The sequence below is a fragment of the Thunnus albacares genome, chromosome 18 (assembly GCF_914725855.1).
Source record: "Thunnus albacares chromosome 18, fThuAlb1.1, whole genome shotgun sequence".
Classification (NCBI taxonomy): domain Eukaryota; kingdom Metazoa; phylum Chordata; class Actinopteri; order Scombriformes; family Scombridae; genus Thunnus; species Thunnus albacares.
The window spans coordinates 27,334,685-27,456,580 of record NC_058123.1 but is presented as its reverse complement, the minus strand read 5'-3'; the positions used below and the strand labels follow the sequence as shown (position 1 = coordinate 27,456,580).

Sequence of the window (121,896 nt, the reverse complement as noted above, 5' to 3'; positions counted from 1 at the left end):
CTACCTCCAGTATTCACCAGAGAAAGTGGTCTTCTTCACAAAAGCCACAGCAGTACTACTGCAGTGTAGACTGCCAAACCTCCTGGACAGATAACATAAGTTATTATGAATCCAGTTTTAATTTTTTAAATTTTGTTTTTGGTGTTGTGATTCCTCCACCACCACAATAAGAGTCCAAAGTCTGTGGCAAACACTGATGTATCTTGAGATCATTATCTGGGCAATCAAAAAAATAAGGTAGAATGTATTTCTGTAAAACAAAAACAAGATAATAAAAAGTCTAAAACTACCTTGTTTTGGTAGAAAAGGTGATCAGGGTTTTCCTTAAAGGATTCTGCAGTGCTAGAGATCAGCTGTACTGGATATTCACCTAGTTGTTTCTTCATCCTTTTTGTATCAAGGAAGTCTTTGATGCTCTTTCATTTCTTGACAATTCCTCTGCCAGCTTTGTTTGCACTGGCAAGCCAAGGAGGGCACGTGTGTGATCAAACAGGTGAACAGCTTCAAAAAGGAAGGGCCACTCTTCCAATACTGTGTTTACAGTGCTTCCTTTGTCGATAGTTGCACTCTGGATGCAATATGTTTCGGTCATCAACTTTCAAACACATGCGTCCTGATGGTGATGGGTTTTGAAGGCACTTTTCAATTCATCTTGTTTAGATTCCAGCTCTGTTGTAGCCTCAATAGGAGGCTGCCACTCCACACATCCATAATGAAACATCTTTGCATCTTCATCCTCTGCTGGCCTCTTTGTTGAGCTGATGGTTAATGGCTTCTGAGCATTTTTGACTCTGTTTTCTAGCTGTTCAAAGAGAGCATTGTATCCTGTTCAACTGACCTCTCTGTCTTGGAAAGAGCAGGGATATCACTCTACAGTTAGCTTGGCAATCTCCCACAGCTCTGCTCTTCGGGGCCTTCTATACTCTTTACTGAGTGCTTTATGAATGACTATACAAACCAGCTCTCTTCTCTCATTAGGCTTTGGTCTTTTCTTTTCATTCAAGGCAAGATTTAGCATTTTGTGCCACGGTACAGCATGTGTCTCACAGGATGGGGAATACTCCATTGGTGTTGGAGGTTGTGTTTGGGGCAGATGGACATTCTGTGGCAGAGGTTTCAAAGTGGGGCCAAGTACAGCTTGTGACTCTATGGATAAATTAACAATGACTAAATGACCAATGTTACATTTATATTTAAGATTTTAGCTATAACAATCCTGGCCATAGTATGACTAAATGTATTTCACAGCCTGCTGCCCTAACCACTTAAGCTATGATAAAATTTACATATACCAAGACTTGGGGCAAGAAGAAGAAAATAATAATAAGGTTACTAAAGAAATTAAAATCAAATACACAGGGTAATAACTATAACAAAGCCTATAACCACAGTAACTCATACATATATAGGGTATACAGACAGTTCAGTGTAGAGGGATTGGGGTTAGAAATCTAAAAACTTAGCTGCACTGAAAGCTTGAATTAATCTTCAACACTGAATGGGTGGCAGAATTCCATCGACATCCTCTGTCTTGACAAAGTTAAGGTCATCTACACTGTTTATTCCAATAACCTCCAGTCTAGCCATGAGGGAGTCTATCAGATCATTACTGAGTGATGGCATAGATTTCAGAGCTAATTCTTTCACAAGCTCCATAGTGGCATATGCTTAAATGGGATGAGTAACCTTGCACCTCTGTGGTAGAAGGAAAGTGGAGCATAATCATTAAGCTTGTCAAGATTTTTTGCAAATGAGCTTATCTAAACTATTTTTATTGATTTCATGGACTCCAAGCTCAGGCAGCTGCAGGCAGTTTTTCCCCGCAGCAAAAGTAGGATAGTTGTTTCACTTTTAATAACAAAGCTCATTATTTGCCCTAACTGTAGTAGTCTTAGTAGTATATCTCAGTAAGACAAGCATACCATTTGTATATTAAGTGCCTCTAACTTGGACTGCATCTGTGACTACTGAGTTACATGAAGTAAGTCCAAAGTCTGCAACTGCTGCCCTAATGCCACCATCATAGAGCTCTGGATAGAAGTTAGTGGAGTATGACACCTGAACCTGGGGGCTAAATAAACTACTGTGACTCTGATAAGCCTGAAACAACTGATGCCTATCAGCAAGTGACTTTTCTGAATGTTTTACTTGGCCTGATACATCTTTTGAAATAGCTATGCTTTCTTGTGCATGGTCCAAGTATGTATGAGTCGACCAAACTGTAAACTCAAGTCAGCATGGTGAAGCAGATAGTGGTGTTTTGGTCTAAGATTTACATGTGGGAATAACTCTTGCCTCATTTCCATACTCTTTGATCAGTACCTTCATCTAAGCAATCTGCTGAGAGGCCAAATGCACAGACAAATACAACTAACTCCCACAGAAGAATTACCGGCTGCCAGAAAGCATTGTCAGCATCTTCCGTTCTGTCATGCACTAAAATAGGCAAGAAACTCAATAGCCACTTGTTTTGGGCTGCATAGCCTCCTTTGCTCCCCTGTTGGGACCAGTAATTGGCTTGTTGCTGCTTTCACCATGAAATGATTTGAGTCTGTCATTTTGTCACTCATAACTGAACCACTTTTTTGTTTTAATTAAGAACTGCAAACACATTGTTACGTTTGTTGAAAACACTGTTGCCTTTAATGCCCTAATGCATGGTCAATTCAGGGTGACTCTCCAAAAACTACACAGCCTCATTATAATCAGCAGGATCTCTATGAGTGACAACTGTGAGAGGGTTAGACAAAAATACATCTTTTGTGACTAAACAGTATCCACAGAAATACTCAGCACAGCTGAAATTTTCTGTAGACCCACCAATCATGTGGGAACCCAGGTTATCTCCCATTACGCATGCGACAGTACCTGCATATATCCTACCCTCAAAAGATATGCCCTTTATCTCCAGCTCACACAAGTCTGACACGAGCTCGCTAAAAACTTTATCCACTCCAAAATATTTAGTCTTTTTCTATACAGAGCAGTACCAACTGCATTTGATCAACTAGACAGCTAAAACTTTTCTTTTTTTTTGGCAAATCTAAGAGGATTAGCCACCTCAAAAACTTACTGAAAAAGCATCACCTTTAAAGAATCCGGGTCTGAGGCAAACATGGTATTAGATCTAATGACATGCCTATCAATGAAATGGAGTGTATTATCTTCAACAAGAAGAGGGTTAAAACTCAGCTGAGCTGCACTTCCCTGTTTTAGCATTGTTCTGAGGCTTTCCAGTGCTGGAATGTAATGATAGAGCCTCTTCTGCCCTTTATAATTGTGCCAAAATGTGACTTCAACAGGATGAACATAGTTATAGAGTGTCTTGTAATGCTGCAGCCCTCGATGTTGTGCAGTTAAATGACCATTTGCACGTAAGGCCTTGTGCATAGGGCTCTGCTCATATGCACTTTTCCCAAGATATGTTAACACCTCTGTTGGAACACCATAAGTTCTTGAGATAGCACATCCTTTGTATACTCCTGTTGAATATCCTTAAGAGTTTTCATTTAATTTGCTGTCTCTGTAATTGTGGAGGCAGAGACTAAATACTTTGCCTGCAAACCCAAGTAAAACAGAACTAGATTCTCTGTGTGGGCATCCTGCACTTAATCACTCCCAACATCCTTACTTTGGTCTGCATCAATCACATCAATTCCCTCAGGTACATGTGGTCCCTCACCTGGAAAAGCCTGTTCTGCAATTTTACATAGATGAACAGATGCTATCTGTAACATTCCACCCTCTATGATATCTGAAAATATGAGATGAAAAGGATTCTTTACATTAAAATCTTAGAATATCCATCAAAGGGAGAAGTTACAGTCTGACCCTCCATCACTGTATATTCTCTGCTACAAAACACTTCAACTGCACAGACACCTTCCAGTTCCATGTTTGTCTGGACACAAGGTCCAGACAACAAAACAGTTAAATGAGAAAGACCTTATTCCACTTCATGGCCAAAAAAACAAACAGCAAAAAACTACAAAAAAACCCCACCCATTGTTACGTGTCTATGTGATTTGTGTGGTCATCAGTCAATGAGATACATTTAAATTCACAAACATTACAATCGAACATAACGGTAGGACTGCCATATCTAATCTTGCACCAGGCAAATTAAATTTTTCAAAGAGAAAATAGGTTCATTGTTTGACTTGGCGTACTAATAGGCTAAGAGGCTGACAGATGTCACTCAGGGCCTCAGTTGACTCAGTTGCTTCTGGACAAAGATAAGCTTGTGAGGGGACTCAGAGGAAGGAGGAATGAATTGCAAATAGGACAAATGCTATGCCTTTTCAGACTCTCATATGAAACTAAAATTGAATTTAGAGCTTTGACATAATTGTAAAGCTCTCACGTGATGAGAAACAGATGCTGAAATCTCTTTTTTTTTTTTTCAGATAGAAAAGGTAAACTAAACTTAATAGATTAGCATGGTTCGAGTTCCCCTTCCCTCTCATTCACACCTGAGCTGGCTAGGCTAACAACTGGGGACACAGTAACACATATGCAAGTTTACCTCCACGAATATCAGCTAAACCTTTCAACCTGTTACGATATGCATGCAATGATAAATGTGCCAGGTTCGATATTAATTTGCCAAACAAGCCAGATAGCAACTAAGTTAACGTTACTTAAACAGTTTAGTTAACATTTGCTCTTTATGTTGGCTAAATTTAATTAGGTAGAAACAGGATTGGATATTTACAAGAACTTGCCACGGCAGCCCTTTAACTGGAGTTAGCTGGTTAACTAGCAGGCCCAACCTTTGCAAACCTGGTGGGACTTGCTGACACAGAAAGTATAATTTCAGCCTAAGTGTTGGGTCACCACATGCCACTAGAACAGTTTCATCGTGCCTTGACATTTACTCTACAGTCTCTGAACTCTACTGGAGGGATGAACACCATTCTTCCAAAAGATATTCCCTCATCTGGTGTTTTGATGATGGTGGTGGAGAGCACTGTCTAACACGTCAGTCCAAAATCTTCCGTAGGTGTTCAACTGGGTTGAGATCTGGTGACTGTGAAGGTCATAGTATATGATTCACATCATTTTCATACTCATCAAACCATTCAGTGACCCCTCATGTCCTGTGAATTGGGGCGTTGTCATCCTGGAAGAGCCCACTCCCATCAGGATAGAAATGTTTCATCATAGCATAAAGGTGATCACTCAGAACAACTTTGTATTGATCAACAGTGACCCTTCCCTCTAAGGGGTCAAGTGGACCCAAAGCATGCCAGCAAAATGTCCCCCACAGCATAACAGAGCCACTAGACCCCCTCACTGTAGGGGTCAAGCATTCACACCTGTACCGGTTTTTCCTTTAATTTGTCACCCATCAATATGTATGACACATAGGAATACAAAACAACTAGCCATCAATACAACGGAGAATTCAGGATTCTTTCCCAAGATCAATGGCCTAAACTCAAACTTTTTTTTGTACTGTCTTGTGCATAGTCTGCTGACTTAATCATTTACCCAAGAACGATGATAATGACTGAAAAATGCATGAAAAATGTCTGCATGCCTTTGTTCTTTTTGAAACCGGCTTTACTGAACATTTAGAACACACGTTGTGACTTACTTTACAGAATATTCTCCACTCCCTGGTTCTGAATTTCTGTTTTCCCCATTACAAAGGACACCACAGTGTATGTGTAAAACTATGTATAGCATTTGATATCCACTACATAACAGATAACACATTTAAATGAATACCCACAAATGGTTGTTCAATGTAGATCTTATTGTATTTAAATTATAAATACCGAGGCTAAAAAGTCTGGCACTGCTTCCCCATAGCCCCTTTCAGTTAATCTGATGACAATTTAACATGTCAGTCTCATGTCTGACCAAGAGCCTGAGTCACTTTTACATAAGTCTCAATGACAGTCTTACTAGGTCTGGCAGGTAACATTTTATCACTTCCAATACAAAGTCTCTATCTTTTATCCCTTATGCACAAAGACAATAACGATAAAAAACCATGAAAGAGCTTTACTCAAGTTGTTGAGGAGATTCTTCTCATATCTGATCAGTCTATGAAAAATATTTTCCCTCATCTTTAATGGGGACACACCCTTGTACACCCCAATAATAATCAAACCACCACTCTTCCTATATTTTCAGTTTTCATCTGTGCCACTTGCATGGATGAATAAATTAATTTCCAAAAAAACGCTTTACATACAGAATGTGAGCTAATGAGTCCCAATTTAAAGACCTCTCAGTCAACACTTATGCCAGTCAATATCAAACAGGAAATAGAATTTGCTCTCAAATAATGATAAATGACTAAATATATGTGAGGATGTATCAGTGTATTAACTGTGAGGAGTGGTGGACCACACTCATTGTGGTCATTAATTATGGCTTCAATAGCAAAATAACTTAAAATCAATCAGCGATGCTCTGTTTTAACTCACTGCTCTCTCTGCTCCCTCTCATACACCGGTAGACAAATATGACACATGCATTGTCTATTTCCATAAATGTTCTATCATTAGGATAGAAGTCACCTCTGTCAGAATGACAGAAGCCATCCTTTTAACAGATAAATGGATCCCAGGATGTTACGTATTCCTTGTCTGAAAAGAGCTTATTAAGGCTTTAAGTAGAACACAGCTTTTGATGTAACGACAGCTGTGCCACTCAGTCAAGCAGTCTACTTTTGAACACTAGATTTCTGTTTTTCTTTATTCTGACTAATACAGTTTTAGATGAATGTGAATGAATGATGAATGAATGTGCAGCTAAGGTTGCCACAGCTACAAAATTGATTTGGATGTCTACAGTGCACAGTCTATGCATCCTGTACAGATGTACACAACAAGCAAGAGTTCTGTTATTGCAAAACAATATTGTGCTATTTATAAGTTAAACGATCAATTGAATGAAATTTGTGCTCTGGCTGACATATTGCGTAAAACTGATACATGGAAATCCAGGCCTTTCATAATGTCTTCACCCACCTGATTTCAGTCTCAAATGTCTTTCAAAGGAAGGAGTTTGTGATGCTGTTTGGTTTGAAGGAGATACTTGAGCACATTATTGGGATTCTGGAGTCTGGCAATTCTGTTTCAGTTAAAAAAAGATCAGAGTTGGAGAGTGATTTGAACTTTTTTCAACCTTTGAGGAAGAAATGAAAAATAAAGAGAAAGGAGGATCCTGGTAAGAGTCCTGACAGTTCATATATATATATATATATATATATATATATATATATATATATATATATATATATATATATATATATATATATTTATATATAGTAGAAGTCAGTTGGATTGTTTTTATTAAAATCATGACATTGCTTCTATTATGGTGCCACATTTAGGTTCAACAGCTTTTTTAATGGTCATTGCATATTCCATATACAAAAAAAGCAAAGTTTTGGCTTTATTTCAATTAGATATTTTTTAAAAGCTTCTGTTCTGATGACCACCAAGACATAAATTATGGTTCTTGTAACCAAAGAGCCTTTATATAATATGTGATGACCCCTGTCATCTTGGGGGTTTGCTGCTTATTCATGTGTCTGTTCTGCTTGACAGGAGGCTCATTACCCCTACTGGGAGCACCTGGCACCGGTGTTCCCAGGGGAGAGAGCCTGGCTGCAGCTAGCAAGCTGTGTCACTCTCCTCTGTGTGCAGCTTTCTGATCTCCCCTCCACTTACCTGTTTTGGTTTGGTTTAGTTATGTTGCTGTAGTTTTCTTATGTTCTACTTTCTTGCACCTTACAACACTCACGCACACATCTTTTGATTCCTCTTCACTGGTGGTTCAACACCGCTATATCACGAAGACTCATCTGTAACACAGCGCAAGCTGGGCTGCAGTGCATTGCTGTATAATTGCAGTTTGACTCAGGCTGAACCAACACAAACCCGAACCTGCCGCAACAACATCTCTGCAGCAACGAAACTCATCAACAGAAAGGCATAATATGGCTTTGTGATCAAGGGTTGATGTCAAATAACTTTAAAATTAAAAGATAATTTCTTTAGAGAAGCTGAATCAGCTTTCCCTTATCATCCCCGTTGCAACAGGTTAGCCTCAAGTCACACATTTTCAACCACTATTTCTCAACAATTTTCTTTATTATTTCATTTTATTATCATTTATAGGCCTTATTATTATTTTATTCATAATCTTATACTTTATCATTTATCCTCAACACATTTAGCTATTAATAAATGCCTTCATTTATCCCAAGAAGTTGTTGTGATTTCTTTGAGCACAGCAAAACAGAGGTCACTGCTTGGATAAGAACTTATAATTTTGAGACTGATTGATTGACCAAATTGAGAAATAAGTTCAAGCTTTAATGTTTCCTCCGAACATTAAAGGTTATATGTAGGAGGTAGTGCCCAGACAAGGTTTTATTTTAATAAAAGCATTAATATTCCAACATTTGGATAATAAGAATGACCTATATAACAACCAGTAAATCCATTTTCTGCATCCTGATAATAATTTGAAAGATACACTACCTTCAGGGCTGATTCTGCACCCAAGCTGATTCACTTCTTAAGGATGGACCCAGTTCTTTTTTTATTTCAACATCCAGTCTGACCAGCTGGAGTGGACTGGTGTCCTGGAGGACCTTCCTCTTCATGAAAAGCCTCAGAATACACTGTGGACAGAAAAACTAAAAATGTAACCCAAATAAGGAACACTACTCTTTGCTTTCTTTTTCCAGATTTTTTCAACATACGACTTGATATAATTGCCATATGATAATAATATATACACAATCAGATGTACAATTAATGAACATAAAATGGCCATAACCAACTATACAGTGCTAGAATATAATTACCTCCATCAACTCTGCCAAGTTGTTTGCAAGGAATGACATCACTGGCTCATCTGTCTGGTATGTGGTAAAGACTATAGGTTGTCATGGCAACGGGTAGAATGCCACTAGGGTTCAACAGGCAACACTTTTATCTGTTATTGCTCAGTTGTCTGGGTGGTACTGAGTGTCAGAGAGAGAGTGAGAGAGGGGTATTTTGTCTTTTTAATCACTTCGAAGATGTTGACAATTTCAGACTGTTCAGGATACTTTGTGTCTCTTGTGCATGCTGAGATGCCTCACGCAGGTCCCTCAGACCTTCATGGAGGCAGAGGTCCATGTTATATGTCCTGCTTATGTTTACTAAAGGAAACATTGGAATTTGGAATTGGAATTTTTCTTTGCATTTTGCACTTTTTAGCCATGCAAGTAGTCCTAGATACAGTAATATCAGTCTGTCAGACCAACATTTAGGTCCAAACTATAATGTCTTAACAACAATTAGATGGATTTCTATGAAATTTGGCACAGATATTCATGGTGCCCAGAGGATGAATCTGACTTTGGTGATCCCTTGACTTTTTGTCGAGCACCAGCCAGTCAAATTTTTCACTTATTCAGTGAAATGTATATCAACATCTACTGAATGGTTTGGCACAAAATTCAGTACAGACATCCCTGGTTCCCAGAGTATATATCCATGACTTGATGATGCCAAACATTTCCACTAGCACGACCACAAGGTTGGCATTTGTGTGAAATATCACAACCATTATTGGATGGCTTGCCATACAATGAAGACATTCAAAACATAAATACAAGAATGAAGCATTTCCTTGACTGGTGAAGACCTTACCAGTCAACATAATTCATTACATTTTCAGATGGCAGGGTTGGCCGCACACATCTCTAAGCACTTTTATACTCACAACATGGTCGAATACTGTTTACATTCACTTCACTGCGACTAAAGCTCACCTTCTATCATCTTACAGTTTGGTTTTCTTTACAGTAAGCTGAACAGTCTCACAGAGCTGCTTGTGTGGCTGCAGTGTGCTTCTTTTCACTCTTACATGGTCGTCACACATTCAAAGTCATTGCAAAGAGCTGTTTGGTCAAAAAGTTAATTAAAACATCAATTAAACGTCTGACCTTCATTTTCTGCGCTTTATCCTGCACACTCACTGACAGAAAACAATGGCAGACAAGTGTGTTTGAATGTTATTCAGACCAAAGACGTGTTTCTGACTGAGTAGAGGTAATCAAAGCCTCCAGGACCTCCAGACTGCAGGAGCGTTCTGAAAATCACTCCTAACCAGAATTCTCATACATCCTGGAAAACCTTGGGTCCATTAATGCAGCTCTCTTCTCATAGAAATGTCCTTTAAAAAGACAAAATAGCTGAAAATGGCCTAGAGCAAAGTATAAGAATTAGTAGTTTGAAGGTCTGAAATCCCCCAGCCGTAAACACATTGTATAGGGCAGACAGATTAATTAGTGAGTGAGTGGGAACTCATGGGCGGGGTCAACAGGGGAAACACTACTGATCATATTCAGTGGGCCGCACAACACAGATGCAAACCCAGAGGCTAGAAACTTTTTTTTGGCGTATGCACCAGCCGAGTAATTCCTATAGGACTGAATGAGTGCCATTTTTTCGTCCGGTATCCAGCTCTTATAATACATCTGTGCTTCACAAACACCTCCCTTTCCCCTCTTGCCTGGCTTGCAGGTGTTGCTGCTCCCACTTGCCTCTCAAAAATAGAGGAGGAGCAACCTCCTCTGCCTCTATGGATGAGCCTCCTCTGATTCAGACACTTTTCACGCTGTGAGGAAAAGCTCCGCTCTGTCTCTCACTGTGAAGTCAGTCTGCTTCGATCGATCAGCGATGGGTTCGACTGAACCAACTCAAAAGGTAGTCCAAAATGTTTGATCTTTTATATACTTGTTTTTGTCAGTTGCTGAAAATAGTAAAATGATTATTGATAGCTGCTTAAATATAATCACCTGATTGTGGGGACTGTATGATGATACGTTTATTTTTAAAAAGACAAAAAATGGGGCAGCAAAACCATAACTTTGCTCCCCCTAAATGAATAATGGGGATGAATTTGCTCCACTTGCTCCATTGCTCAGGTGCCTATTTATATACATGTAGTTTATTCAAAACTCAAGTTTTACAACATGAAGAAATAAGCAACTGAAACCTGCTACAAGAACATATTTTTATTTCAATAAATATGATTGTTGCATGCCAGTCAGGGGCACTATGCCTTTGTAGGTGTATTTTCTTCCCTCCTGTCCTCTCTTTAGGTGCCATCAGCTAATTGTTTTCCACTTGTGCATGTCACTCATACAATTCCTTGGTTCCTTCAGATTTTGAATGAGCCAATCATCATCCAGAGCCCTCTACAAAAGAGCAGAGAGTGAGGGCCTGGCATTTTCTCTAGATCTGTCTGAGAGCTGTTGGTACATTGTCAGATAAATTTGTTAAAGACAATAAAGACATATATGGTTGGAGATTGAGGATGATAGGTACATCTTCACTCACATAGTTGGTAGACACACTAGGTTTATTGGTTGGTGCCTCTACTGTAATGGTTTTGATGAAGTCAGTTTTGTAGATAAGGAAGTTAGGTGTTTTGTTTTGTTTTCAGATATACTTATGAGTAAGGCAGAGTTTTGTCATATTGATTTTTCTGTTACTTTAGCACAACTACCTGTTGTCCCCCACATTTTGAGAACCATCTGTGTACTTGTTAATATTGTAAATAGTTGAAAATAAATTGTAAAATTCATCCACTTCTACTTGACTGTTTCAAATTTTGTATGTAGGTGGTCCTCAAAAGTCCTCGCCAGGTTAGAAAATGCCTAGGGATGAATGATCATTTTGAAATTGTGAGAGCTTTTAACTATAATTTAAATAATTAATAGTCTTAACAAGTCTTAAGTCTGTGAGTTGGTGAATCAACAAAAAAGAAACCTTGGCTATTGTCTGATATGTACTCTCTCTGCATGCTGGCACCTGAACATTTTGGTCAAATATGGTTTTGTGTAAGATGAAACACAACACTGTATCAGGCTGTCTTTTTGTAAAACAAAGTGATGAATCATTTTGTACATACCTGATCTAGATGATTACTTCACGTCAGTTTCAGACATGTAGCTAGCAGGTACCTCTATAGTGATATCAGTGAGTATAACTTGAACTTGTCTATGACCCCTTTTTTTTTACATTCCTGGCATAACCATTCCAGTCATTTTGAATGTGAACAGCTGTGTGCAACACTGACTGCCTTCCAGGAGACTGTCTGAAAATATGAGCTGTTATCACCATATTTAAACAATATCACGTCTCCCTCTTCTCTGACAGCCGAATTTTCACTCTGCCTTCGACTGTAGCTGTTCAGAACAGCTATAAATACTTGTGATTTCTGACGTGATGGGACAACAAGTCGTATAATCCAGTTATGATTGACCAGTTAAACTGACCTGTAGCATATTGATATAAAAGTGTGTCATTTGCCATCAACTTGTAAACTGCTGCCATCTGACCTAAAATGGCACCATAACATTCAAACTGAGGTCACCCTGCACCCAGTATAACACATCTAGTCCATTAGCATCCAGACCTTTTAAAAAACATTTTAATAGTACAAGGTAGAGTTCCCCTGTGGCAATAAAACATCCAGGACCATGGTTTGCCAAGAAGAATATATTGATTAAATAATTTTTATCACCATCTTTCTTTGTACCAGTCACCTGTCATTGTGTTTTAAAGGTAATTATTGTGAGCAGTGCTAGCTCTCCTAATGGTTCCCTAGGATGTTTTGAAGCTACAGCATTTTTTGTCAGTATTGATCTGTTGTGTGAGGAGAGTTTGGACAAGATTTAGACAGCTTCTCCAGTAAGAACTATAACTGTATATGGCTACCTTCTATAAGACAGTGAGCAAGCCAACCCCAAAGTGTAAAAGTAACTACATTATTGATGTGATGTACTGGTTTGTGAAATATGTCCCCATAAACCACCCAACCTGTGTGTGTGTATGTGTGTGCGAACCATCTGTCTCTGTGTTGTAATCCGTCACATCATCTGTTTAACTTGCAAGGCCTCGACTGCTGTGGGTGATGACCTGATGCACAACACTGTAATGAGTCACTTCCTGTCTACAAAACACTTACACAACACACATACACACATAGTGGTTACTGTAAATAACAATTCCCAAGGGCAGCTGCACATATGAGGCATTCAGCTGGATACATGTCAGGTAATTTTTACTAATGACTTTTCTTGTTCCTGACACTTAATAGAGAAAACACAACAAGAGCATTGAAAAGGAAAGACAACAATCTCAGTTTAAGTTGAAAATAGAAGCCATTAACACGTGACAGGGGATAAAATATTTTGAAAAAGGAAATAAAAGCGATTAAAGGCAAAAAAAAATGGAGAATGAAACCATGAAAAATAAATCCAAATACATATAGTTTTGTTCAGGTTTTGAGTCTCTGAGATGTACAGTTTTAATCAGAACTAATCTGTAATATTTCATGGCTTCATATTTTTTTGTTTTGGATGGCCCTTTAAAAAAGACAGAAAGGTGAGAAACTTATAAGCAACTAACAATATTCGTATATCATCGTATGTGTGTTTTTTTCTTTCTAGTTATTTTTCTACCTTAATATGAAACTTTATTTAACAAGACTAATAGTCTACAGGCACACTAACAGCTCTGTGAGGCTGTATTGAGCTAAATGCTAAAGGCAGTGCGCTAACATGTTCAGCTACGATGCTAGAATGGTGATCTTTAGCTGGTATGTTGTTAACCATGTTTACCATCTTAGTTTAGCATGTTAGCATGCTAAAATTTGCTAAATAGCATCAAACAGATTGAAGGGAATTTCAATAGTTTTGCAGGTATTTAGTCATGAAAGTACAAAGGTATTGGATAAATTAAAAACTTAAAAACTAAAAAGTTATTAGGCTTCATCCTCAGGGAACCATAGATACCTGTACCAAATGGCAATCCATTTAATAGTTGGGATATTTCAGTCTGGACCAAAGTTGTCATCCTTACAATCAGGCAACTTAGCTGGTCTTGGACATCCTCTCTACTGTATCTCTCTCTTTAATCACACTGGTTTTATTTCACCAGTGAAACTACTGTATGTTGATTACAGTTGTTAAACATCAGTAACACTGAAGATACTTCCCATCTGAAGTCCAATATCTACAAGACAACTCACAGTCGACGAATGCTGCGAGGTATAGCAGTATGGAGGTTTGTGTTTGACCAGTCTGTAATGTATAGAACTGTCAACTTCATTAATTAATTAGTCAATTGGCAGGAAATTAACAACCATTTGAGTAATACATTTATCTAATGAGTCCATTAAACAAATGACAAATTAACAATAACTGGGAATATCGCAAAAAGTGTCCAACCATCAACAAATACAAAATGTGACAAAGTGCAATGGAGATAAACTTACTGAATAAATCATGACGTACATGAAGCATGTGACTTAATCGTCACTCAGGATGAAGAAGTGAAAAATGACGTCAAACGAAAACATTTTAAAATTTACCCTACATTTGGATGGAAACCTGACTTATATGGGAGACAGAAACCAAACAATTTTCCAGGTTCCTGGAGTTGAAAGGGAGGTAAAGTTTGTGAGGTCCTGAGATGCTTTCTGTGGCCATTGTGGAAATCGTTCATATCACAGGTCATTAGGACCCAGTCATTCAAAAAGTTTAATGTGGATCAGAATGATCCGGATTTGTAAATCCCATGTTTTGCTATCCAGGATCAGGTAATCCATCTTACTTTTGTGCCAGTATTTCAAAGCAACATTGGATTCGATCACCTTGAACCAAAACAAATTTACCAAATCTGGATTACCAGTGCTCTAAATGAGACTACATATCACAATGTAGGCTACTAGCTTTGTAAGGAACAACAGGTAGAATAGCCAGCAAGGGTTTTTATTTGAAGAGAGAAAATAGCACAATAAAACAATACAAACATCCCCTTCCCTTTTCAATTTCTTTTAAACAGTCAGGGGTCTGACTGAAACTGTTTAAAAGAAACAGTCAGACCCCAGACACCCCTCTGCTGAGAGAAGGATAATCCTGATTTTTTGGATCAAAGGAATCTCATTCTTACTAAAAAGTTTTCAACAACACATACTGAAGGTCTTATCCAGATCAAAACCAAGACTGGATTACCTGATCTGATTTCATAATCCTTCTTTTCTTTTGAACAACCCTTTTTCAAGATTTGATCCAATCTGATAGCTGAAATCCAATCAGACTACTTCTGAACAACTGGACCCTGGTCATCGATGTATTTGCAACCAGACCTTTGAGTACTCCAAATTTAGCAATAAACATTAACAAGGAGCCAGTACAAGCACTGGACCAATACTGTCAGGCAATTATTTTTAAAATAAATCCATGGGGCAGCAGCAGGGGCCCCCCAGGAGACATGGGGTCTGATGCATAGGGTGTTTTTTGTCTACAGGAAGAGGCGGGGCTTATCAGTTCAGCCGGTAGCATCAGATTTATCTTCATTAAACTTCAGGAAAATGTTGAGACAGTCAGCATCTGAACACACTGAGCTCAGAGGACCAGGTGCAGATACCCTCTGTGTGTGTGTGTGTGTGTGTGTGTGTGTGTGTGTGTGTGATGCTCTGTTGGGGAAAATCCATCAAGTATACACCAGAGTGACTGCTTGGACACCCTGACAGCACCCTATTAGGGTGACTGACACTGACAGACAGAGAGAGAGAGAGACTGTGTGAATCTGTGAAACACTGTGTGTGTGTGTGTGTGTGTGTGTGTGTGTGTGTGTGTGTGTGTGTGTGTGTGTGTGTATGTATTTTGTTCTTGCTGACAGGCCCACCTGCTGTGGGTCTCTGACTTTCACACACAGACCATCTCATGTATCACATGAGTTACACTGCAGGAAATCCTGGTTTGTGATTGGCTGGCAGGTGTTCTCATAACCTAGACACTATCTCCTGCTGGAATTAATGTGTAATCTGTATCTGGATATTTTATCTGGAAAGAATATTACCAGACTTTAAGATAATATTTGATAGAGCATATTATACCCTAAAGACAGCAGAGCAGTTAAACCTGCAGCGCAGAACTCTTATATATATATAAATGAACATCTGTTACATTCAAGCCCTTGCCAAACAAGTTCACACAATGCTGATTAAGCCTATCACCGCCAGATAAATCTCTCTGTATTTCACAGTGTATGGCGTTTTTAAATCTCATGTTAGGGGTGACATTCCCACGTTGGCCGTTTGGCTGTTAATAGTGCAGCTCTTCTAGACGTTTTAGGACCGAATGGATCAAATGCTGATAATGAAACGAGTCATTTCGTGGGGGTCGTGTGACGCTCAAAACTATCCACTATTTTACAGCTACAACAGTAGGTTACGGCCAGTGTGTTCTGGCCATCGGGCATACTGGGACAAATCTTGGTGGGTTACCAAAAAATACGTTTTTGGGCCGGTAGACCGTCAAAGCGTATCTGTCTTACTGGTCCTATCTGTTTGCTTCGGGGTGTGCATGAGAGCATGCTGCATGCCTGTGTCAGGCCGTATTCACACCAAATCAGGCGTTGCAGGGTTGAGTGGAGGTGTGTGTGGGGGTGTGGGTGTATTTGTGCTCTAGAATGTAACCGCTGTGAAACAATCAGAAAATAACGTTTTATTGATCTGATTCACCGGCTTTCTTGCTACCAGTGCTCCCTCTCTTCATTCTCTCTCTAGCTCACTCAGTCACAGCTGTGCTCTTTTTTTCTCGCCTTTTTTAAAATGAAGCCGACAGAATAGTCTAACAAAGAGAAATGTTCTCCCCTCGTCCTAGTAACGTCGAGCTGAGCGCCCACCTTTACTCTCACTGCCAGAAGAGGGAGACAAAAGTCCTGCATTCCAGCTTCAACAATATGATGATTTATATAGCAAGTTTATCTAATATAAACATTCAACACATTCAAACTTTGAGAACTGAAAAAACTCAACTCAATTCAACTCAATCTCAAATCAAGGTCCACTTACTTGCTTGTTCTGGAGCTGCCAACCGTACCACATGGTCTTCATAAGCAGATTGGGTTTGCTCCGTTGTCATGGAACTGTAGATGTTCCAACTTCCATGATTCTGAGCACCTCTAAAGACAGTGTTCGATGTGTGCAATGGGCATTAATTACCACGACACTGCATGACACCACCAATGTGTGTAAGACAATGTCTGCATTAGATGTTAGCAGAACAGCAGCAATAGCTTCAGTCCTCCATCTGTGGCCAAATTTCCATCCAAGAGTAGTGCAAATTTTAACCGAATTTCCAGAAAATTTGAATAAATGCACATTTCCATCCACTGCTTGTTATACAAATTCAGGAAGTTGGCATCGTTGGGATAAACAGTAGCGCTGATTCCCAGTTGGGGGCCATTAAACTTGAGATGCTGTAAAGCACCAGTCAAACTTGAAACGGTGAAAAACAATGCAGAAAACATAATGGAAATATGGCATTTATGTTCATTTCATGTATTAATTTGAGGCACATCAGAGTCTTCTCATTTAGCGTTTATCAATACACCAACTGCCATCAAACATGGGAATATGCTTCCTGCTGAGCTTAAAATTTGCACAGACTTTCATTCTTTGTTTTGGTGCAAAAAAATTGATATTGAGCAACTAGTTATATCAACATTAGTTTGACCGTGATTCAGATTTTAAATTGTATTGAATTGTAATTGTATAGTTGTACTGGATGAATGTGCCAGTATTTATATGATGATGTGTGTTTTTAGATTTGTCTGTATAATTGTTAGTGTGATAGAGACTATGTGATGTTGTTGCGTGTTAATGAATGTTTTTAGTACCTGGTGATTGTTCTGTGTGTACCTGCCCAGGGACCACAGATGGAAATTAGCTAATAGCTAAATCTGCCATAAATCATCTCTTCTCATTTTGAGATTAATGTTTTTTGTGCATGGTCCTTGTTTAATAGAGACTAATAATAATAATAACTTTCCACATCAGCCAAGCAAAAAACTTTGTGATATTTTGAGATTTTTAAAATTTTTTTTACATTTATCCTCAGGTTTTTTTTCCCAGGTGCCAATTGAGAATGCAAATAAAAACAGGTGGATGGCACTGTGTTTACACAGGATGCGTTCAGGCACAGTGTTGAGGATAGGTCCTCTGAATTTTGGCAGCCCTCAGAGCCCAACACATAATCACTGTAGTTACGCATGTAAAACAGAAGTAAACAGACTTGATATAAGAGCAACTTTACTCTAAAAAGGCATCAGGAGCAGGTAAGGGTGTCAGGAAACAACAGCTAGAAAATACCAGGTTTCCAATATAACAGGAAGTTTTATAATATCAGTTAGGTGTCAGAATTCCTTACACAATAGGAAATGCTCATACATGACACGGTTGGGTCATTTTGAGCATCCACTTAATCTGGAAATCATCCTTGTTATATATATATATATATATATATACAGTCTATGGTTAAACCTGACAGGTTGGACCACCTGGAATGAAGCTGGAAGCAACTAATGGAGATGACTAGATGACTATAAACGTTTACAGCAACACTGAAATAACTGATCAAACACTGAGACATCCTACTGCTTAAAGTCCAGGTGAAATCACATTTAATCATCCCTCTTTTCAGTCAAAAATACCGGCAACAGGTGTTTAAAAATATATTAGAAATTGTTTTGTACTACTAATATTAACATGAAGAAAAATGATGTTCGGGGAAATATCAGAAACGTTCCTTTTTGTCTTTTTGTTTCATTGACAGCAGCTGGTGGGCTACATCTGTAACACTGAAGGAAACAAGATACAAAGTAAACAAACTGCTGCTACAAGTCCTTGAAATGACATTTGCAGGTATGTTTACATGCTGTATAATGTGCTGCAGCTGAGCAGCTAATTAGCTAACGAGCCTGCTAACTGACGTTAGTGGTGAATGTTTGTTTGGTGGCTCGTTCAACAAGCTAAGGTGACAAGACATGTTCATGTTTGCAAGTTAGATAAGAAGGAGACTTTAGCAGGAAAGCTAATGTGGGTTGTTGTTCAGAGTTTGTGGCTTGTATTATGTAGCAGGATGCAATCAGGCTCAGTGTGACTGTCTGCTCTGCCTTTGATAGAACGCCACGTTACCGCTTTATGCAAGATTTGATTTGCTGTATGGAAACAAGGTCTCCATCTATGTAGACTGATAATGGAACAGTATTTAAAGTGTAAAACTAGGGGGCACCAACAGGAAATCAAAGAATCAAAGAAAAAAATAATAATTTGCCGTCAGCAGATATAAACCTTCCTTGAACACTGGTTTAAAACCCTCAAAAGAACTGAAGGTGTTTGCATGATGTGAGCGTTGAGTTTTAATCTGTGTTGTCAGCCTGTGACATCATCAGCCTAATTGATGCAACTGAGCAATAATCTGCCACACCTGGTATTTACTAGCTCAGTGGATCTCCTGCTTTAAATAGACACACAGCCTGTGCAGATAGTTGTCTACAAAAGTTGTCTATCAAACGTGTGCGAGACAGACAACTGAAAAAACGGCTGAAACACCTTCTGTGTAAACAAGCTGTAAAATGTCTCAACCATGTTGGCTTAACAACTTAGTTTGACAGTAAGAGGTGTTCAAAGTCAAGGAAGATTAAAAGTCTACAGTTCTACAGTGATGAAGGTACAGTCAGACTTGTTTTGTCAGCTGCTTTTTTTTCTCTGCAAGCATTTAGATTTGTCACAGTATGAAAAGAACAGGTGTTACTAAGAACATTAACCATGGCTCTAAGTGTCCCAGTAAGTCATTACAGTGTGACGGTGTACCTGCATGTACAATACCAGGACACTCAAGCACCTACATGGAACTCAGTCATCATTCATTTTATTATTTACACCTGTGATTTTACTGCTGTCACAAAATTTTTAAAGTTTTTTCTTATCCACACATATAACAGCAGACGTGTAAATCAACTCTCTGTCAGTTCTCTATCAGACAAAGAGGAGCTCAGCTGTGAAATAAGTACCAGCATATTGCAACACAATCTTCTCACCTCTATTAAAAACTCTGAATTTATGTATTTTCTTCCTTGGCAAACTTCAGTTTTAGATATTTTTTTTGGTGAGATGTCTTTGTAAGCCCTTTTGTTTGTTTTTTTGTTTTTTTAAATCTCAGCAGCACCAATCCTTTTGTACATGTAATGCATTATGAGATTCAGTTTTGTGTCTTATTATTTGTGCAAAATAAACTAAAATTAAAAGTATTAACTCGGGGTGCTGCACAGTTTTCCCTCACTTTCCTCTGACTGTGTTCTGTTGTTGCCATGGTCACATGACAAGCTGCAAAAAGTGAGAATAGTAGCAGCCTCTTCTCTTTCCTAGTGTTGCTGCTGACGCCCGCGTTGGTGGCAGCGTCGCCGTCATGTTACATTGTGGAGACCTGTGGCAGCAGAACCGCTCACTGTCTCAAAGCATGTTCACACATATGGATTCAAAGACTCGAGAAGGTACGATGTGGGGAAGGTGTGAAAGGTTCAACTTCATGCAAATGTCTTCTGATGTGCTGGAGCAACAACCTGGACAACCAATCACGCTCATCATGTCTCCCTCATAGAATAGAATAAACAGAACATAATTGTTTTCTGTTCCACTGGACTGCATAAAAGAATTTCAAAAAAAGGAGAAGAAGAAGATTGTTGTGTTTTCTAATTCTCTACGATACAACTTGAACCAGCGAGTATCTACTTGTTCCTCTCGTCCCTCCATCTTCTCCTCCTTCCCATCCGCCACCATAACGTCTCCCCCTCCTCTTTCCTCCCATTAGGTGAACCAGTGTTAACAACCTCTAAAAAATAATCTTGCCTCCATCATAATTGCCGTTCTTGACAAATGTAAAGATGATTAAAAGTAGCTTAGCAGCTTCAGTTGGGGCAGCATTGCTCCCTGGGGCATACAGTGTGTGTGTGTGTTAATCCAGTAGAAGTTAGAAATGTAATTAAAGGCAGTGTGAGTATGAGGTTCAAGCTAACAGAGGTCAGAGCAGCTGCCGCAGAAGCATTAAAGCAACACTGCAATCTGACACACAGACGTTAAAGGATCCATCTGCCAAAATTACAAACAAACATATTTCTTCTCTTCCCTGATGGTTTTTTTTCTCCCTGCACCCCAATATGATGGAGGTGAATTGGTTTGTTAGTTGGTTAGCACTGAAAAATGAACTCAACAGCAACAAATCTTTCTAGAAACAATGTCCATGTTCCTCTGGATAATCCACAGAACACACTGGAGACAGTTTTCACGGGGACAACTTGTTCTGTGGGTGGAAAATATTAAAACTTGCTATCTAGCCCTGAGGCTAGATAGCACAACAATAAAACACAACATTTCAGAAAACACAACAACAGTCATAAAGCACGACATTTCAGAAAATACGACATTTTGGAAAACAACATTTCACAAAACACAATGACATTTCACCAAATGGAAAAGGTAGGGACAACAATTCTTGGACAGAACCCAAGTCAGTCAAGTTTTGTCTGTGCTACTGGGCCTTTGTCTTCATTAAAAAAGATGTAAACCAGGCAGTGTTTCCCCTAGGTTGACTGCTTTGGAGCGACGGGGGGGTTGTTGTCATCTGTGGGGGCATATGAAAAACTCAAGACAGAGACTCATCAGCCACACATTTCTCTGTTCTCTGTTAAAGAGCACCTTAAAAGTCAGTTCACTTTTAGTGAGACTGTCAAGTTAAGCTAACGTGTTGTTGCTAACTTCGGGGCTAACACCCTTTGATAGATGAGTATCTGCTCCATTTGCGTTCAGGGCATGTTTCTGCCGCTCACCCTCTGCGCTCGCGCAACTACACTCGCACATTTACACACACATACATACACACACACACACGCACTGCCTTATTTCTTAACGGAGCTACGCTACTCTTGTACCTTTCACATAGATGTCCTTTGAAGAACGAAGAGAGGGAGAACGACTAAAAAAATCCACAATAACGTGGAGTCATTAGTAGGCCGTTGACATTAATGATCGTCTGAAATTTTAGCAGCGGCACTGAGTGAATATAGGGGAAACACTGCCAGGGCTTCCCAGACCCTGGTCTGCAGACCAGAACATTTAGTACTGGACTGCGAGGGAACCATGTGATTCAGTAAAAAAGCTGAATAATAATTATATAAGTTTACAGGCTATTATAGGCTATTTTGGGGTAAATACCTTGAAATTTGCACAGTGTGTGGTCCATTTTCCTCTTCACTCAGTGTCATGCAATTTCCAACCTCTCTCTCCAGCAAAAAGGTCGCTGAAAACGTATTGTTGCTAATGGAGGCCATCGTCTACCTGAGCAAGCTAGTGAGTGGGTTTCCCAGGCCACATACATGGTTCCAATACAATGAAATACCATGACAGTACAGATTGTATCATGGTTTTGAGTCAGGGATCAGATCATTTTTTCGTATCAGCAAAAAGAAAAAAGAAAAAAATATATATAAGTATAACTTTGCTTTCCATTTATTCTGCAAAACACTTCAAACAAGGAATGTTTGGCCATGTCCTAAATGACAACAACATTCAAGATGTCCAATGATGTTAAAATATATACAATATTCAACACTCAATTGCTAAATTAAAGTGTAATATGAAGAATGATACCTTCCTCCTTTAAATGGGACATATTATGCTTTTCTTTATTTTCAGACATATATATGATGTCACAATGTCGGATGTTCATGTTAAAAGTGACCGACGTGTCAAATAACTAGGTAAACGTATGTAGCAGTAATCCCTGTGAGCAGAAAGCAGCAGCTTCAGACAACTCTGAATGCTGAGTTTCCACTTTCAGCCTGAGCTGACATCAGTTTGTGATGGATTTCTTTATATGGACATCTGCTACGTGCACAGTGTGCAAGTTCGCTGCTCTGGTCTGGGAGTAGTTACACCAAGCCACGACGAAGCTTTGCTAAGTCAGTGAGGAACATGTTTTTACTTCCTGTAAATTATTCACAATAAAAGTCTCCCAATAATAAAAAGCTTTTAATTTGAAGCAGTAAAGCAGGAAATGTTTGATTTGCAATGACAGTAATGTTACACAACTCTGATACTAAAGCTGACCAATCAGAACAGAGTGGGCTCATTGGGGGGGGGGGGGGGGGGGGGGCCTTAAAGAGACAGGAGCTAAGACGGACTGTAAGAGAAACTATGTATATTGAGGGGCTGCATAAAGGGCTCTAAAAATTGAAGGTTGAAATGAGCATAATAAGTCCTCTTTAAACTTGGTAGTGAATTAAACAGTAGCCTGTGTCCACATCATCAAAACTTGATGATAACTTACAAACATGAACACACGTCTTGTCCTGCAGCTTAGCTTGTTGAACGAGCCACCAAACAAATATTCACCAGGGAAAAGTGCACCGCTAACGTCAATTAGCAGCTAGCTAGCTAAGTAGCTGCTCAGCTGCAGCACATTAAACAGCATGTAAATATACTTGCAGATGTCACTTCGGACCTGTTAAATGCTGGTTTGGTTGCTGCTCTTCAAAATCCCTGTTAGCGACACGCTGTCTGTCCATGACTTGCACTTACCGCAGTTTGTTTACTTTGTCTCCAAAGAGACACTACATTTGCACATAATCCACGGTTCACATGCATACCAAATCATTGGGTGAGATCCGTAAGGATCACGGATCAACTACGTTCTGTTACACCAATAGAAATGATAATACATATTTTTCAAGTAACAGAAAAACTGAAAACTTGTGAAAACACACACTCACCGGCTACTTCATTACTGTAGGTACACCTGTGCAATCTAATACAATCCAGTACAACAGCTCTGCCATAATGAAGTTTATGCATTTTCAAATATTAGGAACACCTTCAGTATAATGCACTCCAGTACACCACTACCACCTACTATGATTTCAATAATAATAATACTATTGGCTGTCTAATCATGTATAAGAGACAAATGAAGTGAGTGAAATGTATTTGTCACAGAAAATGGGCAAATGGGCAGAAAATGGCATAGACTTTTCCATTTTTAATTTCTGCCATTAATTCATGTGAATGCTAACTGGAATGGGTAAAATACTGTTTGCCATATGAATACCTAAAATAATTTACCAGATACCTAGATTTATTTTTCACTGTTTTAAAAAGGCAAAAGAAATATATGAAATTAGAATTAGAAAGGATACCAAGCAACATTCTGAAGGATGAGGAATAACAGAGAAATTAATAAAATAAGGGAAGATATGGGAAGAATAGAAGATAAAGAAAAGGAGGGAAGGCAAGGAGAAACTACAGGAGAAGGGATCAGGTGAAAATAGACTCATAGACAGCTGAGTAAGGGGAATTTTTTATGTTCAACTCTGCTGTCTTCTCATTTCAGAGCTGCTGTTATATAATAGTTTTGTGGTATAAATCCAGCCTATACAGTTCTTTCCTGGTTTTTATTTTGTTTGAAGCCTTGAATAGTAAAGCAAAAAATGTAAACGCTGACATACAAATGTGCCAATAACTTCATATTGGTTGCAATCTTTCATGTGGCATCAGTTAAGGGGAGGGAGGGGGGAAGTCTCCCACTGGGGCTGGAGAAATTCCTAGGGGACCCTGTGCAGTCTAGCCATGCATTTTATTTATACCACTATCATTGTGTTTATGCACCAGTAATGCATGCGTTGGCATTTATAAAAACATCTTTTTCATTTGCTTCCCTGTGGTATTACAGAGTCCTCCAGCCAATCCAACCCCAACATTAACAAGCTTTCTGGAATACTGGAAGAAAAAAGCAGACATAAAGAAGGTCTTTGACAGAAATGTTGTATATATTACATGATCTTTATTGAGCAAGTGAATACAGTGTACGGTTGTCTCTTCTTCCTTTAAGTATGTGTCTACTCTGCCATTACATCTGTCACAAAGACTATTCAGGTTTGCAAGAGATTCTTTGAAAATCATAGGAGGCACAATATTTGTCAAAGATGAAATGTGTGTCAAAATACCATTTTAAATTAAATGTCATGCTGCAGAGATGTCCTGGCCTACACATCATATTCTGCAAACTTAAGAAAACATCTTTGTTTGGTACAGATCCCTGCAAAAATCACACCATAATCATTATCTAATGTTTTTCAGTGAAACCGAAAATAACGCAAAAATGATCATCCCTCTAATATCACAAATCATATTGCAATTGCAATATCAGTCAAAATAATCACAATTAGATATTTTTTTCCAATTGTTCAGAACAATCTCAGCTTTCTCTAGTATGAAGCACCATTTTGAACTAGAGCTCTGTGTAAAATGAGTAAATGAGCATTACAGTTTTTATTTCACACAAACTTTTATTCTCACTTTCAAATAAAAATCATACTATTTACATAATAATGTTACTTCTGCTGTCATGTCATGCCACAATACAGTTTCTGTCCAGCATCAGGCAGAGGACATCACAGTCCCTGTACTTCCACGGTGTGTCCTGGAGGTGGTGACAGGGGGAGCAGTGCTGCTGTGTAGACAGACAGTCTCATCTGCACAGAACAGTATGATAAAATAGTCAACTGCCAAAATGTATCCATTCAATTATACTGTTTGTAAGTGAAGGTCACATTTACATAACATAACTTTTACACAGAGTAAATCTTCACTCAATGGCAGTCAAAGTTCATGACTATTGATACACAAATCATTTTTACGCATTGCGCACAGAAGCAGCACTTGGCCAAGATGGTCACATTTACACATGAAGTTCAATGTTACACTTACCCATCTTCAAATGGATCTCTTTTATCTTCGTATTGCTCTTCATCATGTGAATGAAATCCCTCCGACTCAGAAGCTCCATCATCCTTCCCCAGATCACTGGAAGAGCTTCTTCAACAGTATACTGCTTTGATATCTTCTCTCTGAAAACAAACAGCATGCTAAGTAAGTGAGAAACACGGTGACAGCTTTCATAGTCTAAGGGTGAGAGGCAGTGACGTGTGTGTCGGCCTAGCCTTGTCATCTGGTTAGTTTCAAAAGGCAGACACACAAGTCCACCAATAATGCACTGTGAGATCTGGGCAAACTGTCTTCTCAGCCTGTTATCTCTGTGAGTCACGTATGATCTCCACGAGAACCATGAACCGTATTTCTGCGCTGTATAATCGCAAAAAGATATTAACTGAAACATTGCATAGGACACAGCGCCGCGTCGGCAGACCTCAGAGGTTAAAGATCCATTTTGGATCCAAAGCCCCCTTCACATATGCACTGCAACCCTGAAAATTTCCTGACATTATCCACAGAAGCTGTATGTGTGAACTCAAATGTCTGAATCAGTTGGACCGGACATTAAACTGACTTTACCCTACCAGCTCCCTATTACAAAGTCTGCGTAATGTCCAATTTAGCCCATGTGTGAATACAGCAGGTCTTTTTTTTTTTTTTTTGAAACAAACAACTCCTGCAAGTGTGTTCACGGTGCCTGGATACCAATGTTTCAGAAGAGACAGACCTGATGGAAGAGGAGGAGGGGCGCTTTTTTATGTGAGAGACAACATCAAATGTGAATGTGTGGTTTATAATGCAGGTAACTCGTTAGAAAATGTTGGGATAAAAATAATGTGATCCCAGCAACTGTCTTTTAACATCATAGGTATCTATAGGCCTCCTTCTGCAGACGACACTTTCTATGATCAACTCACATAAGTCTTGAAAGAGTGCAATCTCAATAATGAATTATTACTTATGGGTGATTTTAATGTGAACTGGGAGGATAAAACTGAGAGGAAAAAACTAAAAATGATCACAGAGAAATTCCAACTAGAACAACTAGTAAAAGGCCCAACTAGGATTGCAAAATGCTCCAGTACACAAATTGATCTGATATTTACTAACGAACCAGAGAGAATAACTAAAAGCTATAATTTAATCACTGGCTTATCAGATCATAACCTAACCCTATGTGTGAGAAAACCGACTAAAAGTAGATTTAAGACCACAGCAACTAAGACAATGATCCTTCAATGCATACCCAGAGCTAAGCAAGAAGAATTTACCAATGAAATTAACAGCTTGAACTGGGATGAGGTACTGTCCTCTGATGATCTGGACTATGGCTGTGATACTTTTACTCACAGAATCAACTCTGTGAGGAAAAGAGTTAACGTGAGGATACAGATAAAATCTAAAAATAAAAACAATTTACCGTGGTTTAATGAAAATTTCTAATGAAATCTAGAGATGCTGCACTAAGAAAGGCAATTAAAACTAGAAGAGACACTGACATGCTGATAAAGGTTTAAGGAACAAAGTAATGTAAGAGCTAAGAGAAGCTAAATCTCATTTTTATCTCAATATTTTGAATGAGGCAAAAGGCAACAGTAAATTGATCTGGAAAAACATTGATAATCTCACAAGGAGGGACCCAACATTTTAAATTCAAAGTATAGGGAAAGTTAATTGAAGATCATTTTACTGTTGCTTCTGTCTTTAATCATTTTTTTCTTGAGTCTGTATATGAGCTTGGAAAAAAATGTACGAAAAAGAAACTGGATGTTGTTCCTATAGATGCTACAGGTCAGGTTTTGAAGCTGGTAGAGTAATGAGTTACAAGTAAACAAAATCATCAGCTCCTTAAAAAGCTCCAAAAGTAGAGATGCTTTCCAATTTGACACTTTGTGTCAAATCACACAAAGATATTTTAACTCCCCCTACTGCTCATTTAATTAACTTGTCTTTTAAACACAACTCCTTTCCTGATGACTGGAAATGTGCCATTGTCACGTCTATTTTTAAATCTGGAGACCACCTTGAAGCCAGTAACTACAGACCAATAAGTATACTGCCAGTACTCTCAAAGGTTGCTGAGAAAGTTGTCATTAAACAACTGACAACATTTCTTAATACAAGCAATTTTGGCTTTTTGGCTTTAGAGCAAATCATTCCACTGAAACTGCTACCTTTCACTCAATAGAGCAAATTAAATCAAGACTTGACAAAAGAGGAGTAGTTGGAGCTGTATTTTTAGATCTGCATAAAGCATTCTATAGTCAATCATGATGTTTTAATATCAACACTCTCTAAATTTAACTTCTCATCTAGAGCACTGACATGGATGTCTTCATGTTTATCCAATAGGATACAATGTGTTAAAGTTGGTGACACTGTACAGTAACATGAAGTGCACAATAGGTGTTCCACAAGGGTCAGTGTTAGGTCCCCTATTATTTAGCTTATATTTTAATGATTTCCCTCAACAGTGTCATGATGTAGAACTACAAATGTATGCAGATGACACCTCTGTGTACACACATGCAAAAACAGCTGAGTTAGCTGCTGCTAAGCTAACAATTGCATTGGAAAGGATCACACATTGGTTTGATCAATCATAACTGAGTCTAAATGTAAACAAGACAAAGGGTATGTTTTTCTCTAAAACTATGGTATAACCTCCTAATGCTGATATTTTCATCAAAGGTGACAAAATTGACATAGGTACTGATTTTAAATATGTTGGTGTGACATTGGATCCAAATTTGAACTTTAAGAAACATGTTTAAAAAAACGGTTAAAACCATAGAGTACAATTTAGCACATTTTAGACATATTAGAAACTGTGTCTCTTTGGACGCAGCCAAGATATTTATGCATGCTATGATTCTTTCCCATATGTCTTATTGCATCACATGTTGGGGGCAGGCTGGAGAAACAGCCATAAAACCTCTTGAGTCCTTATACAAACAAACTCTAAAAACTCTGGACAAAACGCCAATGCATTTCCATCACTGTAGGGTACTGGAGAAATACAATTTACTGAGCTTTGATAACTTTAGATTAATTTGTGCTTAATTTATAAAATGTTAAATGGTTTTGCCCCTCCTCCACTATGTGACTTTGTGTACACTCGCTCAGTAAGTTCTATTAGATCCTCCAGAATGTACTCTATACAAGGTTGTACCAGACCATTTCGTCGCACTGCATTTGGGCAGTCAGCTTTCTCAGTGAAAGCCATAACTCAGTGGAATACCCTACCTGATGATATGAACAACTGTAGTTCTATCAATGCATTCAAGGTCAAACTAAAAAAATGACTAATCAGCTGTGTGACCACTGAGTCTAGTTTGCATTGTTAGTTTCTGATTGACATTGTGGGTGTATGTGATGTGATGTTGTGTGTAGCTTTGTATTTTGTGTTTTGTACGTGTTCTGTGTGGGTTTTTTGGTTTTGTTTTGTTTTGGTGTGGTTTTTTGTTGGGGTTTTTTTGTTTGTTTTTTGTTGGGTTTTTTTTTTTTTTGTTTTTTTGTCTGTTTTTTTTGTTTGTTTTTTTGCTTTGTACTGTTTGTTGTTGTGCTGCTGTATGTTTTGATTGCGGGGGACTACGGATGCAAATTAGCTTCGAGCTTGCTCCGGTGCAGTGCATCTTTAATGTTTAAAACTGCACACTGTCCCAATCAATAAATCAAATCAAATCAATTTCCTCTCAAAGGACCTTGTGAATCACATTGCAGGGAAGCTCAGTCTCTGCACCACTGTGGAAGATATTACAGATGAGGAGATAAAGAAAGTTCTGCATCAGGTACCTTGACTCAAAGAGTGGATTTATTAAAAGGACACATGAAGATCATTTTAGTAATTCAGAATAAGGCTATACTCTAATCAACAGACCAGAAGTTTTATTATTTTTAAAAGGGTTAGAAAAAAAAAATATGATCCCAGTTTTCAGAGTGATGGGAAAGTATTTGATACATTTTTGGTTTTTCATGGACGAGGATGACGATTGTACAGCCACAAACCTGTTTAAGTAAATCAAGACCTTGGGGAAGTACTTTACTCTCGGCCTCCACTTTATACTTACTGAATGAGACAAAAAATACACTTTTTGTCTTTGGACATAAAATCTGGCAAGGAAATGACTCAAACTTTGAGAACATTTAAGGGTGTGTAGAGGAGAGGTGGTAAATTGTGAGGATGTGAGGAGCCCTTGGAAGGATTATTTTATGATAACTGCAGTTGCTTATACCATTTGGCCATCCATCACAAGATTTGTTTGTTTTTTTCATATTAAAAGGACGTCTGTTTTAACCAATCAGGGATAGTTTTTGGTTGGTTTTTCAATTTAAGTCTTTTTAACAGGTCTGGAAAGCAGAATTGGTGGAATCTCTGCAAAACAGCATCATGTTCCAAAGTGTTGGATGTTTCTGACATGTGAACACTTCAGAGGAGAAGCATACACTTGTGTAATGGAATACCTCAGACGGTGCATTACACACAGAAACCACAGTGTTATTTAAAGGTAATATTTCTAACGACTCATTCTCTGCCTTCAATCATCAAAAACATGTCATAATTTCATGTTTAACAACATATCAGATATTTGTCAGGCCCATGATTGGGCATAATTTGGTATTACTAATAACATGAATGCTTTGAAGCAGCCACAGACTTTGGTTTTGGCAACACCTTGACTTTCTTTGTGTTTTTTTTTTTCTTTGACATTACTCTCACATAAAGGCAACTGAGCAAATTGGTTGTTTTTTTTCAAAGCCCAGCAGCAATACTTGCATTTGTTTTAAAGCTCAGTGAAAAAAGAAGGTAGACTGTCGAAAGAGGAGGACTGAACATGTTCACAGAACATTTGGTTGACACACTTCTTGCATATTGCAAAGTGCAAGCAAGATTTCTAAAGAACCAATCTTAATGGCTATAGTGTCACTCTTCTACTGCCATTGCACTGTCATCAAAATTCATTTCACAATATGTTAAAGCAAAGATCCTGTCAGTAGGGACTTAAATACATTTTAGTAAAAGTGTTTATAGTTACATAAATGTGTAGCTTTTGCTTTCAGGTCTCAAAGAAGTTCATTTCTTCTTTGAGACCTGATAAACTGTTTGTTACATGATCATTGTTCCTAATTCAATTCAAATATTCAAAGATGGACTGCAGCAGCATTCCAGTGTGCTGGCCCCTGTCTTGTGCCACTGTGCTAAGAACCTGACTGCTGCAGACATGGAAAGCATGTTCAGACCAGACCTCAGTTCAGCGGCAGAAAGAAGGTATAATACTTGGATTTTGGGCAGATTATCTTCTCGACTGTGAAGGTCTGTCATGGCTTTTTTGTAAGGTATTTGTAAATAGGGTTAAGCTTTTATCGGTTTTCTCACACTGTGAAATAGGAGACAAATGCTTCATTTGATGTTTTTTTTAGATAATGCAGACTCTAAAACAATGCACAATGTTGACTTGCTTTTTGTTTCTGAAAAAGTGGCTAGCATCACTCCCCCCTGCTGGGAAAAAAAACACTACCACGCATCGAGTTTTTAACCAATTCACCATTCCCAAGCTACCACTCCTACATTCATACAGTGTCTTTAAACAAACATGGAGTTTGGGATGCAGAAGTCTCCAGGCTTTGGATGTTTTTAAATCTCAACTATGCTTAGTCTGGAATTTTTTTCTTACTCATGGCCTTATGTTAATATTTAACATTTCTTAGATGATCTAGGGTTTCTAGTTCATTTTTGCTTTGTTGTGTCAATCACTACATCTTTAAGTTCACTGACAGATTAGTGAAGTCATTGCTGTGGATTTGACAATAAATACAATGTTTGTACTTAATGCAACAACTTTTATAATCTGCAAGTTTTGTTGCCATACATAAAAAATGATTGTGTTCACCCCCCACATTGTCTGAAAATGGGCTTAAGTCGTTACTGATTATATCCATAAATGTATTCATGTAGATATTTTCAACCCTTGGCTTGAGAGGGTTGACTGATTAGCTGACATTTTTGTCCTGATCTTGGTTCCTGCTATTTACTCTTTTTTTTCTTCTTCTTTTTTTTTGCTGTTGGTTTGCTTTCATCACCTAAATGTGAGCATAATTTGGCTGCATACTTCATAAACGGTCTTATTCAAAATTTCAATTAACTTGTTTTGACCTGTTTATTTTTCTAACCACTCAGAATTAAACCAGTCTCAGGATTTATCAAGGTAGTCTGCTTCAAATGAACATACCTCTTTACACAAACATGGAGATTGGTGTACAGACGTCTCCAGGCTTTGGGTGCTTTTAAAACTTGGCTATGCTTTGTCTGGATTTAAAAAAAAAAAATGTATTGATGGTCTTACATTAATTTTTTTGTCGTATTTGTTGTGGCCTTGACTGCTTAGACCATGTTATTTGTTCTGTGATTGGTATATCTACCAAGTATGTTACAACAATAGTAATAAAAAAGTGTCACCTGTCACAGTGTATTTACTGACAAATATGATGGATTCTCAATTCTTGTCTAGGAGGATGCACAGCACTACATATGCTGGCTTTCTGTAATAAAACTGAAACAACCTTTTTGAGGGCAGAGGAACAATTAAATGTAGAGTCCCAGAATTCCGGTTGCCAAACCTGACATTGAAAAAAAAGCAAAAACACATTTGAGAACTTTGGGATAATGACCTTTAATTAACAGTGAAAACTCTTCATGCCATTTATAGGTCAGTTAACAGCCAAGATTTTAATAGCATTTCACAAAAAACAAGCACTTCCAGTCCACCAATCATCTGTCAGTTATGTATGGTCCTAAGGCCATTTCCATGCTAAATAAATGGAATTATTTTCTCTGTTAGTAAAGTCAGTGATACCAAGGAGCACGTGGAAGGGCCAGAAATAAGCTGTTTTCCATAATACCTGGCCCTTAAGAGAGGTCTGCAGTAATCCATATTTGTATATTAGTCCATATTTATAGCACAGCTATTTCCTTGAGAGTAATGTATAGGTCTGAAGCTGACTTTGAATTATATGGCTACTGTAATCCATTTTGTTCCACAGTATGTTGTAGTTAATCCTGAATGTCTGGATCACCACATGAATGAATAGTCTGCCTTGACTCAGGAAACGTATTTAGTTCCCTGTCTTCACTCCCTTGAACCAAGCCTGCACAGTGAGACAATCATATAATTCAACATGAAAAGAAAAATGTGTCCATAAAATTTTTAAAATGCAGTTTAAAATGTTCATTCTTAATTAGATCTGTTTGCTGGTTCATATACAGAAATGTGAAAGTAAATAAAGGCAGGGACAACTAGCCTATAAATTAAATTAAAGTCTATAATTTCCCTACACATGCAATAATCCAAATGGATTTCCCATAATGAGTGTGATGCAATCTATGCAATAATACAACACTTTGCATTTGTATAAGAATGTATATGGTCAATTCATTCTGAGTTAATATGGATTACCTGTGAGATAAGAGACAGAGTTTATTTGGAATCCCTCCAGAACATGAGAATGTCTGGAGAATCCTGTGTTTGCTCCAGAGGTCGGTTCATTCATCCAGGTCTTTCTGCACAATATTACTGAAGCACAATCTCAGTAAACACTGGTGTTCAAGGCTGCCACTTAAGTGTCCAGGGTCTCTCAGGTCTCATCAGGTCCATCCAAAACTGAGCCCTGGGAATACATTCAATGTAAAGTTGCTTATTTTACAAAAGACAAGAAAACTATCATGATTGAATAAGTTAAAACTAAGTACTGTAAAGTAAAAATAAAGTTAAATAACAAAGAAGTCAGTTTCATTATTTTATATTCATGTAATAAATATACAAATGTCAAGTAGATGGTAATCTGCATGAGAAATGAAGAAAAAAGAAAAAAATCAGTTATAATAATCATCCACTGATCAATTTGACCCAGACAGACGTGATCACTATAAGTGGTTTCCACTGTGTTTTTAATCCATAAAAAAGAAATGAACCTACCTTCCTTTCCCGACAAAGGACCACCATGACTCAGTATGCTGATCCCCTACTGATGAGCCATAATTGTGGCTTGATGAGCCTGCAGCATAGTAGTTGGTATGCTCATGGCGGAGGGTGCATTGTATTGCTGCCATTGTCCCATTTTCTGTTCCGAAGTCAGTTCTTAATTGTCATGGGGATTACACCAACGCACTTGACACAATTAATTAAATTGTGAGTGATGACAGATGGGTTGTTGTTAGTAGTCCCACAAACAAGCTGCATTATTCCTCTTGAAAAGCCATCTATACATCCTTAGAGAGCCAAGCCAGAGGGTTTCAGCTTATCGTAGCCATCTACATGCCATATGTAGTTTAGTCCCATGGATGATATGTACGTCTCATAAACCTCCGGCGTGTTCTAAAATCCGTCCCTTGTGGATTTCATTGTTTCAACAGTCTCATCACTATATCCAATAGCCAAACAGTTGGCTGGGCCTATGCAGCTCTTTCAGAATGGCACGTCTCAAATCAGCTAGTTGGGAATAGTTCTTTCTTCTGTACAACCCTGCTTCTTTTAAACGTGTCTTTAAACGAGTGCACATACTCATTGTGATATTGTGAAGGGTTGACAGCCTATCAAGTATCACCTCATATGTATGCCCTGCATTAAAATGATTGATAATCACAAATGTTGAATCATTGGTAGTGTTCATGTTTACATGTGAAAGCAGCAGGTAAACACAATCTGAAAATTATTTCGTATTTCAAATATGTCCCATCAGTGACAATCCTTTTCCAGTGGACGTTAATGTTGTGTTTTCTGCTTTTTGGTTTCTTTTTTGCTGATTATGTTGTTGTGTTTTCTCTATTGTGAATTTGATTTGCAATTTGTTGTGTTTTGTTATTTGCTGTTGTGTTTTTTGATTTCTCGTTGTGATTTGCACTTCAGAGCCACCATATCAGGGCAGGCCACCATAGCTCCCTGACTGACTACATACTATGAGGTCAGTGAAAAATGGTGTGTGTATGTGTGTGTGTGTGTGTGTGTGTATGTGTGTGTGTGTGTGTGTGATTTGGTTGAACTGACTGAACTAGAGGAAGCTCTCACTATACTGTGGGACACATGTTTGTACTTACTTGTGAGGACCCTCATTGACATAATCCACTCACTGACCTTAACCTAAACTTTATTCTTTAATTCTTTACTTTATTCCCTAAAACCAAGTCTAAACTCTTTCAAGTCAGGATGACACAAAATGCCCTCACCAAACACTTTTGAAAAAGGTCCTCCGCTTTTCCCTCTCTGTATATAATGTTTCCTAAAATGTCAGAATTTTACAGAATGTCACTGCTTTCTGAAAATGTTGTCACTGTCAGGCCCTCTACCTCTGCCTAGCTGGCAGGCTCTCTCCCCCTCCCTTTCCCTCTCACTCTCTCTCTCTCTCTGTGTTTGATCAGTCAGGTCACCAGCTGCCAGCCATCATCATCATCCTGCTCTGCTTCAAATACCTGGTACCAACTTCCACACTCTGCCAGATCGTAGACTTGGTCACCTTGTCAGTCATGGTCCAGCTCCTTGAATATTTTTACCTGTTGAAACTTTTTGTTAGTTCTTGTTTCTATCTGCCTGTGGCATTCCTGGCCTGACTCCTGCCCCTGACTCCCTCCTGATCTACCAGAGCCTGCTCTGGATCTCCTCAGTTCCCCCGAGCCATGTGGACTCCTCCTGCCCTGCTTTGTTCTGCCCATTCTCCTGCTCAGTCCCCTGCACCTGCCTCAGCCTCAGATCCATCTGCCAGCATCTGCCTCCCCCTTGCCACTAAGACTCTGCTGCTCCTTTTTATCTCAACATGAGGTTGTAATAAAACCAATAATCTGATTCCAATTCCTCGCCTCTGTCTCTGTGTTCTGCAACCTGGGGTTCTCTGTACTAGCCCGTAACAGTCACTTTCAATGGCCTTAGTTTTCTTAAATGTCCTGCCTTAGTAAAATGCCCCATACTCCTAAAAGGTCCACATGTTAAATAGTGTTGTTACTTTCCAAAAATGTCCTCACTTTCCAACAGCCTGCTGTGCTGGACTTTCTACTTTCTACTCAGTTTTGGTCTGAATGCCCTGAAGACAGATCTTCTCTCTGGTTTGGTCTTTTCATCATCAGATATCTTGGACTTTTTTTTTTTTTCCTTCAGTTTTTCTAAACTCAGGAAAGAGAAGAGAAAAAGGTTCCTCTAAATGCACAAAATGGGTGAAACACTAAGGACGGTCTCTTTTTGATTGGACTATTCTCTCCTTTTTCTGCTCTTCAGAGTTTACAAGTAGGACCTTGATTAATGGAGGAAGCAACAGAGACGAGTGTGCAGTGGTAACTGAGCTGAGCAGAACTAAGAAGTAAACATAAATGTCCTCTTTGAGACACAGCTCAGTAGATAATGAGGTAGAATGGGGGATGAGCTGGAGAGAACAGTATTGTCTGAGTCATGGTACTAACCTTAATGCAGGTGTAGCTGTTTCATCCTCAGAATCCCCATTTGGCAAATGTATCAGATGTGAAGTGGAGCAGGACAGGGTCCAAATAGTCCAGGCAACAACCAGAGATATATCTTTTAATAGCTATAAATGTACATGCTTACAAAGTTAGTGAGGGCAGTGTGATGACAGCCAGGTTATAGTCCAATATTCACTCTCTTTTAGCTCTGTTTTTGCTCTCTACCAACTCCTGAGGGAAATATCTGGCTCTTTAGATGCTAAATGCTCCACTATGTTCACCAGCTAGTCTACAGCTAACTGTGTCTCTTTGCCTTTTGGTGCTGAGCAGGTAGTATACAGTGGCTTTTTTGGTATGTAAACAGCTGTGATTAAGACGACAGTAAACTCTCAGCATAAAGAAGGTTCTGCATGTCAAAGCCAGGTATTCTATGTCCCTATAATATCTGTAGCTGTACACCAGTCATTATTAACATATATACACAATCCTCCACCTCAACTCTTACCGGAGTCTGCAGTCCTATCTGCTCATGTGACCATCCTTGGATGTACTTTGATGGTAGAATCCTCATTAAGGCCTCCATGGATTGCCGTCCCAGCCTGTAGTCAGCCATGAGGTCCTCCTGCCCATCAAAGTACATAGTAAAGACTGGCAAGTAGGGATTGAGGTGTGCATATATTGATGCACTATCAATCTACAAAACAAAGAAAACTGTTACTTACAATTTCATTTAGCAGACGGTTTTATCCAAAGCGATGTACATCTGAGAGCTGAGATACTTCTCACACTTCTTTTCTTCATGGAATCACAACATTTCTCTGAACCACCTGGTCCATTAAATGTGTTTTACAGACACTGCAGTCATACTCTCCTGTGTTGGGAATGTTATTGTTCTTGCTCTTGGAACATGTGCCATGTGGCAAGCACACAAGTTATCCTGCTATTGGACATTTCACAATTGTTCTGATCCTTGTGGAGCGTGCAAGTTTGGTCAAGTATTATCTGACACTTATACAAGCATGTTACCTGACATTCTTAATTAGCTTAATGAGTTGAAAGGACTCAGTTGGTTTACAGCTGATAGTTTATGAACACACCTAATTGGATTCAGCAGCTTATTTGCTGAATCACAGTGATTGAATTGAATGAATTTGCTCATCACAGTGACGGAGTAAATGACATATCAAGCCTAAAGACCTTTTTTTCATTGCCATTACTGAGCAGATATCAGTGTGGCACAATATGACAAATGACTCAATGAAAACATAAATTATAAAGTGATTGTGTCTAAACAGATTCATGAAGGGAGTGGAGGTGTGGTGGCTACTGTTTGTGTCAGTGTGAATATGACGGTAACAAAAGATGTTGGCTATGCCGCTGTCATCAGAAATGGACGCCGCTTCACATCACACCTAAGAGGAAAAGACGTCTCATTTCTCTAAAAACATATTTCCTTTTTTCCTCTCTCCTTGCATCTTTTCCTTGTGTCTCTCCTTGCATCTTCAGTGAAAGAGACTAAGCCGTAAGCAAAAGTGAGAGAAACATGAATTCCATTAAGAATTAAGATGTACCAATAGTATTTACTGGCCTCAACTCAGAGGACCATGTAGGAGATTGTGGGACTGATTGCACTGGTTTCCAGGTGAGGATAAACACTACTGGTTGTGTTGTCAGACATAAGGAGCACAGGAAATGGATAGATCAGATTGACAGTTTTATTGAAAGGTTTGAATATTGATGATGATGATGATGACCATTGATCAGTGGTTCTCAAACTTTTTCACATCAAGGACCCCTAAACTGACCATGGACCCCTATGTCATTTAGTCAAAGGGTCCCCCATCTGATAAGATTTTTGCTTTTCAATGTTTTATTACAGAAAGTGTATGAAACCCATGACCACAATAGTAATACATTCTGTCATTGTGTTACTTATAGATGGAATTATAGTGAAAATAAATTATTCCCAATTTTTCTGGGGCTCCCCTGGAACCCCTTCAGGAACCCATGGGGGTCCCTGGACCTCACTTTGAGAGTCACCGCCATAGATGACAGGTTGTATCTGAATAAAAAGAGAGCATAAAGCCATGTGGGTTATTAACAAAGCATTCAAATGAATATGTATGGCTGTGATTGACTGGTACTGTATATATCACTGGATATAATAGCCATATAAGCAACGGCTATATGTAAAGCTGTGTACTTCTGCTGCTGGTCAGGCAAAAGGGCCAACACCGGATCTTCATTTCCTTTTTATCAGATGTCCTCAATCATCTGATTACACACCCATCCTCCCTCCTTCACCTGCAAGTTGAGATGAACCCTTTCTTATTCTCACAACACTGGAGGAATTTGTGTCTATTTGAGGATGAGATGTCTTGTACCGTGTAGCTCAGGAGTCACTCGATCTGAGCTTCTGATGAAAAAAGGAGTGGTTTATACTGTGAAAGAGAAGGAGTGTTCACGGGTGTACACACTGTATGTACAGGAGTAATGTGTATTTTTGGTGGTTTGCTTGTCTCCTCTCTTCTTCCTATGTGTGTGTTACAATGCAAATTAATCCACAAAAATGCAAAAGTACTGTACATGTGCAAATGTCAAAACTTACAAAACTACATAATTAGTAGTAAGTAAACAGATTTATGTCCCCACAACATGAGGAATACCTGGTCCAACCACACACACAAATCACCACAGGCTTCTGATCAAGTCAACCTTTACAGTTTGTTCCCAAGGACAAACAATTTGTCAGGCTGTGTGTGTGTGTGTGTGTGTGTGTGTGTGTGTGTGTGTGTGTGGCCAATACATTTGGCTCAGATCTGCTTATTTGTGTGGTTGTTCAGTCATTTACATATTTATTTGCATGTCATTATTTATGTTTTAATTTGAGTAATAATTGTTTATTTTTTACTTTGATCATTTTTTAGTTTTATACATCACCTTTTTATTCCTTTATCTGCATTCTGTTTCCCTCTCCTACATTTGTTTTCTGAGGAAGGGGAGTACAAGACAAGGAAAGGAAGAAAAGTGAAAGACAAGAGAAAGGAAGAAGGTAATTAAGAGATGAAATGGAATAATTAATATCCAAAGAAAGATATAAATTCAGTTTTCTATGATTTTAATTATAGTCTTTGTTGTTTCGATATACATAGGGGATTGTTCTTTGAGTTCACTCATTCTTCTTTCCTTTCCTCATCCATCCTTGTTTCCTCCCATCTTCTCTGTCACCTTCCCTCCTTCATCTGTCTTCTCTCCCTCCCCCCTTACTCTCCTCCCCTTAATCTATCTTTTTGACCACTCATCCGTTCTCTCCCTCTATCCCTCCCCCACTGTCTGTGCAGAGACCAGTCTCCACAAAGTGTCTCAATGCTGTTTACAGAATACAATGAAAACAAGAGAAGTGCTACCACACACTGAAAATAATGGTAATTACAACCATCAAAGTGCAGACAGAAGATTACAGCACACACAGGTGTTGATTGGTAGGTTATACATTGTATGACAGAGAGAACAGGTGAATTTTATAGTAAAAGTATATTGAAAAATATATTAAAATTTCAAAACATCAAACAACAAACCATTCTCAAATGCCTACAACTACCCAATAACGGAACAGACTTGGCAGAAATGGAATATAATATTCATAAGTATGTTTTAATTAGTGTATAATCACCTGAAAATAAGAATCGTTGTGTTTTCGTTACCTTAGAATGAGCCTTTATATCAACATAGGGAGCAGGTCCTCTTCCATGGAGCCTGCCATGTTGCACCGCCATGTTTCTACAGTAGCCTAGAACAGACAAACCAAACATTGGCTCTAGAGAGGGCCACCATAGGTTCTCCTACATGCTTGGAAGGGGGGGGTATTCAGTTTGTTGCAATCTACAACCTCACTGCTAGATGCCACTAAATCCTACACACCATACCTTTTAAATCAATAATATATTAACTTATCAATAATTACAAAAGGAAAAGTGAAAAGGTAAGTACACATTAGTTTGTCCAGTTTTAAATTAAGACTTGTGCTGTTACCTTCTCCAGCCAGTGTTACTGAGACGGTGGTTTTTCTATCTGAAAAGAGTCAACTGATGAGGAAGCAGTGAAGAGAAGGCCACAGCTTCATCTTTGTTAGCTGTGATCTTATAAATCCTCTGGAACCACCTCGAATATATCCGTCAAAGGGAAGGGATCAATAACTGTGCCGACATACATTTGAGAGAGTGTTGAAAACCCCCATCAAGATATCCTCCAACCTCTGACATGTTCACATCATAGTGGCTGTGAGTGTCTGGATCATGTCTGCATCTTAGGTGTCTTTCACGCATGTAGTGGTTCATTTTGCCTGGAACAACATGATACATTGTTGCCTTTTAGTTCTGGTTCATTTCTTGTTCACACTGATTTATTATACAACTGTAAACATGAAATCATGTCGACTGACGGGTAACTCCCTGCACTTGTGGTGACATTGTTGCCAAATGATAAAATATATTTACATGCTTGAGAGTTTGATTGAATCAAACCAACTAGGTTAGGCGTGAAAGGGCATTTTCACACCTATTTAGTCCAGTTGAATTGGACTCTGGTTTGTTTTTCCCCTTTTTTATGATTTGTTTGGGCAGATCTGAACACAGCAATTATACTCAGGTGTTGACCAGAACAACCACACCAAGACCCTTTAGAGGAAGTAGTCTTGGTCTGGTCACAAGCAAATTCTGGAGTGGTTTGTTTGTGGTGGGAATGTGAGCCAACATCAATCTGACCCAAGCTAAATGGCTCCCTAAGCCAGGTATGCTTTGTGTAAAGGGTTAAAAATGTTGTGTATACCAGATATAAATATGCAGAGTGTAAAGGGTTAAAGATGTATATACAGGAATTAAAAAAGATAGAAAGTCACTGGGACTATGGTACAGTTCATTGCAAAAATAATAAGTTAAATGTGAATATGAAATGAAATAGAGATGTTTAGCTAAACACTGTGATGCTAGGCTAGCGGACCTGTTGCTAATGAGTAAGGTAGAATACACAGTACAATAGAAATGCTAATGAGACATGTAAAAGGGTTTTGTTTTGGCTTGTTAATCGATGTGAAGATACATAAAGTGCTAGAGCATGTATCCACAGTCTGTTAAACTGTTTCCCTGTATATGTGTGGTTGTTTCTGACTTTAAAGGAGGTGTAAATACAGTAATTTGTGAATGTTTGACAATGGAGTAGGAGTAATATAAGGTGTAAATTTAATAGTTACTCACTGTGAGGTTGTATATTATTGTTTTATGTGCAATGTGATGAAAGTGTTGAACTTGGGAAGATGTTAGTTGCAGTGACCAAATGCGAACAAATAGGGTTTTTTTTTCTACTGGTTAATATGTAATTTAAGTGCAACTGAAGAACAGGAACACTTATGGACATTCATTTTGGTTATTTCACAGTGCTTCAGTTTTCAATGCCATGGTTACTAATGTATTTTTTGAAGATATTGTGGATATCTCTTGTATTTGAGGATACAGTAACTTGCCCGATGCTACAATGAGCATTTAGTTGATCACCTCAGGGAGTCAAGTGTTAAGTATTCTTATGTTGAAGAAGCAAAATAAATCCTTCAGTGGAGCTGAACACAAGCTAAAGTTTTCTGCCTCTTTGTTTTTACATAAAGCTGCAGGGTGTATGAACACACCCACCCACCAGGCCAGGGGGGCAACATTTGCACGCTGGGATGCATATGAGCTAAATCCACAGTTGCTAGCAGCTATCTGGAGAATTAAACAAGGTCTGGACTGGTGGACCTGGACTAACAATGAAGCAGGGGTGGAGCTAGACTCTCAGCCAAAGGGGTTAAACGTTCTTAATGGGCCCTTCTGATGAAGTTCAAGTAGCAAGTAGTAAAGCAAAGTAGTAAAGTACAGTTTAAAATTCACAACTGCAAAATAGCTGATATATTCTATCCTATCCATAAACACAAATTGATTGAGCCGAGCAAGCCTGTCTAATAAAACATACAGTTAAGCCCCTTTGACAGACAAGCTTCTTCTGAAGAACAAAAAAGAAAACCAGTTGCCAGTCGCGCTCAAATGTTTCAGCACTGAGGACACCACACGGCGCTCTACATGCATCGATTGACAAACTGTTCAGCACCACCACCAATAGACAGCACCAGGCCAGGTGCACTGTCTCAGTACCATGTCTTTTTTACACAGGAATAAGATAAACAAACATAAAATAAACACAGCGGTCTACAACACCACAGGCAGTGACAGACAGGTGCTGAAATGTGGTAAGCATGGAGTTAAACAACAGATTAATTTAACATTGTGACTGATTTCTTCATAACCAAAACTGAGGTGAATTTGTGTATTCCACCATCCTCCATAGAACATCTATCCGAACAAGTTAATGGACATTGTACATATCACAGTCCCTTTTTAAAACTTCATCCTCCTCTCATTCATGGTGGCAAACCTGCCAACCACTTTGTGGTGAATGAAACTTGCAAGATAGTGTTTCAGCTATTTGCTATTTGCATTCGTGCATGGATGACGCCAGACTATCCAACCTGACTTTGCTGTGTGTTGAGCAGGACATAACCATTGACGACAAACATAAAAACAGGAATATCTCATATTTTGGCTGACGTTTTCAGGGAAGTTAGTCATAAACTTTGAATCGCAGCTTCTGCAGTCTTCACTTCCTGTGGAGTCATTGAGTGCAAATACAGACAGCGCTACTCTGCCATTGCAACCCACATTGTGGTCGGAGGGGGTGTTAAATCGGTAGTAATAAGAACTACCATAGACAATTAATAGAAAAAGAGAGAGACTTAAGTTCTAATATTCCTACTGCGCTGCCCAGTTGGGTTGCATGCTACGTCCCCAGCGGGGTCCCTGCTGAGCATGGGCCCTGGGGCGGATGCCCCCTCTGCCCCTGCTGTTGCTCTGCTTATGCAATGAAGTCTTCTTAATATTTGCATAGATGGGACCTTCTTTAGGACCTTCTTCCTGAGCTTACATTCTTGCTCCTGCCCCAGACACATCTGACCAATGAAGAGAGTTAACATTCTCACGTGGCTTTTTTGGCTGCATTTGTGTAGCCCCCAGCCAATAACAGCACGCTGGGTGTGAGGTCAAGACTAGCCGTCTCTCTCCTCTGCTCCTCTCTGCACTCTGTGTCATGGATGTAGGTCTGTGTGTCTGCTTGAACGAGGGCAGGGCTGAGCTACACATACACAGAGCAGAGCAGAGCAGACAGTATGAAGCATTCACGCAAAATCCAGCCATACGGCACCTTCCCACAGGGTTATGCGGAGTCTATGGTACTTCTGCAGAGAGAAACTAATGCAACACAGTCCAGCAGCTAAACAGCTGATTATTTGTTTAATACCTCCCTCATCACAGTGAATCAATGCATTTCTTTTCTCAACTGCAGCCTTCACTTATTTTGCTCAGCTCTCTATAATCATGGTACAAGTGGCCTTGAAATGAGTTCTGTAGGTCCATTTTCGTTGAATGTTTTCATCAGGACTCTCAGAGCATCTCATCATCTTAAGAGGATGATTTAGAGAAAAACACACATATGTGAAGAGAGACGAGCAGTTTCATTTATCTGCTCTTCAGTAAAACAGGAGTGATGTAATTAATGATGAAGATGGAGAAGAGATTGAGTATTTTGTAACACGTGTGCCTGTGTTTTCTTTGTTCTGGCTGCCTGCAAGTCCTGGAAAAGTCTTAGAATATCTGGAATTGTATATACTTAAATTCAACATTTTTTATCAACCCCCATCTTCTCTCATCTGGATTTGGATCAGAATCTGGCAGACGGACAGTCAGAGGACACTGTTTAAAATAGATTTAAGAGGGAAATCTGAGACTATAAAAGTGAGGGGATTAAAAGTAGGATTTTGAAAAGTGAGGGGGACATTTCCCCATTCCTAGTTTTTGTTTTGGTAATAGTGAGTTTGTAGGTGACTAATTAGGCCTATTTTGGCGTGAAAGCTTCTCCCAGAATCATGACAGATAGAAACATTGTCACTGTTGATAATATGAAATGTACCTCCGAGTCTTAGTGTGAATTCCCTCTAGGATGGATTTTAAGCTGTTATCTTTCTAAAGTCTGAGTTTGTTCTGAACTTTTTCATGTAAGACTTTTGGATTTCATGGTTTTAAATTCAAAGCTTCCAACAGAGGTGTTTGCCTCTCACTGACTGTTGGCTGCTTCTGTGATTGGGGGGGGGGTTGATGCTGTGTGTGTGTGTGTGTGTGTGTGTGTGTGTGTGTGCAGACTGCAGATTGATCACTCCTGTCATAGCAGGATTGCTGCAGAGTGCTGAACACAGGCTGCTAATTGATAGAGCTCCTCTGGGCCTCGTTCACTCCGACAGCAGTGAGAGGAGACAGAAAAACTCTCCAGGTTCAAAAGAACGAAAGCAACAAAGAGAGCCCAGTAAAAACTAATCTGCATGGACAGATAATATGTCATCACCATGGGTACCATCATCATCATTATCATCATCATCATCATCATCATCATCATCAAAATCACTTCAGGTAAATGTTGTTGCTGCAGAAAGAGGGGTTTCACTGTCAGTAGAAATGTCAGTTTTGTTGGTAGAAACATCATTTCATGGCTGCATATGGACCTCGCTGTGTGTGGAAAAATCTTCAATGTACAAACTTCACTGCTGTAAGAGGAAATGTCATGACTATGATTAACATAACCACTGTTGACTGTTGGCAATATATATATAATCAATGTTATTATTAGTACATGTACTGTCCCTGGATAGAAGCATCAGTGGGAGTAGAAACAGCATCACTGTGGGTAAAACTGTAAAGACCAAAATAATTATCACTAGTTCATGGAGACATTCATTGCGTGGTTGAAAACCTTAAACATTTCACCACATTGCCATTGCTAAACAAAATGTTTAGTGGTAGAAACAGTTTCCATTAGTAGAAACATTGTGTCGGTTGATGGAAACACTGTTGCTGTTGATAGAAACACTGTCCCTGTTCATAGAACATAGTCCCTATTGACTGAAACGTTATTGCTTGTAGAAACATTGTGGCTGTTGGTAGACGCTGTTGTTGGAAGCATTGTTGTTGATCGTAAAAAGGCCAGTGCTATAGTGAAAATGTAATCATTGTGAGTGAAAATGTAATTTGCGTTTGTAGAAACATCACTGCCATTTGACAAAAAAAAAAAAAATCCACTTGACAAATTCCACCTTCTAGATCTCTTCCAGAGCTTTCACTCACATGTTGTGGCCCTCAACAGTAAATGAGTATAAGCAATGTTGCTGTTGATAGAAACATTGTTGCCATTGGTATCAGCATTGCTGCTGTTTGTAATTTTGCTGATGCACATTGTTTCTCTTTGCTGGAAACATTCATGTTTGGGGTAGAACTGGAGGAACTGTGGTTTCCTGGACTAGAAACAGGATCAGGAGAAAAGCAATCACAATTGGTAAAGTTGGCAGATATACAATTGCTAAATGGATACACCAACAGCTTGACTAAAAACATTGTCTCTGTTGATTCTACATTGACCTCATTGTGATCTTATATAAAGAATATTTTCAAAATTCTTATGTAGGTAACTTTTACAACAACCAGAAAAATTTTTGTCTGATGCTCTAGAAATGTTATTTCAAGACCTTGATGACGGTCTCCTTATTTGCTGTTAATATGTCCTCCATCTGAAAGAATGGATGTACGACACGTTTAGATCCATGTTGGTAAATACTGAAAATGACTTATGCTGAACTGTAGAGCTTTAACTCTCCTCAACATCTTTTTCCCTTCCTCCCACCTCATTCTCACCCTGTTTTCCCCCACCTCTCTACCATTTTCTGAGTCAATACTTCACATCTCTTTCAGTCTGTTCAATATTTCATGAGCGGATGATTTGACAAATGCTGATGAAGCACAGCACCCGATTTCCTCGTCCGCACCTCCCCTTCAGCATCCTCAACCCCCTCGATTCATGACTGGGGACCAATGAGGTCGTCTGACCTGTCACTCCATGGCAACTGTCATTAACGAGGGCTATGTCAGCTGAGCTGTGATACAAGATGGCCACTCAGCTGTAAACCAGACATCAACCTTCAGGCTCACTTTTCTGTTCCTGCTCTGATCTTATTAATCTGGACACATAAAAACAATCAGCCAGCGGGACTGAAATGACAGGAAATAAATAATCATCACTTACATGCTCACAAGTAACAAGTCAGATTTAACCCCACTAAAGTCTAGTATAACTCCACTGCAGTTGGATGATCCAGGGGCTTGGGTTTAACCCTACTAGAGTCTTCTTTAACTCCATTAGTCTGATTTAACCCCACTTGTCTGGTTTTAAACCCAGTAGAGTCTGGTTCAGTCTTATTATTTCCATTGGTATAACCCCAGTGGAGTCTAGTTTAATTCAAATTTAGTCTGGTCCAACCCAGTTATACTCTAGTTAACCCCCAGTAGAGTCTAGTTTAACTTCAGTAGAGTCTGGTTTAACCCCACAAAATGCTGCTTATGATTCCAGTGGAGGCTGGAGTCTAGTTTAACCCCACAAGAGTTTGATTTAACCCCATAAATCTGGTGTAATCCCAGAAAAGTCTTTTATAACCCAAGTGGATTCTATTTTAGAGTCTGATTTAATACCAGTGGAGACTGGTTAAGATTGTGGTTTAACCTTAGTAGAGTCTAGGTTATCCCCTGTAGAGTCTATGATAACACAACTACGGTGTGGTTTAATCCCCATGGTGTCTGGTTTCACTTGCAGCTTGGAAAATGGGTTAAAAAGCTTTTTCATCATTCAGGAGATGGAATATTTCTTTATCCAGATGGTTAGAAGAGTCTTGAAATACCTTCAAAACAGCAGAGGATGTTGTTCACACTAAATAAAAATGGTGCTCAAGAGCATTAAAAGTGGTTCTTGTCTGGCTTGTGGCTTGTAATCGCAGGGGAACTGCTTTTGTTGCCATATAGTACCTATCTTTAAAGGTGCAGCCACCCTAAAGAACTGCTGAAAAACCACCATTTTTTTGTGTGTACCTTCTGGGTTTTTAAAGCTGATCAGGGATTTATCCTTCAGAGAAACAAAAGCTTAGTTCTGTGATTTGAGTGTGATGAGAATACATGAGAAGCACAAATATATATATATATATATATATATATATATATATATATATATATATATATATATATATATACATATATATATATTAGGGCTTATATACTGGCGACTGTGGTTCAGGAGGTAGAGCAGTTTGTCTGCTTGTCCACATGTCGAAGTGTCCTGAACCCCAAATTGCTTTCAAAGGCTGTGTCATTGGTGAATGTGTGTGTGAATTATTAGAAGTCCTCCTGATGAGCAGGTTGTCACCTTGCATGGCAGCCTCTGCCATCAGTGTATGAATGTGTACGTGAATGAATGTAGCATGTAGTGTTAAGAGCTTTGAGTGGTTGGAAGACTAGAAGGGCTCTATATAAATGCAGTCCATTTACAATTTACTATATATGCTACTACATGCTGCCACCAGTGCTTCCTTTACAAAGAACAATTAAAATACGATGTTTGCTCTTATAGGGAAATAAAAGAGGAACAACGTAGTATTTACATATGTTTACGAAAATGGAAAAAGAAATTAGATGTTGTCCCTTTATGTGAGGAGAAATGGTATGTTTGGCTCAATGTCTGATGACAGGTTGTGGTAATTTTCTGCAGAGTCCATACAGTAAATGTCAGAGCGAGGCTCTGTATTGAGTGGACGAGGTAATGAGCTTCTGGCCTTTGTATCGATCAGCTTCTTAACAGGTTTGATGGTCAAACAGTCCAGCAGCATCACAGTTTCCCCATTCTGCTGTCCAGGTCCTGAGAGGCTCCGCCTTCTGTCTGCTCCTCATGTTTTCAGATCGACACCCCCCTTTACCCTCCACCCCCTGTCTTGACCTTTGCCAAATCCTTAATGAACCCTTTCTCTCTGACCTGTTTCTAGTGATTCACTGCTGTATTCTGCCCACTAAAGCAGAAACATGATGACACTAACGAACCTCTGAAGATGACAGTCTGTCCGTTCAGATATCTCAACAACTGTCAGACAGATTGTCACAACATTCACGATGGATATTCATGATCTCCAGAGGATGAATTCTACTGATTTTGGTGAATCCTTGAACTTTCCTCCAGTGCAACCTTCAGGAATATTTTCCAGTTACTGTCAATCTTGTGTGAGCTCATAACTGGGTGTTGCTGCTGTGTGTGTTAAAAAGTTAAACTCTGTGAGAAACTTAACATTTTGTGTTTCAGCCTGTTAAGCAGTGGACTTAATGAGGGACCTTCTACATTTCACTTCCATATTTTTCGACAGCATACGGGCCATTCAACTTCACAACCTAATTGTCCCAAACAGGAGGATTTTCTCTGCAAGGAATTTAACACAGTAACATAAATACAGTAAACCAAAGAGATTCTGTTCTGAGGAAGGGGAATTAATTGGGAGGTTTCATATTTCAATATTGTTGTTGTTTGTAGTTGTAATTTCACCACAGTCTCTCTGAAGACATGATATTGTTTATATTCCAAATAACAAAGGAGAACACAGAAATATGTGAAATATTAAATAAACCAGTGGACAACACAACAAACTGAAACACAAAAAAGAGAAGAAAAGCAGTTGTTTTCTGCACCTGTGATGATAAAACCAGGAATCACAGATGTTTTTACATCTGTCACTGTCAGACTGATCCATACTAATTTACCCACAGATGAAAAAATAAAGATGATGCTATTAGCTCAGGGACTGCAGATGGAAATTAGCTAACAGCTAAATCTGACATAAATCATCTCTTCTCAGTTTGAGATTAATGTTTTTTGTGCATGGTCCTCGTTTAATAAAGACTAATTAGAGTAATAACTGATCCACTAGGTAACTGATGACCTGTGGGTTATTAGTTAGGAGGCTTCTATCACAGATGGCTGGGTGAATTATTACATTTAAGTGTAAGTTAATGCAGTTTGGAACAATCTTCTCTTCTTCTTTGTCAGCCAAGCTTTGTTGCAAGCTTTTTCTGATTATGAGGGATATAGATCTGTATAAAGGCCTTGTGGCTCTCTCATGGCCTGTAGATTTGTGTGTTTGTATCTCCCATCTAGGTCCTGATAAGTGGAGTATGTGATGGTGAAAGTGAATGTACCTGCCCAGTCCAGTCAGAATGTAGCTTCACTCCTTCACTGGTTCACACATCCACTGACAGACACCACTGACTTCACTCACTAACCATTATGCAGATTTAGGTAGTATACTTTGCTGGTATTCGGTTCTTCATACAACCCAGGATTCCCATTCTTTGTAGAGCCAGCTCATCTGTTCCATTGAGTGCAGAGCTTATTTTACATTGAGTTTTGTTGTTCCTGCATTATTTCCCATGCTGGCAGGCAGGGAAGATAAATTTAAGATTGGGATTGCATCATAGGTAATGTTTGTGTTGACAGCTGCCATGTCTTAAGTAAAGGTCTTGACTGGTCTTTGTTAAAGGGAAACTTAGGTATTTTTCAACCTGGGCTCTATTTTCCCATCTTTTTGTGTCTAAGTGACTAATGGGGACAACTATTTTTGAAATTTGTCCAGTTCTGAGTGAGAATGCTGCAGCCAGAAGCCACAAAACAGGATACAATGTAAACTGACAGGGCAATAGCACCCCGTCAGTGTATGTCCACTAAAAGTGCTTGTTTTTGCCACTGATAGACTCAGACTGTTATTATAAGTGTCTAGCAAAATTATGGAAAGGACCATACAGAGAAATTAAATGTTTTTCTTTACCTTTTGCTTGATCAAGTCTGTTTGTTACTGTGTCTCAATCAAGGAGAAGTCTGAAAGTCTGAAAGAGTTGAGTTGTTTTCGAAATCAGCTAAATATTCAGCCATGACAGAGTTGGAGAGAGGAGTGCCAGGAGGAGTTTGTTATGTTGGAGTACAGAAAGCATAACTTAGTGGTATTTAAAAGATTTTCCAAGTCATGGTTGAATATTTAGCTGATTTCAACAAGAACTCTAGTGAGATTTCAGAACAAGACTTCTCCTCGATCGAGACTTGGTTAGACACAGTAACAAACAGACCGGATCAAACGAAAGGTAATGAGAAACTTTTTTTTTTTGTATGGTCCTTTCCATAATGTTGTCAGATACTTATAATGACAATCTGAGCCTGTCAGTAGCAAAAACAAGCACTTTTAGTGGATGTACATTGATGGAGCCTGTCGGATTACCTTTACTTGTTTTCCCTGAAGGAAGCCAGGCAAAGCTGACCTCCTTTGAGTGATACATTTCACTGACCACGAGTCAGAGCAGAGGACATCAACTACACACTGTAATGCATGCAGCAGAGGCAGGGTAGAACTACAGGGGAGCCAGGGGGAGCTTGGCTTGGCTTAATAAGACATGAGTTCCCCTGAAAACATGATTTGTGAAATTTTGGGGGTCTCTAAAATATTGACAGTATGCAATTTTTGTAATGCATTTCAATTTTTCTGTATTTTCATCATCATGGATCATGCATAAAATTAGGCTATTATTGATGTATGATTCATGCATGAGGGTGATTGATCACTAATTCACTTTAATAAAGATACTGGCATGCATGATATACTTGCCATCACCATCAAAGCGTGGCGGCGCAATATCATAAATTTCACTTACTTTAACTCACAGATCAGAAAAAAAAACAAACTTTTTTTAGTTCCACTCAGTCTGTGCATTACACTGCATTTCTCCAAATTGCCATTACTCATTTCTCTGTTTTGTAGTCAGCATACAGATATTTCGAAAAGAAAACAAGGAAGCTTACTCGCAAATTTACCCAAATTCTCTAGAGAATTCATTGCTCTATTTACAAAGGCTCAATCAGACATCACACAGACTTTGTCCTAGGCAGCTGGCGGGGTAAAATCAGTTTAATGTCCTGTCCAACTGATTTGAACATTTGCGTTCACACATACAGCTCCTCCGGGTCTAGATAACTTTAGGGTTGCAGTGCATGTGTGAGAGGGGATAAAGAGAGGAAGAGATGTGTAATCACTGGAGAGGGACTCCAGAGAGGCATGTTTTGTGTACAAATCAATGCAGTAAATCAGTGTCTCTTATACAACACACGCACACACACACACACATATACACACACACTAAAGGGCTTTATTAGCATTGGTTCAGCATGATTTAAGAAAATGTAAAGACACAGTATCTGGCGACTGGCAGCGTCAATGAATGAGCACCGGAGTATTGACTGTGTTTTATTACAGAATATTGAATGTTATGGTACATTCTCCTCAGGAAAGAGAGACGGAGAGATTTACAACAGAGCTGCAGGACCAAAAGAAATGCACTGATTGACTCTGTAGGAAGAAAGAGTGGATCAATGCATCACACACACACACACATACACACACACACACACACAAGTTCTGCATAGGCTTAAAAGTGAGACTTAAACTTGGCACATACCCATGTTATCCATGTCTTTAACCTGACTGGCAATGTGTTGCATTGGCTACACTCTTTCACTCCTCCCACTGGACACTGCATTTTAAAATAACCAAACCTTAACCTGACCCAAGAGCAGAACTCTAACAAATTACTGTTATTTACTGAGGTATTTACTAAGACTACGGATTTAAATGAGCCCAGCTGCAGTTAATCTGATTTGCATATGCAGCTGCTATAGCAGGGCAGCTAAGTAAAAGCTGATGCAGGGCTGTTTTGACATGCATTGCGCACGTCTGGGAGGGAATGGAGTGGAGTGAAAATGCAAGCGTGTATTCATTCTGCAAGAGAAAAGCTATGTGAGGATATATGAGTCAACTATACTGATGCTGTCAGCTCAACAGAAGGATCAGTTATTGAATGAGTAATGAAAAACAAATGGGAGTCTTTTGGTAGAACTCCTTTGACAAGATAAAGAGTAAACACATAATATAACAGTCTACATAATAACTGGCTACTTTAATTATATTGCACCAGACCTGCAGGGAGCCATTAAATTCAGGAAAAATATGCAGGAGAGACCCGAGGGGAAAAAGAAAGATAAAGTCATGTGCAAAACAACGCTGCTCTTTTGTTGTGTTGCTGAGCAGAGAGCTAACTTTGTAACTTTGTAATGAGTCTTTTAAAGTGCGTCTCTCTCGCACTGTTTCTCTATGCTATAGTTTGTCTCTCTGTGTGTGTCTGATAAAACAGTGCAGCAGATTTTACACCTGCATTTCCTAGAAAAAAAAACTTGGTACAGCCTTTTCGGAGATTTTAATATGGACTTGTGGCTCCTTTTTAGGCACTTAACAGAAGAGTTGAGATTCTCCTTATTTACCAAAGAGTGTGTTTAGACTGAACCTAAAGTAAATTTCAAGTCAGTGGAACAAGTGAAGTGGATGTGATTTTGAATATGTTACAACTTTAGTGATAAATTTGTGCTTATGCCAAGATTTGACAACTCCACCTCATATTACACACAAGAGGTCAAAAGTTTGGACACACCTCCCCATTCCCTTAAATGAAGAATGAGATACTTTTGGCTGGTACTGTATGTTGTGTGCTTGCTACAGTTAACAACCTCAACCACTGACAGCTGAGGAATTAGAAAAGGAAGATAGGAAGTGTTACCAAAACTGTTGGTATCAAAGTGTAATTTGATTAAGAATATGAACAGTGTGTTAAGTACAAGTTCAAGCTACTGCAATCATTCTGCAAGTATCTGCTGTTGACTAACAGTAGCTACTGGTAGTCAGCTAGCTAATAAGGGATACTTTTAGTAAGTTAGCTAATGCCCGCTACAGATAAGTCGGTGACTGTTAGTCGGTTAGCAAAGTTAGCTATTTCTAGTCAGTCAGAAAATAATAGCAACTTCTAGGTTCAGTTAAGCTGGGGACTCACCTAAAGACTAGCTGATGCCTACAAGACTGGACAGACCACACACACATTTCCCAGTGTGTTGTAGCCGGGCTAATTATTGTTTTAAAAACCATGACATCAGCATTAAGATGCAGCAGGGCTATTGTATTCTATAGGTAACACACGCAATAGGGGTGTCACGACTCTCCAAATCCATGATTTGATTTGACTCTCGATTTTAAGATCACAATTCAATGCAATTTTTGATTTAAACTTTTTTTTTTTCAGCACTGACAGTTATGCCATTGTTAGACTATCGAGTCTTGATTTGTAAAGATCAACAGCTTTTCTTTAAAAAGAAAAGCTATATCGCTATCAAGTGTGATATAACTACCAATTTTGAAGGCCATATGGTCAAATTTAAATAATTTATTTAAAATGTAATAACAATAACTTATTTCACCAGTCAGTTGGGAAAAACTGTTAAACAGAAAAGTAAAATAAAGAGCCACAGACTGCAGAAGGGTACTTTACAACAAAAGCATGAGTTCCTGAAACTAAGTTTAAGTGTTGCACTTTGTAGACGGTCCCTGTGCACTCGTCTCACACGGCTGTACATAGAGACCAATGTTATTAGTGACTCGTTTTGGTGAAAATTAGGTTTGTAGCTCTTTGTCTACCTTACTATGGCAGGAAAGAGGTGTAGTTTGTGTTTTAACAACGTTTCGCTTATGAGTTATTGATCTGGGAGGTTAGAATCTGTAAATATATTCCCAACTTTACAGAAGTGTGCAGCATAGCCTACAAACTGTCATTTTTCTGTCAACGATGTGTTTGTTGTTTACACGTCTCATGAGGAAGGCAAAATGTTGCCACACCAGTGACTTCAGGGAAGCAAGAGAACTTTCCAGTTATGTTGTTTCTCCATCGTCTCTGACTCCGGCAGTGGCCATGGTATCTCAAAAAGTAATTGTGACACCACTAGTGCGCAGTCATGGTCACAGTGATTACATTGACAGAAAGAGATTTCACTCCAAAGTTTTGGCACTTCAAATGCTGGTGTGCCTGACTTTTGATCTTTTTGAAAAGTTGAAACATTTTTCTATATATTTTAAGAAAAACAATATCTATTACTGTACTGGACATATTACCACTTGTATGTACCACTTGTATACTTGTGCATTGTATTGTTACTATTCAACACATATCCCTATAATCCTGACCATCAGCACACTGTCAAAGCCTCATGGGAGTTGTTGTATGTTGTTACAACCAATGTCTGTACTGTCAGTCAGGTAGCTCATTTATTGGCTGTTTGTGGATTCAAAAAAAGTAAACCGGCTTAAAACACTCCAGAGGTTAAATTCGTACACACACACACACACACACACACACACACACACACACACACAGTTTTGTGGGTGATCGACCATGTGTGGAAGACAGATTGGTATTGAACGCTGCCCGGCCTGCAGATTCAGAGCGGTTGAAGTATGGATCTGACAACAAGAAACAATATGAAAACTTCATTTGAGTCCTAGAGTGTGTAATATGAACTGCTTCCCACAAGGACAGAGTTAGAAACCAACATAGTTCCAAATCAAACCAGACTGTTATCATGTATAAAGCACACAGTCGGGTTCACAAAGAGAAAATAAGTTCATTTGAAAGACAAACATGAAATATTAAGTTTACCCTCGAAAACACAAAATGCTCGACAGACGATCAAAGACTGGAATGAATCCACTGCGGTGGAAACTGTTGGCTGCTTCTTGCTTTAATTTGATGGCAACAGATAAACAAAATGCAACAGAATATATGGACAGTTTACAATTAAGTCAATGAGCTGATTCTGTGATCCATAGACTCAAAATAGTTTTATCAAACCCAGATTATTGCCTTTTAAAATAAGATGATATACAGTGCAAATAACTGGACTTCAGTTCAAAAGACACAGTGATCTTTGGGTTATGGGACATTTATACTGCGTTCATGTTATATTAGAGTCATTGCGATTACTAGTTTCTGACTTGCAAACAGCATTCTTGTCAGCTGAACTGAAAAATATTTATTGTTTATTCTCCTGTAGAGAAACTTGCTAGTGCTAGTCCTTGGTTGGCTACCCACTTTGGTCATGTGACCCTTGAGAGTCTCCCAAAGCGATGGTGCTGTATGGTCTCCTATAATGTTTGCTTTGCAGAGAAAGAGCTTGTCTGCAGCTTTTTTTTTTACAGGCAGCTTGGGAAAGCAAGAAGAGGCAGAGTTACATGAATTTTCAACTTGGGGCCAACAAGATAAGGAAATGGTCACACTGTGCAGATTTCATTTAGAGCTGGCGGTGGTGTGATCACAATGTGACCCAGACCTCCTTCAGATATGTTCTGGTCACTGTGATTGCATCCTGTTTGCAGTGTGTTCTGTGTGCATTTACACCTGCATTACCATGTTTTTCCTGATCCAGACAAGATATACAGACACAGATGGAATGTTATGTGATCTGTTTCTGGATACAGTATCAAAGTTAACATCTAAAGAAGTTTGCTGCTAAAGATTTCAGAGGACAAAAAAGTGATATTTCTTCTTTTCTTGGATGGCTGATCTGTTGTGGATTTTTGTGTCTTTTTAACAAGGCCATGAGCATCACAGGACAAATCATATGTGATTGGTGGGAAGCAAATCGGAGCAATAAAATGGATTTTAGCCGTCAGTGAGGCTGAGTTATTCAGGATATTTCTCCTCAGAAAGACTCATTGAAATTCAATGGGTACATTAGTTATCTGACTGTGAGCCTTGTGGCGATGCAGTGTGACGCTGCTGCTGTTTTCCATTTATTTTTATCTGACTGAAAGCAAGTTTTGTTTTTATAAAATTAATTTTTTTATCAACAGTTTACAGCACTGAACACAGCAACAGTGGCACTCAGATACACTAGAATAGCACAAACAGAATGACAGCGTAACACTGAACTCATGAAAACAGAAACTTTTACATAGAAACAGCAGTGTTTCAAACATGATCGGCCTGTGTCAGGTCAGTGTCTCTGTCAGTAAGATATGACCTAGGAAGTCCCCGGCCTTATTAAACAAAAAACAAATCCATACTGACACTGAATTGGGGCTCTTAGCACTTTGTGGCAATCTGTCACATTAATGAGGGCATTCACGTTTCCTGGGAAAGTCTCGATGTACAGCACACACCCACTCACACCCACATTGATTGCCTTAAAGGATAATTCAGTTTGTTACAACTTGGATCTTATTTCCCAAGTTTTGTCCAACATTTAAATCAGTAATGAAAACATTGTACTCACAAAAATAATTGCTGAGCTCTGGATGCACAGTAATCATATGGTAACGCTTTAGATTATGGCCCGCAACGTACAGCCTAATTATTCCCAATTCACAGCGTAATTGGTGTACCAATTCATACATGTAGGTATAAGTGTAATCTAGTGGTGAGGTTGCAGCCAACTGAATACGCCTTCCCTCCCCCTCCCTCCAGGACAGCACATCGTGTACAAACCCCACTCCCTCCCTCCAGTCATACTTCTCTGTTGTTGATTAAATATCATTTTAAATGCTTAAACTGTATGTGTAGATACCGTCAAAAAAGTAGTAGAAGTAACAAACTCTTATTTTGACATGCGGTGCAACACTAGTGGAAGCAGCCTATCCACACACATCACATCAAACTTTAGAATTTTTCCTGATTTTAAATTTTTATTATTGTTTCTGTGCAAAAAAAACCCACCAGTATTCTCGTTTCTACTATCAGTGGAAAATGGTATTTCATCTATTTGTCCAATCAGAGGCTTTGTGCCTATTCAACTTGAGGGGGGAATGTGCCGCATCAAAAATATTTGAGATTGGATGGCTTTAGAAATTGTTGAATTCTATTTTCACAAAGTGTTTTTAATTAGCCTTAATAATATAGTAGCTCACAACATAAAACAGTATGACTTTAATGAATCTGTAAAGTACCTCCAGCTTCAGAATTTCCCTGTGACTTTAGCATCAATGGTTTTGATTATAACTCACAAGTCATTAACATTAGTGTTGACTTGTTGTCCTTTGCTATTATTAGAAGCTAAATTATTGTTTTTGTCCAAACAAATTTGAAAGCACTGAAATACGTGCTACAAAACAGTGTATATAAATAGTGTCAGTAAAAACAGTAGTGTCATGTTTGACAGTGCTGCTAGCTAACCAGCTAACGTTACCCCTGAGTTTAAAGCCTTTTTGTTAACATTTTCTTATTCAACATTGCTATTAAACGCAATATAGTGTTAAATAGTGTTATTCAATTATAGTTGCTGATAGGGGGCAGTTTGATCATAAATAAAGAAGCCAAAGCATATAATAACTGGTAACTGCTTGGACTCCAGTTACAGTTTGGTTTTGCAAATATAAACCAAAAAAAGAAAATTTAAGCCGTTCTTGTTCATGTGTTCTCTTAGTAAAACATATTATTCTGTTTCTTCTACTGTCACTCTAGTGTGGACAAACCAGAGAGGCCCTGAAGCCCCAAAATAGGATTTTTTAAAAAAATATTGTTTACAAATGAAATAGAACTCTGTGGTAAACGGATCAGAGGGCTGAACAGTGTGTGTGGACTCTGCTGTGGGAAACACACAGGGCCAAAGTCAATAATCCTGTTTGTTTGTTATTTTGTGTCTTGTTGGTATTATTGACTATATTCAACATTTGCAAGTATTTCTGTTTGTTGGATAAAAGCAGCTTCCATGAGACGTATGGTCTAATTTAATGCGTCTTTTGTGGAGGTTTGACTCACAGTATTAACTGGATCAACATTCTTCACTCAAAACATGTTTACACCCTGCTTAAAACTACAGGTCCAGCTGTCTGCTCTGTAGGCAACTTTCTCTGTTCTTCTTCCAAATATATATACAGTATGTTTTCTTTCAAAGGGTTTTTTAATGTGTGTTTTCGGTTTAGTGCTGAGCAGGTTGTGTACAGTGGCTTTTTAGAGCTCTTTCGATGAGAACATCTACCTAATGTGTCCAAAAATGACACTATGAGAGCACTGAGAATGACCTAAACAGTAAAGTTGCAGCCGGACAGCTAAACAATGAGCTGAAACTTGCTATAAATCTGTAAAGCCGAGAGGAGCTGATTATTCTCTGTAGGTTCATCAATATGAGCCTCACGCAACACACTACACACTGACATTTGATACATTATTATTATAAAAAAGTTATTTACGGGGATTTTAAAAAAGGTAAAAACAGAGTTGAATAGAATCTTTCAAACTTTTTAGTTTGAAGTTTTTCATTCAATTGTCCTTAAACCTGCTTTAATAGAATAATAACAAAGCCAATCATAAAGGTGGGGCTGAATCGCTCAAAGAGAAGAAGAAGTTAAAATCCCTGGAAATAAAATGAATACAGTTAGCAGTGCTGGTGGCAGCAGCAGTAGCTCTGCACACAACAGGCAGAGAGGATGACATGCAGAGTGATTCAGGACCACAGCCCAGTGAGTCCAGAGAAAACACCACTCAGTGTTCTGCAGCTGAAGCCGTGCAAAAAAGACAAAATGAGTAAACTAATTTATGTTTGAAGGATGAGATTATTTAGCTCAATTTTCTGCTCTGGTTTCATCAGAAATGATAGTATGGTAATTAAGCAAAATATTTTAAATATTCTGTCTGTGTGATGAGCTCAGACATTACAGAACTTCCAGAGGGATTCAATGAAGGGAGAAAAGCTACTAGAATTCATTAGTTGGTTGTGTGTTTGCTGCTGTACTGTTACTGTAATTCTAATCACACATTAATGATTGTAGTCATTTGGCTATAGAGAGATGTGCTGTATGGGTGGTGGTGTATATCTGGACTGCTCACTGCTTTTTTGCAAGAGGTCACAAACTGGAAAAGTTGGAAACCACTGGTTTAATCTTTCACAATGTATTAACATGTTTTTCTTTTTGTAAAATCAGAATAAGTTTAACATCACGTCCAGTATCAGTTACATCATTTCCTGTGAATCCCTTCAACCCCACACAGACAAGGAGGACTGCACCAGTTACAGTGAAAACTAGTTTAAAGAGGTAATTGCAGAATGTAAATAAACTGAAAAAATGAAGTTGAAATTTGACACAGAAAATAATTCACATGGATTGACTTGTTACTTATGGAGTCTGCTGTTGGGTGTCTCCTGTTTGTTATTTCTGTGTCTTTTTGATTTCATTTTTCCCTGTCCCTCTCCTGCACTCCATCACTGTCTCTCTCTCTCTCTGTTACTCTCCTCCATGCTGTCTCTACCCCATGACCACATGGAGCCCCAGGCTCTCCATTAAATCTTCATATTAGCAAGGCGTTGTGCCGCCGTCGCTGTAATGACTGCAGGAACGCAGCATATCTTTTCATTTGCTTTCAGGTCGATTCTCCACGCTTTACATCCCTCATTTTCTCCTCCATATGTTCCTCGCAGGATTTATTACCATCTATCTGCGACTCGACTGTATCTGTGACGCAGCCGGGGGCTCATTTGAACTGTAAAAGCTGCTGCTGTGAGAGCTAATCTGCCCACATGTAAAGGCTTAATCCACATTGATCTGCAGATGAACCCAGATCAGAAGAGATTAGATAAGGCTTGTTCACCAAACGCACCCCTGCTTCCTGCTTTACATCCAACTCTGGAGCTGAAGATGACGGCAAGCGTGAATCTCATGTCGCTGTCTCTGGCAACATGAGGAACTGCTGGAGAAAATAATAAACTGCTTCATCCAGTGTCAGAAAATGCAAGAAACAAAGCAGTGAGGAGCTCAGAGATAAAATAATCTACAGTACTCGAGCACAGACACAGACTGGGGTCAGAAGTTAGTGAGGTTGGAGGACTAGCAGTTGTATCAGCAGTAGAAGAAGTAATAGTGAAGATTGAACTTATGTAACAGCAGTCATTTCAGTAGGAGGTGCAGTGTTCCTGTTCTCAGTAGAAGTACAAACTGTAATTTGTGCATTTGTTCTAATGGTTTAGGATCAACACATCTGTCTGTGTAAAGATGAAAGAAATATAAGAAAAGTATCTGACAACAGACAAGTTTCTCTTCTCAAACTGCTCTGATTCTGTTTCAGCTGTTAGAACCAAACTGATCTGATCAATAATACATAGTTTCCTCTTTGTGCATGAAACAACAGACAGCCCGCTGCTCTTCGCGTTAATAATAAAATAAACATCAGATGTTCTCTGTGTGAACTAATAAGGCAGGCTGAGTGCTGCTCTGTGTGTGCTGCTCTTTGAGCACACTTCACGCAGGTGAAATCTCACAGAGTAGACTGCCTGAGTACCTGTCAATCAACCCAAACTACAGCTCTATAAACAATAAATTATTATTCTCTTCTGGAACAGTATGTGTGACAAAATAATCTCAACTAAAAGGTTCACTTGCTACATTTTTCAGGGCTTTCTACTGCCTCCCAGGGTCTTCTTCTTGCTGAAGCGTTTTTGAGTGATGTTTAAATCTTGAGTCACATGATAACAGGTGCTCATATGAAAAGGGGATAGACAGTGCTGGAAATAACTTACATCACAATACATTTAAGTACTGTACTTACAATTTTGAGGTACTTGTACTTTACTTGATGCTTTGATAATCATTTGATGCTTTGTACTTGTACTTTCTACTCCACTACATTTATTTGACAGCTTTCGTTACTTTTCAGATGAAGATTTGACACAATGGATAATATAACAAGCTTTTAAAATACAACACATTGTTAAAGATGAAACCAGTGGTTACAAAAAGCAGTGTGTAGTCGGGGTCACATTTCACATGTCTATGAGTTGTTAACAGCTCCACCAAATAGTGATTTCTCCTTCTAAACTTCTCACATGCTTTCATCTCAATAAATGTTCAAACGATCCAATAATTCACCAAAAATCAAAGATTAGAGGAAAAAGTCCAAAAACTGAAAACAGATTTGTGTATCAGAACTTTATTTTTTCTTCTTTCCTCTCCCATTAATCATCTCACAATCCCTCAGATTTATCTGCTGACCCTTTGGAGGGGCCCGACCCCTAGGTTGGGAACCACTGGACTAAACTAGCTAACTGTATATAAAGTAGTGTAAACTAGCTCCACCTCCAGCAGCTACAACAGTAACATGCTGCTCTAACACTGATGCTTCACTATTGATAATCTAATGATGTCATATATAATAATATATCAGTCAGAGGGACCAAACCACTACTTTTACTGCAATACTTTAACTACATCAAGCTCATAATACTTATGTATTTTTAGTGTAGTAGGATTTTTATGCAGGACTTTTATTTGTAATGGAGTATTTTTACATTCCTGTATTGGTACTTTTACTCAAGTAAAGCATCTGAATACTTCTTCCATCACTGGGGGTAGATACTTTTAGCCATGCTAGTAGCGCAGCTGTGTAGATGGTAATGTCAGTCTATCTGTTGGTCAGTCGACCATTTTGGTCCAGACTGAATTACCTCAACAACTATTTGATGGATTGTCATGACATTTTGTAAAGACATTTATGGTTCCCAGAAGATGAATCCTACTGACTTTGATGATTGGCTGACTTTTCCTCTAGCGCCATCATGAAGCTGACAACTATGAGATGGATTGCCATTAAATTTGGTACAGATATTCCTGTTCCTCTCAGGATGAACTGTAATAACTTCGGTGATCCTTTCACTTTCCATGTCGTGCCTTCCGTCAGGTCAAAATTTCAATTTGCGTTACACCTTGGTTTATGACTAAACCTCCAAAACTAATGACATTCCCACCAGCATCAGCTGTACTTAATGTTTAGTGCTAATTAATGCAAAAGCAAATGTTAGCATGCTAACACTCAAAACTAAGATGATAAACAAAGTTATACTGAATTGAATTGATGAACATGGTAAACATCACACCTGCCAAACATCAGCCAGTTAGCATTGTCATTGTGAGCATGTTAGCATGCTGATGGTAGCATTAAGGTCAAAACAAGAAAAAATGTGATGTAGCTCTTTAACACACTTTAGCTGCTTATTTTAGACAGTTGCACCACCACTTTGGATGACATGTTCTTGTTCATTTTTAATTTGAACACAATATCTGTAAGTTGCTGTGGACAAAGGCGCCTGCTAAAAGTCTTGACGTGACATCTGGGCTAGCCTCTGTCTCACTAGCGTCTGTAACTCACTGAACATTTCTTTCATCTCTCTCTGACAAAATGAAGCATGTCCCTGGAGTTTACTTTCCATACTCTACAGCAGCTGCTGTTAGAAGTTGAAACCTTCATGATTTTAACTAAGTTAAACAACGATTGCTTTGTGAGCATGCAAACTACAGCTCCCATGAAAAAACTAAAAGCGTAGCAGTGCAGGTACTTACATCATCATAATTTGTTTTCATCTGTATACATTATATTCACCAGTACTCATACTGTAATCTGTCCTGCTGTTGTTACAGACATGTCTGAATTAACCATAGACACTCAACTCATCCATGAACTTGTCTCTTATATTGGGCTGTGATGTTAAACTGCTGATGTTCTAGGGCTGATGGGAAATCATGTTTGTTAAATGCTGATGAAAAACAGATATATTGAATCAACAAATATGTTGGATTTTTTAAAATTACCCTTGTTATCTAGACATATGAAATGAACCACATGACATACCGTTGAGTACAGCTTTGTTTCAAGGCTGGATCTTTAGTTTTCGTTATTACATGCGTTATTACAAATGTCTATGCATTATTACAATTTTTTGTGTGTTTTTCTATGATCTATTGTGATTTCTGTCTGTGTAAGTGCTCACATGCAGGGTTTCTCTCTCTCTCTCTCTCTCTCTCTGTGTGTGTGTGTGTGTGTGTGTGTGTGTACAGTATTTGTGTGTGTCAGTAGCAGTGTAAAGGGCAGAGCAGTGAGATGGAGGAGAGGATCTTCCATTATAGATCTGACCTGAGGGGTCAAACACACACACACACACACACACACACACACAAACACACACACTGAGCTGAAGGGAAGTTGACCAATAGTTTCCTCTCCATCACTCTGCCTGCTGACTACAACTGTCTGACTCTGATTTATCTCCTCTTACTGTCTCTCTGTCTGTCTGTCTTCCTGCGTAACCTGCAGAACAAATCTTCTCTCTCAAATCCGTCGTTTTCTCCTCTGCTGCGGTACGTTGCGTTGTATGAGTCTTATGATTATCTCGACTGGTGGTTGACCTTCTCCTGAGCTGATGTCGATCTTGTTGTTAAGGTTGATGTTGCCTTTTAGGGGTGTTATGTAGCTGATGATCCTCACTGAGAAGTCCTGATGTAACACTGAACGAGCTGGAGGTGAATTGACACCGGTTAGTCTGTTATCATCTGGACACAGGTCTCATTTTTTTCCTCAAACAAGTGAAAATAAATAAAATTAAAATATTGCACCTTACACATATAATTTACCTAAAATCTAAGTATAATGAAAAAATAAAATCGACTTGCATTAGTAGTAATTTCAACCCCAAATCACAATGTTTCTCTAACTTTACCAAAGTACTTATTTTAACTTATATTATATTTCCATAAACCTAACCAAACTTCAAGCATCATAAAACATATTATTACACTGATATATTTTTGCAACAAAGATTTATAACAGTTTTGGAAGGTGCACATCTTCATAGACCTACAACATATTTTGTAGTTTAATTTGGAGGACTTGGAATAATTGAAGACTGACGGATGTAAATTAGCATATTTTTGCTAATTACAGCATGTTTATATCTTGTATTGTAAACTGATGTTCATAATATTAATGTAGTCATGATGATGAAGGTGGCCTAACTTTAAGGGAGTAGTCATTTTAACCACCATGTTTCTCTAACCTTAATAAAGATCACTTTAACCCAAACCATTATCTTTCCCTAAACCTAACCAAGTGATTTTTATGCCTAAACCTAACCAGACCTTAACCACAGCGTTGTCACACCATAAAACCATCATGAAATATTGGTGTTGAATTAATGATTTTTGTAACAGTTTTGCAAACAGACACATGTTGTTCTGCTGATTACTGCTGATAGTGGCGCCAGATTAGAGAACGCTCCTACGTGTCACTCTGGAGTCACATGGTCTAATGATGCATTTGGTCATTTAGTTTGGAGGACTTGTTGAACAATCAATCAATCAAATGATTAATTAAACATTTAAATAATATGGAACACACTTCAAACATTAATGATACTTTTGGTCTGATTTGGTTCTTAACATGTTTGGTCTGTGCCTCATAGCTAGAATTAAGTGAAATCTTTTTTTCTTCTTCTTTTTGTCTGAAAACGTGCTCCATGCAAACACAAATGGCAAAGCCTGGCCCAGTCGACACAAACACGCAACCTCGGTGAACATCAAGCTAGTCAGATATAGTACAAATAAACATGGTGTCCGTGAAGCAATGTGTACTGCTGTACTTGCTGCACAGAAGAAAGAAAAAAGAAAAGACAGAAGATGTGATGTGTGACCTTTGAATCACCAATGAAGGAACAGCAGAGAATTCCTGCCTAAATCAAGTAGACAAACTTCAACCAGAGCTTCGCTGAACTGTCAGCACGATGAAATGAAAGAGATGAAAGAGGTGAAAGAGGTGATCTTTCTGTTGTTGTTTCATGCTGTAGCTGCAACGTTCAGACTGCAGAATTTTCAGGTGACAAGATGCATGAAATGGATTTTACGTACCTCGAGGTGTGTGCAGTTGTATATTTGCTTTTTTAGGGCCAAAAGCATATTGTTGCTGAGAGTTAAGCAATAACATTTCTGTTTGTTCTCTCTTAAAAATATCATTTTACATTATGCCACTATGCACAGAAAGGGGCTCACACTCCCAAATCAATTAGAAGAATAAGAGTTTCTTTTCATTTCATTTAAATTGTCCAATAGAAGCACAGGGGGAAATGCACAGACGTTTCAGCTCGATTTTCTTCAGTGTGTAATAGGGCTGTGCGATTAATCGAATTTTATTTACGATTTTGGCTTCCCACGATTATGAAAACAAGATAATCGAGATAAAATGATAGATAATGACAAATATAATGACAATGATAATGACAATGACATCCATAGATAATGATAGAGACAGATGTTTCTTAGCCGTGGCTTTTCAGGACCCCTTGTTGACTAATCAAGAAATAAACAGTCTGATCACTTCGCGACTCCAGCACATTAATTTATCAGTGTCTTTTGAGATGTCACATTAGAAACAGGTTGCCGGGTGTCGGCAAAAAAAAAAAAAAAGTGAAAGTAGTAGATCTCTCCATTACGAAAACACCATTCGCTGTCTGGTCATGTAAAAACAACCCATGCTGGAGTCGAACAGCATTTTATAAAAATGTTGTTTAATACGTACAAATTGCACTTTTATATGTTTTATGTTCATTTTTAAAGGAAGCAAAGTGGTTACTTGAGAATTAACGTTAAACCACGAAGACAGCGAGGATAAACGTGTCACAATAACGAAACCTGAATGCAGCCAAAATATGAGCGAACTGTGGTATTATTGTAGCTAAAATATTATGCTATATGGTGTAATATGTAGCTTCACAATACACTGCCAATACTGGCATCAGTCAGACCCACTTAACAGCGAAGGCAACACACCAGCCCTGCTCTTAAAAATATATACATTTTTATTTAATGTATTCATTGACAATATGGACAAAGTCAAGGTCAATATGCAATGCAAGTATCATGTTTTCTCATAGTAGCTACAGTGACCCATTACTGTGACTGAAGGAAGAACAACAATAATGATTTTTCATTATGCATTTTATTTGCACATTCTGCACAGATAGTCTCCCTCTGTGGAGGGATGGTGCACACACACACAGTGTGATACCATAAAGTGCAGGTGGTGCACTCAATCTGAAAGGAAAAAGAATTAAAAAAAGAACAGTATTTAACTCTCCTCTCGTTTCAGATCCATTTCCTGCCCTTGTGTGTTTCCCGCTCCTGTCTTCATCATCATCCCCTAATGTCATCCACCTGCGTCTCATTACCCACACTCCCCTTGTGTATTTAGTCTTTGTGATCCCTGCTCCCTGTGCCAGTTCATCTTAGTCTTCTTTGCAAGTGTTCCAGTATTATTATTCCAGTTATTGACCTCTAGTGTTTTTGACCCCAGATCTGTCTGTCTTAGCCCAGTCCTTTTTGCCTTTTTGCTTTTCTCTGACTGCCTGCCTGTGTACCAAACCTGCAAGTAAAGACTTTGTTTTTTGGAACTGTTTGGTTGAGTCGTGTGTTTGGGTCTAGCCCTGGTGTGCCAATGCCAATACACACACACACATATCATTTAAGCATACTTGGTAGAGTACTGCATACCTGTGTCATTCAGCAGGGACATTGCCATGTCCAGCTGCAACCTGGCCACACCTTCCTGGTCCACAGGGCACTGGACAGTCTCCCCCTGCAAGGCTTGCTTTGCAATCTAAAAAATTCGATAGGTATAATAATGAAGATTCATCCTAATAACAGATGTCTGCAGAGATAATCACATTGTTACCTTGCACACAGATGACGAAGTGTCCTGTTGTTTCGGGTGGCTAATTGTGGAGCACACCTACCTCCCAACCGCAGGAAGGTGCCTGCGGACCAGTGCTCTACACAGAGAGCACAGATTGATGTACAGTTTGCCAGTCTTAACTTCAGCTCATGTAAGATCCCTTCAAGATAAGTTGAATGATGTGAAAAGGACTTCACAAGGACAACCTCATGTTAGCCTAAGTAAACAGTAATCACAAGGAAGATGATCTAATGTGCTTTGTTGCTCCCTCAATATTATCCAAAGTGCATGAAAACAGAAGTCAGTCTAATGCACACATTACAGCCGATACTTCACTCACCTTGTTACGTCCTTGCAGTGGCTGAGTTGCTTTTCAGTGGCCCCGAAGGGGTCCACAAACAGGTACCTCATCTCCTTAAGATACATAATCTATGGAAATGCAATTAAAAATGATAGCCAACCCCTCATACACCAGATGGTCCCATTGTTGCATCTAAATCTGTTAACACTTAAGATTACGTACAATGAGTGTCCAGTGTCTGTTGTGACAAACCGCACCTGCTGCCACATCATATTTGGAAAGGTCCAACTTGAACAGATAAAATGAAATGACATAAATAAAATGCACACATTGAAATTCATGAGATAACTATATTCGAAGGGTAAAACATCCTACTCACCTTTTTAAAATCTTTCTTTGACCCTTGCCAGACTGCAGTCATGGTGTAGGCATCAATAATGGAAGCCTCCGTTCTCCTCCCCACAAGCGAGAGGTAGGCGTTCACAATCTATGAGTATAAGAATGACTTATGATCCGCTGTTGTTCAAACAATCTAGAAAGTGAAATATCACACCAATAATATTTCTTTAAAAAATAAAAAGAGAAAGTTTCACTCCCCAACTCCTATCCTGGGGCCAGGTCCAACAAGTTCTCGCTGTACACCTTGTATGCACCTTTTTCTCCCTGCCCATAAATCCCTGATAACTGCAAAAATATCAGTGTTATATATTTGTGAAATGCACGATTTAGGGTGTAATTGTGGAAGTTTACTCACAAATTTCTGTGGCACTTGGAGGTTCTGGGACATTGTGGCTTGTGGCTGGCCTGTCAGATGTCGGTCTGTGTATGTCTGTATGTGTCTGTTGTGGTGTAGTGTGTGTTGGGCCAGCCAGAGGAGAAGGATCTAACACTTTTTGTAAATTGGCAGGGATCCTCTCTTCTGGTTGGACATAAGTAGAAGATGGTCTATGTTCACTCTAAGTGAACACTTGCCCCTGTCTGACACCAGATCTGCACTTTTCCCCTCCAGTTTTGAAATTATGAAGGGTCCCAGCATGTCAGGGTCCATTTTTCCCCCTTTCCTCCGCTCCTGTCTTATATTTTTTCACAATACCATATCCCCCACTTTGAAGTGGTCCTCCTGGCCCTTCTCATCTTGTCGTTTGCAGACTTTGTCCTGGCTTTTCTTAATATTTTGTTTGACCTCCATGTATGTTGCCTGCTATCTCTTCAGCCCCTCAGGGATCTCCTCATTTTTACCCACATTTCTGACTCTGTCTTCCGTTACCTGCCACAAACCACAGATAGAATGTAGAGAATATAGGTGGAATAGCTGACTGTTCATTCAAATCTAAATTTCTAAAACAATAAAAACAATACATAAGAGAATCTTATGTCATACTCTGGAACCTCAGAGGGATACCTCGCCTCCCTCCCAAACATGAGGAAATACGGGCTGTATTTAGTAGTTAGCTGCTTTGGTACGCAGACCAAACATGGTGGACTGTAGGTAGAGGTACCACCGTTGGAGGTGGTCCATGACAACTTTGTTCAGGGACCTCAAAACAGAATTCAGGTACAGGCATGAATAGGAAGGAGAGAATTTGGGTTCCCTGGTACAATATGACAACCTATTTTCAGAAATTGTTACTGATTGCACGTTCAGATAAAGACAGAATCTCATAACAAGAGCTAGAATTCATTCACATGTGAATAACAAAATATACCCCTGTATTGTTCCGTTTAGTTTCTCCACAAGGCCATTGGTCTGTGGGTGATATGGGGAGCACAGGCTTCTTTTTATACCCAGCCTCTCACAAAGGCCATAGTTGACCTAGAAATGATTAATTGGACGAGAATGGAAGAAGTCAGCACAGCAACGGTTACATATTGGGGATTCATATTGACTCAATACTGTACCTTGTTGCAGAACTCAGTGCCCTGGTCTGTCAGCAGTCTTTTAGGTGCACCAAATTTGTAAAAGAAATCAAGAATACAACTGGTCACCTAATCTGCTATTTTGCTGTTAAGTGGGTAGGCCTCTGCCCATTTGGTGAAATAATCAACAATGACACATGTGTACTGGTTGCCATCATGTGTCTGTGTGAGTTTACCCACCAGATCCATTCCCACAAGTTCAAGGAATAGAAGAATAGAAGGAATAGAAGACAAAAAGTAAAAAAAAATGATATTATAGTAGGCTATCACTGTATCACTGTTGATGCCATTAATTCCTTTGCCTGTATGGGCTCATACTCTATCTTTTCTTTAATACTGGCTCTCTTTGCCTGGCACTGTGGACACTGAGCAATCTGAACAAACATTTCAAACTTATTACAAATGTGCAAATGAATCCCCCATATAGATGCTATAGATGATATATAGTGGTAGGCTGTTGAGCATACAGTATCAGCAGGTATTATCGGGACACTTTTTGGAATTTTCTGTAATGTCCTCTGTACAGCCGCTAAATTTGTATTCCACCTCAATATTTTAAAGATACCAACTCACCCACTTGCGAATGTCCTCCTTGATGCCAGGCCAATAATACCGCTGAATGATGACACTGTGGGTCTTTTCCACCCCACAATGTCCACCAACAGCACTGCAGTGGAATTCCTCAAAGTCCTCCGCACTTGCTACAACCTTTGCAAGGTGCTCAGTCTTATTTCTTTTGCGCCTGCACAAGTAGTACAGGTCCCTATCTGGTGTTTCAATGTCATGATATTAGATTATTGGGAGTTGTACCAAAGCAGTTGATCATTGTATTGTTAGGAGCACATGGCATGCATCCTCACCCTTTATCCTAAAGTTATCAGCTCTTCTCTTAATTACATATTGTTGTTTACTGGTTAATCCTGCTGGATACTGGTTATTGATTTTTACATCCAGTACCTCCTTAACAATATTCGGATCCATTTTACCCTACCTACTCCTACCTCCTTTCCCTTACCTTTTCACACACAAACAATTACAATGCACACAAATACACAAACAAAACGACAAATACGAACACAGACACAAAACAGCCTCTCTCAGTAACACACCTCACTTACTCAGCCACTTTGACTCACAAAGACACTTAATCACGCACTATCGGTCTCTATCTCTCGCTATATCTCGCTCACTAATATCCTGTCTAGTCGCTGCAAAAGCTCTATCGAAACACCTAACAAACAAAAACCCACAAAGTTGTGGCATGTTAATCAACTTTATATAGTTTCCACTCCCCCCTCGTCATTTCATTTTCTACACCTTTTGTATAATCACAAATGAATCTGGACGCATTACGCTTTTCCACAGCTGACTCCACTCTGTGTTGGAACTGGGTGTGAACATACTCTGTATGTGACAAGCTGTATGAAAGTATAAACAGTTCTCACATCGACTTGACATCAGATATATAGTGGTATTTGATACAAATATGACACTGACAACAAGAACATTTTGTTAATGATTTATTGATGTTTGCTGTTACTGCCTTTAACAATATTTAATATTGGCTATTTAATATTGGCTCTGTTGGACACTGAGCAATCTAAACACACAAACATCATTTCAAAATTATGAAGGATACATTAATGCAAATGAATTTCTATATTGAGAACTGAACTTATATAGACTATTGTAACAACGTAGTGATTTTTGTTTCTACACCTGTGGGTGAACATTATCCAATTTCTGTCACACTGGACACACTGGATGCGTGAACCTCAGCAGTGCGTGTGCGTCACTGCTGGCTTGTAGCGTCCACACAGGGAGCGTGTCTGCTGCGGCGCTTCTGCCACTGGCAGCCCTATCTTTCTAACATGTTCCCTGTCTGTTTCTGTTGAGAACCACACGCGTCATGCAGAGAAAATAGGCGAGACCTCGAATCTCTAGATGATGTGATGCAGCAGCCTCATGCAAGCTGTGTGGCCGCTCTAACCTGTTAACATGGGTGCTGAAAATGAAAAGCAAGAGGTTCCACGACGTACACACACTGCTCACACATCCAGTGTGTCTCAGGCGTTAGCCGGCTCTCTGTTTAGATCCAACCGGAGCACCGAGCCCTGGTTTGTTATTCAGGTTAAAATAGGAAGAAGCAGCAGGTCTGTCGGGCAGCTGAGTGAAGTGGAGCCTGCGGAGGAAACACCAGGACCGTCTGGATGTAATAGTCCGTGGAGGTGCTGCGGTGTTCGGCTGCACAGATAGGAAACCCCTCAGCTGACAGGATGTACCACTCTGTTTGAAAAGACTTCTTCTTCTTCTTCCTTTTGGTTAATAAAAAAAATATGTGCATATATCGGCATTGGCAATCAGCAAAAATGAGAGTCAAAAAGTAATGGTGTTAAATAACTGTGATCTCAATATTGACCAAAATAACCATGATTATGATTTTTGCCATAATCGAGCAGCCCTAGTGTGCAATAGTCCATTATGTCAGTATGGACATACTTTCCAGTTGATTTAAATTCCTTAACCCACACTATAATTCATTACACCACTTCAGTTGTGTTTTACATTATTAAACATTCAGTCCAAAGGCCAACACGAACATAACTATACAGTTCAACCATAGAGATTGATTATATTAAATTTGTTCCTTTCATACATTTATTCCATATTCATGTATAATTCTTTTTAATAATATTACCTCATATGATGTATTTAATAAATCAAACCAGTTTTTAAATGATGGTGCATTTGGACTCTGGATTCGACAGAACTTTGACACAAGAGACATACATAATACATTTGCCTGTATTTGATTCAATCCAGATACATTAGAGAAATCACACAGTAAACCCAACTTATAGGCCCCTTCAGAATACACCCTCTTCTATATAATTCAGTGTTTAGTCTTAAAGGTTTTATTGCAGAGCAGACCTACAAAGCATGAAGGAGAGTGCCTTCCAATTAAGTAAAATCTTAAATATATAAAATTGTGTATATATATTATATTATATATAATTTGCATATATGGACAGAGACATGAATATGATTGAGATTAAAGGGTACGAATTTGCAAATTGCATCCCTCAGGCACAAAGGGTTAATGCTACAGTTTTCAGTTTTAAACAATATAGTGTGCATCCAACTTTGTGGCAACAGTTTATGGTTGACCTTTTCCTGTTTCATAATGCCTCTGTGCACACAGCCAGCTCCATAAAGAAATGCTTTCCCAGTTTAGTGTGGAAGAACCTGGCCGACCTGCACGGAGCCCTGATCCACAGGCAGCACCAGGACATCATGCTTGAGGAGGCTACAAAATTCAGTGATTGAATAGCTTTGGGTGGAGGGGTGTTAATTAGTACAGTAATTCAGCAAGTTAAATAATACCTACTGTATACACTGTAAAATGTAACTTGTTGTTTCAACTTAAATATGGGGTTGCCTTAAAATTTTAGGTTAAGTCAATAAATTCAAATGGTTCTTCTCACACCACCAAAAGTTATCTTGACTAAACATAGCATGTTGTATGTCTTTGTTTTGTGGATTCATTAAGGCAGTTGTATGAAATTGTAAATCTAATTCAGATTAAATTTGGTTTTCATTTACATTTTTACCAATTTGGAGAGTCAGTTTTTCATTTGAAGTAAAGAACTTTAAGCTGTGGTAGTTGCTGCTACTCTGTAGAGTCAGTACAGAGATAACATGCAAAGCTGCTCTCAGTGACTTTGTTATTATATGAGTGTACGGTGGACTAACCTTCATCATGGTTTGCATTGTTTTTATTGTTATGAAAAGAAAGAACCATGACTTATTTTAACATGTATTAAAGACACACAGCAAGTTTCCATCACAAAGAAGAGTCTCTGGAGAGTCAGTTAACATGCTGATCATGTTTCTTTAGGAACTTAATTTAATGAGTAGAGTGAACTCCTAACAGTGCATTTATTCGACTCATCACATCAGTGCAAGGCTATCAGAAAACAGCATCAATGAAAAAGGGCAGCACCTGCATACTTACACCAAGCCACAAAAGTTTAATGATGACATTTTGATCCTACTTGGATATTTGTCAGGTTAGAATGTTTAAAAAAAATGGAAAACACACTCATATTTATACATGATGCACACTAATGGGCTGACAAGCTCTATGATGGCAGGTATGGTAAATCATCCAACCCACCCAGGGTGATAAACATCCCAAAACAGGTAACAATTCAACAAAGTACATCGAAAAAAGCAGTAATATAAAAGCCATACTTCAAAATATCAAATATACATTTTATATATAAATATTATATCAGATTCATCATCCCATATATCAGAATCAACATCATCTACATTCAAAAACACTGTTTATTGTATTAAGTAAGAAAAAAGAGAGAAGAAACCTCAAATTTTTGAATAAAAATTGTGTCTTAACAATTCAAATAATAAGGAAAATGACTCTCCTGTTGAATTTATAAGATTTAACATTTTTTATATGTGTGTCTAGGTCTAGAAATATACAAAAAATATATATATAGAGAGAGAGCCACCATTTTTATTTTTTATTTTAGAGAAAATGTTTGATCTCATAATCTTGATTCAGACCTCTAGGTGTGATAGTCTGGAGAGCGAAAATATAGAAACTATCTCATTAGACTGAGACAGGATTTACCTCATCGATGCTAACGTATATGAGATGACAATGTATGTGAGAGGTCAGTGGGTGATTTGCCTCTCTGAATTGCACTGCCACCAGATTATGCTGGTCCTGGGTTGGGATGCAGCTCCTGTGCTCTGCTATCCTGGTTTTTAGTGTTTTTCCTACATATGCTAAACCACATTTGATAAGGCAGATCACATTTCTTGAGGAACATGATATACTGCCTCTTACTCACATTTTTTTTTCCTGTTATCGGGTGGGTGTATATGGTACACTTATATGTAAAATTGCGCCGGATGCATGAACCACACCGGTAATTCCCTGGAGGAGGATCAAGGACAGTTGTGTTTTTAAGCTGTGATGAGATCAGATTTCACCAGCATTTGTCTCAAGTTATGGGGACATTTGTACACTACTACACTACTGGGTGAATCTTCTAATTCATCTTTAAGTAGTGGATCAGAGCTCAAAATGTGCTGGTGTTTTTGAATAGTTTTTTCAAAATCTTTACCCAGGGATGAATATTTTAAATAGCACCTAGGAGCATTATTTGGTGGAGGTTTTCCTTTTTTGATGAGGCACTCTTCCTGTGTTACAGTGCTGAAACTGTCTTGGGCAGCATTTAACCAAATTTCATTATACCATCTTTTCTTGAATCTATATTCTAATTCATCAGCTTGTCTGTATTGTCTATTTGTTAAGTGAAGGTTCTCCTGATACGACTGAACTGGCTGACAGGAAGGCTTTTTTTCAGCTGAAAAGATGCCAAAAGAAGTAGTTATAAAGGAGGTCATAACACACAGGATTAATGAGCTCCTGTAATCTGTCAGGCAGAATATCGAGCTATAACGGAACCGACTGATGTGTGTTTGTGGTTATTTGAAGCAGCCTGCATCTGCGGATGATTTAATGAAGGTAAACACGGTGAACGGCCGTGCATAAGGCACTGCACTCTGACATCTGACATCTCTAATCAGAGGCTGCAGATTTATCAACATATCTGTTCTGCTGGCCTCAGATGCTGCAGGGATTTCATGAACTGAAGGATAAGCTGTGGACAACAGATACAGCAAGAATCACCCTCATTCATTTATTGATGAATACAGACTGATTTACAGACTTTGCTGCTTTAATCACATTAAACGTTATATCTGCTGATTGAAAGACATTTATTGCTTGGTGTTTACATTTTAAGCATTATTCCATTGCTGCTGCACATTTGCTGCAAGTGTTACGTTGTCACTTGATTGGCAGCAGAGTGATGAGACATCTATTCTCAGTGCAACCTGTTTTCCACCAAAATACCCACAACTGGCTTTGCACTGTTTCATTCGATTGACCCTCCCACCTGCGTACCCCTGCGCTGAACACCAAAATACTACACAGATGGACAAAGCAAATTTCAAAGTCAAGTACTGTGACTACCAAACTGTTGAACACTGCTTGAGCTGGTCGCACTGCCATGAAAACAGAGCCCAGTTAGTCTATGTTTAGTAGTAAGTACACTGCTGTTGGTAGACAGGACAGGTAGACATGCCTCATGACATGGTTACAGACGAGTTCACTTTTTATTAAAAGTAAATTCATTCAATTTCTTTCAACTACAGATATAAGCCAATCCGTCGAGGGGATACACTTGTGATGATGAGTGCAGTTGAACCAGCAGAGAGAGATGGGCGCTTTAATCACCTCTTACTAACAGCATACTGATTAATAAAAAGAGTCTCATCACGTAGTGACATTTTTTACCTCTCTCTCACCAAGATAATCTGTCTTAGCTATTGCATACAAATAATCATCAGCCAACCTATGTCTGACCCCAACTCCATCCAACTCTTTTAGGATGAACTGGACTGTGAGCCAGATTTTATCACTCAACATCAGTATCGGACCTCACTAATGCTCTGGTGACTGAACGGGAGCAAATCCCTGCGGGCAGGTTCCAACACCTGATAGAAATCCTGAAACCAGAAGAATGGGGGCTGTTACAGCAGTAGATCAATGGCCATGGTTTTGGAATGACATGATCAACAATTATATATGGTGGTAATGTTTTGGTGTCCAAATACTTTTGGCCATATAGTAAACAGCCTTTTAATTTGTTCATAATTATTAGTTAACTGTGTATTATTGGACAGCAATATCACTTCTCTCTTTCTGCCTTCCTACATAAGTCTCATTTATTTTCTCCACTTCTTCTCTTCTCTCTCTCTCTCTCTCTCTCTTTCTGTGTGTGTGTGTGTGTGTGAGGCTGCTTCCCAGTCTCCCCACGTGTGTCTCGTCCGCAGAAGCCGGCTGTTCGATGAGAACATTCAGCTAAATGTCTGATCGATAGGCGCTGGCAGTGCTCTCTGCCGCTGCCGCCAGAATACTGAGGAGGAGGAGGAGGAGGAGGGGGCGGGGCCTGTGAACACACAATGTATGTATGAGAAGCTATGTGTTTGTTTCTGTTTAGTTTGTTCTGTTGGTGGCGACCATATTGTAGAATATCAGTCTGATATTTGATCTCGGTCGGTGTCACAGATGACTCAAGGACTGTAACTTTTCATTTTTATTGTCTGATTTGAATGTTTTATTTTGTGTTTCAGACGGTAGAGTGATAATAGAGGTGTCAGTCATCATTCCTGGATTGTGTTTTATTCATATTCAGCTCTCTGTGTGCATCTTTTCATATGTTGTAATAAAACAGGAAGTCCTCGTCTCTTCTGCACAAACTGTTCTGCTCTTATTGACAGTGAGGAACCACCTGCGGAGCTTCAGCTGACTTTGTTCCTCTTCTTTCCCCTCTGGAATCAAAAGTTTTTGTTTTCTCCCTGGTTCTTTTCTCAGCAGATGAAAAATCACTTTCATCATTTAAACCAACAGAAAAAGTGAAAATAAAACTGGAAACCTGCTGCTGCAATAGAAGAAACAAACGCAAATATGTTTTCACCTTCAGCGTGCTGCATGTGGATGGTTCTTCAGCTGAAGTCATGTTTGTGTGTTTATGACCATGTCAAGAAAATACAATAAAACTTTCTTTTTTTGCCAGACTTACTGAACTTTTTCTTGGATAAAGGTTGAATATGATCTATATAATCAATCAGACTACCTGCCTCCTCCTGATAAGGAAGTCACCTTATATTGACGTCATCTGAAAAGCGTCACTTCCCCAGGTCATAATTATTAACAGCCACTAGGTGGCATAAACATAACTATAAGTTGTTTTTGCCGGCCTGAATTTTAGACCTATACTGTCTTTTTTTCTTGTGAGGACGGGCTGGTTTTGATTGGCTTGTAGAGGCATTGTGGTGTGTGATGCGTGCCAGAACTCCTGCACTTTTTGTTTTTTGTGTAAAATCCCACACGTCACCAGCATCTTGGTGCGCGTAAACTCTCCGAAAAAAAACTGCAAAAAACTGTATCACATTAGCTCCAAGGATCAACATGTCAGCTATTCTGCCTTAAAGTGGACATATTCAGCTTTTTGTGATTTTCTGTTATTTTTATACTGTTATGATATCAGATATCTACGTTAAAGATGGTCAAAATTCCAAAACTTGAGTTGAATGTATGTAAAATGCTCCCTGCAAGTCAAAAGGCGTCAGCCTGCTCTGATCATTTTGTTGTTGCAAAGTTACCTCTACTTCCTCCTCATGATGGTGTCAGATCATTTGCACATGCCCACAAACACACCCAGAACTACGTCTTCTGTCTTCATGGTGTGTTATGCAGGCCTGGTGCTTACCACAACTGTACATGATCGTTCGGCTCTGCAAACCCGTATACTGGACTCGACTCAGATGCTCATGATACCAGCTCTTGTAAAAAGTCGCTGACACTTCCTGTATAAACCAACTTGCTATCTGATGACAAAGAATGACAAAGAATATGAAGATACCGACTGGGTGCTCGCCAGATTAGTTCCTGAACTTAAGTGTTAGACACTACACTAGGCTGCCTGTTGCAGTTTGGTTAATTGTTAGATTTGTTGTTAGTGGGAATCATAGTTTTGTGTAATGATTTCAGCATTTAAATTGTCTCCATTCATTTATTTCTTCTACTGTCATGATACAACATGCAAAATTTTATTTTCAGTAAAAATAATAGTATCAACACCATTAACAGTAAATAAAGTAAAAGACTTTATGATGCATCCTTGAAACATATTTGCGTCTGCTAATTGGTTGTATACACAGCTATAGATACCATCAAGGTCCCCGAGGTCTGCACCTCAGTAACTTTTACCACAGGTTTCCTGTTTTTTGGTTGTCTTGGTTACTGACAGCGATGTTTGTAGTCTAAGTGGCATCATCATTTAAGTGCTCCTGTGGATATCAAATGTTGGGACAGCTGTGTAAAATAGCGCTGTGCTAGTGTCATAATAAGTCTATCTCTCACTAAAGATGTACACCTGTCTGGGACACCATGAGTGGCAAAATGGATGTTGAGATATTAAGCTAATGTCGTTTATTAAACATGATAAACAGTGTTTGTGTAGGCCTGCGGGATTTCACATAAATTAGTAGTCTGCAGCAGAGTGAAGTGTTAGCTAAGGTTATTTCAAGGATTAATGCTCGCTATAAAAATTGATCGCAAAACTTTTTTAGTTTGTTTAGCTGAGATATGAGTCTGTGAGTGTTTTGTTTCCATAGCAACCAGCACGCCAGAGTCAAGTAACTGAGCCTCAGAATTCAGTTTTAAAGGGCCTTGAAAACACGATGTGACCCCTCATTATGCTGCATCACACATTAAATAACCAATTATAATGCTAACCTGCTTATATTATTAGTGTGAAATTATGACTGGTTCCAGGCTTTTTAAATTTGTTATCCAATTCAACACATTTATTACAATTTATCGAACTATTTTGTTTTTATTTTTTTGTTTTAAGCATCTGAAGAGCAGCCAGAAAAATCACCTCCTCCGTCCAAATAAAATGCGAGAGTGATGGAAGAGGAGGTCCAGAGACAGAGGATGATGACACACAGAGCATTGAATCAGACAGATTAAATGTACCTTTCAGAACAGATGGAAGCTGCTCTGGGCTGCAGGAAATTACAACAAATTCTCCCCATCACAACCCCCAGGGCCTATAGCGGGGGTCACTTAAAGAAGTGTTCTGGCTATGGCCCTGGTTGTATGTGAATGTAATTTTCATGAGAGGTTGCTGAGAGGCTCAAAGGTTCTGGTTCCCTCTGAGAGACATCCAGGATCATGATAGTATGATGGTGCTGAATCAGAGCTTCAGCCTCATTACCACATGAAATTAATTTAAATAGCAGCCATGAGGGGATCCAACAACAGAGTTTTATTATTTGGGGTCTTTGTTCAGTAGACTGTACAGAACTCTCTGTTCTTTCTTTCCCTCTCTTCATACCTGTACCTCTCACATTCCTGCTGTCCTTTTCTCTCTATCCCCTCCTTCCATCCCTGGATGAGCTACATTGATTAAAGCTTCAATCCTCTCCTCTCTCTCTGTTTGCCATCTCTCTGCTGCTCTTTGTTTTGCAGATACAATCCGACTTCCAGCCGACAGACACAAACAGCAGCTTGTTCAGTCCATTTAGCTGCTGTTTGGACTGCGGCTACATTACAACCTTATCAGGGGAGTCGCTGGCACACCACCACTGCTAATAAACTGATAACACCTCCGAGTATTGATTCTGGCCTCAAACTGGCCAACACTGATAATTAGTACCAGGAACTGGTTTCAGCCTTTAGAAGGGTTTTCAAGGTTTGAACACATTAACTATAAACCCTGTATAATTCACGTTCCTGCCGATCATTTCCCATCTCGGTTTTTAGATCGATTTCCTTTCTTTTAAGCAGCCATTGCTTTCAGTTAATTTCTATGAAAATCAACCTGCAGATTTAAAAGTTGCTGCCAACAGATACATATCACAGTATTCTTTTGTTAAGTTTATTTATCATAATGTGACTGAACAGCTGAGAGCAGAGACCATTTTGAAAAGCCTCCATTGATGAGTTCAAGGATGCTCAACCATCTGAGATTTAAACGTCAGATGCAGAACAGAAGCCCTTGTAGTGCAAGAAATGAAAATTTTCTGGCACCAACCATGTGATGAGTACCTTTGTTGTATGCCAAGCGGGGCTGTAAAATGAAGCCAATGTGGAAGTGCCAAAAACTGCAGTTCCTTGAATGGCCACTTGAGGCTGGCTCCAAAAGCGAGTCATTCTCCATAGACCCCCAGGTTAAAATGCCCAACTTTACAACAGAAATAAACATGTTTTCAGCCTGGAACAAAAAACGGTTTAGGTCTCTATAGCTAATTTCCCCTCTCATGACAACTGTACAGGGGGTGAATTTTATTAAGCTGTAAAGTTATGCATAATGAAGGACATGGCTGCTTTGAGTGACAGGTCCGCCAGCTGCTTGGTGGCTTGTTTCAGCCATTCGGCCCGCCTCTTTGCCCATTTTTGATTGGCTGGGAGTTAGGCAGCGTCACGCACTGCCAAGATGGCGACGGCTGGAGCGGCTCACTTTGAGCTTCAAAACCGCTCTTCAGAAACCAATGGGTGACGTCACGGTAACTACGTCCATATTTTTTTTACAGTCTATGGTATTTCCCCATGGGGGGGCCCCAGGGCAAAAGTTTGTTGTTGGGCACCTGTTGACCCCCAATATACATGGTAGTACTCTAGAATTGATTAGTTGAGAAAACTGGCAACAATTTTGATGACTGATTAATCATTTTAGTCATTTTTTGAAGCAGAAATGCCAAAAATTAACTGGCACCAGCTTCTCAGATGTGAATATTTGTTAGTTTTCTGGGTTTTTCATGATAGCAAACTCAAAATATTTGGGTTTTCAACTGTTGGTCAGATTAAACAAGACGTTTGAATGTGTTCCTTCGGACTAGAGAGAATGATGATTGGTATTGTTATGAAACTTTCAACAAATTTTCAATTAATCACATTACATAGACCCAAATGATATGGAGTAAACCTGGGCTTTTCAGGCCACTGGGTGTCTAGGGCCCCTGGGCTGTTGCCCACTTTGCCCAGTTTGTAATCCATCCTTGTCATTCGTTCTCGCTCCCCTCATTTGTTGCAGTGTCTCTACTGTCTACTATCTGATAGATGAAGCAAAAGTGAATAAAACAGTAAAAAAGAAAAAAAAGATTTTTCATTTTAAAGAAGCGTTGAATGTTTAGGAAAACAATTATATATTGTAATTATACAAATTATACCATTGCCAGACAGAAATCTGGATTCAGATTGACTGGCAGGTGTCCATTAATCCTCTAGTAACTAGATTGGGGTGGTGGGGGGGATCCATGGTATGGATGGTGCTTTTTGTAGCCGTCTTAACAGCAGAAGGATTCAGAATGAGACTGCTTAAAAGAAAGCAAAGGCCTTAGGGTAAGTCTCAGAATGCCACAGACCTTCGCTGTCAGTAATTACTCTAATGTACACTCTGAATTATAATTTGGATGAGTAGACAGCAAATGTTGAATATGATAGTGCCTTCAGAAACAGCAGCTCATGATGTTTTACAGAAACCTTGCTTAAGTTGGAAACCCTACACGACCATCAGGTCCAACAGGGCCATGCAGTTCTGAATCCTTGAGCAAGTGTGCACCCCTGACTTCCAACTCTGTCTGTGTTTTTTAGACTTTTTTATATATTGATGAGATGTGGCCAAGTAACCCCCATTCTCATCTGTGCTCCTGGATCAATTAGATGCTAAAGCAGCGAACAAGATAAAAGGAAAATTACAATAAGGCACTTGCTCGCTCTGCAGATCAGTCGATGCAGATGTTTATTCTTTTGATCTGGCGAGTTGTCTTCTTACTTTGTAGCAGTATGTGGACTGCCTCACTCCATCAACATGCATCCTGGATAAGTGTGATGGCCTGGTGAGGAAATCAAGTCATTATGTTATATAACTGCTCCACAGGTATTGAGTGGTATGGAAATCTGAATGTCAGGAAAATTGTAAAATTGTAGTGAATAGTATAGCTGTAGTGAAATTATATGGAAGGCCATATGCAACCACATGCAAAGTGCAAAGCTCTCCAGATTATAAGTGATTTTTCAATCACAGCTAGAGCTTTTACCCTCAGGGAGATGCTACAGACAAGTAAGAGCCAGAAAAAATATGAGCAGTAAGTTCTTCTTGCCAAATGCAATTAGGATTCTGAATCCATAGCCTACTGAGAATTTTACAAACATCCAGCCCTTCTCCCATTTAATACCCATTTTTACTGTATTTACTGTATGTTTATGTTGTTTATTGACACTGAGTCTCTGCTGTTTGTCCTTATTGTCCTGTATGGTTTTTTGCACTATGTGTTGAAGCCAAAGACAGTTTTTCGCAGTGTAGACAAGAGTAACTGGATTATTTGTATAACCAACTACAAACAGCTTTTTAGGAAGAACCACATAGTTTAGGAGTTTAGTTTCAAATGTGTTTGAATGAATCTGGATCTCCATTTTTTTCTTGTCATGCAACACCTTCCTGCCATGCGTTTGAATTCTCAGATGAAGTGTCATCGAATGCATCGTCTGGGAGGGTTCTCTGCTCTCCTCAGCATCACCACATGATGTTTGAAACAGCAAGAAAAAACACATTTAACTCCTTGTTAAAGTAATTAACATCTGATGGTAATTTAGTAATTAGTAGCTGTCCTGATGACTAAACCTACTCATTCTGTTTTTTATGTTCTATCCAACACGTTAGCTGATAACCATACTGAAAACGTTCTGCTCTAAAGTTAAAACTTCCTGAATTACATCAAGATTAACAAAGTAAGAGGAGCTCAGAGCATGAGCCACAGAGTTTTTACTTTACTCCTGCCTCTGTATAGATAATATAAAAAGTTAATTAAAATAATGTCTTGTGTGCTAACACTGATTTTATGCAGCACGTGCTGAATGAGGATGAAGCTGATCCAATTAATTATCTGCCATTAAAGAACTCATTAGGCTCAGAGCTCTTTGTGTTTGACAGACTTGTGGTGATGAGTTTGTGTAAAATGAAGAGAATTAGCAGCATGGACGCCACTTTACAGTGTGGACAGACAGATAATATACAGACAGTGAAATACACATCCTGAGTTTTACAAACCTGGAGCCACCAATATCAGTACCAGATCTGACCTGGGACCTGCATGAATCACTGTACAGTGCCTAAAGTTTTGGAAGTTTTCATGTTTTATTGTTTTACAACGTTGAATCACAGTAGATTGACTTGATCGACAAAAAATGACCCGTTAATGTTAAAGTGAAAGCAAATCTTCTCTACAAAGTGATCTAAATTAATTACAAATCTAAAATACGAAATACATGTTTGCACAAGTATTCGCCCCCTCCATGTTAGTATTTAGTAGATGCAGCCAATTACAGCCTTCTTTGCAAATGGGCTCATGTTTAGTGAAGTTGGATGGGCATGGTGAGTAAACTGCCTTTTTCAAGTCCAGCCAGTCTTGAGTGGACTGAGATCTGGACTCTGATTGGCCACTCCAGGACATTAAGACTCTTTTCATGAGTTGCTTGCCGTGTTTTTTTGTCTTCATGGTGGAGGTTTAATTTGCCATGATACTGACTCACCTTCTCAACTACCTTGACTACCATTTATTTAGACATTAGACCGCCGTGTTGAATTGCCACCAATTTTATGTAAATTGAAAAGTGAATCTCCTGTCTCTTTAAGACCCTCCTCCTGATGAGCCCACTCTGTTCGGATTGGCCAGCTTCAGGAAACCGCACCTTGGTAGACCTCACTGACTCCGGAGGCAAATCAACAAACTATAGTAGTAGGATTTCACTTCTTTTTCTTGTTTTTTACTCAAAATGTTAACTTCTCAAATAGATCCATGCATGTTTGAGCAAAAATCCAAACTGCAATATGTGAGTGGACAACGCAAACAACACATGGCACAACATTAGCAAAAAATGTTTATGGAACGGATGGCTGTTTGTGGGCATGTGTGAACACTCTGACATCACCACGAGGAGGAAGTAGGGGTACTATTTGCAAATGAAGTGTTCAGAGCAGTCTGAAGCCCTGACTTTTGACTTTCAGGGAGCATTTTTATATACGGTACCAGTCAGAAGTTTGGACACACCTTCCCATTCCACTGAATGAGAAAGTGTTTCCAAACTGGTACCATACCTTCACCTCATATTTTGGAATTATGTTTAACCTAGAAATCCGACATTATAACAGTATATAAATGACAGAAAATCACAAAAAAGTCTGATATGTCCCCTTTAAAGAACAGAAGTGAACTCATTTTTGAGACTAAAACTTGTCTCTTGCTGCTCTGATATCAACACCTCAGACCAAGATTCAACCTTTTCAATCCCTAAGAGTCGATAAGTTTTATGTCAGTAAAAGAACTTGACCTTTAAATAACTAAATTCTTGTGTGTGTGTGTGTGTGTGTGTGTGTGTGAGAGAGAGAGAGAGAGAGAGAGAGAGGATTAAACATGTAAACATCTCTAATTACAGTTTCCTGTTCAAACTAAACTCTATATTTAGCTGTTTAATGAGTTTATTTGTGTGTGTTTGTCTCATTTTCTTCTCTGTTTTCCAGTCTAAATAATTGAGATCGTTATTATTGAGTGATGTGCTGTGACTGACTGACTACTTTCAAATGTTAGATGTGTTTTTTTGCTGTATTATGGGGACCAAATAGATTCACAGTCCTGTAAAAAAAAAACAGGCCGTGACCTTTGTTGGCCTTTTTTTCCAACCTCGTTAGCCAAACACTAACGAGACACAAGGACTGACACTTCTCTTTTTAATTAGAGGACTCTACAAACAAATTGTTAACTGAACTGAGTTTGTTCTTTTTTCCCATTAAATAAACTAAAGTTAAAGTTAAGTTAAAGTGTCATTATTATTGTATTGAATAATATATAGTCCAACTGAATTTAATTTACAATAAAACTCATTATTTATTCTTGTGTGTCTTCTACTCAACCTGTGTGAAATTTGTTTTTGATTTTCATTATAATATTTGAGGTGTTTAAAAGTTTATCAGAGATTATATACTCCGATAAGTGTCAAGCATTGCTAATGAGTATCCATGTCAGCAGCCCCTGTTCTTATGGGTGGAGAGACAGTCTTGTACTTAGGTTGCCTGTGTAACGAAGGTTACGATATCGTAACCCTTGTTCTGTTAGCACAGGTGGAGCCCTCCACTGGATTCTATTGGGTACTACTGTCTTCCAATCACTTGCACGTATTCGCCCACTGAACTTTGCATAAATGTAGCCAGCCGATCAAGATGTGTCTACCACAATACATGTGGAGCCCACAGTGTATAAGGCAGCGTCACGACTGTCCAGCATCCCACACTATCAGCTAAGGTTAGTCGCTGCAGCCCACATATTTCGCAGCGGTCTACTGTCAAGCAACAAACCCTCTGCACACCTTATTGCCCAGGTTATCAAGGAGCATGCGAAAAATGCAGGTGTATCATGCCCAGAGTGGGGTCAGGTAAAACACAGCTGACACACACACCCACCCCTTTCACCAGTCTCAGGTAGTAGCACAGACTGAAAAGGAGCCAGACGTGTCCAAGAGATAGAACTGTATGAATGGACGTGGCGTAGACCACAACGCTGCACAGACAACAGTGGGAGGGTCTCTTCCTGCCTGCTTATAGGCTTGGGAGATGCACTTGCAAAGCCGCTTAGCAAGGAGTTTCTTTTACATGCAAGGGTGAACATAACATGCCAAAGGGTGAACTGGGCAAAGCAGATGCAATTTCACATGTTGCCCTGTACCAGTGTCAGAGTCCTTTCCATCCACTCCATCAACATGCATTTGCGTCACCACACCTAAAATTGTGTCAAGGGGCGAGTGACCACCTGTGTAGTGGCAGTCAGGAATCTGTGATATCCTTTTTCTGCCATCTCTGCTGCCCTCACGGCCCCTCATGTTCGGGGGGCATGCTGCAGTCCTTCCATCGGAGCGGCCTGAGAAGTGGAGGTGGCATGAGCTGTAGGTGCTCTGTTCCGCTGCCGCTCTCTCCTTCTTTCTGTCATGCTGTTGCATCTCGCTTCATCCCCTCTCTGAGGGTGGGTGAGTGGCAGATGACATGTAAGCTGTGACTTCTCCCCCTCCAGTCGTTTAAGGCGCTGAGTAACCGATGAAATGGATCTGAAGCTTCCCTCAGTGGTGACAGGGGCTCCCAGGAGCTCACCCCTGCTCAACCCTGGTCCCTCTTGGGAATGGCAGTAAGTCCCAGTCACATGTGACAAGAGCCTACTGTGGCCAGGGACATCACTCCACCTGCTGTGGTTGTGACACCCTGAATTAGATTATTCATTTGGCCAGCAGTGGGGCTCCATGGGACATTGACATACTGGACACCAATGAGATGTCATCTTCATCATCTGGGAACGAAGCAGTTGTCCCAGCTGGGAGTGACTGGGAGTGGCGGCAGTGTGTTGTCAGCGGAAGCAGGGGAATTGGTGTCTCGCTTTCCTTGCAGTGCAGCATCACATCAAAATGCCAAATGTGATCCCACCGCTGCTGCCGTCTAATCACAGGGCAGCTCTCAGCTCTCTTACTAGGACCAGCTATACTCAGCAAGGCTAGTTTTTTTATGAGCTAATGTTGCTATTCTCAAATATTCAATAAAGAAACCAAATCTCACTTGAGGTGTAGTTTGACCAATTGTCAACATTTCACAGTGTTTCTTCCAACATGGCAACATGTAACCATGGGTAATGACTCCTGAAACATCCCGTGCAAGGCAAAGATACAGAGCATACTCAAACATACAACAAATGTAGCGGATCTGCATTCATTTTCCAAAGGTTACAAATCTTTAAAGACATATCAAATGCCAACACAGGCACATACCTTTGACTCTGAATTGCCTGTTTTATTGAAATCTGCACTGGAGTAGTTTGTTTATACTTAATAAGTATGATATTTAGACCCAAAATGAATGGAGGTGAATGAGGAGAATGACACCTGGGAGGAATGTTGGTGTTGACAAGGCACAGCAGTGGTCACTAGCTTATTTGTTGATGCACTTAGATAGAGGTAAGACTGCTGAAACTTGACAAGCTCTACTACAGTGAAATATATCTTGAAGGATCACTGACACTCTGTCCTTGGTCAAATTATGTTTTAATAATTCTATTGTTAGCCTGATCTTTTGTTATATGGATTTTGCTCAACATTCAGACTGATATTTGACTCTGATTAGAATCCCAATGCAGGTTTCTCACATTGCTGGTGGAAGTAAAGGAGAAAGTTAGTGCAGTCCAGGGGGTTATGGACTCATACGACACTTGCTGGACATTCTGAAGGTCCAAAATGAAGATGAACTAGAGGCCTTTGAACAGTACCTTGAGGCAGACAGGGAATATAGGAGAAAGTTGGTAGGAACTGCCAAAGTGGAAACCTACAGTACTGTGTGATATCTATATTTTTGGAAAACTTGTTTTTCAGTGTATTAATCTTTATTTGTATTAAGTCTAATGTTACAAAGTGTTTTTCAAGCAAATAAAGTAAGGCTAAACAATAAATCGTATTTTCATCGTCATTGCAATATGAACATGTACGATAAACACATCGCAAAAGACTGCCTGAAATGCGTTAAATAAGAAAAATCATTTTATTTACACATGCCATGCAGGTGGAAGAGTGCTCCAATGTATTATTAACATTATGTCTCCAGCAGCTCCGGGGTGACCCGTCACTGCTCAAGGTGCTCAGCAGGTGCAGGGTTTTTGAGGTGAAACAGAGCACTGAGTTATTTTCTTCATCTCAGAGTTGGTTTAAGTTGTTTAATGCTGTATTGTGTGTTGGTCAGCCAGTCTTGTTTGTTACTGCTGGAGTTCACTGCTCCACTCCACTAATTTTAGTCTCTGAGTGACGGCATAGAAAGTTCACAGTATACGTCATGTTCATCTTGCAAAGGTTATTATTTGGTTAGTCATTAAATCAATAATCCTTTTTGAAGATGAACTCTAGCATGTGCAAGCTGTATTCTGTCCGGATGCTGCACTTCTCTCGCAGTTGAGGTCCGCCTTTTTCATTCCATGAATCATGTTACTAGCTAACATTTAGAAATTTGATTTCTGACCTTTGTGAAATGACACCTGCCCTTAGGGGTAGATTTTTTTTCTCCCAATTTTATCTAATTTTAGTTTGTTTTAGTGGCCCTACTCTATTTCAGTTTTCCCCCTCATACTATAGATCTCTGCACCTTGTTGGGCAGAGTCGAAGGCCTTGATGATTGTAATGGGAGACATTACAGGTATTTTAAATTGCCATGTTTAATACATATTTATTTAATTATTTAAGTTTTCATTCAGATTTTTTTAGACACTGTATGGTAAGAGATGTTTTTGTTGAGTTTAGAAGAAATTATTTTAAAGGGAGCAGGTTATAGTTATAATGCATTATTTAAATTAATGTTCTGTTTAAATGGTTAAGTATTCATGTGCAATTTGTTCAACAAAAGCATGTTTGAAATAATTTATTTCATTTTTTTATTCAGTGGATAGGCTATTCAATTTCAGAGTCTATGTTAGCAGTTACTCAAAGACACCTTACAAACACAAACTAAAATCAAACATCAATAAATCAGACAGCATTATACTATTATTATTATAGGGTTAACATAGTAAATAGTAAATAGAGGTATAAAAACATTATCAATGCAAACTTGATTTGAATAAAGCAATTAAAGGCAGGATCAGAGATAATGTGCCAGTTTGAAAAGGTGCGTTTTGAGATGAGATTTGAAAGTTGGGAGAGAATCAATGTTGCGTATGTCTTGGGAGAGTGAATTCCAGAGGTGAGGGGCAGCACAGTTGAAGGCTCTGGACACCATGATTGTCAAGTAGGCAGGGGGTATAGTGAGGAGAATGGTAGAGAACGATCTGAGAGTAGTGTGAGGGAGGTTAGAGAGATACAGAGGTGCTAGATTATGAAGGGCCTTGAAGGTGAGAAGCAGAATCTTAAAGTCAATATGGTGTTTAACAGGAAGCCAGTGAAGTTGCTGGAGAACATGGATGATATGTTCTTTGGAAATTCTGGTAACCATGTGGAACCATTTGAAGATTATGGAGGATCTTGTGAGAAAGACCAGAAAGGACAGAGTTGCAGTAATCGATATGTGATGTAATCAGAGCATGTGTGAGAATGGCGGTGCTATTGGATGTAAGAGACAGACAGAGTCAAGAGATATTGTGTGAGTGGAAGTAAGCAGACCGGGTGATATTATTGATGTGTGCTTCAAAGGATAATGTACTGTCAAGGATGACACCCAGACTCTTAACCTGGGGGGAGGAAGGGACTGTGGAGTTATCAAGAGTCAGGGAAAAACTGTCAAGTTTGGATAAAGTAGATTTTGTACCCACGAGGACAACCTCTGTTTTATCACTGTTAAGAAAGCCAGGATTTGATTTCCAGTAGGCAGTCAGAAAGGGAAGAGGGTGGAAGAGTGGCTTGGTAGATAGGTAGAGCTGGGTGTCACTGTGGAGCAATGAAACTGTATACCACATTTTCTGAGAATATGGCCAAGTGGTAAAAGATAAATGATAAAAACAAGGGGGCCCAAAACAGGCCCCTGAGGAACACCGCTAATAAGAGGGAAGGACTGTGATTTCAGATTTTTAAGTTGAACAAAAGGAGAACGGCCAGAGTGATATGAATGAAACAAAGGAAGTGGGATGCCAGTGATTCCAATGGAAGCTAATCTATCAAGGAGGATGGCATGTGAGATAGTGTCAAAGGCTGCACTCAAATCCAGGAGGACAAGTATGGTTAAGAGGCCAGAGTCTGCTGTTATTAACAGGTCATTGGTGATTTTGACCAAGGCTGTCTCTGTACTGAGCGACGGAAACCAAATTGAAATTGTTCTTACAGGTTATTGTCAGACAAATGAGCATGAATCTGAGTTGTTCTTTCGAGTGTTTTAGAGAGGAATGGTAAATTTGACATTGGTTGGAAATTATTCAAATTGTTGGCATCTAAACCGAGTTTCTTGGACGTGGAATATGGGATCATAAGGATCGCATTGGCTTTGTGTCATCAAAGTTGAAGTTCCGTTGGGATCCTCGGTGGACATATTTTCGACGAGGGTGACGAGTGACATCCAGGTGGAAACGCAATGACGGTGGAGGCTCTGAGAGGTGGAATCGTAGTTGAAAGTATTGGTGTCACTGGATGGAGTATAGAATACAGGACAGTCCAGGCAAACGTGAGCTATGTAAGCAGCCAGTTGATTAGCATTGTTGCTGATGTTATAAGATGCAGACTCCAGAGTAGGAAGCAACAGCTTGGGGAGGCGATGAGCAGCAACCAGGTAAGAAGCCAGTATATTGATGACCGATAAATAGTCCATAAGATCAAGCAAATTAAATCTCTGACATATGATGGCAGAGTGAGCTACTGTTCATTTGGCTGGAGGAACAGTAGACAGATGACAAAAAGGAGGAATCCAGAGAGCAGCGGCAGCAGATCACGCCAGTGTTCACTCTCCGGAAGTTTCGAAGGCAGCAACAATATTGAAGGCATAACAGTATTAAACAATGTTATCACACATCGCAGATTTTCCTTATATCGCGCTGCCCTAAAATAAAGACATAAGTTACTGCACAGATAAATACAGCAGCTTTCAACCTTGTTTTCTCACTTTAACAGATTTTACGCAGAATCAATTCAATCTAGGTTTATAACCATACCGATATTGTCCTTAATTTCACGGCTATTGTCCTAGTGTTGCTTTTTTGTAATTGTGATATTCATATCCTCAGGTAGTGCATTTGGCATGAATTGGAAGTGCCTCCTTGCATGACTGCACCAACAAGATAATGAATAGGTAAATTTCAGTGCAATGACTGTTGAACCACCTTGCACTCTGAAATAAACATTGTATATATATTTTATATTATCTTTTTTCCTTCTCTCGGGCTACTTTTTTATAGTAAGGGTATGCATATTTTCATGATGGGTCTTTGAAAGTTTGTGTTAGTTCATGTCACAGCAAATTAAAATGTGTAAAGGCACAATATCTTGTGACCTAAAGATAAAATGACTTGCATTGTTGTGATGATCAGGCTATTCACTAGCCTATTAGTGCAAGTCAAACTGGCCTAGTCTCTTTCAGTAAATTCCCCCATTACTTTGTTTGGAGTAGCAGCTACAATGATGTCATTAAAAGGTTCAGATGGTTGGTGCTTATTTTTCTTCATCCCCCTCTATATTCTTATATGAAAAAGATTGGATTGACATCTATGGGCTGCATAACAAAAGACCTAAATCACTCACTGGCGTTTCATCATTGCATCGCACTTTTTTTGGAAAGAGCCATTGGAGTACATAATGCAGAAAAACACCACAAAAAAAAAAAATAAATAACACAGAAGTGTTTGTTTAGAATTGTGCAATCTTAGTTTTTTTCTTTCTCAAGGTGATGTCAAATTCTGTAATGGCTGCTCTCAACATGGTTGGTGATGGACATCGCAACAAGAGGAGATTCAAGGACAGCCAGGTTTACACCCTTGTTTGTGGCTGAATGGTATTACTGTACTGTTTGTGAATGTGTCAGTCCATTTATACAATATGACTGACATTTGCCCTTGCATTCCTGCGCTTTTATTACCACTTAATAATATTTTCACATTTTCATAATGCACACAAACAAGAACACTGTCTTCTCTTGAGTGATTTGCAAGAACATGGTAAACCGGAAAAAATAATGAGGACATAATGATTTGTGAGGAACATAAAGTGCATTCCAGTCAACTGTTTACCTTTCTCTAAAATAATATCATTTGGTGTGGTATTGATGTTTGATGGCTGGGTTTAAGAAGTTATGGAGCATTGATGTTAGTGAACATTATGCCATTTATGCACATTTTTCAGACCATTACTCATTGAATATCCATCATTCTATGTATGGTTAAACCGTCTGTGACAAATCAAAATGGCTGCTGTGCAAAGGGCCAATGTTGAAAGAATTGACAGATCTCAAGGAACTGTTTGTTTAGCCTCTCCGCAGGTGCTGTGAAAAGATGGAGCGTTGACAGCGCAACCCACGACATAGAGCATGCCATGTCTGACCACTTAAAGCATGCTCCGGGAAAAGCAGGGGGTGGAGGGAGATGGAGGTAGAGGGAGGGAGATGGAGGTAGTGGTAGCATCAGGCAGTCCAGATTCTTTTTGATTAGTTTAGTTTAGTGGATTATTCTACATGCATCAAACTTAAAGAACCAGTACAATGATACTAATTCAGTCAGAAAAAAGGTTATCGTGGAATGTTAATATCAGGAGTGTCATATTGTTATAACTTTTAGTGCAACCTCTCTGAGCACAGCCAAAGTATGTTGAGGGGGTGTTGCCCTCTGGAATGAGATGTCAAGTTAGTATCTATGGATGTTTTTGCACAAATAAAATCAACTAAACTGTTTATACTTGTGCCATGTGTGTCAACTGTACCACTTTTACCAAAACCTCTCAATGCATTATATTTATGAATAAATGCAGTCACTGCGGGCATGTTAGGAACATTCTTTACTTTATCTGTTATCAAATAACATCTTAATTAAAATATCTTCAATATATTTTTGTAATTGTGGTTGAAAAGGAGATATAGATAAGTTCATCTGCATACTGTAAATTCAACAATAAAAAAAATGGCAAATGTAGGCTGTTTTGTGTAGTGTGTTGGTAGTCCAGGATGCCATCCAGAGCAAGAATAATGCAGCATTCAACTGTTGGATTTTCTATGAGATGGTCTTTTTAATTAATTAATATACTGTACAGTCACATGTGTATTATAATTAAGATATATATACAGCGCTGTTAATATATAATAATTACTATATTGTAATGAGGAATTCTTGAATACTGAGTGGTTGTGTTTAGTCCTGATATCAACATAAGCATTGGTGACATTCTTGCAAGACAGTAATTCACTAAACATGTCAGGAAATGGAATCATTTTTAAAAGTTGAAGACTACACATTGAGATGGCTTCTATGTCGTGACCTGATGTTGTGGAGACATTGAAGACTGCAGGTGAGACGACGTCGACGTTGCAACCTGACGTTGGTTCAACTTTCATTTTGTCCATATATTTCAACCCCCTGACAGCATCTAGATCTAGTTTAGATGTCGTTTCAACTATTTTTCAATGTTGAAATGTTTGCTGGGTAGTGATGGGGGAAACAAAGCTTTCTGAAGCATTGAATCAATATGAAGCAATTGCATTGACAATGGTTCACTGTTTCAAAGCGTTGGATACAGTCAAAAACTCATCAAACATAAAACTCATGCTTTAGAGTTTCGTTGTGGGTAACGTAGGTGCCAGTTTGCTGTGTTTTACTGGAGAGGTATCTTAACAACACCAAGATGCATCACAGCTTACAAATCTCAGACAGTATGTGTGTGTGTGTGTGTGTGTGTGTGTGTGTGTGTGTGTGTGTGTGTGTGTATGTGTGTGTGAGTATATGCGTGTTCATGTGCACTCATATTTGTAAGGCTGCCAACACAGACTGCTGCACCACACACACTGGTCACACACACATGCGCACACACACACACAGTTTTCACAAACCTGGCTTTTAATTTCCCGTCTGACATTAATATCCGTTCAGAGATGAACACACACACACACACACACACATTGTCTTCCACTGTTGTGTTGGTATATCTGAGCTGCTGATCTTTGTAATGAAAACACAGAGGGAGAAGGTAAAACTGAGGAGGAAAGAAGAAGAAGTTGAAATATCCTACATGTCCTGTACGTCGTTTAGACACAGTTTCCCAAAAGTTCAGCCTGAAATGCTTTGCAAACTTTGCGAACGCCAATGGAATTTATAATAAAGTTGTGCAAGTTTCAACAAAGTAAATACAGGTGTAATTGGCCACAGTGGTTTTAAACCACTTTTAAGGTGAACAGAGATACATCTTCAATCAGTCCAAAGATTCAGATCCCCCCCCTCCCACACACACACACACACACACACACACACACATCATCTCACCTACATAGAGGAAATCTTTGCCTGAATACATCAGAGTGAAGATGTAAATGTTAAAGAGGCTTCAGAAACTCAGAGGCGGCCAGAGGAGGATGGAAGGGTGAGGCAGCAGCCTGATAAATACATGCTATCAACTGTATTGTGTTCTAATTGGCTCCTATTGGAGGGTTTTCAATGTGGGATAAAGAGAGCTTTGTTAGCAAGGGTCTCTCTCTCTCTCACACACACACACACACACATAGTCATGTTTCCACCACTTCAGAGGACATTACATTGACTTACATTAATTTCCTGGAGACTTATTCTAACCTCAACCATAACCACTACTTGCCTAACCCTAACCCTTACCCTAACCTTAACATAACATTAAACTAACCTTAACTTTAAACCAAGTCTTCACCCTAAAATGAATGATTTAGGTTAAGAGGACTTGCTTTTTGTCCCCATAAAGGAGGCAAGTCTGTATAAACAGATTTATGTCCCCACAACATGAAGAATACCTGGTCTACACACACACACACACACTCACACAGACAGAGCTTCAGTGTTTAGTCTGCTGTGAATTCACAGTCTGATAATCAGTAATTAGATAATTGTGTCTGAGTGTGTGTGTGTGTGTGTGTGTGTGTGTGTGTGTGTGTGTGTGAGAGAGAGAGAGAGAGAGGGAGGTTTGTTATCAGCTGATCAGACTCGCACCGAGAGCAGAAACACACACTGTTGTGCTGTAGTTTACCTGGTTTGTAACTTCTTGTGTGACGTGTCTGTCTGCGGACGTGCGTTGGTGTGTCTGTGTGTGTTTGTGTGAAGAGTGTAGGCAGTCTTAAACAAAGGTTGATATTGATCAGAGAAGTTCCAAAGTTTGTAGTCAATTTAATGGTTAGGTGAGTTATTTGCTAACAGAACCTGAAGCACCAGTATTGTCGCTATGCTTATTTGAATTTAACACACCCGGAGCTCTGATTTAGAATAGTGGTTTAACTGTTGAGGAGAACTACATTTGAAGTGTCCACGTGTGATTTTAGCAAGACAATCATATTTTTAAAAGGAAGCCTTTTTACATTTCCAGAGAGTGAGTGAGGGAATCAGGAGAGAGAAGTGAGGAAGAATTGCAGGATGTAGTGGTGTTGAAAGAAAAACAAGGAGAAAATATTGAATATGCAACTGATTCAAAATTTAGATAAGAAGTTTAAGAAGGAAAGAGAAACACATAGAGGCAGCTCGAGCGTCAGGTGATGGAGAGACATGAACAAATTCAAAGCAGGAAAACTGGTAGATGAATTACTGTTCTGGTAAATATTTTTAAAGGCACAATCTGTTTGCAGAATGTCCAAATGTAAATCCAAATATACATTCAAGGGCATCCCCATTAACAAAAGTCAAAGCACAAGACTGAAACCTGCTATAAAAGGATTTACAGACTTTTTAATACAGGCACTAACACTACACAACAACTCTACTAACATGATGTTTTCTTCATAAGCTGTTAAAAGGTTGTTGACCTCGGTAACTGTACCTTTAAAGAAATAGGTGAGACACCAGCAAAGAAAGAAAGAAACTCTCTGTGTGAATATTTAAATACCATTTTCACATTCCTGACAAAAAGCATGTTAGGAAACAACCATGCGTTTTGCAAGGTGTGTAGGATGGACTTTAGTGTTGGTCATGGTGGGAAAAATGATGTTAATCAGCATGCTAGGTCTGTTAAACATAAGCACACCCAAGGAGCCATAAAGAACACATCAACAGTCCGTTCAATTACATTAGGGCAGGCAGTAAAGGTATCTGGTGATTAGATCTCTGGAGCCGGGAGAGGAAACCCTTCTCATAATGTAAAAATTATAGTCAGGTGGGGTGCCGGAAAATCTCATTCAGTCAGTCATGGACCTTTGTCTGAAACTTTATATCTCTAATAAACTCACACAGGCAGGAATTCAAATTTAAAAGAAAAAAAAGAGTTAGAAATTATAAAACTAGGAACTCACACTCAGTCAAATATATGGGATAGTAATTTAAAGATAAATTAATAATAATTAGTTTTGACTTACTAAGTCAAACTTATGGGATAGTCGAAAAAAAGTAAAGTATATATGAGAATAAATGTCTGAGATTCTACATAAAACACTTTATGTTTAAATAAAAAAAGCAAAATAAATTAAATATATGAGAAAAAGCAATATTCTACCTACTAAGTAAACATTATGAGATATCATTCACTTTGAAAAAAAATTGAGATAATACAAGTCCAAATTTTGCTCTACTATCATTTTGACTTGTATATCTCAATATTGACACGCTATGATTATTTTTATTTGTCTTGACAGTAATAGGCTTCCATAGAGTACAATTCAAATTATACTTAACATGAATACATAGCCTTAACATTTTAAATACACAACATGAACATCTGTGTCTAGCAGAGCAGACTGGTAAATATTCATGTATTTTGCTGTCCCAGCTGTAGTAGAAGTGTTAAAGTTCCCGGTGTCACCAGAGAGGGCAGGAGAGTTCAGCTAATCTCTCCCCGCTGCTCTCCCTCCTCTGCCGGTCTCCAGCTCCCGCTCCGCCCCGCTCCCCCTCAGCTCCAGCTCCGAGCTTTACCTCCAGCCTCTTTAGATCAATGGCTCCACGCTCTGCCTAGGTCTCTTTACCTCCTCTCTCTCTCTCCAGCTGTATAGACCATCACTCCTCTACCGTCTCTCTCCATCCGTCCTCCCCGGCAGACGGAGCAGACCTCCGGGAAGGCAGCGTGGATTTGAACCGTCCTTCCATCTGTATGAATGGGAATCAGCCGCACCGTGCAGGAGTGATGGAGACTCTGCCTTCATAGTTCCTGGAACTTATTCTCATCTCAGAAAGGAGGAAATTAACTGCGTCTGTTTTGGATTTTTCTTTTCTTTTCTTTTTTTCTTTTCTTTTTTGGGATCCAAGCCCGACCGGGGAGGGTTATTTTTGGGGAGAGGAGAGGTTGTTTTACCCCCCTCTCCAACCCCCCCTCTCCTCCTAATCATCCTCCTGACTCACAACCCTGTGGGGGTTTCCTTTTTCTTATATTGAAGTGATAATTGGATTCTGTGGAGGATTTTTTTATTTAAAAGAAAAAAAAAATCTAAGAACAGCAGGATTTGCGGGTGTGTGTGTTCTCCTGTGGTTCCTCGGGTTCATCGGGACTGGAGCAGGGCAGCATGGAGCTGGTTTTGGTTGGATGTATTGGTGATGTTTGGGAGGTGCTGGTGCTGAGGAGGAGGAGGACTGGAGGACTCTACCTGCTGCTGCTCTGCTGGCTGCTGGCTGCTCTTTCCACAGCGCATGGTGAGTGGAAAAAAAAAAGAAATTTATGCGTGATTTCTGCCTCCATCCCGCAGTGTGTGACTGTGTGTGTGTGTTGGGGTGGAGGGGTGGAGGAGTGGGGGGGGGTGTTGCTGGTTGCCGCAGACCCCAACGACAATGTACACATTTGTTGCGTCTCCCTGTTGGCTGCTTTTTAAACCTTGACTCTAACCTGGGAGGACCCGGGTCTGACCGGGTTTAACGGGGGTTTTACCGGGGTTTACTCAGCGTGATCAGGTTGTAGGCTGCAGGGTTTGACTGGGGTTTAAATAGATTTGACTGGGCTTCAGCAGGTTTCTCTGCTCTGATCATGTGTTAGGCTGCTGCTTTGAGTGGCTTTTAGTGAATTTTGCAGGAATTTGCTGCAGTTTTACCTTCAGCATCACCTAAAATAACTGGTTTACTGGGACTGAGCAGGTTTAGACTGCTGGTTTGACTGGCTTCCACCACGTCTTTACTGTGTTGTACTGGGTTTGATTGGATTTGAGGAGATTTATTATATATTTCACCTGATTTTTGCAAGTATGACCATGTTGGGTTTACTGGGTTAAACTGACTTCACTGGGCTTCAGCAGTCTGATTATGTAGCTGCTGCTTTGAGCAGGTTTTTGGTAAAAATTTCACATAGATTTAGCTGTTGATTCACCTTCAGTATCACTCAGAATGATGTGTTTTATACTATTCAGGTTTGTCCAAGCTGCTGACTTTGATCAGATTTGGCTGGGTTTGATAGGTTTTTTGTGGGGATACCCTGCCAGTGCGGTCGTGTCTGAGGCAGCTTCTTTGAGCAGGTTTTACTGAATCTTCCAGGATTTTGCTTTTCTTTTCCCTTCAGTTTCTTCCAGAATGATGATTTTCTTGTACCAACTGGGTTCAGGCAGCTGGGGTCTGACTTCTGAGTGTGGGTTTAAATGGGGCCTCAGCAGGTTTCAGTGGGTCATGTATTGATCCTGTTTTATAGCTGCTGCTTTGAGAAGGTTTTAGTGAGTCTGACTGTGTTTTTCAAACCAGATTTTGCTTATCTTTACTGGGTTCGACCAGGTTTTTGTGTTTCATGGGGTTTTACTGGATTTAACCTGATTTCTATTCAGGCTGCTGCTTTGAGCAGGTTTTAGTGGATGTTACTGGATGTTGCTGCTGTTCCACTTTCAGTATCACACAGTGATACAGTTACTGTGTGTTTATTAGTAATGTTCAGATTTGCTTTTTTTTATTATAGCCAGCTTTAACTAGTCTGGGTTTGATCAGGTTTTGAGTGTGTTTGGGGTCTTTATTGCATTTAACCTGATTTCCATTCGGGCTGCTACTCTGAGCAGGTTTTAGTGAATTTTTCTGACTGACTGGTTTACGAGGAACACGTTCTTTTAGTTTAAGCTGGTTTTAATGGTTTTATTGGGGCCATAATATGGGATTTTACATGTTATTTCTGGGTTTTATTTATTCCAGTTAAAGATATTTAGTCTGAAGCTTCTCACTGTCTTAGAACACACAGTAAACAACATCAAGTATCCTGCCTGTCCATCTTGTAAACCCTCATTCATTTAGTATTGTATGCTATAGGTATTTAGTCCTTTAATAGAATAAGTAAATATCACCTTTGTCACATATTATGTTGTAAATATAAAATCTGTTTCACCAACAAATCATCTGAGTGGATTTTGAAATGAATCCTTGTTGGTTCAGTTCACATTTAATGTACCAGAGCAGCATTTAAGAATCAGTTAATGTTTGTTGTTTTGCTTATTGATTCTGGTTATTGAACAGACAGATCTGAGAGCTGCTGGACCAGCCCGTCCTCATGAGGAGAACAACAGTATAGGTCCAAAATTCAGCTGGCAAAAATGACTTATAGTTATGTTTATGCCATCTAGCGGCTGTAGTAATTATGACCCGGTTAAGTGATGCAGTTCAGATGACGTCAATATAAGGTGACAATTTGCCCTATTAGGAGGTGGCGGGTTGGGTTGGGTGGATGGCTAGATAGATAGATAGATGGCAAAACGTGGACTTAGCTGCAGGAGACTGTTGTTTGCTTCCCGTTTCCAACCGCAAGTTGGGACATTTTTTTAAAAAACGTAACAATGATGATAACATTGTTGGTGTTTACTGTTGCCATGATGAAGGTTGCGTAATTTTAAGGAGGCATAAACCAAGTGATCATTTTAACCCAAACCATGATCTTCCCCTAACCCTAAACAGACGTAACCACAGCGTTGTCACACCAGTGATATGTAATGGTTTTGGAAACGCTCCTATGGCTTGTTGTGGAGGCCAGGTACAATCAACCTATGTGGACGTTTAATTATAAGGATGTGTTGGCTGGACTGACTCTCTCTTTCTCTCTGTGAGTCTAATGCTGTCAATAAATTATGTCCAAACACTTTAATTAAGCTAATTGGTGGTAGGAGAGCGCACACACACACATACACACACACACACACACACACACACACACACACACACACACACACATACACACATGGTGGCTGCTGGATCAGCTGAGAAGTTCTCACTCAGTGTGAGGATGCTTGTGTGTGTGTGTGTGGTTGGTGTTTTTTCAACAGCTGTACAACAGCTGTAAAATCCTCAGCTGAATACTTTACCCAGACCGAGCATTTATCTGTATGGATACTGCACACACACACACACAAGAAGACTGAATATTTTACACCAGCAGACATTTTCACAGGTGTGTTCAGGTGTTCTGTCTGTTCAGACTAGAAAGTCAACAGTCTGCAGGCTTTCATCCCAGCTGATAACCTCAGCAGGTGATTTCACTGCTGTGTTTGTCCGCCCCACAGTCACATTACACTGGAGGTTGTTGGAGTCATACGCAGCCTGATAGAGAGCTCAGCAGACAGTTCTCAGGGCTAAAAAAATCTACCCACACTTTTAGGATGGCAATATCGTTCTGACATTCCACCACTTTTGTCCAGACTGAAATTTGTTACGCACATCCATGTTCCCCTCACAATGAATTGTTATCGCTTTGCTGATCCTCTGACTTTTCATCCAGCTGCATCATTGGGTTAAAAATTTAAGTTGTCCAATACTTTGATTTATGGTCAAATACCTGCAAAAGTTTAGTCAATATTAACATGCTTACACGCTAAACTAAGATGTGAACATGATAAACATCACAGCTGCTAAACATCAGCATGCTAGCATTATCATGTGACATATGCATATGTTAGCATGGTAACATTAGCAACTCGCTCAATGCACTGCTGTGCCTCAGTTCAGCCTCACAGCGCTGATAGCATGACTGTGTGTGCCTCCAATTAACAACCAACAACCAACCCTGACGTTTATTCTACAGGTGACAATGTGTGGATCAATCCCTGAGCGGATCCAAGCACACTGATCACATGCAGAAAATGTGTTTTTGGAGACAGAGAGAGTGTGAACTAATTAAATTTGTTAGAAAATGATTATCATGCTATGGTCCAGTTGTCCACTTTCATCGTCGGTGAGGGAGATGAAACTAGGACTTTCATTTGCTTTGTTCTTACCGCTGCTGCTAATTAATTAATTTGTTAATTGGTGTCATGCTGCTGCCAGTGTTGGTGTTCTCGCTCTGTTTGGGTCCGTTCAGTAATTCATGCATGCTGGGTTTAGGTAGGTTTTCCAAGGGGTCTGTTTCCCTCTTCTCTGCTGTATCATTTTACCTGCAGTTACAGAATAAACAGAAATCATTTCCTTGGCTTGACATCAGAGAGCATAAATGATTTCACAGGACAAAGTGAAACCAGACCGAACTAATAAGCAACTGAATTTCAGTCTGACCACTCCCCATTCATGAACTGGATCCAACATGGCAAAGTCTAAGGCTTCAGGAATGAAGTGAGTGCTGATTAACGAGAAGATATTGAGAACAAAGCATCCTCAGTCAGCTGAGAGATATTCAGATTCAAATGTAGAAACACAGCAGATTGTGGAAAAAACTATTTAAAACTCTCTGTAGTTCCTCCTCCTGCCACCAGGGGCATTTCGGTGTCCGACCAAATGAAGATGGATGCAATGTTTGAGGGAGTGAAACAGAGGTGAGTACATCATCTTTGTTTTTGTTTTGGTGGTGTTATTAGATTATTCCCTGTGAGCTTTAACCTCCATAATTCATCATTAAACTCGACACTGGACTGTGAACCTGGCGGAGCAGAGAGTTCTTTAAACCTGTCACACACTGAAGGAAACCACCAACCTGTCTGTCTTCTTCTCTGACCTACTAGAGTCACATACAGCCCAGAGCATGATGGGTAAAATGTTGAACCACTAACTTAATTAATACAACACCTGATTGTTGGGGATGACTAATATCCACAACAATGTCATCCTGTCAGTAGCTGAGATGTCTCATTCTGGATCAAACTGTTGGACGGACTGCTGACTTGTATTCTGTTTGGAAATAAAGCTTTAAAGCCATAAAGAAACAAAGCGATGTCCTCGGATTGCTGCTTGTGTATGTATGAAACATTATTCTTACTGTTGTTGATGGCAGATTTCAAGGAGGTGAAGACATTCAGCTTTAATAAAAAACTGTTTACAAGGCTTTTTTCCTGCAACACAAAGTGACGTTCACAATCCTCCTGCTGATTACATGTTATTCTTTGTCCCTGCATGTCTCCTCACATCCTCTGCCTGTCTGGGTGAATCTGAGGATTATCAGCCCCAGTTTACAGAGTTTTATTCTTTCTGCCATAAGCTTCTCAAAAAGTCCTATGAGAGTGTGTGTGTGTGTGCATGTGCAGAGGGGGTGGCCATTAGAACAGTGCTGTAGGAATCAACACTGTGAGTATTTAGACTGATCAGATTTATCTTCTGTCTGTATCCAGAGGAGGATTTGTTTCACTGTTCATTCAGAACACTTTGCTGTCTGTGTCTCTGTGTGGAAGGATTCTTCTCACTTTTGGTCCTCTGCTGACTCTTTAGTCTGAATACTGTGTGAAAATGTTGTATACATATTTCATTTCTATTTTAAAGATCTTAGACTCTGTACTTTTCTCTTTTGACTCAAAGGATAGGTTCACATTTTTCAACTTTACAACTTTCACTTGAATAGTTTGGTGCAATTTCCACTTTTCAAAATCTTATTTTAGCTTCGCTTTTACAGTTTAAATTTGATTCACTCACTAAAATCTCTCCAAACTTCATCCTCTCACTGTACAGCTGCCAAGATCCAGATGGGATAATTCAGTAGTAAAGATTGAAAAAAAAACTATTTATAATGTTTAAAGGTTCATTGTTGACATTTGAAGTAGTTTAAATTTTTCGTCTAACATTTTTTGGTCACACTTTATTTTATGGTACACTAATAAAATGTAATAATACTTTGTATCAAATTAGACAAAAACTATAAATAATGTGTTCTTTATTTGAAAGTAAACAAACGCAGTTATACCCTAATTAGACACCATACACCTAAATTGTGCTGTAGTCAGAAACCACATATAATGCTGTATTAAACCTAAAATATACTATACTTAGACACTATTATACAGATTACACTCTAATTAGAAACCAAATAGGAGATCCTAATACACATTACACACCATTTTACAAGATCATAGTCTAATTAGAAATCAAATACAATCCATATCAGATCCAAAATATGCTACATTTAGATGCTATTCTACCCTTACTACCAAATTGTACTGTAATTTAATACTACTAACATGGTCTAAATTTAAACTATGATAGCTTAATTAGACAACACAGAGCTCAGAGAAAAATACTTCTATTTGGCCTTTATTTAACATAGTTTCACTTTCTTACAGGGTCATTTGTTGGCTCATTAGCAGGAAACTGTAGCATAAACTAAAGTCAAACCACATCGGGTCACATCTGGTCACTACTTCACATGTCCCTCATAGCCTGGATGTTCTCTCCTATGGAGTCTGTAGGTAGTAATACTAATAAAATAATAATAATACATGGCCTAATACATGCTTCCTCGATGTTCTACTCCCATACCAGTTAAGACCATGCAATGTCATGTCACTATCCTATCCAGTAACATTAGCCTATGGAAGCTGACAGGACATTGCATCTTTATTTCCCACTGTTAGACCCTTATTAGACTATCTTAGAGGGTAATTTGCGACACATAACAACAGAACTGTACCATGAACTAAAGTGAAATCACATATCTGCTACTTGAGACAAACCAACACCTTCTTCAGCTGGTCCCATGCACTGTAGTCTAGCAACAAATGCTGCAGGCTATTTAGACACCAGACCATTTAACACCCCTGGAAGCTGCCAGGACATTGCATCTTTATTTCTTACTGTAAGACTCTTATTAGATTGTCTTAGAGGCAAATGTGTGACACATTACAACATTAATGTACTGTAAAGTAAAGTGAAATCACATATTAGCTTTACTTTCTAAAATGCTCCAACCAACGCCATGTCTGACTCAGTCGTCTGTTAATGTAACGTTAACGTACAACAGTATTTCATTTGGATAAACGCAGAAAAGGATGATTTACAAAAGTACAGCTTCTTGTAGATAAACTAATAATTTGAACTCTTAACTCTTTTAATTCATCTGATGCACTTCAGTTTCCATCGAGTTGCTGAAGCAGGCTAATGCTAATGTTGCTAATGCCTGCCAACAGTCCTTATCGGAACTCTGTCAGGAAAACAGAGGCTCTAAATCACTGAGCTCTTCATCAACATGAGTGTTTTAGAACATACATGCCAACATAAAAGCAAATTTAACCAACAGCGTTAATTCTGCTCCGTTTCATAAGAGCTGGATAGGGCTCTGCCACTCAGCCTTGCAGCCAATTTTTCCCCCTGGTCAATTGATAAAAATCCGTGAAATCATCACAATGTAAAGTCTATTGGGCCACAGAACATGGAAGCAAACCCGTAAGCTAGAAACTTTTTTTGGCGTATGCGCCAGAGGAGCAATTCTCATTGGACTGAATAGGCGCCATTTTCGGTCCAATATCCAGCTCTTATAATACATCCATGGTCTCCAATCCATAGATATATTATTAGAGTATAAGATATAATAAGTGTCTAAGTATAATATATTTTGGGTTTAATACGGCATTGTATGCACTTTCTAATTTAGGTGTATGGGGTCTAATTAGGTTATAACTGTGTTTGTTTACTGTCTAATAAAGAAAATATTATTTATTGTTGTATTGTATTATTTTATTGTTTATGTCTAATTTGATACAAAGTATTATTACATTTCATTAGTGTACTTTAAAATAAATTGCGACCCATTTTTCATATAACATCATAACATTATCACAATGTAACAGGTCTTCATTAAGGAAATTATTGTTGATTCTCGAGTAAGCGTGTATAATGCAATCATCTATGTCACTCTTTTGATTATAATAATAACCATTTAATCATAATTTGCTGGATGATAAACAGTATATCAATGCTTTGATATATTTGTTTGGAGAGGGGTCTCATTGATTTATCTGAAAGACTGCAGAGACTCTGTCCCTCTATTAGCTATCAGTCAGCTGATGAAAGGTCTGACGATCGCAAAGAGCCGACTGCTGCTTGAAATAATTCCCTGTCTTTCTGCTAATATCAGGGTATTTTATCACCAGATTGATGTTTCAGAGCTCAGCAGCATAGAAGCATCTTCCTTCCTCCAATCAATCAGTGTGATCAATTATGTTTCACTTAAGGTTGGTTGATTCAAGTCAAAGGTTGATTCTCGCTCTCATAGCTCTGACGGATAATGTTCTTAGAAATGAAATGAAAGAGTGAAGAATGTGTGAAAACATTTCCAGTAAATTACAAAAAAAAATGAAGATTACATTTGAAGATGTAATCATTTTGTGATCATTTTGCAATGTGACAACATGACAAGTTTTGTTTTCCTGTGATCATGAACTGATCAGCATCAATGTTTTGACAGCTCAGCATCATAAGATAAAAAAAAATTCATGAAGATTACTGTTGAGGTGGGATAATGCAACAGAGGATTCAAACACATCATAGATACACTGTCACTATGATGGCATACATGCCTGTCTGGTTCATAAAAGGTGCCACTACTCTGCTTTTATAAAGTGGAGAGCTACAAAAAAAAAAAAAAGCAGACGTTACTTCATCCACGGCTTCATTAAGAGTCAGTCTTTCTGCCGACAGCTGGTCAAAATGCACTGGCGAGGCTCCAAACGCTGCAGAAAAACAACAAACAATGGAAGCAACAGGAGTTAAATTTAATCAAGAATCACATTAAAGCTAAAAGCTCAAAGCAGTAAAACCTTTTCATCAAGAAGCAGAGTTGAATAATAAAGTCAGAGACAATCCATTAGAGGCACAGCAGGCTTTTAACACCAAGGAGACGTTAATTTACTCCGTCCTCCATCCATCCATCTATCAATCCATCCAGCCATCCATTATGGGGAAAAAGGAAAAAATACCTGCACTGTTATGTTATTTAAGTCTTGACATAATTTACACGTTACTCTTGATTTGGGATTTCCCTGTCTTGGCACAGGTTGTTTGTCTTGACTTTTGAGTGTTGACTTGGATTGTTGGTCTTTACTTGGGACTTGTTGATTTTTATTAGGGACTTGTTGGTCTTGACTTGGAACAAAGACACTTTGGACCCTTCACACTGTATGTTGTGGAGCAGCTTTGAACTCTCGCTGTGTTCCGGTAACAGATGAAGTGTGTGTGTCGCTGAGGTCTGGGAGGTTGATCACTCGGCCAAATGAAAAAGACTCTCTGTGTGTAGTCGCAGCCAGGAGCGGTGGATTAATAAGGTGGACAAGTGAAAACGATGTGTTAGCTGCTGCTCAGCTCGGCTTAATTTGGTTTTTCACTCCTGCGGTGGACAGGAAGTCATTTACAAATCTGAGAATATAATTCAAACACATGGAGGGTTCCTGTGTGTTAGTACGGCAGAGCTCCATTTACCAGTTAGTGGTTGACCTGAAGCAAAACATAGCTGAAAAAGGACAAATATGAAACCCTTTAGAAATACTCATGTATATTCATCAACAAAACACATTCCCTTGTTCTCCATAGACTGGTCAAACTCTTTTGTTGCCAGTAGGTAGATTTATGTTTTATCTAGTGTTCACTGTCATTTTTCAGGTTCGAGTCATGAGTTCACTGGAAGTTTTGACCAGTTGTGGGTTTTTGAAGGTGAATACAGATGTCTTAATGGCAGATCTAGGTGTGTCTTTACTCTCTCAGTTCAGTTTGATATTTATATGGGTCCTGTGTCTGTCCATCCTGGAAGAGGGTTCCTTGTTCTGTTTGTCTTCCTGAGGTCTTTCCTGTTAGGGTTAGGACGCTATGAGAGTTAACCAGTACAGTAAAATCAATTCCCAGAAACCAAAATATTTAGCTATACGAGGCTTAAAAGCTCTCTAAAGCTGAGGGGAACTGCAGGTGATAATTCTTCACTACAAGTGACCCTTTTCACATAGTCGTTTGATCCATTGTCACTGTAAAAATATTGATTGCTATTAACACCGTGGCAATAAAGAGAGTGAAGAAGCCCTACAAAATGTTCTGCTCCAGGAGCTGGAACTCAAACTGTAACTAGGTTGCTCTCATCCTCTGGTATCTCATGTTCCAATGAAGGTTTCTGGATTTGTAGCATTTGTAGCTTGAAAGGCTCGGTGTGTATTTTAAGTGAGTATGTGGATGTGTTTCTGTCTCTGCGTTATTCAGATGGTTGGATGGAAAAAGAAAACAAAAAAAAAACAAAACAGGCATGTGAGTAATTTACAGAACGGTAATTTGCCTCGGCTCTGAACATTAGCGCTTCATTTACGTCTTGTGCTCTCAGCTGTCTATATTTAACATCAGCTGCTCTGCTCTGACACTCATACATTATTCATGTCAGGAGCCTGCATTACCTGCCTGAGGAGCACTACATCTCCCTCACCTTTAAATCCTCCTCATTAATACTCCTGCAGGCTTTTACATTAATTGGTTTTTACTTATTTTATTCCTGCCTGCTGTTTTTTTTTTTTTGGTAGTTTCTACTCTGCTGCTTTTTGTTGTGGGTGTTGTTGTTGTTTTTTTGTCTGCAGAAAAATTTTAGAGCTGATTAAAAATTGGAGAACAAATGAAAAGCTTTTTTTTTTTTTTTTTTTTTTGCAGAGGCGTGCAGTTTTCATGCCTCCTGGATGTAAAGTGTTTATATTCTGAACCGCATGATACATACACACAAACATAATGAACATCCCCAGGACTTTTATGTTACAGCCTCGAGACACAGACTGAGCTACATTCAACAACTCAATCTGTAAATGCATCAAACCTGAGCCTTTTCATTTACCCAAATTTATCCAAACAGTGGAATAGTGCTTTCAGACAGATGTTGGCTGTGATGGAGAGTTTTGTTGTTTGCCAACCGTAGAAAGTAGAAGAGATAATGCCACTTTCCTGTTGTTTATACAATTAATCAATTAGTTGATTGACTGAAAATTAATTGGTTAATCATTTCAGTCATTTGTTGGTTCCAGCTTCTTAAATGTATTTGTTGCTTGTTTTTGCCAAATATGATAGTAAACTAAATATCTTTGGGTTGTAGACTGTTCTGTTTTGTTCTGATTAAAGAAAATATAATGAAAAGGAAGAAAAAGGAATTTAATTCATGCAAATAAGAGAGTAAAAAAAACTAAATTAACAAAACATCATCATGAGCAGGTAGAGGTGTCAGGAAATAGCTAATGAATACAACATGTGCCAGCTGATTGCTTCAGTAAGGCTTCGGGTTTAGACTGCCATCAACTAGTCCTCCAAATTAAATGACGAAAAAAACGTTGTTGGTCCATGCACTCCAGAACAACACATAAATCTTCTCTGCATTTTTGGCAGTATGTCCTGTTCATCACATTTAGACATCAGTGTTCCTCCCTAATTCTTTTGTGGCTGAATGGGAGTAAATCCCTGCAGCCAGGTGCCAACATCTGCTGGAAAGCCTGAAACCAGATGATTGGAGGTGTCCCCATACTTTTGGCCATGCGGTGCATTGTACATGTAGAGGGAAAGAACAGTACTACTATATTCTGAGCCTGTATCTCGAGGTCAGAGGGCAGGGGCGTGGCCACACATGTGCAGGTGTGCTGGTGCTGCATGGTTATTAAGTACAATTTACATCATTTTCATTCGCCTGTTCTGCTGTAAACAAACAGGACGATCTAGCCGCTGAGGTCGGGAGATGACAAAACAGTCGGCCATGTTTGGATGAAATCCAGAAACATCCAGGACGGCGTGAGGCACGATCACTTCCTGTGCAGCGCCGCAGCTCTCGCCAGATGAGATCAATTGCCTCAACTGCAGCAGTTTCCTCTCATAAATATTCATATCATGAGGCGTGGCGTCACGCGAGCGAGCGAGGAGGACTCCAGAAACCAATGAACCCTGAACGCTCACCGAACCCCCCTGCTTCCTCTCTGCCTACCTCCCCCCAGCAGCAGCAGCAGCAGCAGCAGCATGCCGCCCGGCGCCGCAGCACAGCGAGCTGGATTTATAGCCACTTATAAAGATTAGTGATGCGTCCTGCATGCAGCACACACACCACACACCACACACCACACACCACACACACACACACACATACATTACTGAACAAGCAGTCCTACACACAGATCTGTTGTCAGATGCAAACCATGTATCTCCGTGATGTAAATCTTTGTTTTGATGATTTATTTTCAGGAGATGGAGGATTTTACCACTATACGAGGTTTTCACCTGACAACCATGATTTATGTAAACACGCACACACACACACGGGGGCCCCTCCCCCTCCGCTGCAGGCCTCATTGAGTCGAGTCGAGTTCTTCTTCTGTGGTTCTAATGGAGAACATGTGTCGTCGTTAAATAGTTAAACATGTGAAATACTGCATGCTGATTGGGCGCTTAGCAACAACCAAATATGTTTAATGTGCCTTTTTGTGTGTGTGTGGGTGTGTTTGGTTGTATCATTGGATTATAAACACTATTTCTAGACCATAGCTGATTTGATCAATATAAAATGTATTATACATTTTCTATATTTTAACATAATATGTATATATTATTATATATGTATATATTCATGTAATATGTAAATTAAATAAATATAACTGTTCACATGTTTACTTTTTGACATAGTTGTCCTCAAGCATTTTATTTTCTTGAGGACAACTATGGAAAAAAGAAAACAGTTCCACTTGTGTTGATGATTTTTGTAAATCATCCATCAGTTGTAGAGTCTTTCCAGGCAGCTGCTCTCAGTTCATTTCTATAGAAATCAAAGTTACAGCCTCTTTCTACCACAGGAACTTTTGCAGGAACTTTCTCAGGAACTTTATCTGTGCTTCAATCAGAGGAACCAGGAACTAATATTAGTTCCCAACCCTCAAAAAACTCCCTGTTCTGTGAATAGTACTTCCTGACATCTATGTAATTCTTCTTCCATTCTTTAAATATGCTGGAAACACAAACAGGACTATTCAAAATGGTCTTTTAATTCCTAGTTTCCCAGAACTATTTGGTCAAAAAAGCCATCAGGAACTAAAATGATCTTGTTTCCACACATGAAGAAATAACACAAATTCATCTGCTGTCCTCTGTACTTATGATTGACTCTAATGTTTTTGATGTAATGAATGAAGGAAAAGGAGACTGAAAACTCTAGAGCATTTCATTGTCCTTCATTTCTACTTTAGTTTAATGTATAACCATCTTTCTCTTTCACTTCTTGTTCTTGTCAAGTCAAGTCAGTTTTTATTTGTATAGCACAATATCATAAATTTGCCTCAGGGGGCTGCACAGTAATACAACATCTTGTGTCCTTATACCCTCAATTTGAATAACAAACAACTCACGTTAGAAAACCTCAGGAAGAGCAACAGAGGAGGGATCCCTCTCCCAGGATGGACAGACAGGAAATAGATGTGTAAAGGATAGACTAAGAAAGCAAAATTACAGTAATACAGCAAGAATAAACAGGATGACAAAATTATAGATGGATTAATAACATATATCAAGACTGGAGGATATCGAGCAACTTCTAGGTGCCGCCAAAAACAGATGCAAGCTCTATCACCATGGAGACCTAGGAAGAGGACAGACTACATATACACACAGAGGAAACTCACATCACACTATTTTTGTTTATTGCTGTAGACAAGTTGCTGATGTTGTTTCATCTGTGTTTGACCAATCACTGACAGACTCTGCTCCTCTAGTCCTGAGTCCTTCAAGAGTTTCTTGGACCTGAGTTTAGTTCCTGTGGCTCTGTAGTTCTTAGACATTAATTTATGTTCAGCAGCTTTTTTGTGGAGTGTGAGTTTTTAAAAACCATGTCAGGTCTCAACTGCATCTCAACATCATGATAATGTGACCTTTGATCACTGCGTCATGCATACAAATATGCTTGCATGGACAACCCCAAAAGAATATAAACCAGATCCAGAATGCGCTGCACACATTCTCCAACGATACCACATTCCAAAAATAAAGACAGTTCACGCAACTTAATAATCAGATATTCAAACCTTCATGTCAGCAACTCAATTCATAAATGACTAATTAGCATATGTAAGAGAAATCAAAGCGAACACTAATTAAATAGTACATCTGACCTTCTTTTCCAGTTGCGCTTCGACAACTCTTTACAGCTTCACTGAATTAGTTAAATAGGGACATGACATGTACTTTACTTCTGTACCAGCAGTCACTTTGTCAAAGAAGATCAGTTTATCACCTTTTTAATGTATCCGCATGATGTGATTTGTTGACTGTGATGGATCATCTCTCTGCAGTAGGTTTCAAGTATCTGCAGGCGGATTTTCATTAAAAAAAAACCCACAAAAAACAATCTGAAACCAATGGAAGGAAGGAGATGGATCTCTGGTGGAAGATTTGGAAAATGACCAGCAGGGATGGAAAGTTTGGATTCGTAGCTAATGTATTTAAACTGTGGTGTGGTCCTTTACAGATACTCTGAACCCAGCAAATATCTCTTCTGTCGTCTTTCCCTAGAGAAACAGAGGTCAGAGGTACAGCTTCTATGACATCACTGAGTCAGTCAGCTCGACCCTGTCAGTCTTCATCATGACCCAGGATATGTCAGAGAGGTCATGATCTTCAGAGAACCGGTCGCTGTATTTAAAAGCGTACCGTCTTCACTGACCTGGAAAACTTTCACATCTCAGTTTATTTCAATGGAACCAAACTTCAGAAAAATGTCACATCGGCTTAACCAGCTACAGTCACACACGCTGCCGCAGCAGTGCGGTGCCTGCAGCCACATCAGTAGGTTGGCTGCGTGTAACGTCCGGTCATGATGTTAATTCACCGCCTGCAGCAGCGACGTCAAACTGCATCAGCAGCAGGAGGTGACAGTGCGGCTGCATGATGACACAGTGCCGACATCGCAGGATGATTAATTACTATCACTGATGATGATAATACTTTCACTGCTGTTATTTTACATCGGACTTTTGATCAACTGCAGTTTGCAGGAAGTTGTCTGATGTCGTAGAACTTCATCAGCTTGGGTTAGCAGGAAGTGAAACTTAAACTCCTGATACTTTCAGAACATGATGCTGCGGTTGGTTGGTCTTTCTATCTAATATTTTAAAAAAGAATGAGATATCAATACAACGCATGGTCAGATCCATCACCAGGACAAAATTTCCACTTGTATGCAAGAAATATCAAATGTATGGGACAGATCATCATAAAATTGCCATGCACATTGTGAAATCCCAATCCTGTTCCCCAGAGAACCTCATGACTCTTTGACCTTTTGTACAGTGTCATCCTCAGGACAAACATCTTAAGGCTCTAAGAATAGCTAAATCATCAGGAGTCGTGTGCACCAGCTTTTCAAACTTAGTAAGTGTGAGATTTATTATCACTGAATTAAGGTTGCATGAGATGAACTGGTTCTTAAGAAGAGATTTACTAAATATTTATACTCTACTAACAGCCAGGTGTAACTGTCAAGCAGATGATTAAACCAACTAACTAAGGGAGCAACGGTTCTGAGACCAAGACTGAAATTGTGACACAAATGTCCATGGAAAAGAATTTAAACATCTAAAGTGCTGAAAACGTTTGCACAGTAGTGTTTTGACATGCCTCAAAACTGACATCATACAATCTGACACAGACTGACACCACGATTTTATTAGATTCATGTTACACAGTATGACATGGACCTATAAGGTTGCTGCAATCACACAATGTGTAGAGGCCTTAACAGGTCGAAAGGTTGCTTCCGTCACACTAAACTACATGAATACTAACTGATGCAGACATGTAGTATTTGTCCATGTATGCATATAGAAATTACATTCTAAAACTGAAAAGATGATGCAACAGAATCAAATATCCAATAGATTTTTGTATTTTGGGGTGTAATGAACACCTCTATGAGATGCTAGTAACTGTTAGCCTGGTTCCTTTGATCTGGATGTACTTACTGTGTATTTTAAAGTTGTGCTGTTGTGCTCTGACAGCAGCTGGCAACGCTTCCCCTCCTCCTCCTTAAGTTTTGGCTCTGAATCAGACATTTTAAACGTGTGTGGATTAGTTTTAATTGCAGCTCCTATAGCGAACTGAACGCCTCCCACTGTGGCCCTCATTCATATTCAACAAACTACCTTGGTCTTTACGAGTCATTTAATTTTCCACCCAGACTTCAAATCACATTTATTAAGTTTTGTTCTCCCCTTAGGTACAATACAGGGATCTGTCAGTGAGGTGAGGAAACTCCTTGTGTCTTCTATGTAAATCAACTCGTTCATTAGATTAAAAACTAAATAACACAAAGATTTCAGTCAGTGTACTATCTTAATAGGATATGTACAGCTGTCTGCCAGGAAATCCAAGTAATCAGTCCTCTGAATGTGTCAGTGTTTACATCAATATTAGATGAACTCATAACTGTAGTGGTATTAACATTAATTTACATCAAATTTAAAACAGTTTTTACATCATTGAGGCACTACGAATGCGCCTCTCTGCTCTGACTCATACCAACTGTCATCTCTCAGTATGTAGTTTTTCTATGAACAGATTGGACAGTCTAACAAGTAGGAGGAATCAGAGATGAACTCACAATGTAATGCTATCATGATATTCTTCCCATGATAACGATATATAACACAACAATGGCAATAATGCGATACACGATATATCACAAAGAAATAATATATGATATATCACAATATTTCAAAAGTATTTCAAAGAGCAGGAACTAGTCAGATAATGTACAATGCTTATCAACAGTACATTATTTTCACAGTAAAGAAATGCCACCAAGTATAAATATCAGAACACTGCTAACTGTAGCCTCAGTTTGTGCCACTTGCTAAATTCTTCACCAGGTCCTCCAAAAGGTCTCATGTGACACTGATTGCTCTTCACTGTCTCCCCATCAAATTCAGAATCCAATTCAAAGTTCTTGTGATCACCTATAGAGCTCTGCGTGGTCAGGCACCTGCCTACATTAGAGATCTACTGTGGACCTATGTTACCAGCAGGTCTTCTAATCAGGGTTTGCTGGTTCTTCCTAGACCTAGGCTTAAAACTAAAGGAGACTGTGCTTTTGAGGTTGTGGCTCCTAAACTTTGGAACTCTCTCCCATTGGATTTAAGATCTATGGACTCTGTGGACACCTTTAAAAAGCAGCTCAAGACCCATTTGTTCAGACTTACCTTTGTGTCATTTTTCTATTTTCTATTTATTCTGTTTTTATTGTTTTATGTCTGTTTGTATGTTTACGCTTTATTTCCTCTGTGAAGCACTTTGTGACGTTTCTGCTGTTGAAAGGTGCTATATAAATATATATAAATAAAGTTACTTACTTACTTGTTCTCACACAGAGCTGCTGGTTGTGTTATTAAGCCTGATTAGAGACAACAGAGAGACGACGTCTGTGGCAGTAAACACAACACACAACCCGCCCTAACATCGCCATAACTAACTGCGCTATATTCAAAGCTTTACACGATATTCAGGGCTGACAACGGTAACATAAAGTAACATTAACATGATAAACAGCAGGGCTATGTACTGACACTCCCACACAGACACACACTTTAGAGAGCCTCTTGTAGAGCTGCTAGCTGAGCTACAACAAAGGTGCCACACAGAAACTTTTTTAAAGGGTCATGAATGTGCTTCTAGTGACTGTCAAAGCTCCAGTGGACTCTGTGTGTCTCTAGCATTGACACGGAGAGTCTGACAGTAGCTCAGTGGCTCATGGCTGGTTATTTTGCTTGCATTTCTTCGACATTTTGACCTACAATTACCATCCATCTGACTGTCACCAGTCTGTTCAGCGCCTCCATGAGGAGGTGGAGGGTAGTGGTGCTCTGGTAATGGTAAGTCAAAGTAGCTGAATCAATTCTGAGTCCTGTGTTTAAAATAAATGTATCGATACTTAGTGCCAGTGTATCGATAACGTATCACAAGTGGAATTATTGCAATATGTTGCAATATCGATTTTTTTGTCCCATTCCTACTAACAAGGTTTTCCGTGCAGCCTTGGCATCCGAGGTATCGTCCTCCCACTCTGACGGCTGTTTGGCTGCAGTCCAGGCTCCGTTTTACCCGGCAGCTCCTCTCATGTTTCTGTTTGAGAGATGCTCACAGCAGGTGACAGAGACGCTGCCAGAGCTGATTTCTGCTTTTGAGAATTTATTATTAAGAAGTACCTTTCAATCATTTGTCAAACAGTCTTGTAATCCATCTAATTCTTTGGTCCAGTGTGAGATATCTCAAGATGTACAAGTTAGATTTTCTACACATGACAAAGTGTGAAGACGTAGGTTTATGTCACCAAGGTGCCACAGGTTGGAGGAAACTACTACTGAGCCTAATGAAAGAATATTTTTTGTATTTTCAGACAATCATTAATGATTTCTATGAAGTTTGCTTGCACGAACACGTTGGTAAATGCTGGTTTCAACTCAATAAATGCCACCCTTTGGCGAGTTTTGACCATAAAATTGCCATCAAATTGGCTACTTGTTCCACTCCGTTTGTAGGCAAGTTTCATTCACAGAAATGTCAGCCAAGAGTAATAAAAGAAGAATTTCACACTGCAAAGCCTGATGTTGGAAATACCAAATTTAGCTGTGTCAGTAGTTCTATTAGGGGACCAGAAATAATGTAATACCAAAAGCCCTATCATCAAAGAGCTCTACTGTGACAGAAATCAAGAAGGAATGATTTGACTTGTATGGTTTGAACATAGTGTTGTAAAGTTGTTATAAACAGAATTAGCTTTTCATCCAGTCCTTTACATCTGGGATCAAACCACCAACCTTCTGATTAGTGGACGACCCGCTCCACCTCCTGAGCCACAGCCATCCAACCAAGTAGTGTAAATGGGATGAGTTCTATAAATGGGGATAATGGTGCACGCTTCCATACAGTGTCTCCCTGAAGGTATTCAGAGTGACGGACTGGTTATGTAAAGAAGGAAAAAGGAGAGTTTGAAAGAGAAGTCGGATGTTGCCCACCCCCCCAATTCAAATGCTGAGTGATCACAGGTTGACACACATCAACCGGATTTGCACATCCTGAACCAGGAGTACTACTTCAGTCTGTATGACGTGTCCTGTGTGACACACCACAACATGGCCGGCGGGTGTTTCTCAGTGAATCAGAAAAGATAATTGGTAGTGTCAGTCCAGAAATACTGCCACATACTGATATGAAGATGAACCTCTGATAATATAAATGACCTTTTCTCTGATGCTCAGGTGTTTGATGTGAAGCAGCGGCAAAGTGAATCAGCTAACATAGTCCAAGTCTCTATAAGTCATCATCTCTGCAGATCAAAAACCAGCGTGATTTATTAAGAACGTCTTGTTAATGATAGAAGAAGAAGGAGAGCATGTGTTTCAGCTTTCAGTGACTTTGTCCTCATTCTCGCAGATACATGTATTCACGAGTCACTGCTTTTACATTATATTTACATTATTGTCAATGGAATACTTTGCCTCTGATGATTTATTTAACACTGCAGATCACACACACACACACACAAGTAGGTTAAGTATGTTTAACCACAGCAGACATTAATGACTCTGGGACGTACTGTATGTTGACTTGAACATTAAAGTGAGGAGAAAGGATGGAAGAAGGAAGGAAGAAGAATAAGTTTTATATTTAGAGCGCAAGTCAGAACATTTACATCAAAAACTGAGTGGAAACACAAGATAAAAAACGAATAAAACAAAACAAGAATAGGCGAAATGGGTGGGTCTGGATTGACTTCTGTAGCCTTGGTTGCTAAGGTTGCTAACGTTGTTGCTAAGGTTTTTCCATGTGTTGTTTGCGTTGTCCACTGTTCCAGCTCCAACATGTACGGATGTATTCGAGAGGCTGACATTTCGAGTAAAGAATGAGAAAAAGTAGTGAAATCCTTCTAAAAGGATAAAGTTTGTTTCATGGTTTGTTGACGAGGCATCTGGAATTGGCGGTAGTGTCCCAAGACGCAGCTTCCAGGAGCTGGCCAATCAGAACAGAGTGGGCTCATCGGGAGGGGGACCTTAAAGAGACAGGAGCTAAAACGGCCTGTTTCAGACAGAGGCTTAACTGAGGTGCTGCAAAGGGCCAGTATGAGTTAAATAAGGAGTTTTTAAAACTGTAAATCTTTCAAAGATATTCCAGTAGTGGCCCTGGTTAAAAATATAGACTTGGAAATGTGCAAGATATGTCCCCTTTAAATTTAAAAAGTGGATGGTGCAACACAGCTAATAAGCTACAGTGGCGTCCTCCACTTTGGGCTCTCCAGCTCTCCGTCCCCTCAAAGTCAGCACTGTCAAGACAGCTTGCTGTTGGTCAATGATGCAAATTTATGGGTCAAAACTCACCAAATATAAATTTCAAGCAAATCTCCTGATCGCTGCTATGCCTTTGGAACCAAATTTTGCCATTTTAAAAAACTGGTGTGTCCAGACTTTTAGTCTGAGCTGAGGGAAAGTTGGCAAAGAAAAGGAAGATGTGATAAACGCTGGTGTTTTGTAACATACCCAGGCATTGCCTTGTCTTCCTCAACTGTAGATAAAATATTCATGTTCTGCTGCCACTCACTGCCACAGTGCTCCATTCCACCTGAAAAACTGAAAAGGAAGAGATAAAAGAGCAGGTGATGTGTTAGGCTGTAAGTCTAACATCTCAGGTTTGAATATGTGACCCCTGTCTGTCCAAGCAACTGATTGAAACCCATCAGGATTTGTTCGGATTAGAAGAGACACATTTAGAAATGTGCTTTAAACTTGTGGTACATTTACTATTAAAATGGTATCTAAGTTAATAAGTTATATTAGGTTCTGCTAAATTCTAGTTTGTGTCATTTATTGTGTAGAGAGATGAAAGCATGTATGTCGAGAAGGAATCAGACAAGATAACAGACAAGATGAAATAAAGACCTGAGTGTGTGTGTGTGTGTGTGTGTGTGTGTGTGTGTGTGTGTGTGTGTCTGTGTGTGCTGAAAGGGTTTGCCCTCATCTCCATGACAATCCACACTCATCGCCCCATCTGTCCGACACACACGCACACACTTGTGACTTCATACAGTGCTGTTAGTCACACACAGTGAGGGGGTCGTGGCAGATGTAGTGGGATAGAAGAAGAAGCAGAGGAGGAGGTCATTGTTGGCTTTTTGACTCACACACACACACACACAAATACACACACACACACACACACACACACAGCAGATGGGCTTCTTATAACAAAGACTGCTGCTGCCGCAACCACTAATAAACTGACTGTTCCTCTTAGAGAAGTGAGTTTATTCCAATATATCTGAATCTAAATGTTTGAATAGATTTGTAATTATTCTAAACTTGAGTTTTATTTGATCTGAATAATCTGAATGCAGGAGTGGAACTTTTATCATTCTATTGATGTTATCAGGGTTATTTGTCAAATCAGGATTATCAAGAAGGGCAAGAGACGTTTTGCCTTTCATGCAGAAGGCGTCTTCAGTTCAGAAGAGGAACTTCTTCTGTCTCTATAGTTTCTTTTCTCCCCATTTAATATTTCAACCGACAATGGCCTGAGGGGAAACTTTTCATTTTTTGTGTAAAAGTGCTGATATTAGAAAAGACAAAGATTATACTCTATGAACGATGAATTCCACATATTTGATTTTCCTAACATTCTCCATTACATTATTCTTTTTTCAGATGTAGATTTTAGTTAACATGTATTCCCAACATCTACATTTCACCGTGTTGATATTATTAACTGTTTTGATGTTTTGTCATACAACATAAAGTCTGAAGTCTTCTGTCATGTTATATTGCATTGATTAAAAAAAGGTTTATCCATCAGTCAAAATGACTGGACTCAGCTGACTGTGTGTGTGTGTGTGTGAGAGAGAGAGAGAGAGAGAGAGAGAGAGAGAGAGAGAGATTTCACTTGATTTGAAGCACAATTACCTTTCTTTGTCTCTTTCAGCTGTGGTCCTTTGATTTCACCCCCTTTGTGTGTGTGTGTGTGTGTGTGTGTGTGTGTGTGTGTGTGTGTGTGTGTGTGTGGACTATAAACGGACTGTTAAGTGCAAAAACTGGCATAAGTTATTATAAGTGGAAAATATAATGGATGAATGAACTAATAAGGAAATGTCTTGTTAGTTGCAGGTGTTGAGATTGACATTTTATTATGTCAGATACTTGGAAACACAATGGAGTATGATGAGGCGATGAAGAGCGTCCATTCACAGGCGGTGTGTGGGCTTACATAGTAAACAGTAGTAGCAGGTGTCTTTTAATGTGCGTTATATGCCACTCCTGTGTGTGTAGCTCTTTATCATTCTTGACAACTGCTGAAATTGTGATTTTTCTGACCAATAATTGCAAAGTGTGACAGATATTGGGGTTATTATGCCAAGCGCATCACAAACTTATCTTGTTTCTGCATGAAAAGGCTTCATTGGCGTGAATCCTGGAAGTCTTAAATGAGAGATTTGAAGGTGATGAGTTTAAAGCAATCATTCCATCTAGTGTCTACCGTCATTTACACTCTGACGAGATACTTGCTAGCTACTCGTCTATAACTGACATGAAGCATTGTTTCTGCTATCGTAATGTAAAAAATGACTCACCGCTCTGTTGGTCTTTTATAACCAACCGAAGAGGAAACTGTCCGCCCATTTGTCCAAACATACAATCATACAGAGTGGTGTTACATCATCCACAAAACTATCTTTGGCTGCAAAAGGTGAAAAGATGATATGAAAGTTTCCACATTATCTCCACCACCTGCTGCTGTTTGATCATCACCTGATAGAGATTTAACATCAAACCTTCTTCCTAATATATTCTGCCTGCAATCCATTGAAACAGATTGGCTAGAAGAGACAGCGCACCCTGGTGACCTTTTGTAACGTATAAACACACCACTGCCCTTGAACATGAGCAGATCAGACCCAGAGTAACTGAAACCCCCCGTGTGTGAAGAGCCTTTAAACCCAAATCAAAGAGCATTTACTGTAGATCACAAAAGGACACTAAAACGCTCCATTCAGATCATCAAAGGACACTAAAGAGGCACTATTTCATGGAATCACAGCAAACCAGACCCCTTGCTCTGATATAATGATTTTTTATTGGCTTCAGAAGTAGAGTAATTAGTTAATTTGTGTAATTTCAAAATGTATTAAAAAACTATTTTCACTGAGAAGATGGATCTCATTAGTCTGTTAGTCTTTTTTTGCTTTTTCTCTCTGTTGTAAAATAACAGCAGTTCACATTGAGGAGCATCAGCCTGCAGCAGCTCTGTGTTCCTGTGGAAATGGTTTAATTATATCTGAAAGTGATATCTGAAAACAACACGGGAAACCAGTCTGTTAACCAGTCTGTTAGGAGTTCTGTGTGTTTTACTTCACATGCACCAACATTATGTATATATTATTATACCCACATGAACTTTACTTCACCTCTTTTTAACGTCAGTACAGTATGTGTGTGTGTGTGTGTGTGTTGGCGCTAACCTCAGGGCTACATAATGTGCTACTGTTATTTTAACTTTAACTATGGTGCACAATAGCCAGTAAAATTTAGGGAAGGTTTAACCTCCTCTAGCCTACATTACCCTCCGCCCCTGCCCTGCCCCTAATTTAACCTCGACCCTAAAACCAGGTCTTAACCCTCAAAACAGCCCTTTGAAGAGGTGAGGACCGGACAAAATGTCCTCAAACTCAAAATGATCCTCACAAAGATCGCACACACACACACACACACACACACACAGAGTAGAAGGAGGCAGCTGGACAATCGACATCTGTTCAGTCTTTTATAAACGCTGACACTCCCTCCAACACCACTGCTGTCACTGTGTGTGTGTGCCTGCGCGTGTGTGCGAAGGATTAACTGTTGTCTTGACTTTGTGTGTGTGTGTGTGTGTGTGTGTGTGTGTGTGTGTGTGTGTGTGTGTGTGTGTGTGTTACAACAATAGGGGCGGGGTGGCAGCTCTCTAAAAATGTCCTTAAACCGTGTTGAACCTCCGTAAGACTTTAATCTCATGTAAATTATAATTTAATTAGTGAATTTAAATAAAATAGCTTTAGAAATACAGTGTATGTGTGTGTGTGTGTGTGTATGTGAGTGTGTGTGTGTGTGTGTGGCTGTAAGCTGCTGACTTCACTGTGTGCTCAGGATTAATTTCTTACTCTGTGCATGAGCTGCATTATTATGAGTCACAGTTAGTGTGTGTGTGTGTGTGTGTGTGTGTGTGTGTGTGTGTGTGTGTGTGTGTTTGAGGAGCTCCAGGGACGGCAAGGGGGGGGGGGGTTCTGGACTTACAAAGCCCAGCAGGGCAGCAGGCTCCCAGTACACTGAGCAGGCCAAGCCCCCAGAACCCTCTGGAGGCTCTCCAACCATCTGCACTTTACACCGTACTACATTATACTATGCTTGATTATACTATACTTTATTTTACAATATAGCACTATATTACCTTATACAATCCCTTACGGTACTATATTATACAGGTTTCTTCTGTCCACTACATTAAAACTGGAGTTTGGCTTCAGCAAATGGCTTTAAGAGAAAATCTCTACAACACAGTGGGACATAAAAGTGTGTGTGTGTTTGTGTTGGTGGAGCTCCAGGGACAGCAGGAGGCTGTCTGGCCTCACAAAGCCCAGCAGGGCAGCAGGTTCCTGGGCACACCGAGTAGGCCGACCCCCTGAACCCTCTGGAGGTTCTCTTGCCATCTGCACCTGCAACACCGAAAGACAGAAGTTACTATATTACAGCATGTGTACACATTTAAGTGGAAATATAGTGCTGAGCTGTACAATGAGTTGTTATTAGTTAATGTATTCAATAAATCACTAGGATGTTGTTTTACTTTCTACACCTCAACTCATCTTACTAATGACATTGATTTGCTTTAATTTAATTATTGAATGGAGGACTTTTACTTCTAATGGTCTGTTTGTACATTTCTTGAGCCCAGTTTTACTTGGTGCAAATATCTGCTTTATGTTTGTTTTCATCCTTTTTGCTGTGAAACTTCGAATGTTCAATATTTGAAGCAAATTATCGTCAGTGTTTTCTTTTTTTCTCCTGATTAATGATAAAAAAAAAGTTAAATCACAGGGAATGTTGCTTCAGTTAGTAGTTTTTTTTTAGGAGAGAAACCCTCCAGAGGGCTGAGGAGTGGTGAAACAGTGCGTATGAGAAAGACTAGACTGGGTGTGTATGTGTGTGTGTGTGTGTGTGTGTGTGTGTGTATGTGTGTGACAGAAGCCTCAGGCAACAGCAGCATGTTTGCTTCATTCATTATGTTGGTTTAATAGTCAATCCTGAACAGAAGTGCAGCAAGAGATGGGAGGAGGGTAGAATATAGACATTTTTAGCTTAGTTATTTTACTGCAATTTCTGTATTTTTCTGTAGGTTTTATTCTTGTGTGTCTCTAATATTGAGAAAGAAGAAAATTAAAGGAAACATCTCAAAGTTAGAAACACTACGAAGCGGTTTGCAGTTTCTGTGGATGCTCTATGGAGCTGTAATGTCACTGACAAACACACTGATTCAATACTAACATGTTAATTAAAGCAGCCCCTTACACAAAAGGCACAAATATGAAATATTTCAGGTCTGAAAACATCATTTTTGTCATTTTCATTTGACTCAGTATATGAAAAATGTCACATAATGCAGGTGTGAGAACTGGACACACACACACTAGATTAGTCCTTATAAAGAGCTAATGTGTGTGTGTGTGTGTGTGTGTGTGTGTGTGTGTGTGTGTGTGTGTGTGTGTGTGTGTGAGTGTGTCAGGTGTTCAGCTTGTCTTTTGT

At 39.2% G+C, this 121,896-nt stretch overlaps 5 long non-coding RNA genes across 5 annotated transcripts; 2 read left to right on the top strand and 3 right to left on the bottom strand.

Annotated features, from left to right (window-relative positions):
• Nucleotides 1–24,853: 24,853 nt before the first annotated feature.
• Nucleotides 24,854–26,612, bottom strand: LOC122968780. Its single transcript, XR_006398887.1, has 2 exons — nt 25,642–26,612; nt 24,854–25,406 (listed from the first exon to the last, which is right to left on the bottom strand). It is a non-coding gene; the product is annotated as an uncharacterized LOC122968780 (long non-coding RNA).
• A 4,200-nt stretch (nt 26,613–30,812) lies between these two features.
• On the bottom strand, nt 30,813–34,475 carry LOC122968655. Its single transcript, XR_006398860.1, has 3 exons — nt 33,621–34,475; nt 33,102–33,312; nt 30,813–32,793 (listed from the first exon to the last, which is right to left on the bottom strand). It is a non-coding gene; the product is annotated as an uncharacterized LOC122968655 (long non-coding RNA).
• A 2-nt stretch (nt 34,476–34,477) lies between these two features.
• On the top strand, nt 34,478–35,486 carry LOC122968656. Its single transcript, XR_006398861.1, has 2 exons — nt 34,478–34,629; nt 35,060–35,486. It is a non-coding gene; the product is annotated as an uncharacterized LOC122968656 (long non-coding RNA).
• Nucleotides 35,487–63,488: 28,002 nt separating this feature from the next.
• Nucleotides 63,489–76,580, bottom strand: LOC122968734. The gene is made up of 3 exons (XR_006398876.1): nt 76,414–76,580; nt 68,549–68,553; nt 63,489–63,499 (listed from the first exon to the last, which is right to left on the bottom strand). It is a non-coding gene; the product is annotated as an uncharacterized LOC122968734 (long non-coding RNA).
• Nucleotides 76,581–103,496: 26,916 nt separating this feature from the next.
• On the top strand, nt 103,497–114,352 carry LOC122968719. The gene is made up of 3 exons (XR_006398872.1): nt 103,497–103,597; nt 110,953–110,958; nt 114,341–114,352. It is a non-coding gene; the product is annotated as an uncharacterized LOC122968719 (long non-coding RNA).
• Nucleotides 114,353–121,896: the final 7,544 nt, after the last annotated feature.